Genomic DNA, 144,179 nt, shown 5'->3' with positions numbered 1-144,179 from the left:
CTTGGTGGGGACTGGATATAGATGTAGAGGAGGGGTATCTTGGTGGTTACTGGTTGTAGATGTAGAGGAGGGGTATCTTGGTGGGGACTGGATATAGATGTAGAGGAGGGGTATCTTGGTGGTTACTGGTTGTACATGTAGAGGAGGGGTATCTTTGTGGGGACTGGTTGTACATGTAGAGGAGGGTTATCTTTGTGGGGACTGACTGTAGATGTAGAAGAGGGGTATCTTGGAGGGGACTGGTTGTAGATGTAGAGGAGGGGTATCTTGAAGGTGACTGGTTGTACATGTAGAGGAGGGGTATCTTTGTGGGGACTGGTTGTACATGTAGAGGAGGGCTATCTTTGTGGGGACTGACTGTAGATGTAGAGGAGGGCTATCTTTGTGGGGACTGACTGTAGATGTAGAGGAGGGGTATCTTGGAGGGGACTGGTTGTAGATGTAGAGGAGGGGTATCTTAGTGGGGACTGGTTGTAGATGTAGATGAGGTGTATCTTGGTGGTGACTGGTTGTAGATGTAGATGAGGTGTATCTTGGTGGAGACTGGTTGTAGATGTAGAGGAGGGGTATCTTGGTGGTGACTGGTTGTAGATGTAGAGGAGGTGTATCTTGGTGGAGACTGGTTGTAGATGTAGAGGAGGGGTATCTTGGAGGGGACTGGTTGTAGATGTAGAGGAGTGGTATCTTGGAGGGGACTGGTTGTAGATGTAGATGAGGTGTATCTTGGTGGAGACTGGTTGTAGATGTAGAGGAGGGGTATCTTGGTGGAGACTGGTTGTAGATGTAGAGGAGGGGTATCTTGGAGGGGACTGATTATAGATGTAGAGGAGGTGTATCTTGGAGGGGACTGGTTGAAGATGTAGAGGGGTATCTTTGTGGGGACTGGTTGTAGATGTAGAGGAGGGGTATCTTGGTGGAGACTGGTTGTAGATGTAGAGGAGGGGTATCTTAGTGGAGACTGGTTGTAGATGTAGAGGAGTGGTATCTTGGAGGGGACTGGTTGTAGATGTAGATGAGGTGTATCCTGGTGGAGACTGGTTGTAGATGTAGAGGAGGTTTATCTTGGTGGAGACTGGTTGTAGATGTAGAGGAGGGATATCTTGGTGGAGACTGGTTGTAGATGTAGAGGAGGGGTATCTTGGTGGAGACTGGTTGTAGATGTAGAGGAGGGGTATCTTAGTGGAGACTGGTTGTAGATGTAGATGAGGTGTATCTTGGTGGAGACTGGTTGTAGATGTAGAGGAGGGGTATCTTGGATGGGACTGATTGTAGATGTAGATGAGGTGTATCCTGGTGGAGACTGGTTGTAGATGTAGAGGAGTGGTGTCTTTGTGGTGACTGGTTTTAGATGTAGAGGAGGGGTATCTTTGTGGGGACTGGTTGTACATGTAGAGGAGTGGTATCCTGGAGGGGACTAGTTGTAGAGGAGGGGTATCTTGGTGGTGACTGGTTGTAGAGGTAAAGGAGTGGTATCTTGGAGGGGACTGGTTGTAGATGTAGAGGAGTGGTATCTTGGAGGGGACTGGTTGTAGATGTAGAGGAGGGGTATCTTGGAGGGGACTGGTTGTAGATGTAGAGGAGTGGTATCTTGGAGGGGACTGGTTGTAGATGTAGAGGAGGGGTACCTTGGAGGGGACTGGTTGTAGATGTAGAGGAGTGGTATCCTGGAGGGGACTGGTTGTAGATGTAGAGGAGGGGTATCTTGGTGGGGACTGGTTGTACATGTAGAGAAGGGGTATCTTGGAGGTGACTGGTTGTAGAGGTAGACTGGTTGTAGATGTAGAGGAGGGGTATCTTTGTGGAGACTGGTTGTAGATGTAGAGGGGTATCTTGGAGGTGACTGGTTGTAAATGTAGATGAGGTGTGTCTTGGTGGTGACTGGTTGTAGATGTAGAGGAGGGGTATCTTGGAGGGGACTGGCTGTTGATGTAGAGGAGGGGTATCTTGGTGGTGACTGGTTGTAGATGTAGAGGAGGGGTATTTTTGTGGGGACTGGTTTTAGATGTAGAGGAGGGGTATCTTTGTGGGGACTGGTTGTACATGTAAAGGAGTGGTATCTTGGAGGGGACTGGTTGCAGAGGAGGGGTATCTTGGTGGGGACTGGTTGTACATGTAGAGGAGGGGTATCTTGGTGGTGACTGACTGTAGATGTAGAGGAGGGGTATATTGGTGGGGACTGGTTGTACATGTAGAGGAGGGGTATCTTGGAGGTGACTGGTTGTAGAGGTAGAGGAGAGGTATCTTGGAGGGGACTGGATGTAGATGTAGAGGAGGGGTACATTGGAGGAGACTGGTTGTAGATGTAAAGGAGGGGTATCCTGGAGGGGACTGGTTGTAGATGTAGAGGAGTGGTATCTTGGAGGGGACTGGTTGCTGATGTAGAGGAGGTGTACCTTGGAGGGGACTGGTTGTAGATGTAAAGGAGGGGTATCCTGGAGGGGACTGGTTGTAGATGTAGAGGAGTGGTATCTTGGAGGGGACTGGTTGCTGATGTAGAGGAGGTGTACCTTGGAGGGGACTGGTTGTAGATGTAGAGGAGGGGTATCTTGGTGGGGACTGGTTGTAGATGTAGAGGAGGGGTATCTTGGTGGGGACTGGTTGTACATGTAGAGAAGGGGTATCCTGGAGGGGACTGGTTGTAGATGTAGAGGAGGGGTATCTTGGAGAAGACTGGTTGTAGATGTAGAGGAGGGGTATCTTGGAGGGGACTGGCTGTTGATGTAGAGGAGGGGTATCTTTGTGGGGACTGGTTGTAGATGTAGAGGAGGGGTATCTTGGAGGGGACTGGTTGTAGATGTAGAGGAGGGGTATCTTTGTGGGGACTGGTTGTAGATGTAGATGAGGTGTATCTTGGTGGAGACTGGTTGTAGATGTAGAGGAGGGGTATCTTGGAGGTGACTGGTTGTAGATGTAGAGGAGGGGTATCTTAGTGGAGACTGGTTGTAGATGTAGAGGAGGGGTATCTTTGTGGGGACTGGTTGCAGATGTAGAGGAGGGGTATCTTGGTGGGGACTGGATGTAGATGTAGAGGAGGGGTATCTTGGTGGAGACTGGTTGTAGATGTAGAGGAGGGGTATCTTTGGAGGGGACTGGTTGTAGATGTAGAGGAGGGGTATCTTAAAGTTTGGATGTAGATAGAGGGAAGTATTTGCGGAGACTGGTTGACGTATGACTACTCTTGAGTAACTCGCCCTCGGCTCCTAAAGTTCTCGTTGTTATAGAGTGGCGCGTGTTGATGAAGTATTCGCGTGCTGGTATCGAGTTGTTGTTTTATCTAGGTATCTAGTGATAAATTCATCACGGCTTAAGTCGTACACATGAATTGCCTTTCTGATATCACGCATTGTTTTGTGAAATAGTCAAAATGCGTTTCTGAATGTTTTAGAAAATATAGTGAAAAATCCTTTTTTTGTTTTTTTTTTTACCTCCATGGAAATCATTCTTCAATCCACCTTAGATGTTGTGAGGACGTTAAACCACTAACAAAGCTATAAAACCCATAAAACCGTTTCTAATGGAACGGCACTGAAATGTGTGCTAGTTTCCATGGTTAATTGTCGAGATCTGTAAGATTCGTTTCGTTTGTATTCGTTCCTGTCTTTAAAAAAATTCGATAGATGTATCAGTCCCCGCGGCTGTAAAACTTGCAGACTCTGATGACTGAACGAGAAGCGGGTTCTATCGATTTTTATTTGAGAATTTGGTTTATAGCACAATAAAAACATATTCGACAAATAAGTCGATCTCAATGAAAACGAAAAACTTTTCCCTTAAAAAAAACCCAGTTAAATTGAATTCTGAATCTTAGAATCCGAGCTTGTGTCATGAAAAAGATAACCGGATCTTGGAGAGATTTAGTGCTGCTGTGTTTAATGATTACACGGTTATTTAAGTGTTTCGATATTTCTGGTTACATAGCGTTTAGTGTTGTCGGTAGTTGTTGATTTTCAGTTTAGTGTTGTCAGTAGTTGTTGATTTTCAGTTTAGTGTTGTCGGTAGTTGTTGATTTTCAGTTTAGTGTTGTCAGTAGTTGTTGATTTTCAGTTTAGTGTTGTCAGTAGTTGTTGATTTTCAGTTTAGTGTTGTCAGTTTAGTGTTGTCGGTAGTTGTTGATTTTCAGTTTAGTGTTGTCAGTAGTTGTTGATTTTCAGTTTAGTGTTGTCAGTAGTTGTTGATTTTCAGTTTAGTGTTGTCAGTAGTTGTTGATTTTCAGTTTAGTGTTGTCAGTAGTTGTTGATTTTCAGTTTAGTGTTGTCAGTAGTTGTTGATTTTCAGTTTAGTGTTGTCGGTAGTTGTTGATTTTCAGTTTAGTGTTGTCGGTAGTTGTTGATTTTCAATTTAGTGTTGTCGGTAGTTGTTGATTTTCAGTTTAGTGTTGTCGGTAGTTGTTGATTTTCAGTTTAGTGTTGTCAGTAGTTGTTGATTTTCAGTTTAGTGTTGTCGGTAGTTGTTGATTTTCAGTTTAGTGTTGTCGGTAGTTGTTGATTTTCAGTTTAGTGTTGTCGGTAGTTGTTGATTTTCAATTTAGTGTTGTCGGTAGTTGTTGATTTTCAGTTTAGTGTTGTCGGTAGTTGTTGATTTTCAGTTTAGTGTTGTCGGTAGTTGTTGATTTTCAGTTTAGTGTTGTCAGTAGTTGTTGATTTTCAGTTTAGTGTTGTCAGTAGTTGTTGATTTTCAGTTTAGTGTTGTCAGTAGTTGTTGATATATATTTTAGTGTTGTCGGTAGTTGTAGGTATCAGTCAGATTCTGTACATCGTCAGAGTGTCTGTGGGGTGGATATCGTGAGAGTGTCTGTTAGGTGGATATCGGTCAGCATGTCTGTGGGGTGGATATCGGTCAGAGTGTTTGTGGCGTGGATATCAGTTAGAGTGTCTGTAAGGTGGATATCGGTCAGCGTGTCTGTGGGGTGGATATCGTCAGAGTGTCTGTGGGGTGGATATCGTCAGAGTGTCTGTGGGGTGGATATTGGTCAGGGTGTCTGTGGGATGGATATCGGTCAGAGTGTCTGTGGGGTGGATATCGTCAGAGTGTCTGTTGGGTGGATATCGTCAGAGTGTCTGTTGGGTGGATATCGTCAGAGTGTCTGTTGGGTGGATATCGGTCAGAGTGTCTGTGGGGTGGATATTGGTCAGGGTGTCTGTGGGATGGATATCGGTCAGAGTGTCTGTGGGGTGGATATCGTCAGAGTGTCTGTGGGGTGGATATCAGTCAGAGTGTTTGTGGGGTGGATATCGTCAGAGTGTCTGTGGGGTGGATATCGTCAGAGTGTCTGTGGGGTGGATATCGTCAGAGTGTCTGTTGGGTGGATATCGTCAGAGTGTCTGTTGGGTGGATATCGTCAGAGTGTCTGTGGGGTGGATATCTATCAGAGTGTCTGTCGGGTGGATATTGGTCAGGGTGTCTGTGGGGTGGATATCAGTCAGAGTGTTTGTGGAATGGATATCGTCAGAGTGTTTGTGGGGTGGATATCGTCAGAGTGTCTGTGGGGTGGATATCGTCAGAGTGTCTGTGGGGTGGATATCGTCAGAGTGTCTGTGGGGTGGATATCGGTCAGAGTGTCTGTGTGGTGGATATTGGTCTGTGGGGAGGATATCGTCAGAGTGTCTGTGGGGTGGATATCTGTCAGAGTGTCTGTGGGGTGAATATCGTCGGAGTGTTTGTGGGGTGGATATCGATCAGAGTGTCTGTTGGGTGGATATCGTCAGAGTGTCTGTTGGGTGGATATCGTCAGAGTGTCTGTGGGTTGGATATCGTCAGAGTGTCTGTGGGGTGGATATCTATCAGAGTGTCTGTGGGGTGGATATCCTCAGAGTGTCTGTTGGATGGATATCGTCAGAGTGTCTGTTGGGTGGATATCGGTCAGAGTGTCTGTTGGGTGGATATCGTCAGAGTGTCTGTTGGGTGGATATCGTCAGAGTGTCTGTGGGTTGGATATCGTCAGAGTGTCTGTGGGGTGGATATCTATCAGAGTGTCTGTGGGTGGATATCCTCAGAGTGTCTGTTGGGTGGATATCCTCAGAGTGTCTGTTGGGTGGATATCGTCAGAGTGTTTGTTGGGTGGATATCAATCAGAGTATTTGTACATGTATACCAACCCCAAGGTGACTTGTTTATACCTCATGAATCGATGAAAGAACATTGAGCGGAACCTAAGGGAGAAACGATAAATACATTTTACGCTTGTACAATAAAATCAAGTGAAATGAAAGTCGTTGAAGTTTTGTTGAAGGCAGGAAATAAACTCCAGAGATATTGATTTGTTCACGCAATGTGAAATATTGTACAGCGATTTGACGACGCACCATTGTGGTGTAGACACACATGCACGGAGATAATTGGTCGCCTTGTCTTTACACACGTGCACACTAGTGAGGTACACACACTCATGCTCGGAGATACAGACTTCACACACATACACACTAGTGAGGTACACACACTCTTGCCTGGAGATACAGTCTTAACACACATACACACATAGTGTCTGTACACATCTGTACCCGGAGATACAGACTTCTCACACATACACACATAGTGTCGTATACACATCTGTACCCGGAGATACAGACTTCTCACACATACACACATAATGTCGTATACACATCTGTACCTGGAGATACAGACTTCTCACATATACACACTTAGTGTCTGTACACATCCGTACCTAGAGATACAGTCTTCTTACAGACACACTTAGTGTCGTATATACATCTGTACCTGGAGATACAGACTTCACACACATACACACATAGTGTCGTACACACACTCTTGTTTGAAGATACAGACTTCACACACACACACATGTAGTGTCTGTACAAATCTGTACCTGGAGTTACAGACTTCACACATACACACTTAGTGTCTGTACACATCTGTACCTGCAGATACAGACTTCACACACATACACACGAAGTGTCTGTACACATCTGTACTTGGAGATACACTCTTCTCACACATACACACATAGTGTCTGTACACATCGGTACCTGGAGATACAGACTTCACACACATACACACATAGTGTCGTACACACACTCTTGTTTGAAGATACAGACTTCACACACATACACATGTAGTGTCTGTACAAATCTGTACCTGGAGTTACAGTCTTAATACATACACACTTAGTGTCTGTACACATCTGTACCCGGAGATACAGACTTCTCACACATACACACATAGTGTCTGTACACATCCGTACCTAGAGATACAGTCTTCTTACAGACACACTTAGTGTCGTATACACATATGTACCTGGAGATGCAGACTTCTTACACATACACACAAAGTGTCTGTACACATCTGTACCTGGAGATACACTCTTCTCACACATACACACATAGTGTCTGTACACATCGGTACCTGGAGATACAGACTTCACACACATACACACTTAGTGTCGTATACACATATGTACCTGGAGATGCAGACTTCTCACACATACACATTTAGTGTCTGTACACATCTGTACCTGGAGATACACTCTTCTCACATTTACACACTTAGTGTCTGTACACATCCGTACCTAGAGATACAGTCTTCTTACAGACACACTTAGTGTCGTATACACATATGTACCTGGAGATACAGACATTACACACATACACACAAAGTGTCTGTACACATCTGTACCTGGAGATACACTCTTCTCACACATACACACATAGTGTCTGTACACATCGGTACCTGGAGATACAGACTTCACACACATACACACTTAGTGTCGTATACACATATGTACCTGGAGATGCAGACTTCTCACACATACACACTTAGTGTCTGTACACATCTGTACCTGGAGATACACTCTTCTCACACATACACACATAGTGTCGTATACACATATGTACCTGGAGATGCAGACTTCTCACACATACACACACAGTGTCTGTACACATCTGTACCTGGAGTTATAGTCTTCGCACACATACACGTTAGTGTAGTATACACAACACACTTCACACACCTATATACCAGCGCCTGGTCTCGTCAGCACCTAAGCTTTATTACTATAACATGTGCGACAACTTAGGACAAAATATGCAGGTACTTATCAAAGCCCAACTGTAGGTATGTGTAACACATTGTTAGTAGCTATCCGACAACGCCTAACAGATGGCTGGTGGTAAAGTGACAGTACCACGGAACACGGCCGGCACCATATGGAATTTAAACAAATCCTTGATAGTATTTGACATCTTTTTTTCCCTTTCGGACGTTGTTCTAATATATCGTGTTTTGCGCCTATCAGTGTAATACATCAAAACGTTGTATGCTAGGTCCTTCAGTGTGTAATGGAATGAAGCTGGCCTGGAATACAAAATGGCCGAAAATGAGCCATATTGAATTAAGGCAGTCCAAATTGTGTATCGCTGTTTTTCAGAAAGCACCAGATAGATTTCTATAGAATTAGTTACATAGGCCCATTTTATCTTTATTTGTGCTTGTTTAATTTTGAGACTGATCTGATTTGAAGTTTAGAAATATTTCAGGTTGGATTTTCTCAGGGACTATATGTATAGGTCTACCATGTTCTCTTGGTGTGCATGTTTAATTTTGAGACTGATTGGAAAAGAAAATAACAGGCGGATGGCCGTCCTGAATTTTGAAAAGGAAGTTTGTATGGATATTTTGCAAGATAAACTTGGAATTAATCGTGAAACTGAAATGGGCGATGGACGGCCGTGTTTTTCTCTTCAAACGTTGTTTTTTTCCGTCTTTGTTAGAAAATATTTCATAGTGAATATTACATTCAAAGATTCCATGTGTCCCTATAAGTGTATCTCTATTTTTAGACTAACTGGAAGTGGGGGAGGAGGGGCGCGGGAGGGGGAGAGGGCACTGCAACAATTACAATTAATATTTCTTTTTATTTTGAAGTGTGAATTAAGTTTTATGTTAGTTGACACACGATTAGTCGAAAAAGTGATAAATAAGATAAAATTCAAAATGGTATAGAACCACTTAAAATCATCAGACAACGAACGACGAGATCATATGTCTTTTTAGTACCGTCATTCGGGTGTGATGTTACATCTGGAAAAAATCCGTTTTGTCAAGTAAAACACCTGATGTACACTGCCGTTTGTCTCGGTGATCAGACCAGCCTGCCATGCATTAACAATAGTAACGATTGATAGCATTATGGGTAACGACTTCGTGGTGACGCGTTCCTCGGTTACGATTAGCGAAGCAGTTATATACATCTACGGGATTCGACGGCACCATGATATAAATGGCCTCATACAGAATGACATGATGTCGATTAAGAAAAATGTCGAAATATTATGAAAAGGCCAAAAGGGAACCAGTGCTAAATGATAGAGCAGATACGGATGTTAAAAGGGAGACTGGTCGATTCTGTATAATAGCCGTTGTTATTAATGATCTGGTTATATTATCGTCAATCAAGTGTTCTACATGCCTGATTCTGATTATATTATTGCCGATAAATGAAACATAGACGAACTGTAACTAGTGTACGTGGTCCAATGGTGGAACTCATTAAAGGTTTTTGTCCCCAGTCCCCATGGGAGGATGAATCTCCTGTGTCAAAGGGAGCCAGTTAATCTTCACCGCGTGAGCAGGTTATGTAAGATTCTTGTCAACTTCAGAAAATAAGTGACGCTAACTGGTATAGACCAATTCGGCGGATAAATGATATCAGTGACGGTAACCGAGAGAGACCTACTTCTGAAAACTCAATGCGAAATCAAAATGGCTGACAGGCAACCATCTTGAATTCTGGCGTTTAAAAATGAGAACACTATTTCTTCCGAAATACTGAATTGCTCTTTCTCAGATTCAAGATACGGATTCCCCTTGGTCCCCTTTAATACTTGTTTAATTTGAGACTGATCAGAAAAATGAAATGTATTTTGACAAATTATGCTTGGTTCTTAATTATGAATGGCAAAAAGGCTGCCATTTTGAATTTTGATAATTAAAGTTTCATTTTTATAAATATTTTTGCAAAGTCCTTGATATTGTTTTTGACATTTAATCGTTAGCCTTCATTTCTCCTTCGTTGTGCACTTGAGGAATATATTTCAAAATTTCACATAAGGGTTTCTCTTGTTTAGTGATGTTACGATATGGTTAATTTCAGCCGTCGATACAACATTAAAGAAAAACGAGAAGATCAAACATATGAAGAACCAATAAAGATCGTACAATGCTGAGCGTCAAGATCCCATTAAAGATCGTACAATATAGGGGCCAAGATCCCATTAAAGATCATACAATACTGGGCGTCAAGATCTCATTAAATATCGTACAATATAGGGGACAAGATCCCAATAAAGATCATACAATATAGGGGCCAAGATCCCATTAAAGATCATACAATACTGGGCGTCAAGATCCCAATAGAGATCGTACAATATAGGGGCCAAGATCCCATTAAAGATCGTACAATATAGGGGTCAAGATCCCATTAAGGATCGTACAATATAGGGGCCAAGATCCCATAAAAGATCGCACGATATAGGGGCAAAGATCCCATTAAAGATTGTACAATATAGGGGCCAAGATCCCATTAAAGATCGCACAATACGGGCCGTCAAGATCTAATTAAAGATCGTACAATATAGGGGCCAAGATCCCATTAAAGATCTTACAATACAGGGGCCAAGATCCCATTAAAGATCGTACAATATAGGGGCCAAGATCCCAATAAAAATCTTACAATACAGGGGCCAAGATCCCAATAAAGATCATACAATATAGGGGCCAAGATACCAATAAAGATCATACAATATAGGGGCCAAGATCCCAATAAAAATCTTACAATACAGGGGCCAAGATCTCATTAAAGATCTTACAATATAGGGGCCAAGATCCCAATAAAGATCGTACAATATAGGGGCCAAGATCCCATTAAAGATCTTACAATACAGGGGCCAAGATCCCAATAAAGATCGTACAATATAGGGGCCAAGATCCCATTAAAGATCTTACAATACAGGGGCCAAGATCCCAATAAAGATCGTACAATATAGGGGCCAAGATCCCAATAAAGATCTTACAATACAGGGGCCAAGATCCCAATAAAGATCGTACAATATAGGGGGTTTGGATCACACTAAAATCATTCAATATAGGGCATGAAGACCCCAGTTTTTATCATACAGTACAGGGCGTCAAGATCCCTCTGCAACAGAGTCAACCAACTTCTATTGAACTGATTCAGAGGTTGTTTGGTATGTATAATTATACTTAGGTGTAGTACATGGTAAGTCGTAAACTTATTAGCCTGGTACACAAGCACTAATAATCTTCTGTGGTTTTACACTGAAATGAGTGTACCTACTTAGGTCTGCCATTAGTAACGGTTGTGATAGTTATGATGTTACAAACGGATGATAGGGTTGTCGAAACCTTCACCGAGTCGTGAATGTCGCTAAGTTATTAGGACGACACTGTGAAGGATGAATTAGAAGCCAAGATACATGTGTTGAGGTGAACAAATTAGTATAGTTTTTTAGAAAGTAAACCGCATCGCCCCAAACATAATAATGAAATAAAGAAGATTCGTATCAAGATATCACCTGAGATTAATTGACACCATTTAAAGAAGACTGTTGAATTGGTTTTCGGGGTGAGAAATACTGCTGTTTTGCATTGGTCACTTAAGGATGAAACTTGTTATAAAATTATTTGAGAATTTGGTGTGTTCCAAAGAGGGGATTGAACACATTGGTCGTCTCGTGCGATTGTTCTCTGGGAAGATGTAAGTTTATGATAAACACTACCGTATGTCCTTGTACCCATGTTGTAGATCACGACATAACATTGAATCAGGTTGGATGGTAAACAATGCACTGCTGCAGCCTTGTAACACAGACCGAGAGCTGGATTATATCACCTTAGCTTTACCATTAACATCCCACTAATGATCTTACCATCGTCGTGTACAATATCTACTATGTACCTACCATGTAGTGTTATATCTGTATATATATGGCTTCCACTTCGCCTGTTCAGACTCTCCCGTAGTAATAAACAACCAAGGGTGTTTACCTGTTGTTAATAACCAATCAATTATAGGTGAGAACGCACTCACGAGATATGATTCATAACCAATCATCACAAGTTTTATATTCTGTTCCTCAATAACACACAAATACATGAAGTATTATACGTGTATATTGTAGTGGAAAGCAATCAGAAGCGACTTTACTAGGATTGTCTGATAGTTCGTTTATTTATCTGTGAACAAATCTTTAATTAAACTTTCTACAGTTAGAAAATATTTCATTTAGTACTTTCTCTTTCTTCCATTTCGACTCTTTCCGTAAGATTTGTATTTTGTTTCGACCATATATTGAGAGTTACTTCCCCTGATTTGGAACACTTGTACGATTAGTATGTCTGAAAGATGTTACATTTTTCATTAAATATGACAGACCATACTGCTAATTCATAATTATTTATTTGTTGTTAATAGGGCTATTGTCAGTTTTAAATACTTTCACAGGAGGGATACACATCAAAATGATTATCGTATTTCTATTTATTAAGCCTCGGTTTGACATTAACTTTTAGAAATATCTTTGAAACTTAAGATAAATTTGATATATATTTAAGTATGTTACCTATATATTGTTTAGGAATTTGTTGTTATATGGATGAATCTCAACGGATACAATTATCTCTGTTCGTATTCGTTATGTATAGAACTGATTGATTTACGATTCAGATGGACTTCTTCCGTTTCTCTCATTTCTGTTAAATAAGTTTGTATATTGGCGGGATTTAAGCCCGCCATTTTGGCCTTCAGCAGACGATGAAAGGTACAGCGGGCGAAGAGGGATTGGATTGGATAGAGATGGAATCGACTGTTCCGGTGTTGTAGGGAGTGGAAGGAAGGGGATGGAATAGAGATGGAGTCGACGAGAGAGTGGGAGAAAGGGGACGGGATCGACTGTTCCGGTGTTGTAGATAGTGGTGCGAGAAAAGGAACGGGATAGAGATGGAGTCGACGAGAGAGTGGGAGAAAGGGGACGGGATCGGCTGTTCCGGTGTTGTAGATAGTGGTGCTAGAAAAGGAACGGGATAGAGATGGAGTCGACGAGAGAGTGGGAGAAAGGGGACGGGATCGACTGTTCCGGTGTTGTAGATAGTGGTGCGAGAAAGGGGACGGAAAGAGATGGTGTCGATTGTTCCAGTGTTTCTATTACCTAAACACCATAGCAACCAATGACAACAGGACATATCGTGTCCATCTATCCCATCAAAAATTCGTGAAAATCTACCCAAGACTTCCAGAGTTCAAGAGACGTTAAAATTGTTGACGCTAATAATGAAATCAAGCCTCCAAAAACGTAGTCCACAAGTGAAATGTGTTTAAAACGTCATGAAAATCCTCCTTTTGAAATCTTAAGTACAACTATAGATAACAAAGTATAAAAACACAAAAATCCTAGATATTGTGTTGGAATTCGTTTTACAGTGAAGTTTATCTTACTTCCGGTCAAAAGTCAAAGGAACACGTCCTTTATATGCTATGTAATCATCATTCATTGATAAAATTTGCGATCTATTCATGACATCCACCAGCCCACTTATATGTCCATAACTGTAAAAACGACACGCACTCGTCATAACCAAATTCCCGATAGTCGTAAACGTTTTCTAAAGTTTCCTGCTCTGGCAGACTTGTGTATTGAACATTCCTCCAGCCTGCGTACATCGTAACATGGTACTTTGTTGGGGCGAGGGACAACCACAAACAAAGCTACACTTAGGAGAATTACAGGATCACCCACAACAGTTCGCACAAATTGCATGTTTTGTATTATAAAAATGTCAAGATAAATTTAACGGTTTGGTTTCTGGTATTTCAGTGTAACATAAGGAATTCGTTTGCTAGCTTCTTTTGTGGCTATGTTCATGAATTATTTTTCAACTGTGACCTAGCTTTCGTAATTATTAGGGGAAGGATAATTTCCCATCGGTAAGGAAACATAGCGTGTATGAATACAGCCAGATCAAGTTGTCGGAAAGTATAAAATGCGCATAGCGTGCCGCCATAACGAATTTAGGAATGCACCAGTTGTTATCCCGATATCAAATTTGTTGTGCGTTGGAAATAGAATTGCTCGTGCTTTCATAACAATAGCCACTGTCACAATGGTATATCTCCTCTCTACAAAATGCATTTGCTTAAAAATTCATGGCAGCTATCCGCCACTCCCACCCCCACCAACCACCAAATATATATATATAATGAAACTCATACATATAAGAAAAATGTATAGATGTGTTTGCTTACAACCTGCATTAACTTGAATAAATGCTTTCTTTTCCGTTCTGTCGTATATTTGATGATAATAATAACAACTGCTGCCATATCGTGATCAGGAAAATTGTGAAATTCTGGTGGAAAACGGGGGAGATATTGTATTTTACGGATGACTACCGTTCGATGAGAGGTTGTGTTTTACGAGATTCTATCAGACGGGGAATAATTGTGTTTTACGAAAGGCTATCATACAGAGAGACGCTGTTTTAGAAGTTGTCATTAGAGAGACGTGTTTTACGAAAGTCTATCATACAGAGAGAAGCTGTTATAGAGGTTGTCATATGGAGAGACGTGTTTTACGAAAGTCTATCATACAGAGAGACGCTGTTTTAGAGATTGTAATATGGAGAGACGTGTTTTACGAAAGTCTTTCATACAGAGAGAAGCTGTTTTAGAGATTGTCATATGGAGAGACGTGTTTTACGAAAGTCTATCATACAGAGAGACGCTGTTTTAGAGGTTGTCATATAGAGAGACGTGTTTTACGAAAGTCTATCATACAGAGAGACGCTGTTTTAGAGGTTGTCATATGGAGAGACGTGTTTTACGAAAGGCTATCATACAGAGAGAATCTGTTTTAGAGGTTGTAATATGGAGAGACGTGTTTTACGAGAGACTATCATACGGGGGAGGAATTGTGTTTAAGGGTGACTTATCTAAAAATGGAGATTATAAAAATAAGAATGTGTTTCACGGGAGACTGTCATACAGCGTGATGGGTTTTACGGGAAAGTTATGCGGGAGGAACTCCAAATGTTTAGTTCAACAAGCAACATGGCATTCATCCAAATGAGATCTACTTTCTCTGCGAAATAACATTCTGATTACACAAAGCAATCAACAGCGACCCTTGTTTGTTGGTATATAGACTTTCTTCTATAAATTAATTCGTGCGAGTCGCACTTACTGATCACCAGGGACAGAAAAAAAGTCACGTGGGATTTAACGGGAGGAATGAGTTATTCTTTTGAACACCAAGGCATTAAAAATACACACACAATAGCCTGTGTGCATGCCATTATGAGAACATCTTGTCAGTTTTGGCTGTCTTCAGTCCAAATATTAATTATTGATATGATCGTGTTACGGTACACGTTCAGGTAAACTAAACATTTCGGCTATATATATATATAGTTAATTAGTGGTATCGTTACAAGCTGTTATGTCGCAACCTTATCAAAACGGTTTAATTCCAACACTGGAGAAAGGAGTGTCAGACAATGACGATGTATGTCCTGTTAACCTGAGTCCTAGTTATACATCATCTTACGTCCCCCAGTGTACCGCGAGCCTTTCGTTGTTTCCTTGTTATTTCAGAACATTTACAATATTTTCACCTTTTTTTTTATTGAATCCGTGAACAATTTCTTTAAGTGTATTTATTACATTTTTCTAGCGAAATATTTGGAATTCATCAATTTGATAAAGACTGATATCATTACTGCAGTGATAATATAGGAAATCTTGTATCTGCTAGTGATGATAAAACTTTCGTAGTTTTGACCAATCAGAACGCTGCTTTCTAGCCACTGCGTTGAAATTCATCCAAATACTGCATTTTAATGCAGTTAGAAGACTGGACCGGTTTCACGCCTTTCGGCTGTTTCCGTGTCAGAGGCAATGTATTGCTCGTTCACGGAAAGTGACGAAAGTTCCCGAGCCGTAAACCGAAAATCAGGTACAATTGAGAACGAATGTGGTCTTATCTTGAATGGTTAAAATTCTATTTATTTTTCAACGAATTTTTGGCAACATGCATTTCAAACTATTAACAAATACGTATGGATTATTGGAGACATTCAGTAGGATTTTATTTCAACATGAAAGCTTATTTATATCAATATCTTTTAATCCTTTCCGACCCGGCAGTTGTCATTGTGTCCTGCGGTAAGTGTATTGCTGGTAGTGAAGTTCCAAACAGACTTCTGTTTAAAGTTGATGGACAGCTTGTTGGTTTTGAAATAACACACACAATACCATAAAGCGCTGAGTGTGCTCGTTATCAATATTGGAAATATTGTTGAGAAGGAAAGAAGGCGAGAGAAGAAGGGAAAGGTAGAAATTTTGGTTGTTTAGGGGGTCTACTAACTAGTTTTGAACCTTTTTGTTTATTAGATAAAGGAAATTATGATAAGTATAATATGAATTATGGTTAAACCATTAAGTGTGAGCATAATCACTGATGTATTTCATTCCAATAAACAAATGTGAATAAATATATATTTAGCCTTAAGTTTTAGGAACTCTTCATTCATCTAATACTGGATTCATTGTGTTCCTAACTAGATTAACTCTCATCGTGTTTTCTCTGTAGGTTTGCTGGGTAAGATACTTATCGCTTACGGTTTCGTTCAGTCAGACTTCTGTTGTCTGCACTCATGATGAAGCGTTTTGGTGACCGAGACTATTTGTTGATATGTCCACCATGTTGCTTTCCGCCATTGGCGTAAAACATTACTGGAAATTCCACTTCCGTGTTACAACTTCATGACTGATAGTATTTGTGAAAATTTGTACTTTATTTTTCGTGTTATCTTAAGGGCTTGCTTCGCGAGACTCGTTATTATGTTTTGGGTTTGCTTCGCAAGCAGGCTCGAGGTATACACGCTAGTTCGAGATCTTCCCAAAGAAGTATATTGGCATGGAAAACTGACTGGATATCAGTGTCCGATGGAGAATTTATAGGTCATTGGGTCATCATGACCTATAGCCATTGTTCGTTGTCGTCCGCCGTGCGCTGTGCGTAAACTGTTGACATTTCAAACTTTTTCCTACCAGTGGGATTAAGCTCAAACTTGCATGAAATTATCCTGAGATGGTCCTGGCTAAGTGTTGTTATTTTTTGGGTATGTTTGAAGTCCAAGATGGACGCTATGACCGCTATGGTCGCCATCTTCATAAACATATTTTAAGTTTCTTCTTAAGTTTCACAGGTGCCATTTAGCTAAAATTAGTGGAAATGTTAAGGAAAGGTAACCAACAAAGTGTATTTCGACCGTGTCAAAACTCCGAAACGGCAGCCAGTGAGGCCATTTTGTAACATTGTGCAATCATTATTTTCCTGTGCCTATTTCAAACTTCTTCTCAAGTTCCGTGCATTTTCCCACTTTCTCCTGTCAGTCATTCGGGTCCTTCTTTTAATTCTCGCCACTACTGTGCCGGAGTAAGGAGAGACATCCAACTTTACTTAACATTTTATTTTAAGGAGGGAAAGAGAGAGAAGGAAAGCGATAACAAAATCAGTTAGAGTTAAGTATATATTGCAGAGTGATTTGACATATGTATACATTATCTTCATTCGAGTAGTTATCACTACCGTGTAGTAGCAACTCGGGTCTAGTGGGATAAACTCATTTCGTCCCGGTATACTCTCTGATCTGCATTATTACAAGCGAAGAAGTAGTGGTAAGTGTCTACGAGAGGATGTCTGCTTTGGCAGTGACAGTAATCTATTAAATTGGATCTGAAAAGAGCATTGTTTAAAGTACTATAATTATTTCTTAGTCGAGCATGGAATATATTAGCTTTCCGATTACTAAATGAAGTTGGAACTAGTAGGAGGATTCGAATAGAATTTAAAAAAAAAACTGAAAAGAAACACTTTGTCTTATTTCAAGGTTATAGATTTGTATTTACAGGTTACTTACCTGTTTGGATGCATTATAACATATGTTTTCTACGTGTCTACCCGATTTAAAATTTTTATCTAAAATCACTCCTAGATGCTTATGATGACCAACAAAATCAACACTCACATTATTAAATTGGATATCAATGACATGATCATGTTCAATGTTTTAAAAAGGAATATTAATGCTGATCAGGAAGTTATATGTTTTACAGATTTATCGAGTTTGATCAATAAGCTAACTGTGAAAGAATAGTAGAGAGTTAAATTTCTGCGTCTAGAGGTACAGAGCCTCACTAGAGGCTACAGACGAGAGACCTGTTACAAGTCTAGTGGCTTCTAATTGGAACCTTTCAGGGCGTTTGACAGTTCATCAGAACAACCATCCCAGATACAGGAGGCATATTCTAGAGTTGAGTTGGGTTTTCCTTTGAAGTGTAATTAAAAAAAAGCGTAATTGTGTCTCGTTAAATTTCATATATATTTCACTCGCACGACAGAATATATCGATATTTATCATGAGTACGGTATATATTCTGTTATACTTGTGATCTAAATATATGTGATATTAAATGGAAATTAAAAAGATAAATTTCCTCTATTTCTCGTATCAAATCATGTTATTTATTCTAAACTCCATCAATGACTTTTCATTTCGCCACTGTATATGACACCCCTTATTTTATCCAAGCTGATAAAATCGTTAAATTTAATTTTTTCTAAATGTTTTAGAAACTTTAAAACAAAGCAAAACAATGCTCTATAGATGTAGCATGTCATTTGTTTGTTCAATGAAAATATTTTTCCACGTTCCACAAATCTCTAATTTGCCCGGATGACGGTTAATGACGTCAAGGACTCTCCCAGAGTGCTTTGCGGTACCCCAATAACACCGTCGTAAACGGTTCACTTCTATGCATTGGTAATCCGTGAGCAGTTTACATATGTTTAGTGTTAGGGACAACTGTGATAGAGACTGATGTATTTTGACGTTTAAGGAACGACAACTGTGGTAGAGACTGGTTTAGATTAATTGTTAAGGAACGACAACTGTGGTAGAGACTGGTTTAGATTAATTGTTAAGGAACGACAGCTGTGGTAGAGACTGATGTAGTTTGACCGTTAAGGAACGACAACCGTAGTAGAAATTGATGTAGTTTGACTGTTAAGGAACGACAACTGTGGTAGAGAATGATGTAGTTTGACTGTTAAGGAACGACAATTGTGGTAGAGATTGGTGTAGTTTGACTGTTAAGGAACGACAACTAAAGTAGAGACTGATGTAGTTTGACTGTTAAGGAACGGCAACTGTGGCAGAGATTGGTGTATTTTAACTGGTAAGGAACGACAACTGTGGCAGAGATTGGTATATTTTGACTGTTAAGGAACAACAGCTGTAGTAGTGATTAGCCGGACACGCCTTGAAAATGACGCCAGGACCAATATTTCGTCCCAATAAGGTCGCCTTAATTTAAATGTTACTGGTGTTGCGTTTCAAAATATCTGAAATTAAGCAAATAACGGACCTCAGTTATCAACGTGTGTTTGCTTGTTTAAGTCTGTAGGAATATGCGATGGTATAACCACGATATAGCGCAACAAAATTCGGAGACTGTAGAATTATCCCTTAAGTGATATATATTGCTGAAATAATCCGATAATACTTGGTTTCCGAAGTTCCCTGTAGTACATCGACGTCAGCATCAGAAGCTACAAACTCTCTGCTAGCGAGTGCTATCTCATGTGGTTCTGGGGTAACCTTGACATGTGATGAAGTGGAATATGAATTAAATTGAACATAGAATGAATCATTTTTTACGATTGGTTTGAAAAACGACACTTGCTCATCGACCAGATATGGCGCTCCACGAGGAGCAGCCATTTGCATATATTTCATTCTTCATGGGATATCTTTATATGATATTTAAAACATAGAGGACAGTGCTTGAATAAACAACTAATCAATACTGATATTGCATCAGTTTTTTCGTAGGGATGAAAATAGATTATATGCTCAAAGTCTTCAAATATAAGCTGTATTTTGGCGAAGGTGAACAAAGACGAAGGTGATTAGCTACAATTGTCTTTCTACCGAGAGCCAAAACGCAGCTTACATTTTGAGATAAATCTGTGTTGTAGGTGATATTAACTTGTATGCTTTTGACGATCAATGCAGTGTCTGTGTCTCTCTTGACTATCTTTTTATCAACCTACAGACTAAGCAGAGAATTACCATTACGTTGTATTTTTATTTGATGTTAATCTAAGTGTTTGTTATTTTCCAGGTGTTCAGCTATTTTTACCTTGGGATTGTGGTGTTGTCTGGGATACTGTTTTGTTGTGGGACGCACCCGGACTTCTTGCAAACGACTTGCGTTCCAACCAACGAGACTGATTTTGGCTTCCTAAACCCAGAAAACCCTAAAGAAGTGCTGCTTCTTACAACACGCCCTACGTTTGCTCTGGAAGTCGGGGGATGGTTTGTTCTTATTTTCTTTTCAATAGAATTTTTGATCCATTTTTTTCTTTGTCCTGTTAAAAGCGAATTTTTCAAGAGCGGCTTGAATGTTTTGGATGGTATTCTTTTCGTTTGTATGTGGATGGTGTTTTCTTTCGAGTTCCACAGTGATATTGTTTACTCAAATCGCCATCTTGGAATGTTTTACCTCGTTCTGAAGTCGATGATGATTCTGCGGTTGTTCAGGCTGCTGCGTCTGGTGAAGCAATACAGCGCTCTGCGCATCCTCACAGTGTCCCTCGTGGCTAGCCTCAAGGAACTTGGACTCCTACTCATTACCTTCCTCATGGCTTCCGTGTTTTTCGCAAGTTTCATATATTTCGCTGAATTTGAAGAACCCTCCACCTTTCCTCACATTTTCATTGGAATTTGGTGGTCTGTGGTTACTATGACAACTGTTGGATATGGAGACACTTTTCCAAAATCAACACCTGGCCACCTTGTTGGTTCCGCATGTGCGATATGTGGTGTACTAATTCTATCTATGCCTATTGCAATCGTTGCAACGAAGTTTAGCAATTTCAACGACAGAAATGCAGAGCGTGAGCGGAGTAAAAACTTGAAATCTGCCGACCCATACACGCCTCGGGAATCTCCGAACACCAGCAAACTATTCCTGACTAAAGTGTCTTCTGTCCTCGAAGTGAAACAGTCTCCGACGTAGGGGCCGCTGCACACTACAAGAACACGTGATAATTGGCCTCAAAAATGCTTCCGAAAACGTGAAATCGTTTGCAATCAAATATTTGTAATATTGGACGTTGCTCACATGTTACGTGACCGTAACTAATGTTTAATGTTAAAACTGAATACAGAAATTTAGGTTCTAATAGTTGGATATATCAAAACAGTTGTGATAATTGAAGCATGCACATCAGGTTAATACTTGTACTTCCGTAGTGTAACCATGCAAATGTTGTCAAAATAACATTAGTATAGACCTTATTTACTCAAAATAAGGTAAGGGGTACCACAAAAATGTTATTTGCATAAAAAAATCAACGTTTGGGTTTGCTTGGAGTTATCTCCTCTGTACCTTCCGTTAGATAGTTGTGTAACATTTTATTGATTTTCTCATCTGTATATTCTATTTTATTTCAAAATTCTAAAATATCTTTAATCTATTAAAAAATCAATAAATCAAATGCATTTAGACATTTCACGATAGCAATAGTGGTATTAACACGTTTGCTACATGGTGCCCTTTACCTTAAGAAGTTTAAGTATTAAGTAAGATTACAAAGTCCAATAATCTATATTCTTTAGGTAAAACAACGAAAAATGATCCAGTAAATGTACGACAAAATGGCGTTATTGCAAGTGACTTTAAGAATTCAAATGATAATCTTTTCATGAATGTACTATTTGATCCGGGACGTACTGCCTACTCCGGAAAGTACAATCTGCTCCGAATAGTATAATGATATATGAGAAGCAGTTTACTCCGGACATATTCTGAAACGTACTGTCTTCTCTGTTAAGTACTGTCATCGTCGGAAAATATTCCGGAAAGTGTCTTCTTCTCCGAAATTATACAGTCTACTCCAGAATGTACTACATTGTATATGTTCCGGAAAGTACTGTCTCCTTCGGAAAGTATTGTCTGCTCCAGAAAATATCATCTACTCTGGCAAATACTATCCACTTCGGAAAATATTATTCCTTCGAAAAGTACTTTTGCTCCTGAAAGAACTACCCTCTCCAGAAAGTACAATCTCCTTCGGAAAGTATTTCTACTTCGGAAGATACTACCCATTCCGATATATACATTCTTCTCCGGAAAGTGTTTCTATTCTGGAAATTAAGTATTGTCTACTCAGGATAGTACTTCTACTTCGGAACGTATAGTCTGATACGGACAGTGCTGTTTACTGACATGTGACAATCAGACTGGAGGATTTTTTTTCAGATTTTTGCATGTGATTTTTTTTTATATCGAACACATTTTCGCTTTAGAATGTTATGAGTGAGAGAGAACTAAATTACTTGTTTAGTAAAGGATAGACAGTAGTTTCGTCGTCAGCACATAGTTACGTTTTAACTATATTTAAACATAGTTACGTTTTAACTATATTTATACATAGTTACATTTTAACTATATTCAAACATAGTTACATTTTAACTCTATCTAAACATAGTTACATTTTAACTGTATTTAAACAGAGTTACATTTTAACTGTATTCAAACATAGTTACACTTTAACTATATTTATACATAGTTTCATTTTAATAATATTTAAACAGAGTTACATTTTAACTATATTTAAACATAGTTACATTTTAACTATATTAAAACATAAAATGCATTTTTACAAGTATTTATAGACGACATGAGATTTGTTAATACTTCTACTTTCGTTTAGTTTTCTAAACAATAAAATGATATTCTATTGATTGAATGTGACAAACATCACAATTAGAACAAAACTTCCCTGTGCTATAAACTTTACTGATTTTTTAAGTCGTTCCTACAGGCCCCGTGTTTCATTTAAAACAAAAATCTCACAGGCGCCTTCCCTGAGAATCCAAGAAATAAACCATTGATCTGAATGTTAGATAGTGGTTCCGTACTTGGATTGAACCACTGATCTTAATACCGCCCTTTAAATTGATCGCATGTCTGAGTACCAGATGATGCAATGTCTGGGCGAACTATACTGTAGTTGCGTTGTAGGACTTGGTTAATGCTCGTGGCTATAGACCATTGAATCAGTAGTGGTACCGTCAATACTGGACCAAAATTGAATCCAATGGCCGTGGTACTGTTATTAGACTGCACCAATGATTATGCTTATGGCACCGTTATAGAACTGGGCTCGTGATTAAAGTGCCATCATCGCAAATGATCGTGGTACCGACATGAAAGATGACAGATAATCGTGGTACCGTTATAGGACTGGGCTCGTGATTATAGTGTCATCATCGCCAATGGTCGTGGTACCGACATGAAAGAGGACAGACAATCTTGGTACCGTTATAGGACTGGGTTCGTGATTATAGTGTCATCATCGCCAATGATCGTGGTACCGACATGAAAGAGCACAGATAATCGTGGTACCGTTATAGGACTAAATTAATTATCGTAGTTGTAACACCGTCATAAGGCTAATAAGACATGTGAGCTCAGTGTAATACGTCGGTAGCGTTATGCTGGCTTGCATGCAATACGTCAGTAATTTTATGTCGGCTTGGTGTAATACGTCACTAACGTTATGTCGGCTTGGGGTTACGTTATTTCGGCTTAGAGTAATGCGTCGGTATAGTTATGTCGGTTTGGTGTCATGCGTAGGTTACGTTATGGTGTCGTCTGTCGGTAACGTTATGCTGGCTTGGTGTAATACGTCAGTATCGGTATATCGGCTTGGTGTAATACGTCTCTCACGTTTGTCAGCTTGGGGTAACGCATCAGTAACGTTATGTGTGCTTGGTGTCATGCGTAGGTTACCTTATTTCGGCTTAGAGTAACGCGTCGGTATTGTTATATCGGCTTGGTGTAATGTTTCTGTAACGTCATGTCGGCTTGGTGTAATGTTTCTGTAACGTCATGTCGGCTTGGTGTAATGTTTCTGTAACGTCATATCGGCTTGGTGTCACGCTTCTCTCACGCAATGTCGGCTTGGTGTCATGCGTCGGTGACGTAATATCGGCTTGGTGTAATGCTTCTGTAACGTCATGTCGGCTTGGTGTAATGCGTTGGTAACGTAATGTCGGTTTGGTGTATTGCGTCGATGACGTTATGTCGGCTTAGCATAGTGCGTCAGTTTTGATATGTCGGTTTGGCGCAGTGCGTCAGTTCATAACGTTGTGCTCCTAAGTGCACCTACAAATTCATTGTGTCGTTCGACCCCCATGTGGTGGTAACATTAATGAGTTAGTCGTGTATGTATATATCGGATTGGTCCAACTAAGCAGTGATAAACAATGTGCCAGAATTACTACGAAAACATAACTAGAATGCCTGACAATGCTCGGTTGTGCGTTTTTATGTCGGAATGTACCGATTGGTTCGCCGCCTTTGACGTGAAGCCAAGTCATCATTACAGGAGCAATATATATGGCCCAGCAATTTTTTGAGAAATAATAGGTTCTTGGAAATGTCAACAGACCTGTGCAGCACAAGCACTTCCCAAACCTAAGTCTGTTCTCCGTTATAGGCGGGAGACCGAATTTATTACAGCACATACGATCGGGGTCTCGCGAGACCATGACGTCAACACGGTCGCGACAGGAGCGCATTGAAGTTAATCTTTCACTGTATCATTATAACTGTGTGGAGACTCCGATAATATTGTAGCTGTAAGTTTTGGTGATTTAGACCGCCGTACGTGATCCGCTTCCTCGGTAAACTCTTGGGTCAATTTTTGAAAGTCTTTTTTTTCTGGAAATATAAGGACGAGCGGCAGACAGCTACAGGAAGGAATCAATATATTGACTATCAGAGCGGAGCTTGAACACGGTTACCAAACCCGTGTAAAGCCAGCACTCAGCGTTCGTACTCAATGGGGCTTTGTTTCATTTTCATCCAAAAGATATATACCTGTAGGAAATGAATATTTGAAAGGGTCAGAAACGAGTTCAAATAAGGAAAAAAAAGCACACACACATACACAGTTGTGACGAGCTAGAGTTACACGTTTAACGATTGGTTCACGTGCTGCGACAGTACATAACATGTAACACTGTTAACAACATGAGTTGAGAGCGATGGTGTAACTTTATCTTGTGTGCACATCACATTCTAACCTCGGCATTCCATCAGACACATTTGCCCAAAACGTCCCGCAAGAGGGCGCAATGCGTTCTATCTAGTTTCTTTTTTAACGATCGGCTGGTGAATTTTGCGTGTTTGACGTATTGCGAGACGGTTGACCACTGTCCATGCCAAAATTATTGTCCATTGGGTATATCTTCGTATTGGTTCTCACAGAAACATGATATTGGCTATCCAGGGCTCTTCACGAACCCCGGACGAGGCACGAACCTCGGTCTGCTATCAGCCATGGTACCACGAATCCGATAGACAAAGTGAAAGTACGACAACCTGGGTTTACCAGGAATGTCCTTAAAACAAGAGAATTGTTAATTTAATTAATAACGGAATAAATTTGCGACACGTGAAACCTAACTAATACGATCGTAGTCGAAATATCCTCACGTGCCTCAGAATATAGCTAAACATGGCGCAGTCATATTGAGAGGACGTGTATTTTGTCGGGTATTACTGCAGACGGTCCAAAATTCCGTCTAAGGCGATCGGGAAAAAAAATACCAAAAACGCTAGATCATGTTCAGGGCTTGTAACGTTCTTCATTTGTGATGTTTTGTCAACTTTGCAACGTGCTCAATTAGACTCACGAAATGCAGAGTTTAATCTAATGACTAGTAACACATTTTGAATATGCAAGTTATCATAAGTGTGGAAGTGATAGATGTTTTACTCAGGAATTGTGAGATGTTCATGTGAATGTTTTAAATGATGGAAAGGGATTGTCCAACATTGAGATCAAAACTGAAAAGTTATGTCTAGATATCCCAATTCTGGTCGTATCTGTTGATAACTAAAGTTTTACTACATATGATATGAAATGTACTGCAGTTTTGATTTCATTAGAGGAGAGTCGCAACGTCATGACGTCATTTCCTGTCTGTATATAATTTCATACCAATATACTATATGCACCACTGAATGCACTTGTAAATATATCTAAAGTATATGATAAGAAATTACCTAAACTGAATGCAAAACGTCTTAAGCGTTTAAAGCTCAAAATTATGCAAATGAATATCATGATTTTGTCCTTGGAGTTTAATTTAGAAGCATGCCAATCCGCCACGTACCGTGTGTTAGAAATCCACATTCCATAACCCACGCAAGCTTATGGGTCACCTAGTGTTTGATTACTATTATGATATTATACTATAATACATTTACCTTGCCTGTGATATATAACCACGTTGGGTGTTTAGGGGTAGGTTTGGGGCCCGGGGGCGGGGGGCGGGGAATATGAGAACACGTCATTGATGCCCGTGACCATTACAGTGAAAACCAAAACCAGCATTAAAATATCCTTTCCTTTTTAAATACGAAGTCTGAAACAAGATTATGTTACCTGAAGGTTAAGAAATTTGGATATGCCACAGACTGAGTCGGAAGTTCAAAGTTCGAAACAGGCTGCTAATAGTTTTTTCTCGAAAACAACGACTGCCTTAAACCTTACAATATCACAACGAAACATAGATCAACACAACACACGTAAACGCCGATAGATATCAGGATATACGATGTGTAACACTAGTGGCCGCTATACTCAGGTATATAGATTACCGGTTTACGCAGGCATAGAAACGACCCTTGTAGACAGGTATATAAATATATATGTGTCGGGTTCGCGCAGGTTTTATTAACGGCGGTATATATTCAGGCACAGAAATATCTTATTAAGAACACAAATATATGGCTTTGAACTACAGTGGCCGGTAAAAATACTGGTGTTTTTAATGACTGGTTCGCACAGATATATGGCCTACAATATCATAACAATGACCGATTTACACAAATAGTCATAATAATTATCGGAACAGTCTACTGTTCACGGGTACAGTGATGATAAGTCTACACGGGATATTTAAATGGTGTTGTATACTGAAGTTTTACTAAGCACGTTCTTCTTATTTTTTGTATGTAAGTTATACTTCACTTTACCCATGATCTGGACCAGGGTGTGTTTCTAATGCACTGAACTTGGTCCAGGTGTCTATGCTACCTTCTGAAAGAATGAAGGACACGGGAGGTAACTACTGTGTTAACTACCCGGTTTGATAGCAAAGGGATATAATAGATATGCTTTGTGATCGGTAAGAAGGAGAGGTAACAGGTCATACTGAAAGGAAAAGAGGGAAGATTAGCTAACGAATAGAGATAGCTTTGTGAGCGCAGATGACTAAGACTGAAAAAGTGAGAGCAAGGGGAGATAACTGATATGGCGGTGATCTGAAAAAGTAACGGCAAGGGGAGATAATCTCTGTACTGAGAGGGAATGCGAGAACTGTTTGACTACTGAAATAATGAGAAACAGGAAAGATAATGCCATGCCTATCTGAAAGAGTGAAAGCAAACGGAAGTAATTATTTATTGAAAGGGAATGTAATAAACATGACAACGGAATGATAGCTTGGAGAGCGCTGTTATACTGAAATGGTAAAATACACGAGAAACAATCGCGGTCGTCGGGATCGTTGATAGGGGAATATGATTTAGGTTGAGTATGTGCATAAAACTGACTGTGAACGATTGGTTTTGGGTGTTGTAATATAAACTATTTTTTAATCCTTTCTTATATTCTTCCTCGCATACTTCATAGTTGATAGATTCTTTTAACAAACATCGAATTCATGTTAATTATACGATTTGTACAGACACATACCATTGGGTATACTTATATCACTAATCTCTCAATTTGTAATAGAAAATTAATAATGATCTTGAATCCATTAAATAAGCACTTGTAAAGTTCTAGTTTTAATTAAGTGCACGCCACCTAATAGGTCTTCCTAAATAAGAAATTATAATCCTTCTCTATACATTGCCCTATCTTGTACGTGAATACAGAAAAGGGATACTAACCTAAAGTCACTCATTCACTAACATTTCAAAATGTTATATTGCACTGTGAGGCCTCCATAATCAAATTTTATTGGGGAAACCAATCTATAACCAGAGTTGTGATTCCTTACAACTTGATGTTAGTGAGCTTGCGGAACGACAACTCTGAGGGAGATTCTTGAGTTGAGGGTAGAGTACGAGTCTCAGTAGTATTTGGTGTTTATAATTAACCTGACAGCTTTAGATTGACCTTCGATCTTCACGTGCACAAAATCTCCTTAAAATCTACTCCTCAAGTAGTGATGTACCCATATATATTAAGTAGATACACATGTAAATTAGTAGACAACAAACATTATAATTGTTTGATTGATTTATCGATTGGTTTGGCTTAACGTCCTTGTTCCAGTTATAATCGAACATTGGACAATGGTTTAAGATAAGCAATATGTAGATATTTGTGATCATATATGGATGAATACCCAAAATGCATTGCGACATAATGATACCTCTTCTCTTCTCTATCAGAGTTGTCGTTCCTTAGTCACATTGTACACTTTGTAGGATATTACAATGTACTCTGGGAGAAACTAGTTCTCAGTGTGGCATGGTTTTAGTTTCTGTCCTTTCCGCAGCTAAATACCGCGCTCAAATGATCTCCTTTATGAATTTTAAAACTTTGACGCTTGGTACTAGTCCGTAGATATTTTGCACTTCTTTCGCCATCTAATTTGCAACCCGCCATTTTGCAGTGGCTTTTTTCTTCTCGTTACTCAAACTCATTTTCCTTCCATCTTTAAATCTAAAGTAATCTGTGTTTCGATGTTACGAACTGTCTCCCACAGATACTGTGATCCCTTAGTATAAATAATCAACGATATCTAAAGACCACGCAATGTAGGTAAACACATAAACAGGTAGGTAACAAGTATATATATACATTGTTCTCAAAGTATTGTGGTTTTATATACTGACATTTTTACATAGGTAACTTTATACATTTGTATATTTAATTGTGATATTGATATAACCCGTTACGTTGTTTTGTTTACAATGCTAACTTGTGTATAACAGGTGTGTTAATATCTAGACAGGATCACGTAATGTATTTAATGCCCAGTACTGCCAATGTAATCGATTTACCTGTTTTTATTTATCAGGTGATGTCGCTAAACAAGACATATATTTTCAAGACAAGAAATTTACCTTAACCACAATATTTGTAGCGATCTTTGCCAATATTTGTGGTGATCATGACTGATATAGTGTATTAATCTTAAACGGTTATTCCCGATATTTGTGGTAATTATTGCCGATATTTGAGATGATAATTGTCGATTTGAATGGTGATCATTGCCAAGTTTAGTCATTACCATTGCTTATAAATGTGATAGAGATATTTGTGGTGAACATTACAGATATTTGTGGTGATCATAACATATATCTGTGGTGATCATAACATATATTTGTGGTGATCATAACATATTTGTGGTGATCGTTATATATATCTGTGATGATCATTAGAGATATCTGTGGTGATCATAACATATATCTGTGGTGATCATAACATATATCTGTGGTGATCATAACATATATCTGTGGTGATCGTTATATATATTTGTTGTGATCATTGCTGATATTTGGGTGATCATTGCCGATATTCATAGAAATAATTATTGAAGTTTTTTTGTGACCATTACAAATATTTGTGGTGATTATTTTGGTCATTAGGGTGATTATCAAATACTTAAATTCTAGTACATCAATGCGAAATTTAAATTTACCAAAACACTTTAAACGGATTGATTTAATCGATCTTACTGAGTCTAGCTAGAGTTTTTGAACGAAACATTGTTGGATATGTGTGACTATTATTTACAACTTGCAGCGTCTTTTGGACAAAATACTGTATTTTATAGACTGTTCTTCGCCGTTTGTTGCCAAAAGCACATGTCCGTTTGGCAGTGTTATCTGTGATAGAAATCCTACCTTCCATCTCGTAATTTCCAGACTGTCTCAGCTGTCTATATTGGACGATCCACGGACGACTGTGTTTGATGAAGGTTCATTAACTGTTATAAACTGTTACTGTGTTGTTGGATTGACACATTTCCTACACTTGCCATATGATGATGTAGTAGTTTAACCTTCAACCTTTAACCCCATTTCGCTTCCTATTAACTTTATATAACTTTTACTAATATTAACGAGACTAGCATTTAAGTGAACGTTATAAGATAACACTGAGTTCAAAAATTACAAAACACTAGCAATTTCTGTAAAAGCCGAGCTGATAAATTATCTTCATGGTAATGAATTCATGACTAGTTTTAATTATAAACGATATTGTTATATCTTTTTCTGAGATACTTAATGATAACTCTAAATCTTATATGATGTATAATGTATGAGGAAACATGTCTCGAAGGGAGATAACTCCAACAGTCGTCACATCCTTAACCTCTATGAAGAAATCTTAAACTGACATAAATAACATGTATTATATACTATGCAACATGGCCTAATTTAATCCTAGGTCACCCTTAAATCCGCAATTTAGCTACATTCTGAACATGTGTTATCTGACTGGAACTTACCTTGCAGCAATAGGCTTACGTTAAGTTTTCATACCCTTGTCAAAAGTAACGTTTACAAACTAACACTATGACGATTTTTAAAATCTACTTAAAGTATGCTTATCTTTAGAGCTAAGTCATACAAAAATCCATAGCAAATTCTAAATACATGTAGCTAAGTTGTTAGGAAATGTGAAGGATGAGGGATCTCCCAAAATAATGAGCATTTAACCTTGTATATAAACAACAGAAATTCAAATACAAAATAAATCATCTAATTTTGAAATGATTTTGAATTCCACGTATGCCAATAATAATAATAAAAAAATAAATAAATAAAGGAACTGGGAGTGATATAGGAGAGAAATACCATACTAATTCATAATTGGATGTGCATTATTGGACCTAATGTTAAATATGTAAATCATGTGATATACAGAATGATAAACCGTATAATACAATGATCAGATCATGTGATCTACAGAATTATATACCGTACACTGAAATGATCAGATCATGTGATCAACATAATTATATACCGTACACTAAAATGATCAGATCATGTGATCTACAGAATTACATACCGTACACTGAAATGATCAGATCATGTGATCTACAGAATTATATACCGTACACTGAAATGATCAGATCATGTGATCTACAGAATTATATACCGTACACTGAAATGATCAGTTCATGTGACCAACATAATTATATACCGTACACTAAAATGATCAGATCATGTGATCTACATAATTATATACTATGCATTACAAAGATCAGATCATGAGATATAGATTTTTGTATCGTACACTTCAATGCTCAGATCATGTGATCTAGTTTGTATCTCGTTCCTACAATGATCAGATCATGTGACCTAGATAGTATATCGTACCCTACAATGATTAGATCATGTGATCTAGATTTATATTGATTTGTATATTGTACACTACAACGACCAGATCATATGACCTAGTTTGTATCTCGTGCACTACAATTATCAGATCATGTGATCAGGTTTGTATCTCATACACTACAATGATCAGATCATGTGATCTAGTTTGTATCTCGTACACTACAATGATCAGATCATGTGATCTAGTTTGCATCTCGTACACTACAATGATCAGATCATGTGATCTATTTTGTTTATCGTACATTAACATGATCAGATCATGTGATCTAGTTTGTATATCGTATATTAACACGATCAGATCATGTGATCTAGTTTGTATATCGTACATTAACATGATCAGATCATGTGATCTAGTTTGTATCTCGTACACTACATGATCAGATATATAACGTTACTATTATAGTACAATCTAACAAGTATACAATACTTTTAAATACGAAACCTTCACTATATCGTAGTCTATGTATCGTGCATTGTATATCACTTTTTATCATCGAACTTTATCTCTTTACTATTAGACAGGAACCAAAAGTACCTGCCGATTCGAGTCGTATCAACTACAGCTTGATATTACTATCTTTATAGCTGTTCACATGTCTCCAGCCTTTCTGGAAATCTTTCTTGGTAATTTTGACAGAAAAATATTATATTGCTCAACCAGGCCAGTGTTGGTTTAACTTGTTTCCATTAATGCATGATAGCTATTGGTGTGTTCTCGCTTCCCTCCAACACACAATCAGTACACTTACGGTCCGAATCAGTACGAGATGTCCGAATTGTCACGATGGAGACAAACTCGGACTACTTCGTAAGTACTCGAGAATCCTGATTGGCCGAGTAGTTACGAATGACTCGGACTTGGTCATTTTGCCAAAATGGTGGAAAGGATCGAGTTAATGTGATTTTAACTATTGACTGCTACTTGGAAAAGCAATGTCGTTGGTTTCTTGTCCATGGACAACATGTCCGTTTTGCTCTCGATTCTATTTATAATCACCCAACCCTGTACATACAGACAAGACACACAACTAATAAATGAGCACTTTTTTATTATTAAACTACCGTTTTACTTCATTATAGGCCTACATAAAAATGTAGAATTCAATGAAAATACTGTTGAGTATTTTTCACGTTTTTTCATTGTTTACTATTTGTTACACATTAAAGATACCGCTGTTTGATTTGTGTTTGTTGTTTGTCACCAGGAGAATTGTTTTGTGTTAATTGCCAATTATTCATAAACTGTTCAGAGATAGTTTAGAAATTCAAGGTTTTCTCAAATATAATCCATAACCAATATTTGATCAGGACTGACAAAAGATAATCAGAGAAACCTGAATGGGATTATTGAACAGAGCGACCTGAATGAGATGATTGGACAGAGCGACCTGAATGAGATGATTGAACAGAGCGACCTGAATGAGATGATTGAACAGAGCGACCTGAATGAGATGATTGAACAGAGCGACCTGAATGGGATTATTGAACAGAGCGACCTGAATGAGATGATTGAACAGAGCGACCTGAATGAGATGATTGAACAGAGCGACCTGAATGGGATTATTGAACAGAGCGACCTGAATGAGATGATTGAACAGAGCGACCTGAATGAGATGATTGGACAGAGCGACCTGAATGAGATGATTGGACAGAGCGACCTGAATGGGATTATTGAACAGAGCGACCTGAATGAGATGATTGAACAGAGCGACCTGAATGAGATGATTGGACAGAGCGACCTGAATGAGATGATTGGACAGAGCGACCTGAATGGGATTATTGAACAGAGCTACCTGAATGAGATTATTGAACAGAGCTACCTGAATGAGATGATTGAACAGAGCGACCTGAATGGGATTATTGAACAGAGCGACCTGAATGAGATGATTGAACAGAGCGACCTGAATGGGATAATTGAACAGAGCGACCTGAATGAGATGATTGAACAGAGCGACCTGAATGAGATGATTGAACAGAGCGACCTGAATGAGATGATTGAACAGAGCGACCTGAATGGGATGATTGAACAGAGCGACCTGAATGGGATTATTGAACAGAGCGACCTGAATGAGATGATTGAACAGAGCGACCTGAATGAGATGATTGAACAGAGCGACCTGAATGAGATGATTGAACAGAGCGACCTGAATGAGATGATTGAACAGAGCGACCTGAATGGGATTATTGAACAGAGCGACCTGAATGAGATGATTGAACAGAGAAACCTGAATGAGATGATTGAACAGAGCGACCTGAATGAGATGATTGAACAGAGCGACCTGAATGAGATGATTGAACAGAGCGACCTGAATGAGATTATTGAACAGAATAAACTGTATGAGATAACAATATATATATATATCATGGCGGCGACCGGTAAAACTTACTAATGATCTTCATCATCCTACATCTCCCAGAATCACGTGATGTAGGCTACCTTTTATCAGTCTGTTGTCGACATCGTGAAATTGGGATGCTGGGATCAAAGCCTTTGAATATCAAGTAAACACCATGGCTTGAGTTATAGTAAAGACCATCTAACAAAACAGCTACGTACAATCCCGGGAATCCCACGACATCAGGTATCAGATACGTACCATCTCACGACATCAGGTATCAGATATGTACCATCCCACGACATCAGGTATCAGATACGTACAATCCCACGACATCAGGTATCAGATACGTACCATCCCACGACATCAGGTATCAGATATGTACCATCCCACGACATCAGGTATCAGATACGTACAATCCCACGACATCAGGTATCAGATATGTACCATCCCACGACATCAGGTATCAGATATGTACCATCCCACGACATCAGGTATCAGATATGTAACATCCCACGACATCAGGTATCAGATATGTGCCATCCCACGACATCAGGTATCAGATACGTATCATCCCACGACATCAGGTATCAGATACGTAACATCCCACGACATCAGGTATCAGATACGTAACATCCCACGACATCAGGTATCAGATACGTATCATCCCACGACATCAGGTATCAGATACGTAACATCCCACGACATCAGGTATCAGATACGTAACATCCCACGACATCAGGTATCAGATACGTAACATCCCACGACATCAGGTATCAGATACGTAACATCCCACGACATCAGGTATCAGATACGTATCATCCCACGACATCAGGTATCAGATACGTACCATCCCACGACATCAGGTATCAGATACGTAACATCCCACGACATCAGGTATCAGATACGTATCATCCCACGACATCAGGTATCAGATATATACAATCCCACGACATCAGGTATCAGATACGTACCATCCCACGACATCAGGTATCAGATACGTATCATCCCACGACATCAGGTATCAGATACGTAACATCCCACGACATCAGGTATCAGATACGTAACATCCCACGACATCAGGTATCAGATACGTAACATCCCACGACATCAGGTATCAGATACGTAACATCCCACGACATCAGGTATCAGATACGTATCATCCCACGACATCAGGTATCAGATACGTACCATCCCACGACATCAGGTATCAGATACGTAACATCCCACGACATCAGGTATCAGATACGTATCATCCCACGACATCAGGTATCAGATATATACAATCCCACGACATCAGGTATCAGATACGTACCATCCCACGACATCAGGTATCAGATACGTACCATCCCACGACATCATGTATCAGATATGTAACATCCCACGACATCAGGTATCAGATATGTGCCATCCCACGACATCAGGTATCAGATACGTATCATCCCACGACATCAGGTATCAGATATGTACCATCTTACGACATCAGGTATCAGATATGTACCATCCCACGACATCATGTATCAGATACGTACCATCCCACGACATCAGGTATCAGATACATACCATCCCACGACATCAGGTATCAGATACGTACCATCCCACGACATCATGTATCAGATACGTAACATCCCACGACATCAGGTATCAGATACGTACCATCCCACGACATCAGGTATCAGATATGTACCATCCCACGACATCAGGTATCAGATACGTACCATCCCACGACATCAGGTATCAGATACGTACCATCCCACGACATCAGGTATCAGATACGTAACATCCCACGACATCAGGTATCAGATACGTACCATCCCACGACATCATGTATCAGATACGTACCATCCCACGACATCAGGTATCAGATACATACCATCCCACGACATCAGGTATCAGATACGTACCATCCCACGACATCATGTATCAGATACGTACCATCCCACGACATCAGGTATCAGATACGTACCATCCCACGACATCACGTATCAGATATGTACCATCCCACGTCATCAGGTATCAGATACGTACCATCCCACGACATCAGGTATCAGATACGTACCATCCCACGACATCACGTATCAGATATGTACCATCCCACGTCATCAGGTATCAGATACATACCATCCCACGACATCAGGTATCAGATACGTACCATCCCACGACATCATGTATCAGATACGTAACATCCCACGACATCAGGTATCAGATACGTACCATCCCACGACATCACGTATCAGATATGTACCATCCCACGTCATCAGGTATCAGATACGTACCATCCCACGACAGCAGGCCCCGTTTTCATTAAGCCATTATTATGTTGAAGCACAGATTTTGCGCTCAAGCAAACTTTTTTTTTTTATAATTCTCCTAAATTATATATATAATACAAATGTTAATGAAAAACATTGATTATAACCGACGTGAGGTCCTTAAAATTTGTTTAAAAATACTTGGCAAAATCAGCATTTTTAAAAAAGATTAACTTCAACAAGTCATAAACCTTGAGCACCAAATTCATGCTTGAGCATGAGAACGGTTTCATGAATACGGGGCCAAGTATCTATTAGACACATTCCATCCTAACACACTGCGTATCTATTAGATACATACCATCCCACCACACCAGACATGGTATCTATTAGATACCTACCATCCCACCACACCAGTCCTGGTATCTCTAGATACATACCATCCCACCACACCAGACCTGGTATCTATTATATACCCCCCTCCCACCACACCAGACCTGGTATCTATTAGATACATACCAGTCCACCACACCAGACCTGGTATCTATTAGATACATACCTCCCACCACACCAGACCTGGTATCTATTAGATACATACCTCCCACCACACCAGACCTGGTATCTATTAGATACATACCTCCCACCACACCAGACCTGGTATCTATTAGGTATAGTACCACCCCATCAAGACAGGAATCCTCACATACATACTATCTGTTGTCATGCTGGAACTAACGGCGTCACAGTGATAGATTCAATGCCAAGTTGGCTGACATCCCACATACGTTTTGATAGTAATTTCGTTCAGACTCCGATTCGTTTTTGCTCTTTGCTTTTTTTCATTTGTACAGTGATGCACACTTCAAAGTCAATTTCCTTATTTCGCGAGTTATTAAATTTGTACTCTCAAATAACACAATGAATGAAACTAGACTTATCGGCAGTTTTCATCGATCATTTCATTGCTTTCATATGTATCTTAGTTACCACTTTGCTATTTCCATTTTTATAATATTTCCCACAATTTAGAATTTTTTGAAAACATTGTATCAAAACCAAATTAAAACGAATATAATTCACCTAATTTATTCTTCCATTCCTAGATGTGAAAGCTTTACTCGAGAGAGAGAATTTCTATCGATTTCAAACAATGACTGGATTTTTAATCTACAATATCAGCTGGAAACTGACATGAAGATGACGTATGATTTGTAAATAATTAATAAATACCAGGTGGGTACAGGTGTTTACCGAGTCTGCTAAAATTACATGTCTCACACAATTAGCGTGTTCGTGTTCATTTCAATAATAGCCTCCAACTGATGTGTGGACTGGCATAACTTGTTTGCGTGGAGTAGTATTACTGGTACCTGACTGTGTCGTGTTGTATGACAGGTACTATCTGACTGTGTCGTGTTGTATGACAGATACAACCTGACTGTGTCGTGTGCTATGATAGATACTATATGACTGTGTCGTGTTGTATGACAGGTACTATCTGACTGTGTCGTGTTGTATGACAGATACAACCTGACTGTGTCGTGTGCTATGATAGATACTATATGACTGTGTCGTGTTGTATGACAGGTACTATCTGACTGTGTCGTTTTGTATGACAGGTACTATCTGACTGCGTCCTGTTGTGTGACAGGTACTATCTGACTGTGTCGTGTGCTATGACAGATACTATCCGACTGTCATGTTGTTTATTACAGGTATTATCTGACTGTCATGTTGTTTATTACAGGTACTATCTGACTGTCGTGTTGTATGACAGGTACTATCTGACTGTGTCGTGTTGTATAACAGGTACTATCTGACTGTGTCGTGTTGTATGACAGGTACTATCTGACTGTGTCGTGTTGTATGACAGGTACTATCTGACTGCCATGTTGTATGACAGGTACTATCTGACTGTGTCGTGTTGTATGACAGGTACTATCTGACTGTGTCGTGTTGTATGACAGGTACTATCTGACTGTGTAGTGTTGTATGACAGGTACTAACTGACTGTGTCGTGTTGTATGACAATTACTATCTGACTGTGTCGTGTTGTATGACAGGTACTAACTGACTGTGTCGTGTTGTATGACAGGTACTATCTGACTGCGTCCTGTTGTATGACAGGTACTATCCAACTGTCATGTTGTATGACAGGTACTATCTGACTGTCGTGTGCTATGACAGGTACCATCTGACTGTGTCGTGTTGTATGACAGGTACTATCTGACTTTGTCGTGTTGTATGACAGGTACTATCTGACTGTGTAGTGTTGTATGACAGGTACTATCTGACTGCCATGTTGTATGACAGGTACTATCTGACTGTGTCGTGTGCTATGACAGGTACCATCTGACTGTCTCCTGTACTATGACAGATACTATATGACTGTGTCGTGTTGTATGACAGGTACTATCTGACTGTGTCGTGTTGTATGACAGGTACTATCTGACTGTGTCGTGTTGTATGACAGGTACTATCTGACTGTGTCGTGTTGTATGACAGGTACTATCTGACTGTGTAGTGTTGTATGACAGGTACTAACTGACTGTGTCGTGTTGTATGACAATTACTATGACAGGTGACTGTGTCGTGTTGTATGACAGGTACTAACTGACTGTGTCGTGTTGTATGACAGGTACTATCTGACTGTGTCGTGTTGTATGACAGGTACTAACTGACTGTGTCGTGTTGTATCTCGTTTGATGACAGACACTATATGTGTGTCGTGTTGTATGACATGTACAATGTGACTGTGTCGTGTTGTATGACAGATACTATCCGACTGTCATGTTGTTTATTACAGGTACTATCTGACTGTGTCGTGTTGTATGACAGGTACAACCTGACTGTGTCGTGTTGTATGACAGGTACTAAGTGACTGTGTCGTGTTGTATGACTGTGTCGTGTTGTATGACAGGTACTATCTGACTGTGTCGTGTTGTATGACATGTACAATGTGACTGTGTCGTGTTGTATGACAGGTACTATCTGACTGCGTCCTGTTGTGTGACAGGTACTATCTGACTGTGTTGTGTTGTATGACAGGTACAACCTGACTGTGTCGTGTTGTATGACAGGTACTATCTGACTGTGTCGTGTTGTATGACAGGTACTATCTGACTGTGTCGTGTTGTATGACAGGTACTATCTGACTGTGTCGTGTTGTATGACAGGTACTATCTGACTGTGTCGTGTTGTATGACAGGTACTATCTGACTGTGTCGTGTTGTATGACAGGTACTATCTGACTGTGTCGTGTTGTATGACTGGTACTATCTGACTGTGTCGTGTTGTATGACAGGTACTATCTGACTGTGTCGTGTTGTATGACAGGTACTATCTGACTGTGTCGTGTTGTATGACAGGTACTAAGTGACTGTGTCGTGTTGTATGACAGGTACTATCTGACTATCTCGTTTGCTATGACAGACACTATATGACTGTGTCGTGTTGTATGACAGGTACTATCTGGTATGACAGGTACTATCTGACTGTGTCGTGTTGTATGACAGGTACTATCTGTGTTGTGTTGTCAGTGTTGTATGACAGGTACTATCTGACTGACTGACTGTGTCGTGTTGTATGACAGGTACTATCTGACTGTGTCGTGTTGTATGACAGGTACTATCTGACTGTGTCGTGTTGTATGACAGGTACTATCTGACTGTGTCGTGTTGTATGACAGGTACTATCTGACTGTGTCGTGTTGTATGACAGGTACTATCTGACTGTGTCGTGTTGTATGACAGGTACTATCTGACTGTGTCGTGTTGTATGACAGGTACTATCTGACTGTGTCGTGTTGTATGACAGGTACTATCTGACTGTGTCGTGTTGTATGACAGGAACTATCTGACTGTCGTGTTGTATGACAGGTACTATCTGACTGTTTCGTTTGCTATGCCAGACACTATATGACTGTGTCGTGTTGTATGACAGGTACAATCTGACTGTGTCGTGTTGTATGACAGGTACTATCTGACTGTGTCGTGTTGTATGACAGGTACTATCTGACTGTCGTGTTGTATGACAGGTACTATCTGACTGTGTCGTGTTGTATGACATGTACTATCTGACTGTCGTGTTGTATGACAGGTACTATCTGACTGTGTCGTGTTGTATGACAGGTACTATCTGACTGTGTCGTGTTGTATGGCAGGTACTATCTGACTGTGTCGTGTTGTATGACAGGAAATATCTGACTGTGTCGTGTTGTGTGACATGTATTATCTGACTGTGTCGTGTTTTATGACAGGTACTATCTGACTGTCGTGTTGTATGACAGGTACAACCTGACTATGTCGTGTTGTATGACTAGCATTATAACATTGTGCTGTATATGTATGACAGAAAAAGACAAACAAAAACAAAAAAATCAAGAAAATAGATCGCCTATGATTAAGAAAAGGATTAACTGTGCTACAGGTTGTTCGATATACTACAAGATTTATTCAACAATAGCTTTCGAAGTTGAAGCTGACGATACTAAGTTGATCGTGTAGACACGTTTAGACTACCCTATGGGAACCCGTGAGGATTGTAAATTACTTCCGTTCTATGTGTGGTTATCTGGACCAAGGTTTGCATGACTAGGAATTTGTTATGCTCCTGAGGATAATCAGAAAATGTGTACTAAAAGTTGCATCTGTTTAACCTCCGGCGAGAAGGAAATCGCCAAATTACAGACACACTAACAAGCTGGTCATAGAGGATGTCTGACCTCGTCAGTTACTCTAGATGATCCAGCGATGAATTTTACCTTTAGCATTATATAGCGGGGGATTGTCACCATAGCAACTCTCCTCATTAAAAAACATAAACAGTTACGAAATTAAAAGGTTAAGGAAAGTGATAAGAGGAGGAAAACATGAATACTTTTTTTGTATTTTTCTTTCTTTTTTTATTCATTTTCGGTTCAGGTCATTGTGACGTTGTATCTTTACTTCGATATCAGCAAAACAATGTACCTCGTCCTTACATGTACATGAACTTGAAAGTAGCAGTTTAATGTTTTTGATAATGAAAGAAGTTTGTTAAAAAACTGATCATAAATTTCAACTGAAAACAAATTAATTTTGTACATATATCAACCCCCTGAAAAACAACTGGAATTGACTTTCTGAAGTCGAAATCCTTCATGAAAAAGCGATAAGTATGTATTAGAATGCATGGTAAAATATCTCTGTGTTCGGCAATGTTTAAATGTTAATGTGTAAATTGTCGAAAAAAGAAAAACAAAAATGAAACTGAAATGACAAGAAGATACGACATGTACTACATTTTGAACACGAATCTAAACTTCGACATTGAAACGCGTTTTTTAAATATTCAGCATCAAACATATATTCCTGTACACGAATCTGTAAACTGCAGATTGGATCTGCTACCATCATCATCCAACGATGTGTGTGTACGCCAAAGTACAAAACGTTTTCTCCTAAAGATAGGAAATCTGAAAACCTCTATAATTCTAGATTTATATAAAGTTGGACCTTTTCACCCAAGGATACTAGTATATAAAACAAAATTGGGTCAAAATACTTTCATTGCAACAGCAGAAGATTGATACTAACGGGACACGCCCCTCGGCACTCAACACTTAAAATTAAAATCAATTAATCAAAGATTACTTCAGACTAAGTTTGAAAACAAATCTGTCATTTCTACTGACGGAGGAGGATTTCGAAGAATTGGTTCACTTTCCTCTGGTGGACCCCGCCCCTAAGGCCCCGGGTGCGAATGCCTCTTCATCAAATGGAGCTTCTGACAAGATCTGGTCAAAATATCTTTATCCCAACAGAAGAATGATTTCAAAGTGATTCCGGTATTTCCATATTTGGCCAAACCCCCTTTTTCTCGACAGGTCAAACTCACCAACTATCCAAATTTGATTTCCCATGGATGATTCAGACCATTTAGACAATCAAATAAATAAAGAAAAGAATTTTAAACAATTTACTGAACTCAAGCATCCACTTTTGGACCCCTCTCCTCAGACCCCTTTATACAAAATTGATTCCCCCTCAACAAATGATCTTTCTGACAAAAAAAAACCCAACATACCGTCGCAAAGGTAACATGAACACAAAAAAGAACACCTAAATGATTTAAATATAACAAAAGTACAAACAATACAAAGACAAAAATAGAACAAAGACACAAGACAACAAAAACACTAGATAACTTAAACACAAATATAAGAAAGAAACAAGTATAACATACATACAAATATAACATTCCGTTTATCTTCCGACACCAACGGACCGACACCTATCTTACCTTATAAACAAATTACATTGTATCTTTGATAAAGTGACTTTTGATGGATATGAATTTGCGTGCCTTATTCTGATGGAGTACTCCAAAAACAGACGATCAATGGTATCTCTAGCATTTATCACTATCTAATTACCCAAATGAGCGCGTGTGCCAACATTAACACTGTTAGCTGCGAGGTGATGTAGTAATCACTACAAACTATCCTAACTAGTTTGCATTCGTGTTGATATCTAGTCTAAAGGTTTCTGACTATGTATCCATGATTTTTCTTGGTACCACGACAAGGACAAAAATAGAATTGGGGTTAAAAACTCAGAACTCTTCAGACAAGTTGATACCCATTTCCTAGACCAGATACACAGTCAAATCCAACATCTATGTCCGGATACACATTAGAAACTCAGAACTCTTCAGACAAGTTGATACCCATTTCCTAGACCAGATACACAGTCAAATCCAACATCTATGTCCGGATACACATTAGAAACTCAGAACTCTTCAGACAAGTTGATACCCATTTCCTAGACCAGATACACAGTCAAATCCAACATCTATGTCTGGATACACATTAGAAACTCAGAACCCTTCAGACAAGTTGATACCCATTTCCTAGACCAGATACACAGTCAAATCCAACATCTATGTCCGGATACACATTAGAAACTCAGAACCCTTCAGACAAGTTGATACCCATTTCCTAGACCAGATACACAGTCAAATCCAACATCTATGTCCGGATACACATTAGAAACTCAGAACTCTTCAGACAAGTTGATACCCATTTCCTAGACCAGATACACAGTCAAATCCAACATCTATGTCCGGATACACATTAGAACCTCAGAATTCTTCAGACAAGTTGATACCCATTTCCTAGACCAGATACACAGTCAAATCCAACATCTATGTCCGGATACACATTAGAAACTCAGAACCCTTCAGACAAGTTGATACCCATTTCCTAGACCAGATACACAGTCAAATCCAACATCTATGTCCGGATACACATTAGAAACTCAGAACTCTTCAGACAAGTTGATACCCATTTCCTAGACCAGATACACAGTCAAATCCAACATCTATGTCCTGATACACATTAGAAACTCAGAATTCTTCAGACAAGTTGATACCAATTTCCTAGACCAGATACACAGTCAAATCCAACATCTATGTCCGGATACACATTAGAAACTCAGAATTCTTCAGACAAGTTGATACCCATTTCCTAGACCAGATACACAGTCAAATCCAACATCTATGTCCAGGTACACATTAGAAACTCAGAATTCTTCAGACAAGTTGATACCCATTTCCTAGACCAGATACACAGTCAAATCCAACATCTATGTCCGGATACACATTAGAAACTCAGAATTCTTCAGACTAGTCGATAAACTTTCTCTAGTCCAGATATACAGTCAAATCCAAAACCCATGTCCGGATACACAATTCAACTTAATTTTCTTGACCGGACAATCAGTTTTATCCAAACCTCTTGTCCAGGTACACATCTTAATTGATCTGTCTTGTTTGGACAAATAGTTAAATCCAACTCCTTTGTCTATATACAAAGCTCTGTCCTAAAACTTTTGTCTGCATAAAAGGGAATATTCCACTCTCTGTAGTCTTAAATCTTATTTTTATTCTTTTATCCAGATGTGCTTTATATCCTGTAAAAGTTTGTGGTAAACCTTTGTTACTACACTCATGTTTGACAACGACTGATGGTAATCTGGTCAAAGGGAGGTAATCACATCATGACTGTATTAGTACTCTGTGTTACTAACACTTTGGAGAGTTGGACTTCCTAATCATTCACACCTTATTCCCAGTTTTAAACATTAAATTCATTTAGAGGTGAGCTTTTCACTTGTGTCTTGTAAAAATCATTCCAGAACTTACAACCCTTTACAATACCCACTAAGACACTAAGAATCAGTGCTTGTCACCGTTTTGATCAGTGTTATTTTAATGCATATTGAACACATTCCCCACCCCCATCCCCACCATCCCAAAGAATGCCTACAAATATTACACATATAACATAGGTCCCTATGTTTTCAGCCACATTGCAAGTCTTAGTTTCCCATTAGTATCATCTGTTCATGTTTTCTAACTTGATAACTCATGTCTTCTTTAGTTTCATTATGTCGCTATGTTGTCACCATAATTCAGTGTCAGGACTTCCTCCACAGATCTTGTTTGTCCCGATTTTTGCACAGGATTTCAAAAGCGCGGAAACACATTATAGACTGCATTACTTTATATCCTGAAGTTTTGACAGTTCTTCCTCTCACTTGTCCAGTCTCTTTGTGCTCCTCCGCTAAGTTTGGGAGTGTGCAGTCATTTTTGTACACTTTCTTTTGTAGTCTTTACAGACTTGTATATAATCAGGGTTATTTCCAGTGATATAAGTTATTATACAGTGGTGGTCTTTAAATTTCTACTACTACTTACAAGCAGAAAACTTGTACACAAATGTTTTGTTCACAGATCAAGCACCACTTCTAGTGAAATCCTCAGCAAATTTTGTTCATATTCACAACATAGTATCTTGATTAATATCAAGTTCTACAACTGTTTAGTTTTTTTTGAGCAAAGATCAAATTTAAAGGGACAAAGTTCACACTTGTTATATTTGGAATTAAAAAGCTTATACACCAGTTACACCTAAATATGCTGATTTGTTATAATAATAACAACCCAGCTGGATTTTGGTGGTCAACGGTCACGATTAAAGGGTCAAGGGTCACAACTGACCATTTTAGAAGTGCAAAGCTTGTGTAAAAGATGTCACATGAACACCTGTTCAGGGACAGATTGTAACATCAAGTTCTACACCTTATCAGCTTGGTTGTCATTAGTCATGGTAAATGGGCCATAAAATGCTTTCCATTCGTGATATTACATGTAACCCTTAACAGTTTTAATTCATATTCAAAACATATTATCATTACATCAAGATTTACATCTCATTACAGATTTAAATTGTCATGGGTCAAAGGTTAAAAGATCACTTCGTTTAACTAAGTTTCACTTTACTGCTTTATTACAAAGTTAAAACACACTTGACAGTGTTGATATAATAAATAAATGAGGTTGATTCCCTCAGCACTTCTCGGCTGATAACACACACCATTCACTTTCACTCTCACATAGAATTACTACAAAAGTCTACAGAACTGGACACTTTCTCAATAAGTAAATTATTAATCTAAGTTTTCTTAATTGCTACTCAGTTGTGGAATAAAGTATATCATGTCATATATATAGATTTGTTTACCTAGTATTGAAGGATGTAAGATATTATCTAGGTTATAACATCACTGAGCCAAACTGACACATCAAGAATATTGGTAACAATATCAAAACATAAAATACATATTTATGTAAATCAGAACTGTTACCACATTGTTAACATCAAACAAATTTCAGGAATTTGAGATATGTATGTCAGTGAAGGTAATTCCACTTGTATCATGCACACCTCATAGTCCGTCACATTTACACACATGTACACTGTAGGTTGAAGTTGTGTTGTCTAGATTTATGGTGAGATCCTAAAGCATTGTAAACATATCAATAATACAAAATATAACCACACCAGTTTCATCCATTTACCGCATTCATAGTTTTGTGCAAACATAGCTTACTTTCTCTACAGCACTGCATAATGTTAATGTCTAAAACCTTTAGCTCCAAACAACAGAATCAATTGGCACAATCATTTTCCCGGCTTTTCTATTATCATAAGGCTTCCTACTACTAGTATATGAACGATGCATATCTGAATCAAACTCTTCTTTAGCAAACTTCAATCCATTTGGAACCCAAGTCTTGATTTTGTCTAAATGCCTGTGTTTTCTATTGGGAATGAGTTCCTGTGTGTCTAAGGAGTTAATAATCACATGTCACGGTTAATATAGCCCCTCGTCCATATATCACTTTCGTCCCTTTTTGCGCAAAGCTTGTCCTGATCCAGAAAATGCCTCAAATCCTTTCCCATCTTTGTCCTAGAAACAAACAAAACATTGAGTGTAATTTCACTTTATCACATAAACAAAGAAAACATAATGCACAACATTACTTTGTTCTTGAAACAAAGAAAGAAAGAAATTCTATTTTACAAGAAAGAGATCGGCTAAATGCTGCCACACAGATGAAGTCTAATCTGGGGTGGGGTTGGGGTGTTATTGGGGGTCACATATGATGTGGGGGTGGGGGTTGGGGTGGGGTATGGGGGTGGTGATGTATATTTCCTATTACTTACTTTTTCAGCTAATGTGATTATCAGTGATGTACCACCACTAATACATATATTGAAAGGAATACTGTTTGTCATGTTCATGAGAGAAAATTTTGAAATCCGCAGCATCAATATGAAGCCATTACAAGAGTAGAGACTTTTACAACCAAATGTAACCACATAATCGCATCTAAATCATTTAACAATTTCTGATGTAGTTTAGGAATAGTAATGAAAAAAAATTAAAAAAAAAACTTTTAGAAGATCTTATTCACTTTAAAGGGACTAGATGGTTAGATTTTCATTTCATAACTGGTAAAAGACATTTTAACATTTAAATATCAATTTAAAATTGTGCACTTGCTGTTCATTACCATTTGGGGAGTGTAAATAATGTCTTTGCACATGTGTGATGTAAGAAAATTTGGAAATCATAAAAAAAAGGGGGATTAAAATGAGGTTCTGAAAGGTCACATGATGAACTCATCTATGTCCCATCAGAACAGTGAATGGCAGTAGACACAACGAGTGTCGGTTTGAAGCTGATTATCTTTATAAATTTTTCTTATAAAAGGCTATAATTTTATGAAAAGTCTAATTTCAAGAATTGCAATACTTGTCTAAACTCAAACGCATGGAAGAGAAATAACAACATCTAACCATTTAGTTCCAAGTATTAGACGTTTTAGTTAACAACACTTACATCATCACCCTCTGTTGGTATCTGTCGCTGTGTTCGTATAAAGCTGAGAGATCCTTTCTTGTAGTTGTAGTTGGGTATTCCCCTTCACATGAAACAAAAAGTTCCCAATGTGCAGCAGGACAAACATGAACAAATAACGGTTTACATTAAATTGATATATTTTGTGTTTTATATTGCTCACAACGAAAGACCAGCTCTGAGATGTAGATTGGTTTTCAGAAAAATTTTAAATAGTTTTTTTTATGTCTTTAATTCATAATTGAACACCTACACTTCAAACTAAATTTTATAAACATTTTTCATATTTTCTCTGTACTGTAATGGCATGTTATACCAGTACATATTCCAGACATCTGTAAATTATCAATACATTCAATATAAAATGAATTCCTGCATAACACTTTGGACTTTTGTCTTTTCATATGCTTTGCAGTTATACTTCTAAGTTGAAAATGGACGATTTTTATGATGTTTTGGAAGAAATTTCCTTGTGGACTACATTTTGTAATGGCGTAGTTGACAGTGAAATTCGGTTACTAGCGTCAACAATTTTGATGTTTTCTGGTTGCTAACTGTACTTCTCTGGAGTATAACTCTGGCAGTCTTAGGTAGATTTCAACTAAATTTTGCATGAATTATCACCACAAATCACAGATTTTAAATTAAAAATTCCGACTTGGTAACCACTTTCCCGGATTTTAAGCAACCAAAAAAGAATATTTCAAATGGTTTCTTGACCGTTATCCACGCAATTCACCTGAATCACAAGGATAGTCTGTACCACAGAGTAGTTTATATCAAATTTTGGTCTCCTTTCTGCTTGTTCGTTAGCCTATTGTTAGGGAAGAAATTAATTTTTGAAAAAAAAACTTACAAAGTACTTTAACTTTAATAAAACAAGTCCGACAGGACCAGTAAATAGACAACTACTGTTTTACGTGAAAATCTATACTGAAAGGATAAAGAAACGCAGGGTAATATTTATTCCGATATTTTGAAAACGCGTTCTCCAAATAAAGTGAAACTTTGTGGATTGAGTAATTAGGTCATATTACACCTTGTCATGTATCGAAAATTTAGTCACGGTACAGTGTGCAGCTCTGGTAAATGGAGGAAGGAAAAACAAGAATCTCGTGCACCGTGTTGTTCTGGTCTCATGCAGCGTTGGTCAAGTCACTCTTTGTTAGATTGGCCGCCATATAGCCCTGATTTGTCCCCGATCGAGCATCTTTGGGACCAGTTGGATAGACAGGTTCGAAAGCGCCAGCCACCCCCTGCTACTCGAGAGCAGTTGACCAGAGCTCTGATTGAAGAGCGGGACAACATCCCCATAAGACGGATTAACGCTCTCATGAACTCTATGACCAGAAGTATAAGGGCTGTGACCACAGCAAACGGCGGACACACAAGATATTGATGACTCAGTTCAATTTCAATTTCAAAATCCTATGGGTCCATTCAATTTAATCGTTAGTACCTCTAAACCAATTGTCAGATGCAAACTACAGACTTTGGAAATTTTTAAGCTTTAATTTATCTGGAAGTATACAAAATTTCGTTTTAAATGAAGCCCGATATCATTCTTAATTTCTGGTTTAAAGTTCACCCTGCGTTTCTTTATCCTTTTAGTATAAATCATGACATATTTGTTCATGGGGTGTTTTTCAATACATATACCAGAACATATACCAATATAGCACCTGTACATATAAAAGTAGATTTCTTTGTGGTAACTGCTAATGACAACCTGTAAGAAACACACCAGCTGTGTCTATTTTTTGTATTAATTTTTTCTCACCTTTTTGGAGGTCCTGTAGAGTTGATATGGTTGTCAGTTTCCATTCCCTTCTTCTTACCATCCAGTCTGTTACCAGAACCACTAAATGCCTGCAAGAATAGTCCACAATTATTTGTTACTGGTATTGCAATTCTAACTCTATGTGACAACCTTTAACCCTTGAACACTGACTGATGACCTCCTTAATAAGATAAGGAACAGTACATGTATTTGATGTTATGATACTATGCTGTAAGTATGAATTTACTATTGAGAGTTTCTCAAAATAGCACATTGATTTGGAATGCAAAGTGAAAGGCCACAATACAAAAATACAGGCTGACAGACAGACAAATGGACAGACAGACACAGCTAACATTATCTGTCACTGCCCTCCCCCATCCCCTCTCACCATCCCTTTAAAACACTTGGGACATAAACATGGGGTAAAACAAGATCGTAAATTTGTGTTCCAATACGAGGTTGAAGTTAGCATTTGTGATCAACACCAGGATAGAGTTAATTCATGGGTTTAATATGAGGATGGAGTTGGTTATTGTATCAAACACAAGGTATTGGTGGATCGGATTAATTTATTTGATATGATTCCAAACTTACCCTAAATGCATTATCCATACAGTCAGCAACATCCATAGCATTCTGGAACAGAGCAATAGATCAGACAACATAAAATCTCCCAAAGTCCGACAGCATAAAATCTCCCAAAGTCCGAGATCAGAGCAATAAATTAGACAGCATAAAATCTCCCAAAGTTAGAGATCAGAGTAATAGATCAGACAACATAAAATCTCCCAAAGTTAGAGATCAGAGTAATAGATCAGACAACATAAAATCTCCCAAAGTTAGAGATCAGAGTAATAGATCAGACAACATAAAATCTCCCAAAATCAGAGATCAGAGTAATAGATCAGACAACATAAAATCTCCCAAAATCAGAGATCAGAGTAATAGATCAGACAGCATAAAATCTCCCAAAGTTACAGATCAGAGTAATAGATCAGACAACATAAAATCTCCCAAAGTCACAGATCAGAGTAATAGATCAGACAACATAAAATCTCCCAAAATTAGAGATCAGAGTAATAGATCAGACAGCATAAAATCTCCCAAAGTTAGAGATCAGAGTAATAGATCAGACAACATAAAATCTCCCAAAATCAGAGATCAGAGTAATAGATCAGACAACATAAAATCTCCCAAAGTTAGAGATCAGAGCAATAGATCAGACAACATAAAATCTCCCAAAGTTAGAGATCAGAGTAATAGATCAGACAACATAAAATCTCCCAAAGTTAGAGATCAGAGTAATAGATCTGACAACATAAAATCTCCCAAAGTTAGAGATCAGGGTAATAGATCAGACAGCATAAAATCTCCCAAAGTCACAGATCAGAGTAATAGATCAGACAACATAAAATCTCCCAAAGTTAGAGATCAGAGTAATAGATCAGACAACATAAAATCTCCCAAAGTCACAGATCAGAGTAATAGATCAGACAACATAAAATCTCCCAAAGTTAGAGATCAGAGTAATAGATCAGACAACATAAAATCTCCCAAAGTCACAGATCAGAGTAATAGATCAGACAACATAAAATCTCCCAGAGATCAGAGTAATAGATCAGACAACATAAAATCTCCCAAAGTTAGAGATCAGAGTAATAGATCAGACAACATAAAATCTCCCAAAGTTAGAGATCAGAGTAATAGATCAGACAACATAAAATCTCCCAAAGTTAGAGATCAGAGTAATAGATCTGACAACATAAAATCTCCCAAAGTCACAGATCAGAGTAATAGATCAGACAACATAAAATCTCCCAAAGTCAGAGATCAGAGTAATAGATCAGACAACATAAAATCTCCCAAAGTTAGAGATCAGAGTAATAGATCAGACAACATAAAATCTCCCAAAGTTATCAGAGATCAGACAACATAAAATCTCCCAAAATCAGAGATCAGAGTAATAGATCAGACAACATAAAATCTCCCAAAGTCACAGATCAGAGTAATAGATCAGACAACATAAAATCTCCCAAAGTTAGAGATCAGAGTAATAGATCAGACAACATAAAATCTCCCAAAGTTAGAGATCAGAGTAATAGATCAGACAACATAAAATCTCCCAAAGTTAGAGATCAGAGTAATAGATCAGACAGCATAAAATCTCCCAAAGTTAGAGATCAGAGTAATAGATCAGACAACATAAAATCTCCCAAAGTCACAGATCAGAGTAATACATCAGACAACATAAAATCTCCCAAAGTTAGAGATCAGAGCAATAGATCAGACAACATAAAATCTCCCAAAGTCAGAGATCAGAGTAATACAGTGACTATATATTCTACCAATTAGCAGTTAGCATAACAACATATGGTATTTGAAATGTTTTTGAACAAATTTGACGTTTTCACAATATTCATTGTTTAGGTAGACTTATCAGGAAAAAAGTTTGTCAACTGTTAAAGTATGGATACTGTTACACAGCACAAAATTGAAATGTAACATAAGAAATCTAAATGTCTTTGCAGAATAAATGCTGGTAATCCTACAGTCCATTCAACAATTATATAACAAGTTTTCAGCACTTTTTATAGATATACCATATAAAAACTGTGTACATGTCCAGTGACCTGTATGTATGAACTGTTTACATGTCCAGTGACCTGTATGTATGAACTGTTTACATGACCTGTGACCTATATGTATGAACTGTTTACATGACCTGTGCCCTGTCTACATGAACTGTTTACATGACCTGTGACCTGTCTATATGAACTGTTTACATGTCCTGTGACCTGTATGTATGAACTGTTTACATGTCCTGTGACCTGTATGTATGAACTGTTTACATGTCCTGTGACCTGTATGTATGAACTGTTTACATGTCCTGTGACCTGTATGTATGAACTGTTTACATGTCCTGTGACCTGTATGTATGAACTGTTTACATGTCCTGTGACCTGTATGTATGAACTGTTTACATGTCCTGTGACCTGTATGTATGAACTGTTTACATGTCCTGTGACCTGTATGTATGAACTGTTTACATGTCCTGTGACCTGTATGTATGAACTGTTTACATGTCCTGTGACCTGTATGTATGAACTGTTTACATGTCCTGTGACCTGTATGTATGAACTGTTTACATGTCCTGTGACCTGTATGTATGAACTGTTTACATGTCCTGTGACCTGTATGTATGAACTGTTAACATGTCCTGTGACCTGTATGTATGAACTGTTTACATGTCCTGTGACCTGTATGTATGAACTGTTTACATGTCCTGTGACCTGTATGTATGAACTGTTTACATGTCCTGTGACCTGTATGTATGAACTGTTTACATGTCCTGTGACCTGTATGTATGAACTGTTTACATGTCCTGTGACCTGTATGTATGAACTGTTTACATGTCCTGTGACCAGTATGTATGAACTGTTTACATGTCCTGTGACCTGTATGTATGAACTGTTTACATGTCCTGTGACCTGTATGTATGAACTGTTAACATGTCCTGTGACCTGTATGTATGAACTGTTTACATGTCCTGTGACCTGTCTTTATGAACTGTTTACATGTCCTGTGACCTGTATGTATGAACTGTTTACATGTCCTGTGACCAGTATGTATGAACTGTTTACATGTACTGTGACATGTATGTATGAACTGTTTACATGTCCTGTGACCTGTATGTATGAACTGTTTACATGTCCTGTGACCTGTATGTATGAACTGTTTACATGTCCTGTGACCTGTATGTATGAACTGTTTACATGTCCTGTGACCTGTCTTTATGAACTGTTTACATGTCCTGTGACCTGTATGTATGAACTGTTTACATGTCCTGTGACCAGTATGTATGAACTGTTTACATGTCCTGTGACCTGTATGTATGAACTGTTTACATGTCCTGTGACCTGTATGTATGAACTGTTTACATGTCCTGTGACCTGTATGTATGAACTGTTTATATGTCCTGTGACCTGTAGGTATGAACTGTTTACATGTCCTGTGACCTGTATGTATGAACTGTTTACATGTCCTGTGACCTGTATGTACCTGTATGTATGAACTGTTTACATGTCCTGTGACCTGTAGGTATGAACTGTTTACATGTCCTGTGACCTGTCTTTATGAACTGTGTACATGTCCTGTGACCTGTATGTATGAACTGTTTACATGTCCTGTGACCTGTATGTATGAACTGTTTACATGTCCTGTGACCTGTATGTATGAACTGTTTACATGACCTGTGACCTGTAGGTATGAACTGTTTACATGTCCTGTGACCTGTCTTTATGAACTGTTTACATGTCCTGTGACATGTATGTATGAACTGTTTACATGTCCTGTGACCTGTCTTTATGAACTGTTTACATGTCCTGTGACCTGTATGTATGAACTGTTTACATGTCCTGTGACCTGTATGTATGAACTGTTTACATGTCCTGTGACCTGTATGTATGAACTGTTTACATGTCCTGTGACCTGTCTTTATGAACTGTTTACATGTCCTGTGACCTGTATGTATGAACTGTTTACATGTCCTGTGACCAGTATGTATGAACTGTTAACATGTCCTGTGACCTGTATGTATGAACTGTTTACATGTCCTGTGACCTGTATGTATGAACTGTTTACATGTCCTGTGACCTGTATGTATGAACTATTTACATGTCCTGTGACATGTATGTATGAACTGTTTACATGACCTGTGACATGTATGTATGAACTGTGTACATGACCTGTGACCTGTATGTATGAACTGTTTACATGTTCTGAGACCTGTTTGTCCTGTGACCTGTATGACCTGTGACCTGACTTACATCTGTTTCTATATCCTCTTCCTCCTGCTTTCTCATTGGTGTTGGCTCCTTGTAGCCTACAGGTGGTGCAAAGTCTACCTATAATCAAATTATTCAAAGGAACATCAGAGCAAAACACAAAATAACAAATTCAGAACTAAAAGCATCTATTTAAGTTAAATCCAAATAACATGTACCATAGCACTTCAAAATCTTCACTAGAATTGATTTAAATTGTCTGAGATAAATGACACCAGTGAAAAGTAAATTAAATCATCACTTCATCCCATCAGCAATGTTAAAAGTCACACATAATCCCTAATGGCCTTTAAGGCATTTTTTTATCATTTTACTTATTCAGAATAAATTTGTCTTCAATGTGTTCATATTCTTCAGCTGTCTGTTTTCTTTTTCTTTTCTTTGCAAATCTCAATACCCTTATCTCTATTCTTATGCATTAAATAACATTTTTATTTACCGTAAATGTACATATTTTAGCAGTAAACATATTGAAGCAGTGAAAATATTGCACTGAAATATGACTGCAGTAATGACAGTTTCTGTATGTTACTTATCTAGTAAGCCATCCAAATGTGCAAATTTATCATTTTGTTAATTTGTAATAAAGTATTAACATTTGATTGAGCTAAATTAAGTAATATAACTTGACAAAGTTACTTGTGCCCCAATTTGTTATGATGATGATAAAGCATCTTATAGACATCAAAAGGATCTAGATATCCATGTTATAGACATCAAAAGTATCTAGACATTCATGTTATAAACATCAAAAGGATCTAGATATCTGTGTTATAGACATCAAAAGGATGTAGACAACCATATTATAGACATCAAAAAGATGTAGACATCCCTATATAGACATCAAAAGGAAATAGACATCCATGCTAGATCAGTTAAAAACATTGATGTAGAGTAATAACACAGGAACACTAACAAAGGGGCTATTAATATGTAATATTTATACAAAGTTTGAAGTCACATTTGTTTATAAAACTGTGTTAATTTGAAATTGCGTATAACCTATTTTCTATCATTTAGAATGTTTATATAGAATCTGTTATCTGGCAACAGCAGATTTTACAAAACAACAGAGGGTGAAAACCCTCTGAATACATCAAATGTTTTTTCTATAAACTGTCTCAACAGTGATAACTCTAATTATAAAATTTTACAACTATTTTGATGAGGCATCCAACATACAATGTACAGAAATGTATGCATCCTTCAACAAGTGCAGATGTTGGGCTTATTAAAAAGGCATACAGACAGATGAAAACATATATTAAATTACTTACGTTCATATCACACTCAATGATAGATACTGCTTTATCAGGCTTTGTCTCCAATACCAGCATCTCATATTCCTGTGTGAACCAACATTTATAAAGAGTTACTTAGTAGTCTTGACTGCTACATCTTCAGGACAATCTATTGGGACTTGATGAAGATACTAAGAGAAAGCCAACGGATATAAACTAAGGACCTGTGTGTATAAACTAAGGACCTATGTGTATAAACTAAGGACCTATGTGAACAAAATGGTTGGTTGGTATTTTTTAAAAATAAAATTTCAGGCATAACTTTATGGGAATCGCCATGCAGATATTAATACAGGCCTCATAGGGTTTCAAGTTGATGCTTGTTAAAAAGTAAAAAGATCAAATCAGAAGGTCCATCCTTATTTCATGAATACACTACCCTGCTCAAATCAATACAGACCTCCTTGTTTGTGTAATTTCTCTCACCTTTACATTAGACACACATGTTTATACTATTCACAGCAGTTCAAGGCCTGTGTCGACAGAAACACATGTCAATAATTTCAGATAGTTTTCCTTATATAAAGAGCTAGCCTTGTTTGTGTGGTTGTAGCAGTCTGGCTCCAGGTATAGAATCATTTGTTCTGGTTATATCCCCCAACGGTATCTATGATGTTACATAAAAAATGTGAAGCATTGGGAAAACAAAAACACATACCTAAGAAGGCCAGCTGGGTAAGAGAAAAATTAACCCCCTTGTTGGTGAGATGGTGGACCTCCATCCCAAGAATAAGATGATTAAGTTGCAAACACTCGACTAGTTATGTGTTTAATTAAACTTAGTCAATTATCCCCTCTTGTTGAAATCCCCAAAAGATTGTGTATGTATACGGAATTTCTGCAGAACTAATGTAACTTATGACATTACCTCCAGGAATTACACCAGCACACATTTCACTTACCCTTTCATTGTATTTAATGGAGATTATGTCATCTGTTGACAAACAAGCAAAACTTCTCAACATGTTCTCCAAGCTAAAGGTAAAACTTAAGGATTATATTTGTATTCAGAGAACCTTCAGAGTACTGTTTGATATCAATGGTCTTGTAACTACCACTCAAAATGTACTTGTGATCAATTATATTCTAATGATATTGTATTGTTTGCCTATGTATCAAAATAACAATATCAACCTGTTTCCTGTCATACTGCCTTATTCCTGATAAACCTACCTACACCTGTGATTGATGGGTTTGATAAGAAAGCATTCTTCAAATAACCTTGAAAATTTATCTTATTATTAATAACAGTCCCAAGCTTGATTTTGATAAAAATGTGAATCACTAAATGATAAATATCCCATAGAAAGGATTTTTGTTATATAAATCAATATTTTGTAGACTTCAACAAGATACAGATTACAAAGCATGTGATGCAGTAGTAATGCAAGCACCTTTCATCTAGGCATCCAGGTTTCCGTGGATGTAATTGATGTAAGAAGGTATGGGGTCACCCTGCCTGACCAGTGGGTTAATTCTGGGTACCCTGATTTCCTCCCACAGCAAGACCCCTTGCATGCTTCCACCTAAGCTAACTTGCTTCCACCCAGGACAAAAAGAATGATTAATTTAAGTTGGAGTAACTTTTTCCCCAATGATTGTAAAAGAAAGTTTAATAAAATAATAACTGATACTGGTAATACTTGACGATCTTGTGCTTAGTTATATTTTGTCTTCGTCTTTAATGGTTATGATATAACAATTACTACAAAGCACCTGATTGGATGTAACACATTATTATGTTGATGTCAAATTCTGTCAATATACTGAGTACATTAATATAAAGGATACACAGCTTTTGGATTGGTGATATCCAGGAAGTCCACACTCTGAGGTTGGAAACGTGCAAACGTGGCGACTTTGAGGGACATATTTTCAACTGTCACCAGGTCTCCTTCTGTCAGTATCAAGTTCTTCATCATCTGTCAAAATCACAAATATCACATTAAATGGATGTCAACAAGGTTAGATAAAATGGAGACCAAATCTAACAAGATGACAAGCTGACACCAATACATTGACAGAATCTATCTTATATAGAGGCTATCAGTGACAAAACCTAGACTTAAGTTTTAAGTGTCAGACCAATTGTACCTAACATTGTGATCAGACTTACCCAGTACGGTATGAAAATCCTGCCTTCATCTGCAACAAACTCTAGTACACCACAATGTGTCTCCCTAGCCATGTCCTTGTTGCTGAGCTTAAACAACATGGGGTATTGTATGTGGAGGCGAGCTACAACAGAGAGGTAATCAAACAGCTCAGTACTAATACTATAGATATAACGATAATATATTTATTGTTGAACTAGGTTCTTTGACCATAACTTAAGAAAGATCTGTGTTGTTTGGTTAGTTAAACATTCTTTATGCTTCATTCAGTGTTTTTTCATTCTTCACAACAAATAATCAATAATAATATAAACATGAATAATTATTATCAATATGTTCTAAGCAAAAAGAAAGCTGCTTACTCAATTTGTCCAAAGCAGATGGTGGCATTATAACTGAAAAGATATAAATACAATATGTAAAAAGAATACACAAGTATCCATACATGTTCTTCATAACCCTGTGTACACTGTCCTACCATCCTATGGAAGGTTTCTTTCAAGGTAATATTCTTTTAGATTTTGAAACCAGAAGAATTTATCTACATATAATCTTCTACTTTTTGGTCAGAGCAAAGCCATTCTAATGTACAGAATCATCCATTTTAACAATGTCAATTGACAGTATCATTCAATCATATTGTAAAAAGAATAGTTATATATATCCTTTGGTCTTTTTTGACATCAAATGTCTTTCTGTAGGAAAAAAGCCTTGTGGAAATCAAACCAATCTAACCAGCTGCATTCTGTCACTTCTACAAATTACACTTAAGATGAATTGACAGAACAATGTTGTGTATATATATTACTCACTTTTGCCTCCTCTCTCCACATCATCTCGATCACCCATCATTGACACAGAATAACATCTGTATGTCTCCTTAAATTTGCTCCCCATATCAAACTGTCCTCTGCCGAAACGGAACTGTCAAAAAATAAGGCAAATGGTTAGATCTTTTGTTAATATACCCTTACTTTAACACATCTACAGCAACTATGAACCTGACTCAAACAGAATAAATCATCACTATTTTTAGTTATTAGTGAAAATTTTTTTCTTCTTCATTACACTTTACACAATCAGGAAATTCCATATTTTTCATTGAAAATTTCTGCAACATTAGTGACACAATTTAGTATTGTCCATTCAGTTCAACTTTGCTCTTACTTACATATTTCAATACTATAAGTTTTCAATAAATCATTTAATTGCCCTTTCTAGGACTGATCTGATTTGCCTTCTCATTATTGTTCCCAAGTTTCATTCTTGCTTTCATTTTTCTCTCTACCAATGGAAATCATGTGCGTTTATTTTTATTATTTTGTTCAAATCAATTTTTAAAGATAAAGAGTAAAACTTGTGTTATGTGTAGTTCATACAATGATACCAACCATGTTGGATGATATTTGCTCGTGATGATCTCTTCTACAAGTGTTTATTTCTAGACGTGACTCAATATACAGACGGTCAGACGTGTACGACCAACAATGTGTGTGGTGATGACAGGCAAGAACACACACCGGATGTATATAAAGTGAAAATACAAATACGCATGCGCATTGACAATTAAGCATCCGGTAAAAACCGCGCCATAAACAAATGTACAAATGAAAAAATGTTTGTGAAAGATTTCAGAAAGGGTTTTTATGATGTTGTGCAAAATCATGTAAGTATCTGTACGATCACTAGTATCTTATTTGCTTGTATGAAATTTGACCATTCATAAGCTCATTCACGTAATTTGTTTTTAACGCGCATGCATATTTTAAAACAAAACATTTATCTGTTTCTCGTGATGCAATATATGTCACCTAGCACGATTGTCTATGTGAAGGAGTCGTGATCAGGTATATAGAAAATACTTACATTAGCTATTATTTCGACACACATAAACAGCTGATCGATACAGAAATTGAGATTAAGGCATAACATTTTGGGCTTTATTCAGAATTGTTAGGTATATGTAACAATTACATGCATGCTAACATTAGAACAGTAGTTTTAACCCAAAAAGTTACTACCACGATACAAGTAATGAGAAGCAAATAAAATCACAGATAGCCACTATGAAAAATATCACTTTGAGCTTAGCTAAAGAACTGAAAGCTGTAAAATGAAAATAATAAAATGAATTAATAATCCTAAAAGATGAGTTGAGCCCATATCTTGTAGTGATTACATTAGATATTAATCGCGGTTAAAGCTATTCTCTTGTCTGCATATTATTAGATATTTTTTATTTGATCAATTCTTGGTTGAAACATGGAGAAATTTTCTTTCTTGACAGTTTTAAAAACTCCATATAACATGTCTTTAAGGTGTCTCATTTACAGTTAATCAGTAAAGAAGTATTTTGGTTAACTTTAGCATCAGGGATTATGCTATATCTAAACATGAGTTCCTGTGAAATTTGCATACAATAAATACAAACTAAACTGCTAAATGTATGTACAGTCTAGACAGAATTCTTTCTCAGTGAATAACTTTTCATTTGAAATTTAAACAAAAGAAAAGAAAAAAATGTGAATGAAAAAAGACAAAATACACTAACAAAAGAAAAACACCATTAGAAAATACAAAATGAAAAGTAATGGAAAATTATCAACATGATTTTTGAACCCATGTCACATTGATCTATAAGTGTCACTTAGAGTATTTGTGATTTTTTCACATTATGCACAAGAAAGTATTTACATTAAAAACACACATTAACTAATTAGCTATCAATTATAACAATTATTTTTTTTTAGATTTATACTTGATTCATAATATTATTGATCTAGTTACATTCTATTTTCTCTTGATCAACTAAGTGTTTTTGTTTGTTTGTTTTTTTTGCAGAGAATTCTGGTTTTGGTTGCCTTTGATGTTGATGCTCTGTGTGCATGCAAAATACTCCAGGTAATTATGATCATGTAGAAAGATAAAATTATTGTCACTCCATATATTTGATGGATCACATTGGTTGACTATATATTGATATATTACACTATATTTATTATATTTCAGTCATGACACCATAGCACTTCATATGTATCACATGATAAGTGACAGTGTAATGTATGTTTTACAGTAATAATTAGTGATTGGAACCAGTTCAGTTTTATAATTGATAATTGAATACACATACTCAAATGATTATCAATTACAACTGGTTTCATTTCATGTCATAACTGCAAAACAGCTAAAGTTTACTTATTTCTTGAATTAAAAATATAAAATTTGAAATCAATGTTTTTTTAAAGAAGTTTTGAATCTCTTACTATATTTGTATTTTACATCACTGATTAAAGTCTTTCAAGGCTGCCAGTTGCAAATAAGCAAATATGCATCAGGAATTACTTTCACGTACCCTGTAATCTGTGAATTTCTGAGTCATTTGTGAACTCTGTCATTTAATTGTCTTTGCAATTTTGGCATCCGTCAATTGGTTTCATTTCTTTTCCTATTTTCTATTATATTTTATTAATATTGTTTTAATGTTATATATACAGGAAAGTTGTTATAGGAATGACGTGAATTTTCAGTATCATAAATAGCAACTTCATTTATGAATTTAGCAAACGATATACAATATAAGTGTCAATTCTGATGTTATTTATGTAATGATAAATTACATTGTGAATATACCCTTTGATCCCTTTCTTTTAATGTTGCAGCTTATTTGTGATGGTGTATTTAGTGTCCAGTTAACACCAGTGTTTTTTGTTTCAGTGCTTGTTTCAGAGTGACCAGATACTGTACACTATAGTGCCTGTATCTGGACGTGAGGAGTTGGAGCGTGCATACATAGAGAATTCCGAAGGGGTAACTTGTTTCCTTCAGAATTAATTGTTAACATAGTCTTGTGATGGGACCATGATGGGATATGTAATTGATTATCTAATCATTTAGCCTTATCTGATGATTGATTGTAATATTTCATAATCTATCATTTGTACCTTGATATTTGCTTGTGTTTTAGCAAAAACAAGATTCATAGTTTGCATAATAAAGATGCCAAGTGCCAATAATGTTCAATCTTTTTATACAAATTTCAGGTAATGTATTTAAGGTCAAAGTTTAAAAAAAAAAAACAGAAAATATTACTGCAATAGAATGCATTCACTTTCCATAGAAATCAAATAGTCTATCTGATTTTAACGGATAGTCGATTATGGATTTTATCCCATTTCCTATCATTGTTATACTCACTGTTAATGGTGTTGAGATTGACTAATTTAGTCAAGGATTAGTAGTTTGAAATTGTTGTCGTCAATCAAATGATTGATCATACAAACTCTCAGGATTGATTATGTCAAGGATTAGTAGTTTGTAATTGTTGCGGTCAATTAAATGATTAATCATACAAACTCTCAGGTTTCTTCATTGTTAATACATGACATTCATATTGCTTCAGGGCTCTTCATAAGTAAATACTCTTGGCTTACCACAATTTAAACATGTATTTAATCCATATGTTCTGGGAAATTTTTCCCTTATTAAATAAATTTGGAATTTTATACGGCAATGCAATATTCATTACTCATTCCTTCCTCTTCCTGCTGTTCTTTAACGTACAGTCCAGATTAATCACTCTCTAATCACCTCTGTTATTATTGCTTTACAGATCAAGCATGTTTTGATGATAAACTGTGGAGGTACAATAGATGTAGTGGAGACATTACAGCCTGAAGAATGTGTCCGCTTCTATATCTGTGACAGGTACAGTATACAACTGATACAGACACACTGAACTGATTTTATGTTAAAAATGAGTACCTGAATTCACTGTTGTTGCTTCTTATCCACCATGGTCATCAGCCAGGTCCATCCATCATCAAGTGCTTCAACCCCTATCCTGGCACTCCCTCTAGTTGGTGGGTTAGCAGGGGTGATCAGTCCCTACTCTCGAACGGTTACCTTCCAGCTCTTTCTTTTTCCTGCATCAACAGCCATCATGATGCCGGCTCTATCACTGCCTTCTTTCTTGTTAGTCTTTCTTGCTAGATGCCAAAGGTGCCTAGCATCTCCCAGTATGATTTGGTCAGGAATCCTTTGCAGTTGCTTCCACAGAGACGTTCCATGCTTGCCAGGATTTTCTGCCACATTCCTCTGTCAATTCTGCATACCTGATCTTCCATTCATGTAATGTTTCACACCACATCTGCAAAGGCATTCAGTTCCACCATCAGTCTCCTTCTTTCTGGGTGACAGTGTCTGTCTGATCACAGTGTTGTCTCCAGGAGACTAATGACAGCCATATATAAACATATCAAAAACTTGTTAACTTATGAGAACTTTGGAGTATATAATTGATTCCTCTGAAATGTTTCATTTTGTAAGTCACTATATGTGATAGAACTCTTGGATGAAAATTGGCCTTTAGTCAGATTTGGCTTATGCTAGAGGTTTTTAATTTGAATGTCTAACAATTAAAGTTGGTCAGAAGTGTACTGATAAATTATAAGCATGGACTACCTTGGAAAGTTGGGTACGGAAAATATCATTGTGGTAGAATCTAGTGCTACTTTTTTCCAGCAAGCTACTACACTTCTTTAGACTTGCAGTTTCATGAAAATTGTGATAGTCATTGTTATGATATATAATGTTAAATATTTAGATACTTGGCAAAATGATTAAATTCACATCTTTAGAACTGTATTAGTTATGCTCTCTGCACCTATTGAACATTTTCAAGGCAAAATTGAAGGTTCCATGTACGACACCTTGTGGGTAAGATAAGATGACAAATTTGATCTTTTGATGTACCTCAGATGCATCTCTGGGTCACATAATGGTATCTTGTACTGGCTTTGAGGTTAGGTGTCACTCATTTTGCTTTTGCCTTCAATTTTGTCAGGATAAACATTAGCTATTACTGTAGTAGATGTTCAACATTGTTTATTCTACCAGTCAACATCCTTTATACAGTATAAACTATTATAAAGATAAACTATGTTCATCTTTATGTATTTGCAGTCATCGTCCTATAGACATACACAATGTATACAATGCTGTACAGGTGAAACTGCTAATGAAGGAGGATGAGTTTGAGGACCTGCCAGAATATGACCAAGTCTTCAGAGATGAGGTATTGATAACTGATATCAATAAATGTTATAATAGATAAACATGATGGTGCTTCCCACACTGGTTGTAAAAAAACTGAAATTTTTCAATATTAACATCTTTAATTACTTGAAATACCCAGCAATACCATCAGTATTACCTTGCAGTGAGCTTAGGAAGTCAGCATCCTAACATTTAGCTGACTTAAGGTCAGTAGGCGGGCATTTGCTTGTTACAAGACAGTGTAATGGTATTTGCTGGTAAATCTGTATAAAAAACAATATATAGATGGGCTTATTACCAGGTAATGGCTTATTGTTTGATAAATACGGTCATGATAACCATTATACAATAAATATCTCAGTTAAAATTAATTTGTCAAGCATTTTTATTGGAGAACAGGCCTAGATGTCTAAAATCCCTCCCAGTTAATTGAACCAAAGAAATGGAATTCCTTATAATGATTTATGTTCTCCAATATAGTAAACAGTATAAGGAGATTTTTTTATATCGTTTAGTATACCTGATATGGAGAAGACTTTCTTTACAATCATGTCCTATACAAGACAAGTCTTTAAGTATTGTTCTATTGGTGAAATGATTTTATAAATTACAATCTTTTCCACTCGACATCACAGCTATAGCTACTACGCAGTCGGTGTACAAAGCTAATGGGAAAATACTTGAATGATAGTTTGATTATAACAGCAGTATTATAATGATCAGGGAATTTAACGAAGGATATCTTTTCATTGCATTCAAGACTGACGATGAATCGGGTAATGAGAGTGATGATTCCGAGGCGTCTGGGAAGAGGAAAAGATTTGATGATGATTACTTAGAAAAGAAACGACAAAAACGAATATGGAATGAAGAAAGGTGAAACAATTTTTTATAAAAGATTTGTATCAGCTTTAATTTTAAGGAAAGGTTGTCAACCAGTTCTTATCTTTTTAGTATTAATGTTCTAACATACATGGAACTGTAATTATGTTACCTGGTAATCAGGTGTAATTTGATGTAGTAAACATAGTAACTATATGAAAATGTATGATCAGGCCAGCCTCCATACAAGGGGAGATTTGGATATCAAATTGCTGTGATTCATATTTTTAGGTCATGTGACCTAGAAGGCCATCAGCCTTTTTTCATTAGGACTGATTCCATTATGTCAAACTGAAAACAAGATCCTTGGCAAAATATGGTAACATTTTAGGGCAATTTCCCAAAATTGAGAGATTTCAAGGAAAGCATACATTGTCATATTTATTTCTTTATAGCGAAATTTCTGTATTTCTGAGTAGATGACAAAACCAATGCCTTTTATATAGCCATGGGTACATGTATTTCAAATTTCTTATGTGTTTTATTGTTTGGTTTCAGGTCCAAATTATTATTTGAATATTCTCAGTTTTCTACATATGGAACTGCTGTAAGTATGAGAATAGCTTTGATTTCCTTTAGCTTGTGATAAGAAATCTGTCAAGTAAGGAAGTTACAGTTACTGTTACTACATGGGCTATTCTTGAATTTGAGGATTATTATCCATTGTGGAGAAAGGGGAAGTTTTGAGAAAATTCAGACAGCCTTTTTGGTCAGAATTTTAAAGACGGATAGTGTTTAAATGTATAACCTACACGAATATTACATGAATAAAATATGACAGTGTTTAGGTTAAATTGATATTTCTTTCTCATGACAGCATGATTTGGAAATATATTAAATATAAATACACTAATTAACGCTGTTTTTGGGGATCATTTCTCCATGTTTCAGTATATTTTTTCATTGGATAATTTGTTTAAATTCAAAGGAGGAAACAAACAGCTTGGGGAATACTATCCATTTCTGGTAGTAAATTTTGTCTGGACTAATCCTTGTACTAGTATAAAAGTTGGAATAAGTAGTCCTGCACTTCCCTAACAACAATGATTCACATTGTGGTTGAGTCATTCATACATATACTTGCTCTATGTTTTGTGTACATGTGTTGATAAAAGAATAAGAAAATAGTGAAAGTTGTTATCTTTTGTAGGCAGCATTGCTTATTTTTGAACTGGCCTGGAAAATGTCCAAAGATACAAATGATCTTTTATGGTAAGTAAAGGATGTATAATATATTTAATGTAGGATTGTTAATGTCGTGACAAACAGATACAAAATACTGTCAGTCTAATAGTAAAACATTGAGGGCACGGTGACAGTTTTTCATGACAGAACTTGCAAATGAAATGTTCTTGGGGTGTAGAGGGTGATATTGAAAATTTTAAAAGTTGGGAGTATCAAGGATGTACAAAATGTAGTGACTGTAACCCCTGGAGTATTGAGGATTGAAATATGTCATTTAATAAGGTAACAATATTTGTGGTACACCTAGTGTGAATGTCACATTTTGGTCACTATAAAAATTTCTTTTTGACCGTTGATACATTATGTTGTGAGGTGCTTACTGTAGGAGTGAATTGTGCTATTGTTGTGATTATAGGAGATATGCCTTAGTGATTTGGCTCCTGTCACACCACTTATTATAGTGCGCATTCGGTCAAGCTGTTAAATTAACATCACTATTGTCTGATCATACACTACACATGTCATTCACAGCAAATTGTAGGCTTGCTCTGTTTGCTCTGTGTATTTATGCATTTCCATTATGACAACACTATGCAGTGACATCTCATAGTAAAAAGGTACGTAATAGAAAATGAATGCTTGTTTGTAGGTTGTCTATCCTGGGAGTAACTGACCAGTACGTCCATTATAAGACACCGAGGGACAAGTACATTGATGATGTCATGGCTTTACAGTCCCACGTGTCTCGACACAACCACAGGTGACTAGTTCTTCACCAACTGTTTATTGAATTTCATTTACAGAATATTTTTATTAGCTCTGTTCACCTGAATCTAAGTAAATATTTCAATAATGTGACACTTTTCCTTAAAAACTATCAGTTCTGTTTGTCTTACAGCAATGTTCAACAAGTTTCATCAACCTAAATAAATCACTCTTGTTTGCCAGAATGAAATGTGTTAGATATGACCTTTTCACACCAGGTCAGAGAATTCCTTTATACTTCATTTTTAAGAGTTTTAATGATTTCCACTTTCTTGGCTTTATGGATGTCAAATTATCCGGAGTACCTTGCGCCAGAGTGCACATTAATGACCAAATTTTACTTGCCAGAGATGACGACGACAACATTCTCTCTGTAAACTGTCTGAAGATCTCATTTGATGAAGAGCTCCAGCTGCCTTTGTATCGACACTGGTCACTTTTTGAGAGCATCAGTCACTCTACCAACATGGCCTGCAAGTTCAAAGTCTGGACCCTGAAAGGACAGAAACGACTGCATGAATTCTTAGCAGAAATGGGGTAATTTTGTGGATAATGGCTAGTTGCTCTGTGTGCATAATCTGTTGTAATCTCTCATCAGCACTACCACTTAATATTCACTCTGTCAGGTCTCGCCCATTTGCCAATTTTTAATCCAACGTCAGTATATATATATATCTATTATCTTTGAAATCATGAATTATGTTCCTATATATGAGGTTATATCTGTTATGTTTTGTAGCAATCATATCTCGAATAGAGGAACTGTGATGTTAGCCTTGTTCACATAAATATTTTTGTCCCAAAAGTTATGTACTTCTGTATCTAAATAATGAAATACTTAGATGATGATATTTAAGGTAAACAGTGACCTATTAACCCTTCTTATTCTTTACCAATTTGACAATTACAACATGGGATATTGCATTAGGATATTAGGATCTAGATATCGCTGCTAAATTTTCCAGAAATTTTCTTTCTTGATTGCCAAATAAAGGAAAATTTCAAGGGTTTGCATGAATAGCATTTCTGTCTGATATTCTAGATATCAATTTTGTTTCCTAGTAATAACGTACATAATATGCAGTAATTAACACATTTCAGGATGCCTCTTACGCAGTGTAAACAGAAGTTTGCTGCAATGGACTCCAGTATGAGAAACAATGTGAAAACTCTAATCCAGGACCATATGGCTAAATACGGGTAACTATAACTGATTTACTGGTAACCAAAAGTCTTCAAATATTGCAAATCTGTTTTTAATATGCACATTGATACAAAAAGGGCAATAAAGCCAAAAAAAATGGCCTGAGAAACTAAGAATTAATTTTATTTGGCCTAAGTTATGAAATTGGCTTAGAGATTAAGATTTTGAAACTTTACTGTAAACATTTTGTTGTTTGCTGCCAAACTGATTAGACAGCCATAGATATTGGGACTATTTACCAGATATGTTAAAGTAGGTGTTTTTGTTTGATTCTTCTGATTATAAATAGAACTGCTACAGTTTTAAGCTTCCTTTGTATCTGTCAGGTTGGTTCCTCAGGATGTTGTGTTTCCCTCGTTCTTTGCTCAATATGGATACAAGAACAAGCTCTGTGCTACAGACGTGGTCTTTGGATGTGTAGCAACACTAGAGTCCATAGTAAGTACAGTCTGGGATGTGTTCCAAACTTATTAATCAGAATCGAGGGCACAAAATTGCCCCTCTTTGCTCCATGTACACCTTCCTTTTAGGGACCAGGATTCAATATCTATTTGAGTAAACTATTTGCAACTTAAACTAATTCGTGCTTTTCTGCTGGTAGGATAACTCACAAAATACTTTTTTTTTTGTCTATTCAACTACATATTTAATGGATACAATTCAGATCAAATCCCCACCCCCCACCCCACTCCCCACCCGAAATCTCTGACAAATCACTTGTACATTTGAGTGATGTTTACTATTCATTAAAGTAATAGCCTTTGATAAGCAACTTCTAAACTTCAAAAACAGGGAGTATTGTATACAAGTCTAGCACTAAACCTAGATTTCAGGAAAGTCATCACCGCATGAGTGGTATTTTGAGATTCTGAATTTTGTGAAACATATTTATGTCAGAATTTAATGGTCAAAGGTCAGCAATATTTTAAAGGACATACTGATTCACTATTATTTATGAACTGATTGTGAGTTGGAGAAAAATGTATCTTTTATTTTAATGCTAATATGTCTTTACAATTACTATTTTATTCAGGAAAAAGGAAAGAGTCCCACAGACCACTTTCTCAATGCTCTGGATGTTTTACAGAGGTAAGAAACATGCAGTTGTGTAATGTAATTCTACAGGTTACATATATCTATCTGAAATATTTTGTTTTACCTGGAAATGTGTGAGAGTATAGAGATATTTGTGAGATGTAATTAATCTTGATGTATTAGATACTTAACTTAGAACTGTAAATACTGAAATATAGATTCTTGATCACCATACCCTGTAGTGTAAATGTAATTAATATTGGTCAAAGAGAGTATTAAATGGAATGGATATTAAGGAGTGTAATCATAGACTTTACCTATTGCCACATTCCTTCTGTATACTGTAAACATTCTTATTTTAGTAATTTTTGTGTTGAAAACACTGAAATATGATTGTGCTAATTGGATGTTCTGTATGTTGTTATCATGCTAATATGACAAAAAGTGATGGTGTGCTAAAATTTGATTACACCAAATTTAGTATATTCAAAATATTTAACATCTATACAATAGATTGTTCTGAGTTTGAAGACAGATGGGTATTGCTACCTTTTTTAATATTGGTGATACAATACAGAAATAATTTATCAAATACTGATTTTTTTTGGCCACCTCTGGGTCATGAGTTTGGGGTCTGTGTGGGGCATTCGCCATGTACTGGCTGTTAATAGGATGTAAAGCAACAATAAACCAAACATTGTTATGGCATTGAAACATGTTTAGGTTGTTCTTTGGTTTTAGCTGATTTCAGTTTGAATGCTTGCTTATGTAATATGATTATATTTAAGGGGGAATGTGACTGCCTTGGAGAAGTCTCTTGTCTGTGCCAAAACACAATTACAGGCCCTTGTCACACAGGTCCGCACCTTCCTTGACATGCACCAGGTGATCTCCGCTGGACCTTTTCTCTATGCCTTCATACAGGAGGTATGTTTCTTACTTCTCTCTAGATCAACACATGGCATCAAATAATGAAATGTTCTTGACTGATTAAGGTCTATTCCAGATATGCATGTGTATAGGACTAACGTTAGACAGGATTTTCAACATTTCAAAAGCTTCAATCCATTTCACCAGTTCTATTAAGAATTTGACATAAATACATTATTTAAAAAAAAACTAAAATAGTGCTGCTCTGTATTTTTTAGTTATGACTGCTTACATGATGATTATAATACCGATATTCGTGTTAATACATCTGCTGAGCGACCATCATGTTTTTCTACCATTATTTGATATACCGATCTTGTTAAATTTACTTTCTTTAAAAATTCCCTGCCCTCATCCCTAGTTTTCTACATATAATTAGCAAACACTCTCCAAAACGCCCAGGTGAAATGTAAACTCCAAAAGCAGGTATAGATACGGTACATGATTTTATAGTATATTAACATTGTAGATCCCGTCTCCCACAATTGTTATTACTTTATCAGCAACTTCATGCCTTATAAAACTTTCTGTCCTAAATTTCATTTCTAAAAATCAATACAAACTGCAGTATTTTCACAAATTAAAAAATCGTCATACCAGTGAAATGATTTTGTATTTATTGTCATGTACTGTCATATTCACTAAGAATATTCATAACTCTAATCAAGTCCTGACATAATAATTTTCTGATTATGTCCCTAGTTGTCATTATTCACAATGTACTGATATTCTTTGTGTACACATCCATACTTTTATATAATCATTAGTTTATATTTGCTTGTAATTGAACTGTAGGGTACAGCAGATGTGAAGTATTTCTCCACCCCCCAATGTTTAATGAGACTGGCCAGATTTACACAGGAGGCACACTGTTCTGTTGTAAGTATCACTAATCAGTCTCTCTGCAGCTCTAACATCAGTTTCATTCATTCTTAGATTCACTTGAAAATTTGTTGTTACCAATTTCTGCTAAAGTCATTTATTTGCTTAAGAAGAAAGTTAGGTTTTAGAAGTAACTTGAACTGAAAGTAAAAGTGTTTTATTGCATAGATTGAACATAGATATCAGATACATCTGACCAATAAGAATTTGTGCTACTTGGAAATTGCGTGTTTGCATAATGTAAAATTGATATTAAATGGATTATGGGATGAAAGAATGCACACAATTAGATATATACTGCAGCAGTATCAGCTTTACAACTCTTTGTATCACTAGAGAGATAAGATATCTTGATCAAGAGTTTTAAGTACATACAACTCATCATGTATAAACATGTTTGTCAGAGTCGTAACAAGCGAGCCCGGTCGATGCCGCTGGTATTGGGAGCACCGTTAGACAGTGAGCAGGGCACGACTCTGGTGATAGGGATCCCACCCTTACAGCTTGACGACGAGAGGAAGAAGTAAGTATCACACTCATACAGCTTGACGACGAGAGGAAGAAGTAAGTATCGCACTGATACAGCTTGACGACGAGAGGAAGAAGTAAGTATCGCACTGATACAGCTTGACGACGAGAGGAAGAAGTAAGTATCGCACTGATACAGCTTGACGACGAGAGGAAGGAGTAAGTATCGCACTGATACAGCTTGACGACGAGAGGAAGGAGTAAGTATCGCACTGATACAGCTTGACAACGAGAGGAAGAAGTAAGTATCGCACTGATACAGCTTGACAACGAGAGGAAGAAGTAAGTATTGCACTCATACAGCTTGACAACGAGAGGAAGAAGTAAGTATTGCACTCATACAGCTTGACGACGAGAGGAAGAAGTAAGTATCGCACTGATATAGCTTGACGACGAGAGGAAGAAGTAAGTATCGCACTGATACAGCTTGACGACGAGAGGAAGAAGTAAGTATCGCACTGATACAGCTTGACGACGAGAGGAAGGAGTAAGTATCGCACTGATACAGCTTGACGACGAGAGGAAGAAGTAAGTATCGCACTGATACAGCTTGACGACGAGAGGAAGAAGTAAGTATCGCACTGATACAGCTTGACGACGAGAGGAAGAAGTGTTTATACCTTACACTGATTAAAATCTGAGTGAATAAGTAAGCATACCATGTTTGTGATGAGAAACTGAAATTTCTTGGGAATTTCATTGGTCTTAAGCATCGAGTGTAACTCCATGGAATATCATAAATTCATTGTTATAAAGCATTCCTTTGGTTGTCATATTATAGATGTTAATAATAAAATGTTTCGTTTGTAGTTTTTTTGGAAAAGCATTTGAACAAGCAGCTGTAGGATCCAATGCTCGCACTTTACTGGACAGCTTTGACACTTTTGGTGAGTATCTGATTAAATATGGAAATATTATAATTCTATATTGAATATAAGCTTCAAACTGAAACCAAGTATCAAAATGTTTGTTGTCTTATCATGTAGAAAGAGTGGAAATAAGACCAAGGAAATACATTATTACTGGTGCCCTCATCAGCATTATCAAAGTGCTTTTATATTTCTCATAAAATTATGTCTATGAGATTGACCTGGTACCACATTCAACTTTAAATTAGACCTAGTTTTTGCCATATGAACCATGGCAAACATTGATAATTGTAATATTATTGCACATGAAATTTTGATAGATTTTGAAAATTTGCTCTTACTCTTTTCAAATTGCTTTCTTGGTTTGAAAACCGTTTAAATGACACATTAGACATGCAAAGCAGGTTTTGACTGACATACAAACAGTATTTTGATGACTTTTAATGACTTTTGGATAGTTATTTTTAGGGCATCTACTTTGAGATTTTTTTTAATGAATAATGATATGTATTTACCATGTAAATAAATGTTAATCTGTTGCAGTGGTGGAAATGAAGACAGAAGATAAAAGCAAGTTCTTTGATGCCCTGATAAGTTTGCTGCAGTGATTTTTCTTACTAAGGAATAGCAGTGGGTTGTCAGCATTGAACATGGAACTAGTCTGAACTTATATTAACTGTGATGACTGATTGAAAGTGCATGTACAGTGAATGAAGACCAGTGAAACTCTGGTCATGACATTTCTAAAATTGATTGTGCTCAGATTTCCTCTTTCTTATTGATGTTTCTTTGTTAAAAACTGTAAATACACCTGTATTTAATAGGAAACTTAATATCAGTGAATTTATCTGGAAAGTGGCCTCAGGATTGAGCATGATGGCTGTCTCTGTGTTATCTAATGAGTGTATTATTTCAATCCTTGAGAATTATTGTACAACTTTGTGGCACTGAACAATTATACTTTAAAAAGAATGATACTTTCTTTCTTAAAGATTGTGCGCTGATGTAAAAGTAGGATGACTTCTGGTCCCAGGATCATAAAATGATAAACAGAAGTCGAGAATTGTCTCCTTTGACTTCGAGAGTTGCAGCCAATCACATGTGATGTTGTCCATGATTGGCTTAGCCTATCTCATGATCCATGAGTCTGGAAATATAAGTGTAATTGTCAGAACAGCCAGGGTTTGTACAATTTAGGAGAGTTTTATCATGCTTTACTTACCTTTCCCATTGATAAAGGATCTGTCTCATACCAGCTTAACATCTTGGGAAAGACTTCCATCATTATTGTTTCAATCTGATGATGCCCTGATCATCATTTTGATTCCTGTTCCTTCTTTCTAAGGTAAATGAGAAGATGCAAGTCTGACACGAAGCTATTATTTGGTTAGACCCAACATTTTTTTCCAGAGTTGAAGCCCCTGAATGTATAAAATTTAAAGATGTTGTTTTTTGATTGATTTTTCGATCTGACAGATGGATACATTAAACTTATTTTTGATGTGTAGATGTATTATGAAAAGATGCAGGTCAGTTCCTTTTTCATTCTACTTATTTGTTTTTTCAAATTTCTGGCTGTTTTTTAAAAAAAAAATTCATGAAACTCAGTTTACAGTCATTTTCTTTGTGCTGGATTGGGACATTGAACTTAAATCTGAAACTCAGTTTACGATCATGTTTTGGTGCTGGAATGGGACATTGAATTTAACTTTGATCTATAGGTGTATTGTCTACAATAAGTTTGTTCTGATTGATAAAAATAGGACAAATCTTTTGTTAATTGGCTTTAATGTCTGAAGAGCAAGTTTCCATTTTGTCATTGTGTATAGATTTGTAAATTAGAGTTATGTGATTTGATGTGATTTTGTAAAATGTTTATAAATTATGTTATTTTTATAGATTAGCAGCTGTCTTTCCTCTCTTCCTGTTTACCTTTCCTTTGTTTTACTTCTCTAATTTTTCTGTAACAAAGATAAAAATGCCTATGGTATTGATACACTAACAGTGAAGAAGAAATCTATTTACCTAGATACAAAAAAAGCTAAATGTTTATACTTAAATCTTCCTATATTTATACATGTACATTATGTAAATAGTTTTAATTGTAAGAATGAAATTCAAAGAAATTGTCAACTTATTTTATGAAAGGAGCAGATAAAGTTAACTAAGATTATACATAGAAAGTTTTGTGTTATATCATGTAACCTGTACATTGTCATCCCATTTAAGTGCTATATTGAAAACATCTTTTGCTGTTCAAAATGGCTTGAGTGTACAGTGGATATTTAAAGTTTTCAATTTGTCGTTTAAGTCGGTAAAGTATTGTAAATCATGTAAAGTTTTATTTATTTCTGAGTCTGAAAATGTTATTGACTTCATCATCACATTATTTGAGAAGGAACAATTTTATGTACTGGTATAAACTATTTAGAATTTACTTACAATTAAATGACAGGTAAAATTATTAAACTTTGCTATGTCAAATGAAAATAAAGAAAACTTGTACAAATCCTTGTCTTTTTGGTGTGTACAGAATGAAATAACTAAAGCATTTATCAGCTGGGATTAAAAATTGTCAAAGTGATCACTCATGAAGTTGTTCGTCCATCAACAATTTGTGTGCTTTTTATGATTGCTTTTTGTCTGTGGTCCATCTGTCCATCCTCTAATCACCCCCTTTTTACCACTATATATTCATTTCTCTAATACTACCATGGGAATGTTTTGTTACTTGGAGACGTGTGCAATGCTGGTCTGTTGTTTATGCTACATTTTAAGGTTGTATATGCCATATTTCAAGATTGATGAATTATTCAAGATGGCTACCAGTGACTTTACAATAAAAGTTCTTCACGCAACCAGTAGTTTTTTCTAGTTTAGTCAACACTATTTTCTACCTCGGTGTACATAGAATTATAGTACATTTGAAAATGTCCTTTGATTCCTTACCATCATACACACTTGACATTGTCTGATGAAGGCGACTGTGTAATCATCAGAACGTCACACTTCTTCTACTTATTGTTTTATAGAAACTAATTTTATTTACATTGCCAACCTAATGAAAACATTGGATAATACCAGTGACCTTTGTGAAATTTTGACCTCTGCCACTGTTTCCCAGGATTGGCAGATAGGATTTTCTTGAATTTTATAGACATTTTCAGTATGTATGCCATATTTTGATGTTGATCAGTTACATTCACAAGATGTCAAAAAGTGAGCATATAAGAGTTTGACCCCTGCAGTTTGTAGCTGATATTTTTATATGACCAGACAAATATTTTACATTTACTTTAAGTAACTGTGGTATATGATCATGAGGGCAGCTTTAGTTCATATTTCCACCATAGTATCATTACATAAAATTCTACACAATTAGATTTTGATGGTTTATGGTCATAAGGGTCAAAGATAACTCTTGACCACTTTTGAAATAAAAAATATCAAAGGATGAGGGTATAATGTATATCTATGTGAGCCTTGCTCACTTTGTTTTAAAGTTTTGAATAAGTAGTACCGGGTATATAATTTTTCATATTAATATAGATACTTATAGACTACACTATATTGTGTGAAATACCAGATCAGAACCAGTTGATGGATTGTATAATTTTATTTCTTATATTACAGTAACATTGTATTTACAATAAACAATTATTTTTTTTGTAAATAAAATTTAAAGAAATACCTTATAATACAGGTATTTCAAAAATGTATGTACAGAAATATACCCAAATTTAAGGCCAATTATTTCAATGACATATCCATCACATCTAAAACAAAGGTTACCTTTAGATAGGTTAATACGTTTTCTCATGATATCCATTACGACATAAGTTGGGCTTAAATCTGTACATGTTTCAACTCGCATTGATTCATAATTCCTGGCATTCCTAAGAATGAACAAAACTTTAGGTGTTTACATCTGAAATGTTAAATTTGTTTGATGAGCAAAATGATTTGGAATTAAATGATCAAGAACATTAAACCAAACTTTTGATATTTAAATCTAAAATAGAATCCTGGAGCAGCTAGTGCTGAATGAAAGCTGGGGGGTGTAAAATTTATCCATTGGTGTACATTTCCACTATTGCATAAAACTTTTTCTTTAAGGTTTTACAAATGTCACCATATCACATTTTAAATATTTTTCCACCTGCTACACAATTTGGTTTGAACTTTCTGTACATCTGTCAGTCATTTTATCCCATTATTTATTAAGACTTTTGAGTTCTTCTTCTTTTTAGAAGTTTTGGATGTTGATGCTCTTCCTCATGCCCATACACTCCACCTCGTCAATAAACAGTGTGTTGGACTTGACACTAATATCCTCTTCCAATGACAGCTGATTGCGAATAAGTCCTTTGAGAGAGTCTTCAGTTTGGCGAAGGCGTTCCTGTAGTTGAGCGACAGAGCTCTCAATTTCTCCGACTTCCTCAATGAGCCTATACTGTACTGGGTCCCGACACAGTTCCACATTAGGACGGTTTGTCCTTGTGTCCAGTCGGGTTTGGGCCAGCTGCATGGGCTGGGACTTATCCTGGATAGATTTTTGCAGTCGTGAGATGTTCTCCTCAATCTCATTAATTTGAGCGAGCACCTGTGACATAAAATATGCTGCATGTAGTGGTTATAAGTAATTTCCTGATAGTAGAAAAAGCTGACATCATTGCTTTCATATTGTAAAATCATACAATTTAGGTTTTACTTTGATACTTTAAATTCACAATTTATATACATTTCCATGAACAGATAAACAGTTACAAAATTTTTGGTTGTCTCAAAAAAAACTTTACCAGTAAAAAGAGGGGGCCTTTGATAAAGGGATTCAAATAAAGTAGATTTTGTGGGGTACTGTTTATATGTCTACAAAATAAAGAATCCATGGAGTGTGTTTTCTGGGAGGAAAGTGAAACTTAATTGTAACAGAATATTTCAATGTAATACCTGGTAATAAATGACAATTTTGTAAACACATTTTATTGTTAGTGGACAATATGAATCATTGAAAACATCACATAAACACATACTACATAGTTAAAAATGTCCGTGGACAGTTTTATTGTGTTTAATTCATGGTCATTCTGTGAAATCTAAATTCCTGGGAACCAATGTGCAAACTTTAATCTACATGAACCATGCCAAACCAGTACAACCATGAAATTCAGTATACTGGATACTGTAAGCATACATATTTTAGAGTTATCTTATCTTAGCATTTTTTGTACTTAAAATATTGTGCTAAAATATGACTGCATTAATTTCAGTTTCTATACATAGTTAATCTAACAATCATTGTTGATTTACAAATTTATCATTGCACTTAAATGTTAAGAATTGATATTGTGGTAAAATTTGATTGTGTCAAAATAAATAAACTTACAGTATACATTTAACGGTTTATTTTGAAAAAAAAAGGTTCATGAAATTGCGATCAGTATATACAATTAACTCTGGGATACTTACATGGTTGAGATGGTCCTCAAGTTTGTTCTTGGCATCTTTGGTCTCGCAGATACGCTTGTCGAAGGCCAGATTGACATCAGCACACTGTTTGCGCATGTCATTGGATGTTTGTTGGAGAATTCCATCGATGAGTGATCGAAGATCTACCGAGCTTTGACGTTCACGTTCTGCTTTCAGAATGTTATCATTGGAGAAGTCTCGCCAATCCTCAGGGCACACAGAACTGCAAATACATGTGACATGTGACTCAACCAGATTGCAAATCAAGCCAGTTTGAAAATTGCCCTCAAGCACATGTCCCTTTAGGAGGGATGCTTAATCTTTAGAATGATATTAAAGAATCTTAGCAGGTTTTTACTTTGATTAGAAAGTTTTACTAAAGAATCACTTTAAGGAGATATAAATATGTAAGGATCATTGCACCATCCTGGAGGGCATATATATCAAGAATATTTTTGAGGATTGCAGTTTAATGGTATATTTATTTATATTCTGTATGAATATAGTGTATTGGTGACAAACTACTGGAACATGCAAATTCAATGTTTATGTCTGTTTACTACAGCATGAGCACCCTAAACGAATACTTCCAGGTACACAGGCTTACGGTTAATATAGCACACTGACGAATCAAGACATTTGACTGTCATACTATATAAATCTTGTCTTCTAATATATTTTATTATCGCTAAAGTGAAGGTTTGACTCACTTGGCTTCAATCTTGGCAGCTCCGGCCTTGAATCCAAGTCCAGCGGAGTTGTTCCTGAGGTTGCCACAATACTCATCTATAGAGACAGCTGAGAACTTGTCCTTCAAATCCTTCTCCAGTTGGTACTTAGCTTTACGGTTCAGTCTAAAAACAAAACCATCACACCCTCCATTTATATATGGATATCCTACCGATTTGTTAAATGTGAGGCAAAATTTATTTCCAGGATTTAACACTGCCACACATCATGCATGAAATATAACTGCAGATTATGATTCAGTAGTGTGGAATACCCTGAATATATCACACCTGGCTTACTAAAATACTTCAGGCATGACATTTTTAAACTCGAGTTTAAAAGAAATATGGGAAAATCATACTGATAATTGGAAAATTTGTGTCATATTTCGATACTCAGTTACTACTGCCACTCCACAAATTTACCTGCAGCAAGTGTTAAAAAATTGCCGTACAGTTGCTATGAGCAGAATTTAATACCTGCTGACTGTGAATGTTTACCTGATCTGTTCGGTGGCCTGTTCGAGGGTTCTTTGCAGTAGGGCCTGCACTCCTTCAATTGATTCCACCTCCTTCATCAACTGCTTTTGTACGTCATCATGGACTAGATCAATAGACACCCTTTTCTCTCTACAAATCAAATGCATAAAAAATTTGATAAATAAATGACAATCATTGGTGTTCTATTTTCAGTATGATATACCATATAATCTTAAAAGTAAAACAGAAAAGAAATATAGATATATATATGTTATTATTTTTTGAAAGTTGAGAAATTCCTAATTTTCTAATAAATAGGCATGTTATGATGATAATACATAAGGAATATTCTCAATGATTAAACATTACACACACTACCATTTGCTTAAAATCTCACAGACATTAGAAGATTTAAATATCAAGTTAAGAAATGTACTACATTTAACAGTTATCATGTACAGACATGGCTTCGTTTTTGGCAACTGTTGGTGTACTCAATAAACTTACCTATTTCCCAGACACTGACGAGCAATATGTAATGGTTCAGCTGTGGCCTCTAAAGCTTTCTCTACTCTTGTCTTGAATGCCAATAAGTTATCTATCTCTGTTGTTATCGCATTTAATTTATCATCTAGTTCCTGCTTCCAGTATTTGATATCCTCCAATCTTTGTTCTGAAAATAACATAAAAAAAGGTTGAATTTGTGATTCTATTGATGATTATCTCAAAAAACACCTTAGAAATATTCTGTTAAAAAAATGTGTGTGTGGGCAACAACCACTTAAAAGAGCATAAGTACATATCACGATTTGAAGCCAACTAAACAACTCTTTTGAAAATCTTACAATCAGACTGGAATTTCTAGATAGCACAACACATGTCATGATAATTTTCAGTTTTAAAGAAATCTGTCAAAAACGAAGGATTCCTGAGGGGAAAAGTTCATTTGCAGATAAAGTTGAATCCTTACCAAAATATCATTTACCCCTCAATATAAGCCCTTCTTTTTTTAAAAGCTTTTGCAACATTATGAAAATTTTATTACCAAATTTTTTGTTGACATCTCTCTGTGTTTTCTCTGTCCTCTTCTCAGTTTCATCTGACAGGCGTTTGGATTCTTCCACTAGTCTCTCTGCAGCTGCTCTCTCACCCTCAGCATTGGCATACTTTGTGAGGTTAGAAGTTGTCCATTCAGGGTGGGTAAAACGAGGAGGGGGCTGTACAAGCTTCGCCATCACTCTATATAAAAACAAATATCATGGTTCAAATATTTGATTTTTCAAAATGGTGTCGATTAGGTTGAAACATAGGTACAGAACACATATTGATGGTTATAATGCTTAAATATTGCAGAGGTATAGTACATAGAATGCTTGTTAGCCAAAGATTGATAATGACATATGATAAATTATTCTGACGGATTTTGTGTTTTTAATGTTATCTGAGAACAGATAGTCAGAACCCTTAAGAGGTAAGAAACCTGAATGGTGTTTCAAGTGTTGCCAAAATTTCATGCGGCATTTCCCCATGGAAACTAGAGTTGAAACATCGATTTTTTTCAATCACTCCAAAAATATTTCTAAAACTGAGACTAAGTTTCTCAATACATGTACGTTAACAACCAGTTTTATTGGACATGTGTGCTAAACACCAATGTATTTTAGGATTTTATGTCATTAAGGGATAATAATGCTTGTGGGTAAAAGACATTTATACAGTACATGCATTACTGAACCATTACAATAAATGATTAGATAAAACGCAACTTGATCAGTTCAAGCTTTTCACATCTCGTATGTTTCGCATTTGTTGAAAAAAATATATGGCAGAGTCGATCAAATTAATTGTATAACAGGAAAAATGACAACATCAAATTGCATTTTTTGTGCCACACTTCAATTAGGGTCATCAGTTTTATCCGTAGTAAGGCTACTGTTGAGTGTTCGATTACAATTTACAACACATCAAATTATTTGATTTTGTTATCATTGTTGACAACAGCTACATAAATATTTGGCCTAACCTTTTTTCACAAATTCAAAGATTTTCTCAGCTTTATGTCAATGAATTATTTATTATGAATGATTCCTGTTTCTGATAACTAATAAATTCTCTCGAAATTATGATATTTTCTCTATGAGTGTTTATATTTTACCTGGTTGCTCTGTTTCCACAGGTGAAGTTGTGAAGGCTGGATGATGGACGCTTACCTAGCAACACATGTTGCTACAGCAAATGGTCTCGCGGGATTTTGCGATATTCTCAAACCGGAAGTAAGGCGTTTTTACATGTGAATTTTCATTGGTTGAAAAACAGTTCAACCTTTGACCTTTACTATGAGTTGACGTTGCATGCTGTTTTGTGAACATTCGATTCATAGACGTGTTTACGGGAGGAATGAAGTGAAGTGAAACCACATGTCAAAACATGGATAAGGACAAGAGTAGCGCTGTCCCCAGTGCATTGATACCACCACAGCCGAAAAGTGGTTGGCAGAAAATTTGCAAAGGAATAGTCGCAGGTGAGTGCAGCATGATGATGTGAAAGTTGCATCCGATAGGAAACTTGATGATGAAATGTTTGACAATCATGACCTACTTCTGAGCGTTATCTCGTTAGGTTACTGGTCCTAAATAGATAGTAGATACGTAGGACTTTGCCACCCATGTCCTCTTATAAAGTAGACTTTACATCTCGGCATGAGTAAAATATAGAATTGTAAATTCATTTTCTATATTTAGATTGCATTACTCTTATTTACAGACATGCTGATTCACTGCATCCTGTGTATGCGCTAAATATAATACATCATTCATCAGGCGATATATGGTGTGATTTGTATGAGGCAAACATAAACAACTATTCTTTGATGATAGTTTCATGAGGGGAAAAACTGCAACTGCAATTATAGCATTATGTTATGTATACAAGGACGTGCGTATATATACCAGACACCCAGTCTCTTGTCTATTTATCCATATAGAAGCTAACCAGCATAGCAAAATGAAATGTGACTTGCATGTCTGAGAAAGGCATGAAATGAAATAAATCTGAAACTTACTGCCTTTTACATAGAAAATGAAAGAATAATATTTTATGGTTTGAAAGCCCAATATTTAATTAGCAAATTAAATTTTTTAATTAGCAAATTAAATTTTTAAATTTTTCAATGCAAAGATTAGACTCATATTTTTAAATTCATAGAAATCAATATTGTAGAAGAAGTTGTACATATTCATTAACTTTTCTTTTTATCCATGACATCAGAGTCATCTTTTAACATCTCAAACACAAGGTAAAATATGAACCGTTGACCTGAATTTGTTCTGCTATTTTATTGTAGTTCGAGATTTGGACTGTTATATAGGTTTAGTACATATTCAAGTCCCACTTCCTATCATTCAACATTGGAGACAAGGTCACACAATTGCTTTTAACTAAAACTAGAGAAATAAAGACCCAGAGCTGACCCACAAAGCTTATCATCACATTGTCAGATTAGCATGTGTTCATGGTGTAGTAGGGATAGTGTTAAGGTCACATTCATTTGTTTAAATCCAAGGCTATCTGGACTCAAACACAATAAAGATGAACGCATGTTAATAGATTTTCGCATAGTTTCTCTGATATTTATGATCAAGTAGGCCTTCCCAGCAGTCAAGGACCCTGACACAGCAATTAGAAATATTTGTATTGATACACATGATATTTGTATAAATACACCATCCTAGATCTGTCTATATCATAAATAAGGATGGGGTGTTTACTTGTTTGTACTGTCTGAGTGCAGTATAATTATAAGAATCTTCAGTATTAGAAACAAGGGATGAGACAATTTCATATCCCTTCCAGCACAGTATAAGTTTTCAGTAGGAAACTGTACTGTCATAGCTTATGTATCCTCCTACCATTAATTAGCATTATCAGTTGGAAATGGACATTCACTTTAAAAGGATCTAGATCAAAACACCCTTCAGTTAATGGTAGTGAATGCAGCTAACTGCATTAAGCAGCATTACATGTAGGAAGGTGAAAATAACAACACAATCATTGTTGAGGCTGAGATCAGTTTAGATCAACTAATTTACAGTTCGCTCAACCCTGTGTCAAGTTTTCACCTTCACTACAAGTGAATCTCCCTGTCAACTGTGAATGAAAGTTTTTTTCACTTGTACTCCAAACGGAGTTGTTTTAGGGATAAAAATAATTAATTGAATGAGTATAGGCATGAGAGGTCTGTTTCATCATGTATATAGACAGAATTAAAAACTCAGTCTGAAAGGCTTGTCCTCTTCTGTTTATAACAACACCTACCAGGAAGAGAATTTCCTAACAAATATCAAAGCCAACACAACATTTTGTACAGTCATTGCACACATTGTAATTACTACTATAAATATACACCTCACATTGTCAACAGGGCTCAGGTTACAGGATATTCCTTATAAAAGTTTATTTACTTGGAATATATGTATTAGTGGAACTGGAACTTCTTAGTCAACAAAATTTAAACATAAGGATAGGATGGCAAACAGAAAATTGAAGCCTTTCCTAGTTTGATATGAATGTATATTGGGTCTTGACTACAGTAAGAGTGGTCTTATATATCTTCATGTCCACCTTTGTTGAAACGTGTTAACATTTATAACATGAACAACATTTCTGAATGATTAAAGAAAAAAGAAAAAAAACTGAGACACATTTGTTTGAACCTGAAGAGAGATATTGTAAATTATGTGTCCTGACAATACAAACATGTCAGATTTCACTTAAAAATTTCTGTAGCATTACTCAGTGTTTTGGTAATTCAACAAATATATTACCTGTATGCTGAATATTGTCAATTCATATTTTGACGAGAAAAGGTTTTTGTAGTATATATAAAAATAACTGTACCAAAATAGCAACAATAGTATATCATAATTTGTCTCAACATGCTGAAAGTCGAATTAAGTTACATGCTTATCAAAACAACAGATTGGAAAATGATGATCTCGTAACGCCTTGTTAAGCCTAGTTTTGATGACCTTAGGTTATTGTATTAACAGAGCTTTGTGTTCTGTTAGGAAGAATGATGACAATGTCATGCAAACCTCACATTAAGCACCTTGTTGAGATGCAGTCATAATGCATTTCCTTTCATATACATGTTTATCTACATTGTATATAATGAAACACACATACATGACAGGTTAATGTCTTGTCTGTATGGATCAGATGTAGGAAAATATCCAATCAGCAGATTTTTTTTTGTTTTCTAATGAACATAATTAATTCACTTTTAAAGTTTAACATTTTCATATGTAAATTGTTGGCGTTGATGTGTGTAAGTTCATCTCAATAACAATATAGCTTCATGAAAGATGGTAATTTATTGAGGTTTGGTGTATTCTTTGAGATGTCAGAATCCCTTGGTAGATTTATTGTCTCATGACTTCGTGTTTCTATTTATGTATCCATCCTAGTTTTATTTGTATTAAAAAATCAGTATGTACGCTTCAAATTAAATTAAAAATTTTATTTTATGAATATTAAGGTATACTCGTGAAATTATATCTGTACTATATATGTCTTGCCATGCACAGCTTTGAGAAGCATTCTCAATATTCAATCATCAGACATTTTCGGATGCAGATTGATAGGTCTGTGGTGGTAGCTATTGATTTGAGAGGTGCCTTTGGTGGTAGTCTGTATCTAGACTTGGCGACATAAATGATAGGTTTGTCTCCCACGTTTAGGTAGACTCCCACAAATACATATATAGTACATTCTATATGTATAGTTCTCTCTCAAGCCTGTCTAAATGGCTTTGTTATCGATAAAAATTGGTTTCAAAAAGAAGAGATGTCTTCCTTAACAACATAGCCTGTTAGTATTGATTTAATTCCATTATGACAGCAACATTTGGCATTACATGTTGTTTTCTTTTAATGGAGATTTTTTTGTTACTCCTTGAAACGGTTATTCAGATTTGATAAATGGACATTAGGTTGACCCATTAGTTACACATTCTCTTACCATTATGAGATGCCATATTTGGTATAGAGTTTATCATATGATTTGGGTACCTATCTAGTGTGATACTGAGAGTACCTACATTATCAAAGCAGATATTTTTGCTGACCTTAATTATTAATTCCATTAGGAAGATCTTACAGTGATCAGAAGAAATGAAATTTAACAAATGTTTATTACTCTGAGGCCAAACTCAAAGTATTATCAATCTGACATCAGGTCTGAAGACATAAGGACCTTGTTTACCACTTGAAGGTCAGCGCTATGTATTGGACAGTGTAAATATGCTAAATCAGAATTTGTAAGTCAGTTTTCACTTTGCGAGTTTATTGTCTAAATAATCATTGTTAGATGTAAATACAGATTTTCTGGTATTAGGAACAGGAAATATTTAATGTGACAATTTCATGTGAAAAAGACAGCTGATGATTTGTGCCCTTAGACAATGAAGTATTGATAATAACTTGCATGAATGGTATATCCATGTGGTTTATTACAACTGTATTTACAAAGCAAAAGAATAAAGGATCAAGCTAATTCTATAGAAAATACATTGTGCAGTTTTTACACAATATAGTACAAGCTTTAGACCAGGGATTTGGTGCTGTTTAAGGCAGAGATGGATATGTAAAAGGTTCCAATGGATTTAAGTACCAGGTCATTTTATCTTATGTTACAATTAACATAGATGCTTTAAGAAAGGCAAGGACTCCCTTACTGCCTTCACTTCTTAGTACAGTCTGATATGGAAAATTTACAGAAAATTTGCTTTGATTTTTTGTATTACACACTACACCAATAGTGGATTAAAAGGTTTTATCTCTGATGCCAGTAGGAACTCCACTTAGGTCCTAACTTAAACTGGTCTGAAAGCATTAATCCATATCTTTGGTTAACTAGGAGAATTGCAGGAATCAGTGAAACCCAGTATTTTGTAGGGTGATTGATTGGCCCGCGTATGGAGGGACATTGATCACGAAGGACAGAGTTGGTCTGTCTTTACATGTATTGATTGTGCCATCCCTAGCGAGCTAAACTTGTTTCCCTCGCGAGCTGTTCTACATCTCTATAGTCTGCTGTAACAGCTTGTCTCTTCTGACAGAAAAATCTACATTGGGAAAAACAAACAGCTTTTAAATGATTTAATGGATTTGGAAACAAGGATATTTAGTATCGATTTTAAACACTCCACAATGCGATATCTTATTTCATTGCATTATAGTGTCTTTGGGTTTATTAGAACTAGAGATTTATGAGTTTGAAGAACTGCACTCCCCTAAAATCTGACATCATTGCCAAAAATTCTACTTAGACATGTTACAAATCTCAAAACCTATGACATCAGTTTCTGAAAGTATGACACAAGATCTTGTAAAACGGTGGCACATCATTTTCCAAATCCAATACAACAATCTTGAAAACTGCACATATTTTCCCTAATACTTTGACAGATTGGAAAAAAAACTGTTACACATAATCATTTTTCCAAACTTGACAGATTGATTAAAAACAATAAAATTGTGAAGTTAGTTTCCAATGACTTTTACGACATAATTATGGAAGAATGAGAAAACTGTGCCACATGATTGTATATATTACCTGAAACACAATCTTAACCTGAAACACTGTGACACATAATTATATTTCCAACTGTAACACATTAACCTGCGAAAACTAAGACACAGTCACAAAAACTATAACACCTTCATGACATTGACGAGGACAAGTCAAAGTCCGACAGACTATCAAACATTCTTCAAATATGACACCTTTTTCATATAGAAATCTGTGACACACTGAGACATATTAATTTTCCAAACTTATCACACCATCTACATGACTTGGTGTCCAAATGTTTGTAATTAATCAGGGAGAGTTTTACTTAACTATCAAATCCTTTATTTTGCTTTAAAATTTCAAAAAGCTAGTTCAAACAATCAAACTCTATTCAAAACCTGGTTTTTAGGGGGACTCCAACTGTCAACTAACTATTTTATCTTTGAAAGTCAAGAATATACTTTTTATGTATGAAGACTGGACATATAAACCAATTTTAGCACTTTTATATTGTAGTGTTGCTTAAATAAACAACATGTTTGAAGAATTTTGCTTAATGAAAAATAAAACCATTTCAAATAACATGCTTTGTCAGACAACAATTTTGTTCAAGTATCTGCAGATAACACTGGTTATTTAAATACTGGTATGATTGTTATTGGAGAAGATACAAACATCATTCCAATTACATCATGAATTATAAAAAAGTACATAACAGATAACTATAGATAGAAACATTGATTTGTGAAAGTTTCACACAATTTTTAAACAAATAATTAAATTTCATTTACCGTTAAGTTGCTTGATGCCATATTTACATTAAGTATCTATATATTGATTATGTGCTTCTAAAGAAATTTCTCAGGACAACCTCAGGGTATAGATAATTGTATCAGATTTAATTGATTTCTGTCCTAATAATTCATTTCTAATGTGTTCATTTAGCAGCATTTGTCCTTTACAATTATTCAACTTGTTAGAGGGTCAGTTAATGAACCTAAATTTAGCCATCTGTGTTAAGGTGAGAGAAACTATACAATTAAGCCATATAGTGAGGTCAGAAGGTGATGTTCTTTACCATAGTATAATTATTGTAGTGTGAACAGAATGACCTGTCACAAAGAACTTCACCTTGAACTCGGAAATAGACACTTACGTTAATACTGTTTTGAGGCATTGTTCCTAGGGTAGTAGAGGGAACATCCTTAATAAGGTGATGTACAACTGTTTGCCTATGCTTCCAATTTTAGACCCACCAGTATTCATCATTCTGGTGAACTTTACGGATCATGATTTGGAGCATTATGTATAGTATGATATTTGCCTGCACATGTATTTATGTCATTTATATTGACTATAAATGCCATAGCAAGACAGTTCAATACATGTATTATATTTATTGACCACAGTGTGTTCCTATAGAAGTAAATAGCAGCCGTTTTGATGGTGTACTAGTTTTTACTGTCACTATGACATCATAATGGTTATGGAGCAATGTCATTTACTGTCCTTAGAATCAAACTTACTCTTTCTTCATATTGTAAATTGGAAACTTGCAACAAAATTTGTTTTCTGGTTGATGATATGATTATTTTTCCTTATAAAACTTACGATACCAAGCAGAATAGTTTCCTGTGAGAATGACTGAAATATTTTGGTATTCATATTTGTTTCATAATCAGTAAGCATAGAAATGTTTAGGAATCGCATGTCATAAGTGGTTTGCTTGATATAACATGTAACTCTGTCTAAAATTTACAGACTGACACTGAGAATCTTTAAGTTTACAGAACTTTATATCTGAAGCTTGGATGGTAAAGTTTTAGATTATTATGTTGGAAATCCATGTCTGGGCACTTGACAGAAAAGTGTTTTCCCCATTTTTTCACATTGGTTCCCAAAGTTACCCCATGGTTTGTGGTATTTAGAATTTCTGACTGAGATTTTAGAAATCTCAAGAAAACTAGGGAAGTAAGGTACATAGTATTAAATACACTGTGTCACTCTGATGACTGTGCATATAACCTCTTCAGTCAGTGTAGTCATTGATTAGTTTATGTGGAGGAACACCCGAGTTTGGTTCCTATCTGGTTGTTCACCAGGAATGTGTTTTCCTCAGTTCTTTAACACAAGTTATACAGGTATAATTCTGATCTTTTAAAATAGAATTATTTCTGAGGTTTATAAATTATGTACTCATGTCGGTAGTGGTAGACAACACTCACAGAACAGCTAGCACTGTTTGATGTTTTTTATATACAATGAAAAATACAAGAAGCCGGCTGTATTTTACATTCCACTTAGCAGTTACCTAAATTACACCTCCTGACAGCCTTCATGTCTAATGAGCCTATACAGACCTATAGTAGAAAAACTCTTATAATTAGTCACAGTTCAGGACATGTAGTGGGTGGTTTGTAGCATTGTATTATACATACTGTACTCTAGACAGACTACATATCCGAGTGACTTCTACTGAGCTGTGGTTTATAGAAAATCACACTGAATTGTATTTACATGCACATAAAAAAGGAACTATATGTATTAGACACTATGATCCTGATATTTAACACAACATACCTGTCCCTCGACTTGTTATACGTAATGTTTAATAGATACAGCATACAAAAACGTAATTTTGTCATCAATAACTGTTATGTTACACATTAAATCTTACAAATGATATAAGATCAATTTAGAACGTCTGTATCAGAATATTTTTTTAAATTGATGTGTACAATTTATTCCGGTGTAAAAATTTAAGCTGATCTGTAGTATGTATTTTGAATTTTAGATATGGTTCTGATTTTAACCTTTTATGGAAACTCATATTCCTTAAAGCATCATTCAAGACTGTTGTAGTTTCTAGGAGAGACCTTAAATGAAACTTGGTATATACATTGGCCATATTAAGGGGATGTGCAGTGAACCAAATTTAGGGCCTTCAACCCCTCAATTACAGTTACTGCCCTTTGTTAAAATAATTTGTGTCCGGAGTGTAACTTTGCTTGCATTTATACTAGGATAACAAAACTTGGTGTATACATTGATCATACTAAGACGTGGTGCAGTGTACAAAATCCTGGGTCTGCAACTCTATAATTACAGAGCTACTGTCCTTTGTTAAAATTTTGTGTCTAGAGCACAACTTTAATTTGCTTGCATTTAAACTAGGATAATTAAACCTTGTTGGTATATTGATCATACTAAGATCACATGCAGTGAACCAAATTTAGGGGGGGGGGGCGGTGGGGGGGGGTTGCAAGCCTGATTAACTGTCAAATTCTTATTGGATTTTAGTTCAAAGGGTAACTTTGGAATCTAGGAATATTTGCTTCAAAAATGTTCTGGATCAGATGGTAGCTGAAATGTGTATCAAAAGAGAAGATGCTCTATGTTAGCTTTAACAATAAAGAAGATAGACTCATAAAACGGTGAAGTTTGGCTATCATGGCAGAACATTACTGTATACATAGTTATAGAAATTACACGACATCAGAGGTTTGTTTACTGTGAGAATGAATTTCTATAGTAGGTCTATTTACAGGAAATATGTCAGTGCTAACTAGGTATTAGGATGTTCACTGGCTTTCTGAATGATCAATACCACTGGGTATCACTTGAGTGAGTTGAAATGTATCGGCACTGTAAGTGTACAATGTCAAATGTCACAGATTCCAGGTTACTATTAGTTCAGCTGTAATCACCCAAGGGTATGTAACAATGTTACTGTGGAAGGAGGGCTTGTGTAGTATACCGTAACTTCTTAGGGAGACCAGGGAGAAAAGTAGAGAGAAAATCCAGCTTTGGTGCTTCTAACTATACAGAGATACTGTTACATAATAAATATGATTTCATATGCTGAGAAGTATCTGCTTTAAAACAATGAAAGAAAAAAATGTTCTAAGATGATTGAATATATGTTGGACCTTTATAGTGGGAAAACCTAGTCTCTTCGATGTGTTCTGTATCAGCCATGTCTGTATATATATAGGGGTGGTAGAGTGGGAAAACCTAGTCCCTTCGATGTGTTCTGTATCAGCCATGTCTGTATATATACAGGGGTGGTAGAGTGGGAAAACCTAGTCCCTTTGATGTGTTCTGTATCAGCCATGTCTGTATATATACAGGGGTGGTAGAGTGGGAAAACCTAGACCCTTAGATGTGTTCTGTATCAGCCATGTCTGTATATATAAAAGGATGGTAGAGTGGGAAAACCTAGTCCCTTGATGTGTTCTGTATCAGCCATGTCTGTATATATACAAGGGTGGTAAAGTGTATATATAAAAGGATGGTAGAGTGGGAAAACCTAGTCCCTTGATGTGTTCTGTATCAGCCATGTCTGTATATATACAGGGGTGATAGAGTGGGAAAACCTAGTCCCTTTGATGTGTTCTGTATCAGCCATGTCTGTATATATACAGGGGTGGTAGAGTGGGAAAACCTAGACCCTTCGATGTGTTCTGTATCAGCCATGTCTGTATATATACAGGGGTGGTAGAGTGGGAAAACCTAGTCCCTTGATGTGTTCTGTATCAGCCATGTCTGTATATATACAGGGGTGATAGAGTGGGAAAACCTAGACCCTTTGATGTGTTCTGTATCAGCCATGTCTGTATATATACAGGGGTGGTAGAGTGGGAAAACCTAGACCCTTTGATGTGTTCTGTGTCTTTCGTTGGACTCTTAAGGTTTGTTGCTCAGCTCATTATTGGATTTAGAGAGATTTATACAGAATCAAAGGACATCAAATTGGTTTCGTTATTACAGACAGTGATGGATACAACCCAATCAATACCTCATTATGTTGTAAATTACGACAAGCATGCACTGAAAATGGCTGCAGTGATAGTAAAAAGGGGCACACTTTTACCTCTTGTTGGGAAACTGTCCCCTGCAAAGTAAATAATGGCGTCTAACAGATTGTATTGATGCTGTTGTGCTAGACTGAATGCTAAGAGTGGGGAAACTATATATTCTGCAGAAGAATGATTTAGAAATGTTTGGGGAATAATCTATATTTAGTATTGATTTTATAATGTTAGAAATTTACAAGTTACATATTATAACTTGACAAGTTTCATTACAGTAGTATGTCGAAAGACTATTTCAGCACATATATTGTATTACAAGAAATATGTATGTGATAATAGAAGAAACATTAGTGTAGCCCTGTAGTAACTTCACTCAATTTCAAAGGCATTTATAGTATATATAAATGTATGCACCTTAAAAATATTTTGTCTTTAATATTCACCTTTTGACTGATGAAAGAGACACAGTTGAAAAATGATTGTGTCATGAGATTCCCTGCATACAGTACAAAGATCACTGAAGGGAGCTTATACTTGTTAATATGTTGCTTTGAGAAGGAGCAATTTTGCCTGAAGACTGGAGGGTTAAAATACTGTCCCTCCTGCTGCTATTGAAGTTCGACTGTCAATAAATATTCTTTAAAGAAGTATATGGGATGTGTCAGACATGTGTTTTATATGACAAGGGTCAAGCATGGACCAGGGGTCAGCTACCCAGATTGGTGGTATATTTTAGTCTTTGAAGGTCAGTGTCACACAACTATAGATTGGCATGGTGCAATTTTAACCTGAAGTGCTGTAGGGCAAAGTGAAGGAGAATGTGATTTAAAGGAGGAGAACATGATTCAAGCACCAATTCTAGCAACTTTAGAAATTCACCTAAATAAATTTTGGGAAAGAGACGACAGGAGATTCTGAAGAACTCTGGAATAATGTCATGACATGAACACTGTTAATATTATGTCTTAGATACATAGATATGGACTATGATCTGAATATAGAATCAGCTATGCCTGCCTTCAGAAAAAAACTAAGTTAAACAGAGTTATGAAAAAATATCTCTTTTTGGGTTTAAGACTACATTAATTTTCCTGGTAATTAGTCCCCGACTATCAACCAAGGAAGGGACTTTTGGTTTCTGTTTTGGTACTTCCATCCTTTTTTTTGTCTGGGCTCAATCTCTCTCCCTTACATCCTTCTACACTTTACCTTGTCTGGCAACTTTATACATGGGACATCAGTTCATCTAAGTGAGGCAGTGTCATGAACCAAAGTATGACAAAGTAGGTCACTGTGACCTTTGACCTACTTTGTTCACTGTGAGTTACATTCTCACTTTTGATGTAACTGGGAATGGTTGATACCATTCAATGTTTCAAATAATGGATAGAACCTCTTCAAATAAGTTATATCATTTTATATTGTATAAGCAGACTGATATCACCAACTGAAGTTGATGATTTTCTGTCAATTTGTTTACATTTTTCTATAGCAATGGTTAAATAATGAAGCATCATCATGCAATACAGGATGTCACTAGATGTGATTTACTAGTAAGACAGCAGAACTTATCAGAGACATCCAGCCAATTTATTTGTGAAAGTAACAAGATTCCTTATTAAAATTGTGGATCTGTCAAACACTGCGTAGAATTAGACCAGCATGAATACATCTTTTGTGCATGCTTCACATATAATTTCACATTCAGTATGGGACTATAATTTGCCATATTGTATTGTTTAGATATAATATGTACCTGCAAACTTCAGACTAAAATGATTGTGTTTGTTTTGTAGGAGGGATCACTGGAGGATTAGAGATCTGTATTACATTCCCTACAGAGTATGTCAAGACACAACTGCAACTTGATGAACGGTCAGGGGCACTGAAGCGTTACAGTGGACCAGTCAACTGTGTAACAGTCACAGTTAATGAACATGGTGTGCGAGGTTTATACCGTGGCCTCAGTGTGCTACTGGCAGGCTCTATACCAAAGTCTGCTGTAAGGTAGGAACTTTTAGGCCTTTTGTCACACAACTCTGTTGACCGTTAAGACCCTTGGGCCTCTTGGTGTAGAACTCTGGCGATAGCTAAGACCCTTGGGCCTCTTGTCATAGAACTCTGGTGACCATTAAGACCATTGGGCCTCTTAGTGTAGAACTCTGGTGAGTGTTAAGACCCTTGGGCCTCTTGTCATAGAACTCTGGTGACCGTTAAGACCCTTGGGCCTCTTGTCATAGAACTCTGGTGACCGTTAAGACCCTTGGGCCTCTTGTCATAGAAGTCTGCTGACATTTAAGACCCTGGTGCCTTTTGTTTTATAATTCTGGTGACCATTAAGATCTTTGGGCCTCTTGTCATAGAACTATGGTCACCATTAAGACCCTTGGGCCTCTTTGTTTAGAACTCTGGTGATAGTTAAGACCCTCGGGCCTCTTGTCATTGAACTCTGCTGACCACTAAGACCCTTGGGCCTCTTGTCACAGAAATGTGGTGACCGTTAAGACCTTTTGGCCTCTTGTTTTATAATTTTGGTGACTATTAAGACCCTTTGGCCTCTTGTCAAAGAACTTGGTGACTATTTAGACATGGGGCATACTGTTATTGAATTAGGGTGATTGATGAGGGCCTGGGGCCTCTTGTTGTAGATCTCTGGTGATCGTTAAGACCATTTGGCCTCTTGGTAAAGGACTTTGGTGACTGTTAAGACACTTTACTGAACTCAGTGGTAATGAAAATTGTTTGTGTTTAACAGCTCAATGGTTTGGAGAAAGTGTTATTTCTGGTAATCTTGATTTACTACCATATGAGATAAATCAATAACTACTGTTAGACAAAGCTCACAGACTCTTTTTGGTCTGATTCTTAAAACCCACACAGTTATTGACATTTTACAAAGAGAGAAATTGATTATCAGGATATGAAAGATTAATGCATGAATACTTTCTAATTAGCGGGCATTAACATCCAACAGTCTGGATCATTGATTGTGTTAGACATGTCCTAAGGTGGGTGTATTATCGATCAATGTTTAGTGTATTGGGTATGGTTGTGTAAGGTGTTGGCTCTATCAGACCACATCGATAACACCGTTACAATTATTCTTATCAGTATGGTTGTACCTTCCATATTCTAACAATACTAAAATTTATTATATACTATTGCAAATTTAAATGTGGACAAAATATTCCGGCTCCTTGTTAATTAGATGCAGCATCCAGCAGATGTAAAATATTCAGACAAATTATCAAAAAGTACAAAATCCGACACAATACATATTTGAAATTAAATTGATATGAACTCATCATTTGGTTTCATTTTTTTTAGTAATTTTAATTTTTTGAAGTGTATTGTATGTTGTGATGTGAATTGTGAAAAAAACATGTAAATGAAAAATAAAGATCAAATAATTTTCTCTGATAATTTCATCATTTGTTTTCTTCTGATAAGTAATATGTAAGCTGTTTCTTTTCCAGGTTTGGTGCTTTTGAACAATTTAAAAGTCTAAATGTAGATGAAAAAGGAAATTTGGCTCCGTCAAAGAGAGCTTTATGTGGAATGGGTAAGTCAGCTGTTCTAGTGGACAAATATAAAGTTATGTTAATGAGAGTTGTTTTTAATCCTTGCAGTTTTATTTGATAATTCTGTAAAGTGTTACCCATTTCTTTACCTCTGGCATTCTGTCTCGATGTGACTTTTGATCAAAGTTATAATGAACAGAGAATATCCTGCATGAACTTGTGTTTCTCAGGTGAAGATCTGAGGTGTATGGTTCAATCCTTGCTCAGGCAGGCTGTGTATCTTACCCTCTAAGTAGATGCATTTTATACAATCTAAATAAAGGATGGTTAAAGTTTGGTTTTACAGCAGTTTAATTTACCACTCATTGATCTAGCTAATGTTGAGTAAGTTCTTGTCAAAATGATCCATTTATTGCTGATTTATTAAAGGTGCTGGTGTGTGTGAGGCAATCCTGGCAGTGACCCCTATGGAAACACTCAAGGTCAAATTTATTAATGATCAGACATCAGCCAACCCTCGCTTCAAAGGATTCTTCAATGGCTGTAGTCAAATCATCAGGACATATGGTAGGTTTCTACTGTCTGCAGCAGTGTCACAGTCAACAGACACTGGTGTCTTAACAATGAAAATAGTGTCTAGTAAATACTGTCTACAGCAGTGTCACAGTCTCTAGACACAGGTGTCTAAATAATAAAATTAGTGTCTAGTAAATACTGTCTACTGTCTACAGCAGTGTCACAGTCTTCAGGCAGGTGTCTAAATAATGAAATTGGTGTCTTAATAGTGTCTAGTAAATACTGTCTACTGTCTACAGCAGTGTCACAGTCTCTAGACACAGGTGTCTTAATAGTTAAATATAGTGTTTACTGTTTACAACAATGTCACAGTCTTTTAGACACAGGTGTCTAAATAATGAAATAGTGTCTGCTGTCTACAGCAGTGTCACAGTCTCTAGACACAGGTGTCTAAATAATGAAATAGTGTCTGCTGTCTAAATAGTTAAAAATAGTGTCTAAATAATGAAATAGTGTCTGCTGTCTACAGCAGTGTCACAGTCTCTAGACACAGGTGTCTAAATAATGAAATAGTGTCTGCTGTCTACAGCAGTGTCACAGTCTTTAGACACAGGTGTATTTACAGCTGTATGAAAATTTATAAACAGAGGTGTTATAAAAAATTGTGTTTAGTGTCTACAGCAGCAACACAGTAAACAGACATTGATGTCTTAATAACAAAAATAGTGTCTACTATTTACAGCTGTGGCACAGTCAAAAGATAGGAATCTTTTTATGAAGAATTTAGTTTTAATATTCCAAATATTATTCTTTTCAAGTTGTAAAACATATTTTTTTAAAGATGGAGGCTTTGTATAAATATGCTTCTTGTAATTTACCAGAAATATGAAAAAACTTTAATCCTCAGCTACCTTGCTCTACAGACTTGTGTGGTCATGGTTAGGTAAGATTTATTAAAAAGTCAGTAAACATGCTGTCTAAACTAATGGTGTTTTAATTTCCATATCTATCTGGTAGTAAGTCCGTACCAAGTAATCGAAGCTTCAGGCTGTGTCCTGGGCCCTGGGGCCTATAACAGTAGGATAAATGATGTAACACTTGTAGAATTTATATAGAAATTAATTATAATTTCAACTTATTTAATTTATTGATATTCAATTCAATAATCACTATATTCTTTTTCTGTTCAATTTGAATTTAGGTTTTCTTTCACTGTGGCAAGGCCTTACTCCCACCATTCTTAAACAAGGAAGTAACCAGGCTATACGCTTTTTTGTTATGGAGACGCTAAAGAACTGGTACCGAGAAGGTGATCCAAATGTTAAAGTACCCACTTTAGTGGTCGGGACATTTGGTGCTGTAGCTGGAGCTGCCTCTGTGTTTGGAAATACACCTATTGATGTGATCAAAACTAGATTACAGGTAGGATATTGGAATATACTATTGATTTTATCAAAACTAGATTACAGGTAGGATACTGGAATATACCTATTGATGTTATCAAAACTAGATTACAGGTAGGAAACTGGAATATACCATTACATTTTATCTGAGAAAAGATTAATGCTGTAATACTGGAATATACCTATTATTTTATCAGAGATTGTTAAAGTCTCCTTGAATGGGGTATAAATGAATGACAAATCTAGATTACAGGAGAATACAAATACTATGATTTGGAAACAATACAGGTAGGATCGAATATAATATGTTATCAAAACTAGAATTGGTTTCCTAATTGATTTTCAATGTTTTTTTTACAAAAATTTCTTTAAATGCTAAGTTTCACTTTGAAAGTCAATGTCTAAAGTTTTAATCTGCTAATATTTTTAGTGAAAAATTTGATAAAAAGATGCAATAACTCAACTTGTCAGCTCTGTATTGATTGACAGTCCATATGTCCTTATACTGACTGTATATAATGTAACATGAATAATTCAAACTAATTTTGTCACTTAAGCCATCTTTTGTAATTCAAATTATCATTAATATAAGTTTTGGCATTGATGTTTTCCAATAGAATAACTTTATATATAGCATGTGTGACTGAGTGACATACTGAAGTGTTTATACAAAAACATTGTATGTTTATCAGATATGAAGTTTTAACTCCTATGACAGGTTTCCCGTGGTCTACATAAAAATTTGTAATAAAGCTACTAGGTAAAGAAATGGAGTAAGAATGCATCATTAAACAGCTATTCAACATTTGTTCTGCTAAAAATAACAAGTATGTTTCAGGGCCTTGATGCTCATAAGTACAAGAACACTTGGGATTGTGCAGTTCAGATTTACAAACACGAAGGACCTAGAGCGTAAGTGTCTATGTTGTTTCATGTGACAGATAATTATTTCGGATATTATTTTGATAAAATATGTAATGTAGATCTAGAAATTTATTGTAAATGTTGATCATGTGATAAAAAAATAGGTACGGGTGTATTTGTTAGCAATTAATTACCTATATTAAGTGAACAAAAAGCAACTTTATACTTCATATAACGCACTGCCATTATCATCCTTATGTATGATAATTGCTAATATTTGGCTATCAGGTATGTGTAACAAATTAGCTGTTTATGATGAACACTTTTTTGAAAATTTAATAAAAAGCTGCATTCTCTGTTTTATTGTAATTATTCTACCTTATGGTACTATGTGAGACCTATTGTTGCAAAGGGGAAAAATTGCCTTGCCATTATGATGGACTTTGTACGGAAAATGTCAGGAAATTATGAAAAACAAAAGCTTATTAATTTGACCACAAATTATTTGTTTTTTCATTTTACACTGTCCTTACTGTATTTGAAATATGTTTCAGATTTTATAAAGGAACTATTCCAAGGTTGAGTAGAGTATGCCTAGATGTGGCCATCACATTTATGATCTACGACTCCTTCATGGAGTTCTTCAACAAAATCTGGAAGACAGACTGATTCAGATTTCAGCTAGCAAGGACTTGGTAGAGTAGAATAAGTACTTAATGGAGGTGCTGCACACAACCTTGTAACCCCTCTAGTGTCAGAACTGTTGTTTATATTGTATGTAAGCTTTGTCACAATATGTCTACTATCTGATGCTAATGAGGTAAGACTTTGTGATGAGTGTAGATAAATGTTTATATTTGGGGTCATGAATTTTGAACCAGAGGGAACATTTGATATACAGAATATTTGAAAATCAAAAAATTGAAAAAGAAGGGTAACCAGTTGCTGTAGAAGAGAGTAGAATATACTATTGGTCTACCTGGCTTCAGGAGTTGTTGCCCTTCTTTTTTATTTTTGAGTTTTTACTACTTTTTAAGAAACAGCCGTATACCACTAGGTATCCTCCTGAAACCCAGAAAATGAACCTCGATACATATATGAACTCAGCAGGATGTTGGTTCTTCGGAAATTTCTTCAACTGAGGATTTTTTGTGTTTGATATATAAAACCGTTCATACAGGTCGTTTCAAGGTCGAGTCAATTGCAGGTCACCAGTAATTGGTTATATCATATGTAATAGGTCACATGTAATAGGTTATCACCTGTAATGGTAATGTCCCCAATAGGTCCCATATAATGGGTTATGTCACCTGTAGGCCACCTGTTATAGGTTATAACACCTGTGATAGGTCACCTGTTACAGGTTATAACACCTGTGATTGGTCACCTATATATTACCTCATTAGGAAACTGAGTCACCTATGATCTATGGTCAGGTCTGAATGTTTTGTTTTACAACTCTCTACAATTAGCTTGTTTAGGGCCAAGACCATTTCTAGATGAAAGGTCATGTTTTTGTTCCTGTTATTCAACTGAGTGTTTGGGTAATTCCTGACATGTATAAGTGTTTGGGTAATTCCTGACATGTATAAGTGTTTGGGTAATTCCTGACATGTATAAGTGTTTGGGTAATTCCTGACATGTATAAGTGTTTGGGTAATTCCTGACATGTATATGTGTTTGGGTAATTCCTGACATGTATAAGTGTGTGGGTAATTCCTGACATGTATAAGTGTTCTGTGTATATAAGTATTTCCTTTTGTATGTTTGGTGTGTAGATGTTTGGTTAATTCTTATGTATAAGAGTTTGGGTAATGAGTTTTGGTAATCCTTTTTATAAAGTGCTGGGTTCAAGTTCAAGTACTTTTTTGTCTTCAAGTGTATGGGTAAATCTGGATGGACAGCTGTTTTGCTATTTATGGAACAGAAGTGAAGGGGTAACTATTTGTGATTGAATATGGTATAAAAATGTTGCAATAATCTTAGTGCTCAACTGTTTTAAAGTGATAACTGAAGAAAATGAGTGCTTCACATGAATGTTTGTACAAGTGCTGTACGTATGAATGAAAAATGTGCAACATTTTCTTAAAGCATTTACCTGTAATCATGCTGTGAGAAGCAATGTTTGGATGGGCTTATTAACAAACATTGGCTTATTACTGGATATATATATTACATGAATATTTTTATTTAACATTCTCAGACCTTAAACCTTGTAATGTGGTCTATGATAACACTGCTATATGAAGCTGTGGTGTAAAGTGTTGGATTTGTTTAACTGTGTTCTGCTATATTTTCTAAATCACTAAGTGATATTATGGTTATGTTGAAGATACTGGGGTATTTCCAGTCCCATTTTCTGTTTTGCTGACTCAGCTGTAATTCTTATAACTCTAGTGAACTATCATGTTGTCAGTTATAAATAACAGTCTTAAATCAACTAGAAATCTTTTCTGAGACAAAACAAACTTAAACAAAGGACTGGTTTAATTCAAGTTGTAATCTCTGAGGGAGGAAAGAGTAATGTGTGTTTGGCCAAAACTCCTTTTAATGGAAGTCTTAAAGTATAATTGTCATTAGTTACAACTGAAGGTGTATCTCTTGTCTTAAAACTGTTACAATTTATAAAGTAAAATAGTATTGGTGCGTCTATAAGGAAGCATGATGTATGATAACATTAATATGTTGGTTACTTGACTTTAATCAAAATCGCTGTATAATTCCATATGGATAAATGGTACTGACTAAATCCTCTTAGTCTAATACTAAAGGTTTTTGTCATATCTATAACAACATGTTTGTTGATTTGTAGACATGTAACCTCATGGATTAAGAATAAGCATAAAATCATAAAAATGAAAAACCACAAAAATTTAGAATTTTTAGTAAAATTTTTAATTTCTTTATCCATTTGAATGTACAGCATAAAATTATTTTCAAGTAAATCCCAAACTAATTGTTTGATTTTTTTCTCTAGGAGATCTACAGGTGAATTAACTGTTACAACATTCCATATTTAAACATTGAAGAAGTTGTCAAACTGTTTTAATGTCTATATAACTGAAAACGCCCTAGCAAATAATTCAAGGTACCTCTCAGGCAAGAGAGTATTATCTCTTTATACATCAACTACCTGATAACATCAGAAATTAGAAACATTATTTAGTCTTATTGAACTTTTATTGATATTATTTCAGTGACATGTTAGGAATGTCTACATTGATAACTTGTATACATCTGATGTTTTCTGAGATATAGAACCACAACATGTCAATCAACAATTGTAAACCATAACAGTCTTTGTTTGCTGTGTATGCACATATCGCTGGCTATCAAGTCAGGAATTTTTCATCTTCTATATATTTTGTTAAACTGTTATTAATATATTTTTGTTAGATAATTATATTTTAATTCTTTTCATATATTTACTGTGTATTATATTAATTTTGAAATCCATGTATTTCTTTGACTCAACTTTCCAGTGAGTTGTGGGATGTATATTGTTTAATTTCCTGTTGTGATTACACATCTATTTTGTTTAACAGTCATGTCAATGTGGCCACAAGGGGCAGATAACTGGAATATGTGCTGCTTTCAGTTTCTTTAAAACAATGCCTTAGAGGCAGATGGTTGAGGAGACCTACAGTGTTACCTTAAACACTGATTTCCAGAGTTTTATGTGAAATTCAGTACAAATGTATGTATTTATTACAATAACTGTTTCATATAAATTGAGAAAAAATGATTGTAAATTTCAGTGGTCAATGAGAATAACCATTATACCCTTTCCTAAATCTCCTGAAAACTTAAGTGAGGTAAGTAGAAAAAAAAAGAAAACAATTATCTTAAACTCAGTGATATTACACTCCTGTCACAGAAGGTGGCAAAGAGAGTTCCCAAAATATGAAGATTTTCGGGATTAAGATCAATATAATTGAGCCACAGGGAAGGGAGGCTGAAAAAAGAAACTCACATTTAATTGTGAAATTTAATTGGGAAAATTGGCAACTCTGTCCATGTCAAATTGTGTTTGGGGAAGATGTGTGCAAACAGGACTTGAAAAAAATCAGATAAATCTCTGTTTATGTCAAGTCTTTTTTTCCAAAAATGTGATGGCTGTTTAACAGAGTGATAAAGTCAGAGGATGTAAGATGTTTGTGTTGCTGTATGTATATATGATTTTGAATTAACATTAGAATTCAAGGGATCCACTGGGGGGAAAGGAGAGGGGGTGGGGGTGGGGGTGGTGAGAGAAGGGAGTCGGTGTAGTGTCTAAACTTTAAGCTGTGGCTGCTGGATCTGTTACTGCTGAGATGTATTCAATACTTAGAGAATCAGGAGTAGCCATTCTAAAGAGCCCAAGGGGAGCCACTGTAGTATGTATCTCATCTGTTATTGTAGCATTTAAATGTAGTTCTGATGAACATCCAGGGGGAGCCACTAGTATCTAACCATTATGGCTGTATTTAATCATTAGTGACAACCAGGGGGAGCTATATTTTGTGATTTCAAGAGTTTTGATATATTGATGTTATATATTTTAGGGACTTTCTAGCAATCAATTATAGAGACTTACAGCACCAAATACCTTGCTATAGAGACGGAGGTTCAATCAGGATAAATTATTATTCTTTATATGTACAAGCTGCTGAAGGAGAAGTTTAATGTTCGCAGAAATAGCCATGGTTACAAGAGCGTGTTCATTTCTTGTGCTTTTGATTCGGTTCCTGGTATTTTACATCTTTATGTTAGGTTTTTATCTTGTGCAATTTACCTATTTGCAATAAATGAATTCAAATGTGCTTATATTTGTGATCTGATTGTGATGTTGAGGAATGATGTTGATTACTTCCTAGCAATCATACACACAAAATACATTTCCTGATCTGATTCTGTCAGTCTTATTTGATAGAGATGTGTAATCATGTTAACCTACACACAGGTATATCAATGCAACTTTTTCTGTTTATTTCAGTGGGAAACATGTAATGAGGAATTATTTTATATCCATTATATGATAATGATATTCAATATTTCTGGAATGGAGATAAATCTAAAGTCATGTTCAACAGGAAATGGTGCTGTGTAGGTGTCGACTGACTGTAGTTTTACAGTTAAATGTTCCTTTTTTTCTTGTCACAATCAAATTGTGCCATCAAACAATACATTTACATGTAAGTTGAGAGCAAATTTTACTTCTTCCAATCCACAATGTAATTCAGTTTTCCTTAAACTGAGGAAAGTGTCATACCATATGTCCTTGTTAAGGCTGTACCAATCTTCCTCTGAAGTAACATGAAGATGTTCATCGGTTAGAAACTTGTATCAAAGTGCATGCATTAAAAGTAAACCAGAAAGATATAAAGTCATTATCAGTTTGAAAGTTTTTCTATTAATTTACTTTATCATGTGACTAATTCGGATAAATTATATATTTTTTTGCAACTCTTCATAAAGTGATTATTGAAATAAGAAAATGACAGATGTGATAGTTTTGTCTTATTTCTATATAACTTAGAAAAAAAATATGATGTAATGTAACTCTTAGATAAGTTAATATGTTACAATATTAGTCAGGAAATTTAAGATGTTATAACATAAATCATGCCTGTACCTACCATTTTGTACAGTTAAGTGCTTCATTTTGAGTTAATGCTGTGAATAAGGTCAATTCTAATCTGAACTTATTGTCTGTTATACCAAGCAGTGTTTTGATTTTGAAGTCTATATATATATATATGAGAGGGACCATTAGAGAAATAAAGAGTCTGTAGACTAAATATATATTCAGTATGTGTTGTATTCTGAAATGTAGTGTCATTGTTTGGTGGATTTATCTCCCTTTGATCAGTCAGGGTCAGTTGCGAGCAAGTCAACTCAATGAACATCATGCATGACATCAAATGCTGCCAATCCAGTCAAACTGGGGCGAAGAATTTTAAGGACATAATCAAGTCAGCACAGAATGGTCCATGGTCTCGGCTTAAACGTAACAAAGTCAGCACAGAATGGTCCATGGTCTCGGCTTAGACGTAACAAAGTCAGCACAGAATGGTCCATGGTCTCAGCTTGGATGTAATCAAGTCCGCACAGAATGGTCCATGGTCTCGGCTTGGATGTAATCAAGTCAGCACAGAATGGTCCATGGTCTCGGCTTGGATGTAATCAAGTCAGCACAGAATGGTCCATGGTCTCGGCTTGGATGTAATCAAGTCAGCACAGAATGGTCCATGGTCTCGGCTTCCTAAGAAACACAAACTTCCCATCTTTTCTCGAAGTCTGCTCTATTGACAGATATCTTGAAGCCCTAAAGTGTCGTTATGGTACCATCAACCAGTTATCATCAACAATAAGTGTTCATTGGATGCAATTTATAATCTCTCTGGACAGTGATTGGTACCGATTGTAACCCATACAATTAAACATTTGACACCAACATATCAAAATTTATTAAGTTGTCCTGAACACAATATACTTAAAATCATGGCACCTTCCTTATGGATAGTTGAGGCATATACACAGAATTTCTCTGTCCTGTAGAGAATATATGGTTTCAGATTCTTGAAATCAAAACTGAGATAGTGGCTTATCATGAAATTGATACTTGTAACCATCTATTTAGTGGATTAACCCACAAAATTATTATTACCATTGTGACTTCACCAAAGCTCAATTTTTCAAGATAATCCATCACATATTAATAGCAAAGAGCCATAATGACCTTTATTGCTGACCTGGCTTTGTTTGGCCGATGTTTCTTTAAGCAAACTAAAGGAAAGAGAGTTCTTCAGGTTTATATACTGTATCAGTGACCTCGTTGACCTCCACCATTTGGCCACCAGGGGTCATTAAAGTCATCTATATATGTCTCTTTCACCCAAGATTGCATAAGACCCAAGTGGGCCTGAATCCAGACATTCCTACACGACTTCAAAGAATTTACTTCAGTTCCCCTATTGAACCCCACCCCTTCTCCCTCAGGGGTAACAAACTACCACAATACCTTTTATCCCAGGATGCTGAGGTAAAACTGGAACAGAATTCTGACATTCCTTCAGAGGAAAAAGATATTCAATAATTTGCTCCTTATCCTATAGTGGGTCATGCCCCTCTGGCCTCAGGGGTCTGGGACCCACCATTTAAACATGATCTGACCATTGGTATGGAAGGATGTTTTTGCATCTATTGGGCCTGGTCTCTCCAAAGGGACAAGACCCATTGTTTATACAAAATTGATATCCCTTCACTCTATTATTCTTCAGTCTAAATTGAGACAGAATTTAAATATTCCTTCAGAAAAAGAACAATTGTAAATAATTTATATCCATGTTTGACCATATCGTGCAGAGATCCACCATTTATGCAAAATTGAGTCCCCTTCATATTTAAAAAAATATATCAAAGCCTGGTTTTATTACAAAAGTGATTTTATTCCACTACTTTGTACAGGTGAGATTCTACCTGTTCCATATATATATATATATATATATAAACACAAATGGAATTCTTTATACATCACCTCTATGTAATGTACCTAACTGATGGCACTCAGATGTTGTGGTTATAGTGACTATCTTTGTAAACCTATCATCTATAGCTTTAAGTCCTCGACTTTGTCAAAATAGATGTTAGTGACAGAAATGACACAAATGACATTATCAACACACTCAATAGTAATGTACATGTTAGACAATAAACTTCACAGCAACATTATAACAGTAAATGGTAAATTTGTGAAATGTAAATGGTAAATTATACATGTACTAATAAGTTAATACAGTTCAGAGTGTTCTCTAACAACATCTTGTTTATAATTCAACTGTTTTATAAAAAGAAGATCAGGCGGTAAATACAATTACATTTATTTACAAAATGGATTTGTACTTAATGGAAGCAAAAATGAAACCCCACAGGGCCTGTATCACTCACCTGGTTTAGTTTAATGAAGTTACTTTTTTAAACTATAAATGAAAGCATCTTGAAGATTTTCGATCTATTTCCTATATTGGGCCCCACTACTCCCTCCTCAGAGAGGATAGGACTCACTGTTTATACAAAATTTATTCATTTCACCCAAGGATGCTTCAGACCAAATTTGGGCAAAATCCAATCATAGTTACAATACTTTTGACAACTTGCTCCTTTTCTAATATTGGGCCCTGAACCCTTCTACTGCAGGGGGCCAAGACCAGTTCCTCTGACTAGGAGAGCTAAACAAATCCAAATGAATGTTCAGGAAAACTAACTTCAAACTAACTTCTAAATAATTCCTATCTTTCCTGATGCAAGGTGAAAACATAACAGTCACTCAGTAACACTTGTGTAAAATGGTATATGATGTCTTTACAATGAGCCAAGTAAGTGTTTGTATAACACCAACGTTCTATAGCAGTAAATCTAAACAAGTTATCAGGAGTTTAATTACTACAGTAATACATATGTATAAAATCACTTCTTCTCAAAAACTGTCAGATAACCTTAACGTATGGTGAAAATTATACTTGGTTGAAAAATGAACACAGTAAGTAGTTATTTTAATACAATAAGTTTCCTTGATTTGAGTTTAAACATTTCCTGGGTTTGTACCAGGTGACACTATCACTCCTCAAAATACTGCTTCCTCAGATTTGTGTTGTTATAACTTGTATTACAACTTGTAATGTTGTGTTACATAAACTTTTGACATTATAAACAGTACTTAAATGATATTCTCAAATTAAATCAGGTTCTTCTTTGTACCCCCATTCTCCATCAAATTTTCATGTCCATTCATTAGAACGGAAAAGTCAAAGAGACCTAGCTGCAACTCCAGACATGAATTAGTAATCTTAGCACACCTCAAACAACACAATCCTACCATACTTTTATCACAACACAGAAACTATTAATGTAATAAAAATCACATCGTTTGGTCCTTAAATAAAATATATCAATGAGAAACAAAGACGAGAAATTTTCTTTTATCGTTTGATATTCCTTATCTAAAACAATGCCTGGTAATAAACCATTCCATATCATTATTGTGCTATATTGAAGTCCATCTCCTGACTGTAAGAATTTGAGTCCCATCATGCTGGGTTAACTACAGGTAGATACAATATTTTCTGAAGAAACATTTGTGACTTTAATGATATAATGAAACATTAAATATCAAACAGTTTGGTTTGTCAGTCTTCATACCAGCAAAACTGTTTAACAGAGTCTGAATACCTCAACTGAAAATCTCTGCTCTAAAAAAGAAATGTTTTAACCAATGATGTTTCACAGCAATAAATATAAACATATCTGAAACTAAATTTAGTGATCTACAAATATTTTTGACATCTGACGAACATTTCAGATTTATATTATAGTCAGTAAACTAAAGACACTGCTACAACAACATTCACAAAAAAAAGTAAACAAAATAACAAACCAAAAGAGTTACTTTGTTCTCTTTCCCATTTATCTATGCACAAGGGCTTTATCTAAACAGGATGTCTAATGTGTTCTCTCCTCACAGAGGCAGTCCTCCACTGACAGGAAGCTTAACTCTGACCCTGATCTGAGACAAAGGAGTCAGGATCTTGTCATGAGCATGTGCGTATCATGATGTCAGGGGAGGCAATCCATGCGTAAATGTAGACAATTATACAAACCAATCATATTGGAAAATAAGTCTTTGTGTATCTACCACAAGCACATTGTATTTCTACCACAAAATTTACAACAAAAGCACATTGTTAAATAAACAATACAGATTACCTTATCATTACAAGATGTAAAAAATGTGTAATGAAGGTATAGGTAGTTTGGTTTTTCACAGCAACATTGAAGGTCCATCTAGCTGATAGTTCATGTAAAAGATCCATGGAGTTTTGTTACATCTTTAAGTCATTATATAAAAACTGGTTTGGCAATATTCCAACAATATCCACTCCCGGACTTTACTGAGACCTGTAAGGTGTCACCTCATGGCTGAGGTTGATCCTGATTGGGGGGTCTGCCATATTGATTTTGATCCTGATCAGGTTATACTACACTGAGACTGATCCATATTGGGCATGTGACATATTGAGGCTAATCCTTAATGAGCATGAGGTTGTCTTGTTAAAGAGGAGGTTCACCTTCTCCCATTAGGTACTCATCCTGTTGATAAATAGTAAAACTTGGCATTATTAACACTTAGCCATAATGTACTGTACACACTAATGTAGATACTGCAGTTATATCCTTTGTTCCTGTAATAATCAACACTCTGGACCCAATGTTAGGAGTCTGAGGTTGTTTAAATTAAATATGAGTAATATATGTACAGGTAAGAATTTTTTTTATATCAATGCATTCCATGAATTTGTTATTAAGTTTCACTTGCTAAGAAGAAATCATAGTAAAACATTATTTTCTGTTCTCAGCTGAATATGGTGTACAGAGGAAAGCATGATTAAAAAAAGATAACTGAAATTAAATGATTTTTTACAATAGATTCCCTGATACGGGATTTTTTAAAGACAACTTAATGCACTGTCAACATTTTACGATTGATTAAGTCATAATATCTATATTTCACACTCATGAATTTATAAACCATAAAAAACACACTTCAAAAGGAACATGTCAGACAACATTGAACCATACAAAATAATTAGAAAAAATAGTCACAAAAACCCAGTGAACTTTAACTAGGTCACAGTAAACCATAGTATCGTGGGTCCAATATCAGTAACACAACCATGTTAACAAAACAGATCTGTAGAGTTAGATGTGGAGAGGGTAACTTCAATATGTGTTTATCACTCTCTGTAGGAATTATCTGGGAACTGTTTATACAGATCTGTGGGGTTAGATGTGGAGAGGGTAACTTCAATATGTGTGTATCACTTTGTGTGGGAATTATCTGGGAACTGTGGATACAAATCTGTAGAGTTAGATGTGGAGAGGGTAACTTCAATATTTGTGTATCACTTTGTGTAAGAATTATCTGGGAACTGTGGTTACATATCTGTCAGGTTAGATGTGAAGAGGATAACTTCAATGTGTGTTAAAGTATTATCATTACTGCCAGTGTTTGAGAACTGTCAGGATACAGATCTGTGGAGTTAGATTCAGGTTAAGCAACATGTGTTTTAGTGTTGTCACCACTGGTAGGCGTTATCCCATCATTGTCCTCATTTGTTTCTACATCAGATGGAGTAGGCTGTGGAGTTACTAGGTACCATTGCTGTATGGCACAAACACAGTAAGACAACACTTCATATTAACACAGTCACCAAAAGATGTTCAAAAAGTCATCTTGTATATGTTTAACAATACAAACCTGGTCTGTAATTAAGGCTGCACCACTAACAAGTTCATTTTTTCGAATGACACGAGGTGGTGAAGTAAAGAAATGCCATGATGAAGGACAACAGTTAGTTAATTCTACTCTAATTTTGGATGAGATCTCAAAAAGCTGGCACACACCATGCTTTAAAACCATGCCTTGATGTTTCTTTATAAATTAATGACAAAATTTCAATAATATTAAGGTTATTAAATGAACAAATTTGGCTTTCAAGGTACCATTGTACCAGTACACAACACCTGTTATAACAATCTACAAAGCAAAATGTCATGTTATAAGCACATATTACAGACACATCATACATGAAAAGCACATGGATGTTACAATTATTACACAATGAATGACATTACCAACAACCTGACCAATATGACACAGCCCACTGTCTTTAATGATTATATTGATCAGTACATTTACACAACAACAACAATCATGCAGTATTGAGTCAGTCCATACCTTCTGGGTCTAAAAATACTTTTTGGTATCTGATGTAGTGTATTGTTCCTGGAAATGGGATCAAAATTGGGAAATTGTGCACAAAGAATTTTGAAAACAAAATCTTTTCTGTTTCAAATAGTATACTGTATGGAAAACACATACACTCGCCCTTTATATCACATTGAAAAAGAAACCCAATACATGTACTAGTAAAAGAAATAAAAGATAATTGTCCAGCCCAAATGTCTGAGAAATATTACTCCTCATTGTGATAATTCCTATCAAGCTTAACAGAAAGAAGCAGAAAAATAAGGAAGTTGAGAAGAACAAGAGTATCAGTGAATCTGATGAATGATCTCTGTAAATAACTTTTTTGGACACAAAATTTTAACAAAGGACTATAACTCTGTAATTATTTGTTTCAGACACTTAATTTAATACACTGTACATCCTCTTAGTATGACCAGTGTATACACCAATTTTCATTATCCAAGTTTCAATAAAAGTAAAGTTATCCTAATGTGAGTTTCCTCAATCCCACCATTCCTCTTTTCCACTAACTACCTTAAACCCCCAACCCACAAGTATCTATTATTCAAAAGACTTCTCCCTCCCTTTAAAAAAAAATCTATTTCCCATTCCACACTTAATTCTATTACTTTTGTTTAACATATATATGAAAGTTAGACTTACAATCAAGTAGCTCATAGTGTTGTTCATGAGGTCTTGGAAGAAGACCTTTTCTTTCTGGTACATTTCTCCCTCTATACCCTGGCGCCGATAGCGACCCTCCAGACCTTCAAGGACCAGACTTGAAACATTCTTTGAGCCTTTTGGATTTTCTCTGGACTTTTTGTAGGCCTCCAAATTTCCAGCAATCTTCAGCAAATCTTCATATGTCTGTATCAAAAAATGCAGCAACTTCAAGGCTAATGTTTCAGCACTCCGAATAAGGATAAATGTTATATCAATATTGTTAATGGTGAAATTTGTCATTCAAGTGTAGAACATAATTTGTGTTAAATCTTAAAGTGACTGACTGGCTTATCAGACAGAGAGTTTAATTGCGGTCACCTTAGTGTCAGAATTGATACTCAGACCATACATGTTATCATTGTTGTAACTTGTGCTAATACTCAACATTTGTACTTGAGAATGGTTGTTGCTGGTCTTTTGTATAGCATAAGGTTAGTACAACATAGAGTGGTAACAAATATCATTTCTGTTCTTTAACTAGTTATAATTTCTCACTGGTACAGAGAAAAAGAATTTAAGGTATGGTTCTTTACCTTTGTGATCTTTTATCAGCCAAATTACAATTCATGAACAATAGTCTTTTTAAATTTCACAGTAAGAATCTCTTTGGAAAAGGAGACGTGAATGAAGCATATTTAACATTGGAGGAGATAAACAGTACTTACCGGTAGGAAGGGGAGATCATTAAAGTCATAATGACCATCCCATAATGTGACAGTCATGCTCGTCCAAGGCTACAATAAAAAAAAAACCTATATTATGACATTTAGAGAAGGAAAAGGTTTATCCTAATAACAATTGGTCCCCCTTCCTCCCCCACCATAAAATTTAGTTATCTACAGTGTTTCAGAAAATAGTATTACGTAAACAATTTGAATAAAAGATACACAATGTGAAATTAGAGACAACTTACATACAGCAAAATAAAGATATATTCTTACAATCCTTAAGCTCTTCTTGTCCCACTTCCACTTCTCAATGACTTCGTTGATAGGATGAATACTGAAGGATTCAATAATTCCCTCTGGAGGTTTGCCTCGGAATACTGGCAACTCATGTACGCCTGTCAGTACTGCATTCCTGTGATAAACAGGTGACAGGTTATACAATAAACAAAATATCATCTTCAAACTGTCAAAACTTTAATATATACACTACTCACAACAAAAAAAACAACAAAGTACTGCACATGTCATTTTTCTTTAATATGAAAATTTTTCATGATGTTCATATTTCAATAAAACACAAAATCTGCCCCCCCCACTCCCCCTAAAACTCCCACCTCTCCTTCTCCCCTAAAAATAAAACATTGCTAAATTTTCTGTTAGATAGCACATTAAGTATACATTGTAAACAAGGAAGACTTTACCTAAGGTGGGTTATTTTTGACATTGCATATTAATGTTCTTGTCTGCTCAGTGTAAATACACACCAAAACACAAGAATGTTACCTAAATTAAAATGTAAAATTTTAGCCCAACTTATATTTTTGCTCTATTGGCAAAAAAGCAAATCAAGTGAATTAAACTATTATATGTTAATTTCTTAAAAAATAATTATTATATACAAAAAATGTACATGTAGTTTGAAATGTACATGTATATTATTTAAAGGTGATATTACAGCAAGCAAATCAGATTTTAACTTCCACATGGTCAGCAATCTTTGTTGATGTAGAGCTAGCGTCACATGTTGTTAATCAATTAATAGTGCAAAGGTCAGCAGAAGTAATACCATTAGAGTAGAAATACTCAACTTTGTGCCAGTACCTTATGTTACTTATATAACACTTGTTTGTTCCATCAGATCTTATATCCAGCTAAATATGGTCTACCTCATCTGACTTTTATCTGTTATTACTCAACTTAAAGCATAAGAGAAAATAAAGGAAAATCATGCCATGGGTATCTGCCACCCCTCGTACATTTAAACTGCTACACAAAACTGAATTTGGTTTTATTTCTTACGAAGCTGTAACACTTTCTAACATTTCCCCATATACAGTAATGGTTAAACACATAACTTCTTGATAACATTCCTATTTCCCCCTCCCCCCATCTTTCTGTAAATAAACCTCATGATCTAAACTAATAACATCTAATACATATCTATATATGTGAATCAGACTTACGCTTCAAACAATGGCATGGCAGTCCAGCCTAAGATCTGGTCATCAGTCACCACTAAGTCCTCCCCCTGAAGAGTTCTAACAATGCCAGCAGAATTATGGTCAGCTAAAGCCTTGTACTTGATGGTTACACCAAATATCTGGATCATTAACACTGAGTTGGTGTCGTAGTGCGGCTTCAGATTCTGTAAGGATTGAAAATATTATCAACCAAATACTCACTTTTGTTCACTTGCACAATCTACTGATCATTAACACTGTTTTGGTGATGAAGTACCACTACAGGTTCTGTAGTCAATGGTTACCTAAACTTAACAAATCCAGAATGACCAAAACTGTGTTGAAGCTTAACATTCCATTGAAGAGATAATCTTCATCAAAAAGTGACCACACTTCTAAGCTCCTCAACATTAAATGTTGGACAAGACAAACAGACATTATAATGTATAATATAATATAATATAATTTTGATATAATGTAATACAATGTATATCATTTCTTTCTCTCTCCAATCAACTCACATCAAGTTTATTTTTCTAGTGAAACTTCAGAGTCTATATTATCATTATACAACTAAATACTGTTTTCTGCTATAAACTTCAATCTTTCCTGGTGGAACTGTTGCTCTAATGGTGTCAAACTTTTTGTATTGTTATATGGTTGTCAAGACATTCATATTAAATCTGACATGGGGCAACATTTCAGTTAGAACATCTGTGAACAATACTCAGCTCATTAATGTAAGTTTGATATCAAAACAACAATCATTTCAGGAGAAATTAGAACAAGCTTTTCAAGATGGCAGCCATCCTAATCCAAATTTCAATTACATGAAGGAACATTCACATTTCAGTTGTGGAAATTCTATCACCACAGAACTCTATTTTAGAGAAGTAACCGTAATAAGACTTCATGCTGAATTCGAAAATCAGTAAAAGCAAAATTTCAGTAGGGATCATTGTTGGACCATACTTGTGAGATCTGAATTTCAGTAGGGATCATTGTTGGACCATACTTGTGAGCAGATCTGAATTTCAGTAGGGATCATTGTTGGACCATACTTGTGAGCAGATCTGAATTTCAGTAGGGATCATTGTTGGACCATACTTGTGAGCAGATCTGAATTTTAAGGGATCATTGTTGGACCATACTTGTGAGATCTGAATTTCAGTAGGGATCATTGTTGGACCATACTTGTGAGATCTGAATTTCAGTAGGGATCATTGTTGGATACTTGTGAGCAGATCTGAATTTCAGTAGGGATCATTGTTGGACCATACTTGTGAGCAGATCTGAATTTCAGTAGGGATCATTGTTGGACCATACTTGTGAGCAGATCTGAATTTCAGTAGGGATCATTGTTGGACCATACTTGTGAGCAGATCTGAATTTCAGTAGGGATCATTGTTGGACCATACTTGTGAGCAGATCTGAATTTCAGTAGGGATCATTGTTGGACCATACTTGTGAGCAGATCTGAATTTCAGTAGGGATCATTGTTGGACCATACTTGTGAGCAGATCTGAATTTCAGTAGAGATCATTGTTGGACCATACTTGTGAGCAGATCTGAATTTCAGTAGAGATCATTGTTGGACCATACTTGTGAGCAGATCTGAATTTCAGTAGAGATCATTGTTGGACCATACTTGTGAGCATCTGAATTTTCAAGGCTCTGATCTATTACCATTGTCACTAATTTTAAGCATACCTCTGTGAGATCTGAATCTTTTTGGAGTGAGAAATAACAGGAACAAGACATTGTTTACAGACAGATGGACAATTGAATTTTAAGGGATCAGTTGGATACTTGTGAGCAGATCTGAATTTTAAGGGATCAGTTGGAAAAAGAATTTTCATATCACTATGAATTTCATAATCCATACTTGTAAATCATCAACCTACTGAATTTCAGTAGGGATCCATTTTGGATCTGTCATAGGCTGTTGAAATCAATCTGAATTTCAGTAGGGATCATTGTTGGACCATACTTGTGAGCAGATCTGAATTTTAAGGGATCTCCACCATGCTTCTGCTGTCAGTGGCATTCCTCTCACCTTTTCTGAGCTCTGAATTTTAAGGGATCATAGCACTTGTGTAGGGATCAGATTATACTGAAGATCTGAATTTCAGTAGGGATCATTGTTGGACCATACTTGTGAGCAGATCTGAATTTTAAGGGATCAAATACTTGTGAAATTTCAGTAATCATTGTTGGTGAGCAGATCTGAATTTCAGTACATTGTGTACTGAATTTTTCAGTAGGGATCATTGTTGGACCATACTTGTGAGATCTGAATTTCAGTAGGGATCATTGTTGGACCATACTTGTGAACATCTGAATTTCAGTAGGGATCATTGTTGGACCATACTTGTGAGCAGATCTGAATTTTAAGGGATCATTGTTGGACCATACTTGTGAGCAGATCTGAATTTTAAGGGATCATTGTTGGACCATACTTGTGAGCAGATCTGAATTTTAAGGGATCATTGTTGGACCATACTTGTGTCTGAGTAGGGATCAGACCATCTGAATTTTTCAGTAGGGATCATTGTTGGACCATACTTGTGAGCAGATCTGAATTTCAGTAGGGATCATTGTTGGACCATACTTGTGAGCAGATCTGAATTTCAGTAGGGATCATTGTTGGACCATACTTGTGAGCAGATCTGAATTTCAGTAGGGATCATTGTTGGACCATACTTGTGAGATCTGAATTTCAGTAGGGATCATTGTTGGACCATACTTGTGAGATCTGAATTTTAAGGGATCATTGTTGGACCATACTTGTGAGATCTGAATTTCAGTAGGGATCATTGTTGGACCATACTTGTGAGCAGATCTGAATTTCAGTAGGGATCATTGTTGGACCATACTTGTGAGATCTGAATTTCAGTAGGGATCATTGTTGGACCATACTTGTGAGCAGATCTGAATTTCAGTAGGGATCATTGTTGGACCATACTTGTGAGATCTGAATTTCAGTAGGAATCATTGTTGGACCATACTTGTGAGCAGATCTGAATTTCAGTAGGGATCATTGTTGGACCATACTTGTGAGATCTGAATTTTAAGGGATCATTGTTGGACCATACTTGTGAGCAGATCTGAATTTCAGTAGGGATCATTGTTGGCTCACACTCATTAATGGAAATTTACCACAAAATGATTCCCTTTTCAAGGCTCTGATCTAGACCATACCATTGTCACTAACACAGCTACTGTCTATGATTTATAATCTATTTAGGAGAAATAACAGGAACAAGACATTGTTTACAGACAGATGGACAAAAGATGCCTCATCATTCAGAAAGAAAAAAAATTTTCACTATCACTATGATCATAATCCACACTATAATTCATTGACCTACTCGAACATCATCATTCCATTTTGGATCTGTCATGAGGCTGTTGAAATCAATCTTGTTGGTGAGGAAGCGTTCCTCTCCACCATGTCCTTCTGCTGTCAGTGGCATTCCTCTCACCTTTTCTCCCGGCTCTATCTTACAATAGCACTGGGTGTACAGATTATCTGTGCAGGTAAAAAAAAATGTATAAATTATAAGTGTAGTTAAGACAGGTGTACAGATTATCTGTAGGGGTAAGACAGGTGAACAGATTATCTGTAGGGGTAAGACAGGTGTACAGTTTATCTGTAGGGGTAAGACAGGTGAACAGATTATCTGTAGGGGTAAGACAGGTGTACAGTTTATCTGTAGGGATAAGACTGGTGTACAGATTATCTGTAGGGGTAAGACAGGTGTACAGTTTATCTGTAGGGGTAAGACAGGTGTACATATTATCTCAAAAATAAGACAATGGTACAGATTATCTGCAGGGGTAAGACAGGTGTACAGATTATCTCAAAAATAAGACAATGGTACAGATTATCTGTAGGGGTAAGACAGGTGTACAGATTATCTGCATGGGTAAGACAGGTGTACAAATTATCTCAAAAATAAGACAATGGTACAGATTATCTGTAGGGGTAAGACAGGTGTACAGATTATCTGCATGGGTAAGACAGGTGTACAAATTATCTCAAAAATAAGACAATGGTACAGATTATCTGTAGGTGTAAGACAGGTATACAGATTATCTGTAGTGGTAAGAAAGGTGTACAGATTATCTGTAGGGATAAGACAGGTGTACAGATTATCTAAAAAAAAAAGACAATGGTACAGATTATCTGTGGAGAAAGAGGCATACATAATACTGGTTTACAAGTCTGCTGTGCTCAAACAGATATGTTTGCCATAGTGGCAAATCACCAGTTTTGGTCTTGAACCGTAGGGTACAATGATCTTCCTTAATGTCAAAATTTGATATTTTTGTCCAATGGCCTATTCAGTTAAAGGAAAACAACAAAAAATCTTAAAAATCTCTAACCAGGAATCTATCCTTACCTATAGGTGGCAGTCCCCACAATCTGTTTACCCGAACTCTCAGTCCTTGTTTAATACGATATCTGACCATAGCATCCAGAGGAAGATTACCAGCAGTGAATTTCGGACCCACTTTCTTGATATCTAGTTTGGCTTGGAGCCAACCAAGAAGTTCTTCATCAGTTTCACCTGTGAAATAGGTCAAAGGTCAAAGAGTAAAAAGCAGTTGGACCCAAGAAATTATTTCTTGCAACTCCATAGAGACTATTGTAATAATGTTACTATGTTACATGCCATAAAGCAATATTCCATCTTATATAGGTAAATATCTTTACAGCTCGAATTAAGTTAACTCCTCACCAAGTGGGAATCCTTGAGAGCTCTGTAGCCGTTGTATCATGTGCGTTTCTGTCTTGGGGTAGTTCATGTGGTCAGCATAACTGGCAAATATTCTCTCATCTGTGATGGTTGGTCGAGCTGGTTCAGAATGATAATAGCCTATACCATACCTTGGAGCATCAATATATTCCTACAAAGTAAGCCAATTAAATGTTTTAAAGTCATGACCACATCACAGTCAAAACTGGATTAGTTATATCTTAATATACCAGGTTGTTTTCATCTCAGTCAGTTCCTCAGATTTTATGCTTTAATATGCTCAGGTTGTTTTAATAAATGACAGTGTCATGATCTACTGATGCTTTTGTGAAAAAAATTAATTGCTTATTGAGTAGAAGCGCCTCGATTCCGCAGAAATGGCGATTACCTGATTAGGTCTGAGGGGACAGGTGAAAATCGAAAACTTTGAGATTTAATAACTCGACACTGGGGTGACAGATTTCGACAGGGTTTTCGTTATTATTATTTTTACGGCCTTCTTAACATTATATCTAAATATAAAATTACACTCAGTGTACACTTTAAACACAATGCCATTTGATGTAAAAAAAAAACAATTAAAAAAAAAAAAGAACCCTAAAAAACTGATCATGTGACAAACATATAGTTAGACCTATACTACAATTAGAAAAGGACTTTGCCTTCATTTACTAAGAATGGCAGAAAGGCTCAATGGTAATCATTTATGTAGATCATTTCCACAGCAAACTGCTTGAAAATCAGGACAATCCCATTTTAGTTAAGTAGTTCTTATGATTTACTACATTAAATTAATAGGCTTAAGGATTTGGAATAAAAAACAGGTTGACAGTACTGTGAAGCAGAAACTTCCAACAGGCACAGCACATACATTTACATTTAATAAACACACACTGCTGTAAAACGTATATATGCTTATCAATACACTTAACTAACACTCATTTATCAAATGAGCAAAACCCGAAGAAACCAATTATAAATTAGACAGTGTTAACAGTAGTATTCATATAATAACCTGCCGTAAAACGTAAAATAAGTTTACATTAAAGCTGCATACCTGTTCATGTGGCAGGATTCGAACCAGAATGGAGGAAGCAGGCACGACCTTGAACTGGTCCAAATCTGTCACCTTGTACCTTGCTCTGTTCTTTGGTAGACCATTTCGTAGTCGTAACTGATGTCCGCCCACATTCAGCTTTCCTTTCTGTTAAAAAGTTGTTAACAGATCATATACTACATCATCAAATTAATATCCATCCTGCAAAGTCTTGAAAGGTCTATTTTTATAGTTATTTTCTGTTCATTTTTATATTAACTTAAATGACTTTGATGCTGTGGTATGGCATGAGCTTACCAATTCTTTGAATCACATGAACTAAAGAACAAAATCCATAGGAAATGGTTATACAAATAGACAGACAGCCACTTTCTTTGTCTTAATACCGTGGAATTTCTCAATGGCCATGACTTGGACAGTGATGTTGGAAAGAGTTTGAAGAAGTTAGACCTTTATAAATAGATAAGTTATGACAGGTATACAAAAGTACATATTAAAATCTTACATTGAAGATTGGTACAAACACACTGCCTATGACTGATATTTCTTCAGCGAAGATGTCGTAGGTATAGACACGAAGGAAGGCCACCATCTGTGGATTCAACTCCTTCTCCTCTTCATTAAATTCCAGTCTGAACACAAATCTTGGACTACGAGCTGAACTTTTAAGGTCTGGCAGTGCCAGTAACACTTTGGTCATGTCTGGTGCCCCTATGATTCCAGTGACCTGTGGGTAAATCATAGCAATATTACAATGATGAACTTTATATTTCCAGTACATCATTCAGAATAAGTGGACCTAACAAACAATCTTTTGTTTTATGTACATTCAAATTCCACTGGCCACAGGATGTTCCAGAGCAACTTAAGATTAAGCATATGAAGAGAGAGAGAGAAATTTAATATTCCACCGAAGTTTTCCCCTGTAGTCACAGGGTCACATTAGGTATATTTACAACATCAAGATTGAAACCAGAGACTAAAACATTTGATACAACAGACTTAAACTAAGAGTTGCATATGAAGAATCAAGGAAAATAGTACAAAATATTCCAAAACAAAATTAGTGTCTACCATCACATGATTTTTCTTGGTTCAACTCAAGTTCACTTGAATTTCTTCTTTCCTTCCTATTTCGGGGACAGCATGGTTGTTTTAATGGATTTCATACATTTACTTGATGATCAGTTAATGAATTAACATGCAAAAAATTTGAGTGTAAAAATTCATCCTGCCAGTACTTTTCCAGAAAGAGCAATAAAAAACTTCAATTTCCATAATTCAAGATGGCCACCAGTCCAAAATTTCATTTCCCTTGAAAATACTGTTTCAGTGCTTTTCCGGAAATCAAAACAAGGTATACTGTTTACGGATGGATGACGGATGGACAGAAGACAATAGATGTAGATATAGGGTGATTTCAAAAGCCCAACATCTGATGACAGTTGGCTTAATATCATTTGATACACTTACCTTAATAATGGAAGCATTGTCAGGTATAAAGTGGACAGCATCAATATACAGATCAAATCTGGAGTTGAGACCTGTTGGTTCTGGATCCTTCCTAGATGCAAATGGATTGTATTCCACCCAAGGATCAAGCAGTTCATCTGGAGTCTTGATAACCTCCTCCCTGTACAACAGAGGAATTGCATAACTTTAATGTTACTGCATTTTTTCTCTCATTCCAGCATGATATCTACATCATTTGTTGTCCAAGGGAAGTAACCCAATTTTTCTGTTCTACAATTATCAGATTTTACCCAAGACCAAAAAGATTAACCTTGCACATATATATACAAATGAAATAAGGAGTTCAATTAAAGAACGGAATCAGGAGACCTAGTGGCCTTGATGGTCACCTGAGATCAGCAATATTTAATATAAAGGTTAAAGGGAAAGTAGCTTTCAAGTGTTGTGAAAAGGAAATTGTGACATTGATGATAGTAAGCCAATGTCAATACATGAATACCATCAAAACTGTCATCCTATGCTAACAAATCTTACAAAGTTATTTCCAGTGGGAAATACAAAATGTTAGCTCAAAAATGTGATTTTTCAATAAAATGTTTTAGTAAAGTTAATCTCCTCTCTAGGAAGAAATGTGAGAGTCATTTTGGTAATTGGTAATAAAAGCACCTGAAGATGTTCCATCCTAGAAGAGTATACCTGGGTGTTGAGAAGTCAATTTGACCCCTTTTGTCTCTGCCTAACAGCCCTTTGGGGTCAACTAGGATCAATTTGGATATGGGCATACCAACAAGCTGTCATCCTTCACTCATAATTCTAATCAAATGTGCAAAAACATGATAGCAACTAGCAAAATGGGAAATTACCATTCTTAATCTTAGAGACAGTGGTCTGTGCGAGACATTAAAAAATGTCAATTACATATGGTTATCTTTTGAAACAGAGGTTAGCAATAACATATTAGTATGTAGAGTCTGTGTTGGGTCTTATGACTAGATTTGTCATTTATTAAAATCAGCTTCCTTGGTATTCACAAAGCATAGCTGTAAATCTAACAATCATATAATTAATCATTCATTATTATCAGGATAGTCTTTGCACAATTATCTTATCAAAGTGTTTAGTGAAAGACTGTTACTCTTTGGCAAAATACACTTGCCTACATTTCATGCTTTGTGTACTGATCACTTGCAATACATAGTTGGAGCCTCAGTCTGTCAGCAGGTGCTCGCACAATAAGACAGTGGGACATGATAGATAACATTACTCACAGATATCACAATGATCTGGTTTGTGCATTACATTGTGTGATGTGGAATATAAAAACAAAAAAATGCTTACCAAGTGTTTAATATATCTCGTTAAAAGTCATAAAATGATTGTATTTGATAAAATTCTTAATTAAATCAAACTAAAACAACTACAAAAAGTAAGATGGCACCGCTCGCAAGTGTGATACATGTACACATTGTACTGTCATCTGTCTAGGAAAAAAACTTGGTATAAAGATGTCTTATGATTTTTATTAACAATACACCTTTTGATGTTGTTTACTTCTTTGAGTATTTTAAGCAACAATGTCTGACGCATCACAAGTACACATGGTATTTGCGTAAAATATACACACATGTGCCAAGCGGTCATTCTTGCTGGAGTAAAATGATCATAACTCTGTAATTTTCTCATAAATTAAACTGAAACTTTGTATATTAATGTTTTACAATCATATCTTTTGATGTCACCAACTTACTGCGTATTTTTAGATATATAATTGAAGACATTGCCCTTGAGTTTGATACACACTGCTCGTGATCGAGGAAAATTTAACTCTCCATTATTCAATCAATTTTACAAATAACAACATCTCTATCTTATCTATGACCCCACTAACTGTACTGATTATTTCATGACATCTTTTCTGAAGAGTCTTTATGACTCTTACTATCACAGATTATCACTTATAGCCAACAGATAGACTGCTAAGAACAGATGTCAGTGACTCCACAATTCTGTGCATTCCACCATATTGTCCTGCCTCGGAGAATCCTCTGCAAACCAATGCTAGTTTGTAATGGATGCAAATCTCAATTTGACTATTTCCATGCACACCGAGTGTTTTAAGATGCTTTGAAAGATGGGAACAGTGGTCATAGCATATGACTGCTGCTATGTAGTATGGTGAACTCATTGGAATATTTCCACCAATCAGAAAGCTAGGATTGGTAATAACAGCTAGATCTAAAGACTGTTTCAATAGGCTGTGTTATGTTTAGCCTCAAAAGAGATGGTCTTCAATGATGATAAGAATGATAAACTGTTCTCTGATTATGATGGATGAATATGTCATAGATTAGTGTTCTAGTGATTGATAGAAGGACAAACATCTCAAAAACAACCTTCTAAACCAGCTTACTTAAATTATGTAATTATATAATTGATTACAACTTAAAATCTGTGTTCATATGATTGTAAATGATAATAAATAAAACGATGAGGTTTCAGTTTCTGATTGAATATCCAGACAATTTCAGAGATAAGGGACTTACTCTTTCTTCTCTTCCTCTACCTCTTCAACCTCGACTGGGGTCTCTGGTGGAGGAGTGATGATTTTAACCTCTTCCACTTTCTTCTTGGACTTGGGCTCATGTTTAGGTTCATAAACCACCGCACCAAGCTCCGAGCTGTATCCAAGCAGACCCTCTGTAGTATAACGTTACATGTTAACAATACATTCCTTCAATTTCTAACCAATATAAAGAATTATTAAATTAGACAATGAGTGATATCAGTACTAAGTAGCCTTGACCTCTGAGTTGAACCAATCTTCAGTAGAGAGACAGCACTGTAGTACTTACTGATTCCAATATAAGAAAGTTCTGTACCAGGAATTAACAATACCAGTAACAATTCCAAACAATTTTACAAATAGTCTGTGGATTTCAACATAACGGTCACCAATGATATGCTAGAGTTTTATAGTCTGTGGATTTCAACATAACGGTCACCAATGATATGCTAGAGTTTTATAGTCTGTGGATTTCAACATAACGGTCACCAATGATATGCTAGAGTTTTATAGTCTGTGGATTTCAACATAACGGTCACCAATGATATGCTAGAGTTTCTCATATTAAAATGCTAATTTGATTATAGATTTAAGGGAAAGAAATCAAAATACTATGTTCTACACCAGAACAATATAAGCTGTACCTACCCGGTTTCTCCTTTGGTGTCTGAGGGACAGTCGAGATGAGGCTGTCAGGCACTTCACCAGAGTGAATGGAATGTTTGTTTTCTCCTGCCTGTAATGTCCATTGTACATCTACAGAGTCTGTTGATGTCCGCCCATCTAGGGAGTCCCGGTAAAACAAGGGCACACGTGCCCAGCCCAGCTGGACAGTAGCGGCATCTAAAGAGGAGGTAATTTATTTACAATTATTAATATGTAAGATACCTCATCATGTCCAGTCCAGCTGGAAAGTCATGGTCTGTACAGATGAGGCACTTAATTTAATTTATTATCTTTGAAAGTACAATTATCATGTCCAAATGAGTTGGACAGTGGATTGGTGGCCTTTACTGAGGAGAAAAGGAATTTAATTATTGTTAAATTTTCAAACCTGGCTGGACAGTAGTGACCTCTTTAGAGGAGGCAAGTTATGTTGTTTTACTACTAACAGCATAAAATGTTGCAGCTGGTCTCTATCTCTATCTTGAGTAAGTATGACTCACCTGTACGGCTAGTGCAGCTGGTCTCTATCTCTATCTTGAGTAAGTATGCCTGTACTATCTGGTCTCTATCTCTATCTTGAGTAAGTATGAATGTATGACTTCCTGTAAGTATGACTATTATAGCTGGTCTCTATCTCTATCTTGAGTAAGTATGACTCTCCTGTACGGCTAGTGCAGCTGGTCTCTATCTCTATCTTGAGAAAGTATGACTCTCCTGTACGGCTATTGCAGCTGGTCTCTATCTCTATCTTGAGTAAGTATGACTCTCCTGTACGGCTATTATAGCTGGTCTCTATCTCTACCTTGAGTAAGTATGACTCTCCTGTGCGGCTAGTGCAGCTGGTCTCTATCTCTATCTTGAGTAAGTATGACTCACCTGTACGGCTAGTGCAGCTGGTCTCTATCTCTATCTTGAGTAAGTATGACTCTCCTGTATGGCTATTGCAGCTGGTCTCTATCTCTATCTTGAGTAAGTATGACTCTCCTGTACGGCTATTGCAGCTGGTCTCTATCTCTATCTTGAGTAAGTATGACTCTCCTGTATGGCTAGTGCAGCTGGTCTCTATCTCTATCTTGAGTAAGTATGACTCACCTGTATGGCTAGTGCAGCTGGTCTCTATCTCTATCTTGAGTAAGTATGACTCACCTGTATGGCTAGTGCAGCTGGTCTCTATCTCTATCTTGAGTAAGTATGACTCTCCTGTACGACTATTATAGCTGGTCTCTATCTCTATCCTGAGTAAGTATGACTCACCTGTATGGCTAGTGCAGCTGGTCTCTATCTTGAGTAAGTATGACTCTCCTGTATGGCTATTATAGCTGGTCTCTATCTCTATCTTGAGTAAGTATGACTCTCCTGTACGGCTATTATAGCTGGTCTCTATCTCTATCTTGAGTAAGTATGTCTCACCTGTACGGCTATTATAGCTGGTCTCTATCTCTATCTTGAGTAAGTATGACTCTCCTGTACGGCTATTGCAGCTGGTCTCTATCTCTATCTTGAGTAAGTATGACTTTCCTGTACAGCTATTGCAACTGGTCTCTATCTCTATCTTGAGTAAGTATGACTCTCCTGTATGGCTATTGCAGCTGGTCTCTATCTCTATCTTGAGTAAGTATGACTCTCCTGTATGGCTATTGCAGCTGGTCTCTATCTCTATCTTGAGTAAGTATGACTCACCTGTATGGCTAGTGCAGCTGGTCTCTATCTTGAGTAAGTATGACTCTCCTGTACGGCTATTATAGCTAGTCTCTATCTCTATCTTGAGTAAGTATGACTCTCCTGTACGGCTATTATAGCTGGTCTCTATCTCTATCTTGAGTAAGTATGACTCTCCTGTACGGCTATTATAGCTGGTCTCTATCTCTATCTTGAGTAAGTATGACTCTCCTGTACGGCTATTATAGCTGGTCTCTATCTCTATCTTGAGTAAGTATGACTCTCCTGTACGGCTATTATAGCTGGTCTCTATCTCTATCTTGAGTAAGTATGATTTACCTGATTTTTTAGAGGCTGGTTTCTTGTACTCCACCCTCAGTAGGGCATAAGGGTGGGCTCCAAGCTCACGTTCCACATCGTACTGAGAAATGTCGATACTCTCATAAACAAACTTGTCCTGGGGAAAGTGAATCTCATACAGCAGATTTTTGTACACATCTTTTGTTTGTACTGCAGTGTAGGCAGGGTGCATGGACATACGTGACCGGAGCTTTATACTGCCAAAGTAGATTGATACATGCAGAACTAGGTCTGCAGCATTCAAGTAATTCAACCATGACTCCTGGTGGGAAAAAAATATAAATGTATTATTTATTTATTATATTATTACTTCAGTCATAAATTTCATCATATGTGATTGTAATATACATGGATTTTTCTGAATTTCAATAAACATAGACTGTCCACGACTTCAATTGACAAGGCCTTCCTGCAATTTCAATCTATAAGGATTTCTCCAAATTTTGATATACAAGGGCTTTCCCCTATTTCAATACACAAGGATTTCTCTCACCTTCAAGGAAGAATTTTTAATTGATCTCGACTTCACTGCAAGAAACTTGAAAAAAATCTTCTATGCTAAGATGCTAAGTTTTGTATTGGAAGTGCCCAAGTTTATGGGTAATTGTAAAATAACAAAACAAACACAATTTATTGGAAATTCTTCAAAATTTGGTTCAGTTTTGATTATCACTTCATATGTTTAGGAGTCTATGAGGTGTGTATAATTTGCCATTATGATTACGACATTGTCATGTTGCCCACATGGAAGTAAGTGACATTATCTAATGTTGGATTACACAGAACAGATATGACATTACATGACATAGACATGACATTACATGGTTCCTACTGTATGTGTATTTGCAAAAATTCAATATTCTGAAATAATCATCTTGGTCATTTGTCCTTGAAATTGTTTGGTTGCTGTTTGTATTGTCAAAGATATTCACAAAATGATCCTTAAGAATCATGTCATGTAGTACTGTTTCATGTAATTAGTAGTTGAGAAAGTCTTAAGAGCCTACCTTTGAAACAGCTGTTGATGGTATAACAAGTTTTAAGCTAACATCCTTCATACCAAATGGTGGAAGGAAGCCAGGGACAGTAGGACTGGCAATGGAAACACCTCCACTGAGACGTGAAGCCGGCGTCCTGTAACACAGAGTATCAGTGAAATGGTTATAGGATTGATAATGGGTACACCTCCACTGAGATGTGAAGCCGGTGTCCTGTAACACAGAATATCAGTGAAATGGGCATAGGAATGATAATTGATACACCTCCACTGAGACGTGAAGCCGGCGTCCTGTAACACAGAATATCAGTGAAATGGTTATAGGAATGATAATGGGTACACCTCCACTGAGATGTGAAGCCGGCGTCCTGTAACACAGAATATCAGTGAAATGGGCATAGGAATGATAATTGATACACCTCTATTGAGACGTGAAGCCGGCGTCCTGTTACACAGAATATCAGTGAAATGGGCATAGGAATGATAATGGAAACACCTCCACTGAGATGTGAAGCCGGCGTCCTGTAACACAGAGTATCAGTGAATTGGTTATAGGAATGATAAAAGATACACCTCTATTGAGGCATGAAGCCGGCGTCCTGTTACACAGAATATCAGTGAAATGGGCATAGGAATGATAATTGATACACCTCCACGGAGATGTGAAGTCGGCGTCCTGTGAAACAGAGTAACAGTGAAATAATCATAGGAATGATATTAGATTCACCTCCACGGAGATGTGAAGCTGGTGTCCTGTAACACAGAGAAACAGTGAAATAGGAATGATGTAAGATAAGCTCCCAATGTGAATCTGAAGGTAATGGCATCAAACAGATTGGTATGAAGCTGATGTCATTACTCACCTGCATGGGAAAATGTATCGAAACTTCTTACTTTCATTTGTCAAACGTGGGTTCATGCCACCATTAAATTGAGGAAATGTGTGGGTTTAGCAGTAAATGATTAACTCCAATGTGTTGGTTTATCATGTTAGACAGTATTAAACATACTACACATTATTACATGCCCTGTGTATACACATATACACACACATACACCCTCACATAAGTAATCAAGACAGTCTTTTGTATTGGAATTTTAAAGATAGGAATCAATGCATGCTCTAATGAACACTGTAAAACAATACATTAAAACATGAACTCAAATGGTTTGTGGGATGTTTTCACATGTTAACATTAAATCTTACAATACTAGAATGCTGAAATAGAAACAGATTCCAAGTAATGAAAGTGTTCTGGTAAAAGATGCTGTTAGTAGAAAGCTATTGTGATTTTAATCAATGTGAATAAACAAAGATTTTATCAAATGGTATACTGACAAAAGTTCAGCAGGTGTAATCTATTTTAATTAAACTTTTTATATTCTTTGACCAAAAAAACACAGTCTGAGAGACATGTAACCCTGTATATTCTTTGACCAAAATAAGCAGTCTTAAAGTCATGTAACTTGCTGCAACACGTCTAGTTAGTGTTAAGTTAGAGCTATAATTGGGCCAAGGAGGTTGTCTTGAAAACTATAGTGAAAAACAGGTCAGGTAGAACAGATGGCCTCTGTATCCCACTCTCTCCTATCCCTTCATATCATTTCCCCTTTACTCATTTTCTTATCTTTTCTCCTCTGCTAATAGGGGCGAAAGGCCATAATATTGAAAATAAAACCCCTTAATAGATGAAATAAACAGTAGTTCTAAAACTAAATGCCATTTATCAGTTATCTGTGGAAGACCAACACCTAAAATGACAGTAGTGAATATATTTCTCTTGTAAAAGGATGACAAAGAAAGTAGAAACATCTGTATCAAGAACAGTCCACAAAATATGACTGGGATATAGAAGTGTAGTTATCAGGTAGATAGTGGTCCTACACTATACAAATATTGAATTTGCAGATGATAAAACAGTGGAGGTTATTTGAATATAATAAAATCACAATTATCTTATAAAACAAAATGACATTGATTTGGGAAAGGAAAAGTATGATCATGGGTAGAAGTTTATACATGTCCTGTTAAAATGGCAGAGTAACAAGGCATGCATGACTGACATTAAGGACAAAGGGGCTTGGTTTGACTGACATTAAGGACAAGGGGGTTTTGTTCGTTTGACATTAAGGACAAGGGGGTTTTGTTCGTTTGACATTAAGGACAAGGTGGTAATGTTCGACTGACATTAAGGACAAGGGGGTTTCATTCACAGACATGCAGGAAATGGAATATCCATGAACCTTTATTTCAGCCCTGAGAAATTTAACAGCTAGAACATAGATTCATAAAGAGTAATAAGAAAAATTAACTTACACAGGACGCTGTCGGTTCAGGTAGGGAATCTCCATGAGGTCTTTTCCACTCTCCAGGTGGATCCAGGCCATTTGAATATCAACTGTGTACAACTTACATGGCTCAAAGAAAAACACCTACAACACAAAAATAACCCATAATTAATCATAACAATTTTCCTGCTCCAGATATACAATGTAAGTATTCTCTGTTCTATATTCTATTCAATTTTCCTTTCACAAATGTTTGTTTTTGTTTTTCCTACATACAATGTCACACAGTTTCACATCCCCTATTGCTTTCGATTCTTGTTAAGTTATGTATATGATCTTGCCTTCAGACTGACAAGTACTGTGTTTTCCTGGAGATCTGACAGACCCATCATAATCATTCTTCTTATAACCAAAGTCCAAATGTATATTCAACAACAAACATGAGTTGTCAAGTTTTGAAAAACCAACTTTCTTGAAAGTGTATCAATGATTGCAATTAACTGCTCTTAAAATACTGTAAATTAGCACATATAGTGCACACTCAGGTATAGAGCACAGCTACTTTTTTGTGGTCAGATTTAGGAAAAAAAAAAAAAAAAGAAAAATTAAAATATTGATAAGCGGTTACTGCAGTGCAAGTTTTTTGATCCATTGATAATTAGGAAACCATTAGATAGGTCCCAAAACTTTCTAATTACTATATCTAATGCAATGCCTTTCATTGTTATCTTGTTGAGCTATAACTGTTTACAAAGGTATGATACATACCACTTTATAGTGTGTTGATAGATAATTCTTATGTATCTGATTTCCTCCATGTTAGTGTAGTCCCCGACCACTTTATAGTGTGGTAACAGACCGTACTGTATGTATCTTACCTCCTTCATGTTAGTGTAGTCCCTGACCACTTTATAGTGTGGTAACAGACCATACTGTATGTATCTTACCTCCTTCATTTTAGTTAAGTCCCCATCCACTTTATAGTGTGGTAACAGACCATACTGTATGTATCTTACCTCCTTCATGTTAGTGTAGTCCCTGACCACTTGATAGTGTGGTAGAAGACCGTACTGTATGTATCTTACCTCCTTCATGTTAGTGAAGTGCCCGACCACTAAGTGTGGTAACAGACCGTACTGTATGTATCTTACCTCCTTCATGTTAGTGAAGTCCCCGACCACTAAGTGTGGTAACAGACCGTACTGTATGTACCTTACCTCCTTCATGTTAGTGAAGTCCCCGACCACTAAGTGTGGTAACAGACCGTACTGTATGTATCTTACCTCCTTCATGTCATTGTAGTCCCTGACCACTAAGTGTGGTAACAGACCGTACTGTATGTATCTTACCTCCTTCATGTTAGTGAAGTGCCCGACCACTAAGTGTGGTAACAGACCGTACTGTATGTATCTTACCTCCTTCATGTTAGTGAAGTCCCCGACCACTAAGTGTGGTAACAGACCGTACTGTATGTACCTTACCTCCTTCATGTTAGTGAAGTCCCCGACCACTAAGTGTGGTAACAGACCGTACTGTATGTATCTTACCTCCTTCATGTTAGTGAAGTCCCCGACCACTAAGTGTGGTAACAGACCGTACTGTATGTATCTTACCTCCTTCATGCTAGTATAGTCCCTGGCCTTCATAAACTTATGTTTCAGCAACATCAGGATGGCCATGGCAAAGTTCTGGAGGACAGATGGCTGCCAACCCTGTAGGAAACACTGGTCCCACACATACATGATACCAGGTGTGTCCAGAACACTGACAAAGCCCTGAAAAACACCATTGTACTGTTCAATGTGAAGGTGGAAAAAAATACTATTGTAAGCAGATATTTCAGCATTCTAAAAGCTTTCGTATATTATCAATTTCAAGAGATTATAACATTTAATGAATTGATGCATGCATTATATACATGACCGAATATGATAAAAAATTGCTCTGCTTAATTTTTTTAAGAGGAAGAAATTTTGAAGATTGACAAACCTCTCCTATCCAGCGTCGGAGGAAGATTAGGGGGTCAGCGAGGAGTTCAGAGTTCATGCTTTCTTCTCGCTTACTTCCTGGTGTGGCCTTTAGTAGCTCTTCCGCTTTGGCCTTCTCTACACTGATCAACTGGACAAGGAACTCCTGAAAACACGTGTCAAGTTAAATGTCATGTAAATCATGACCTCATAGATACTGTTATGTTTCCAAAGCTCAGCTATATTTTAAAGCAGGGTCAGTTTCATGACAGTAAGTACAGGTGAGGGCTAGATACCTTTTTGTTGATTGTGACAGTAAGTACAGGTGAGGGCTAGATACCTTTTTGTTGATTGTGACAGTAAGTACAGGTGAGGGCTAGATACCTTTTTGTTGATTGTGACAATAAGTACAGGTGAGGGCTAGATACCTTTCTGTTGATTGTGATAGTAAGTACAGGTGAGGGCTACATACCTTTTTGTTGATTGTGACAGTAAGTACAGGTGAGGGCTAGATACCTTTTTGTTGATTGTGACAATAAGTACAGGTGAGGGCTAGATACCTTTCTGTTGATCTTGACAGTAAGTACAGGTGAGGGCTAGATACCTTTTTGTTGATTGTGACAGTAAGTACAGGTGAGGGCTAGATACCTTTCTGTTGATCTTGACAGTAAGTACAGGTGAGGGCTAGATACCTTTTTGTTGATTGTGACAGTAAGTACAGGTGAGGGCTAGATACCTTTTTGTTGATGTGACAGTAAGTACAGGTGAGGGCTAGATACCTTTTTGTTGATTGTGACAGTAAGTACAGGTGAGGGCTACATACCTTTTTGTTGATTGTGACAGTAAGTACAGGTGAGGGCTAGATACCTTTTTGTTGATTGTGACAGTAAGTACAGGTGAGGGGTATGTACCTTTTTGTTGATTGTGACAGTAAGTACAGGTGAGGGCTAGATACCTTTCTGTTGATTGTGATAGTAAGTACAGGTGAGGGCTAGATACCTTTCTGTTGATAATGACAGTAAGTACAGGTGAGGGCTACATACCTTTTTGTTGATTGTGACAGTAAGTACAGGTGAGGGCTAGATACCTTTTTGTTGATTGTGACAGTAAGTACAGGTGAGGGCTAGATACCTTTTTGTTGATTGTGACAGTAAGTACAGGTGAGGGCTACATACCTTTTTGTTGATTGTGACAGTAAGTACAGGTGAGGGCTAGATACCTTTTTGTTGATTGTGACAGTAAGTACAGGTGAGGGCTAGATACCTTTTTGTTGATTGTGACAGTAAGTACAGGTGAGGGCTAGATACCTTTTTGTTGATTGTGACAGTAAGTACAGGTGAGGGCTAGATACCTTTTTGTTGATTGTGACAGTAAGTACAGGTGAGGGCTAGATACCTTTTTGTTGATTGTGACAGTAAGTACAGGTGAGGGGTATGTACCTTTTTGTTGATCTTGACATGAGTGGTGGCAATGGCCTTAAGGTGGGTGTACATATCGGGGTCAGTCTGACTCAGTATATTCATCACTGTCTCTGCAATCGCAAACACCTGGATCCACGTTGGGAAGCAAGAATTGTTGAGAAGATCCAAGTACATAGCTAACTCATAGACATGCTGACCTATAATACAGAAGGGATCCTGATAAATATCACAGGGCAACAAATAGGAAGTTGTCATGTTAAGAACAACATCATCTTTATGGTATGAAATCTCAGATTTCAGTTTTCTTGAGTCATTTGCCAAAAACAACTTTTATTCCACAGTTAAGAGTGTCACAAGATATTTGTACAATATATTTTCTCTGACAATTATCTTGCAAGATTACCTCAAAGATTTTATTTATACACAATAAAATGTAAAGTTTAAGACACCAAATTTGCTGATATCATTTAATGTTCTTTTTTACTATCGTATGGATGCATTCATTGGGTCTGTTAGTTATGCGATGAAGCATGTCACTGATATAGGATATAAAAGGGACATTATCAAGTACATCACTCATTAGAACAATGACAGTTGAGCATTATCTTAGTGTACAACATTATAAACAATAACCTCCACTTATCTAAATCTAACATTAACTTCTTGTCACATAAATTGTCTTTTGGTGAACATCTGTTTGAAACACACTCATGTCTACAGGTAACTATACCTTTTTCTTTCGGTTTTTCGGAGGGTTGTTGAAAGCAGACCTGAAGAGGGAACAGCCAGTGTATAAGGTAAGGCTCGTAGCTTCGGTCAAACGTATAGAGAACATTGAGCGTGCGGCTAGACTCAATCATGTGTTCAGTGGTCCGAAATGCCACCATACCAGTTGTTTTGTTATATGTCTGTAGATAAAAGAAAGTTATCAGTGAATTGATCATTTATCACATCTTGTCACATTCTCTCCCTGCAAAAAAGTCAGGTTGTTAAACACCACCTCAGATGTGCAGGTGTGCTAATTACAGGACAATGATAAAGTATCTGTCATTTCTACTCAAATTTCAATAGATGGGTGGGGTTATTACCTGGCATGGGTTTATTGTCAAATAAATATGGTAATTCCTTAAATAAAAAATAGTTGTATAATTTCATTAAGAATTTCAGGACAAATTTTACATACAATGGTATATGTCTATGATACATATACATTTGTTATAGAAAGGTTACTAATGCCTACCTCAACAACAGCATTTTCTATGAGGCCTGCAATGGGTGTGTTAGTGGCTCGTGTGATCCTCAGGTCCTGTACTCCTCTAGCCACAGCTTTGGCAAAACGCTCACGTAACACCCTCTCAAGGTTACTGTTAACATACAACAAATATCAGCACAGAGCCAGAACAGTAATTTATTCTGTCAGATCATAATCTACTATCTACTACCCGATGTCAATTAATCTTCTAGTTGTGCATTAAATGCTCTAAATGTAAACAAATAACTATGATTATTACAATAATTATTTGATGGGAAAAAAAACCCATATTGAAAACTTTCAGAAAAACCTCTGAATAATGGCCTTACCCTTCAGAGAGACGTTTACGCTCTTCCCTAAACAACACATCTGCCCACATGTGAGCGCGGAGAGTTCCAGGCAATTGTCGTCCATGCATTCTACCAGCAACATGGTCAAACTTGCGTGGGTCTCTTTCTAGGATGGCCATGACAGCTTGACCAATGGCATCACTCTGGACTCCCCACAATGGAGGAGGGTCTCCCTCAACTTTCTGTACCATCGCTGTAATGTTAGAATTTATAATGGAATAATATCATAACTTTGTGATTTCTGCAATTTACTGTTTCTTACTCCTTCATAACTAGTAAACATGACAAATAAACTACAGAAGATAAACTGTCTTAACTTCATGTCTGTTATATATAATATAATACAAACTTTATTTATTTTACAACAATTGCGAAACAAGTTATGTCAACTTATACTATTCACTCTTGTTGGCCTGGTTGTAAGCGCGAGGGGCCTTATTGTGGGAGGAAACTGGAGTACCTGGGGAAAACCAACGTGGTCGGGCAGGTCTGTTTTTTAAAACAGAAGTATAATAAAAGTAATGATGACATAATTCTGTAACTATGACTAAGTACTGTTACTGTAGACAGAATTCAATGGTCATCAGCTCAAGATCATATTTACCACAACAAGTATTATGAAAGACTATGGTTTTAAGCAATGTAAATTCCTGCACATAAATGAATAATCTAAAAAAACAATCGCATAAAAAACACCCTACAATATTTCAGAACTACAAACCAAAACTAAAAATGAAAATGCAATCAGCACTACATATGGTATTTCAAAATATTTACCTGGCAAAGTCAAATAATATTACACACTACATGAATATTTATTACAACGAAATCTACATGATGTATGACTGTAAGCCATCTTCAAAATCCTTTAGCTACAATCTTGATAAACGCATTGATACTTTCATTATACACTTGAAATATGTCATAACAAAATTGAAGGCTTTGTATATATATATATAGAGAATACATGATCAATGTCTTAAAATATAAGCTGTGTTTTAGTGAGGGGAAGAAAGACAAAAGTGGTAAGCCTCTGGTGAGCCACTTTTGTCCTTCTGTACCGAGCCAAAATGCAGCTTATATTTAAAGACATTGACCATGTATCTGATTTATCCTGTAAAATTGATTGAAAATCAGACTATTGACTACAGTAAATTACTAGAGTAATACTGTAGAATTACAGCACTACAATACAGCTGTTTTAGGACACTTTCGAATACAGCAAAAATATATGTGGCAGGTGTATTCTGACAATAGTGGTGCCACTTGAAGGATAAATAAATATAAGAAATCTTGAGTCCTGTATGTCAGATTAGGGAATCATACGATGGAATACAGTTAATTTACTTAAGTGGCTTGGTTTAAGAGCAGCAGCTCTTCCATATTAATGAACAGGTATCAGTCTAGGGATGAGGGAGATATTCAATCCCTGGTACAAACCAGCCTTCATATTTCTATTGTTAAGACATATTCTGAGGGTGATGAAGATATCCATACCAAATTGGAACCCTTGGATTTTAAAAGTGACTGTAAACAGACAGTTAAACATTCTAGCACAAATTTTATAAGCAGACATGTTTGTGTTGTTACTAAGATGCCTCTCTACAACATACAGCTGTTTATATGTCTTTATCATACCACAACCTCAAAAAACACAAATACCAAAACTCAAACTCCTCGTGGAAATTTCTCAAACAACAAGGTGTAGCCTGCTACATGACTGTCTAATAAAACATTTCACAATCTAGTATAGATCTACAATAAAGTTAAAAGTTTTACACTTTGTCTCTCCGTTGGTTGGTAGTATTTTGTCTGATAGGAAGAAATTAAGCTAAGAATTAAACATATGTCTATAATTCACACTTCCTTTCATTTGGAAATACAAGGACTGTTAATTTAAACCAAACTATTGCATGGCAATCTTTGCTTCCACAAAGACAACAGGAAAGACTGGTAACAATGTATCCAGATATCTTCTGCATGAAGATGAACTACTTGCTACCTTCTTGGCCAGTTTGATTAATTAACATACAGATTTAATTCCTTCAAGAAAAATAAAATTAGGTAATGTTGATATACAGTTTCAAATCTGACAATTACATGTTCTTATGTATAAGATCTGAAAATACCAAGTGAAAGACTTGTAAACAATAAATGGGTCAAATATAGATCATAGTGACCTACTTTCAGTATGTGTAATTATATTTCATGTTGTTAGCGTGTTTATGACCAAATTTGATTATTCTTCATAAATAGAGCAGAAAATTACCGAAACATTCAGCTTGAAGAAAGACACCATATTAGGCAAACTTGTAGTTACCGCTTATAATATTTATGAAGGAGCTACCGTGCACAAGTTTACAATGTAATAGTGTCAACAAAGCCAATGATTTGTATGGTAAGTAGAAACAGTTGTATAATAGATAATCATAAGCATTTTGTATTTCTGGTCAAAACTTTGAAGAAAGGAACAGTCATGGAGACAGAAAACAGGTAACCAACCAACCAACCATGTTTGGTAAGTGAGAAATCCATGTGTTTATAAAGTACCTTTGAGCATACTTTTTACAACAAATGTTAGAAGGCAAATAATTATCACTCCAAGTGTTATTTCATTCACTTAAAAATACATGATTAACAAATACAGAAATCTTTTCCAACTAAACAAAATGACAAACAACAAATGTTATAATCACACCACATTCTTCTTGTATTGAAGATCTAACACAGAAGCACCAACAAACTTTCGGCTACCTGTTTTAGATTTATTTTTGCACATTAATTATTATTTTGAAAACTTTAACATACTGCACAGACCATACACACATCTTCAATATACAGAATGAAACCTGCCTGTGACAAAGACTTACCAGCCACTAACTGAGGATCGCCTGGGGTAATGTTATAAGGTTATAAGATAGTAAGTTTTATCATGATATCATTTTACAATACATCCATATGATAAAACACTGGGAAAATTGTGATTGAAGTGGGAATACAGAATTTGAGTTTTGAAAATTCATAATGGCAATATGTAAGAATATTCCATAGATATTGTTCAAAACTTAACACAATTGATTGCATTTACACAATGTTGTTACTTTAATCATTATCTATACATATTGTTTTCACTGTATATCAAGCTAATCACCTATCAAGAAGTGGAACAAGTATTTTCAAAAACATTAAAGGCAGAAATTTTTTTTTTGTCACCATATATTTTCTATAAGAAGGAGATAAATGATTTTACGAGTCTGGCTCTGAATTTTGTATAAAAGTAAAGAAAACATTTATTCAATCGAAAATTTCCTTTAAACACCTGTTTATAGTACATATTGATTCAACATATTTACTTCTAATGGCCGCAGAGTTGGGTTTGTCGCTAGGTGTGGAAGAAAGAGAGGAAGAGGAGGAGGTAGTCGATGGTTTCACTCGGCTTGGTTTCACCATTTTTCTCAACTGAGAATCTGTTTGCAGCTCTTTCACTTTCTTTCTCTACAATTGAAAAAAATTGTTTTAATATCTGAAGTTTGAAGTCTGAAGAAATTCCATGGTAATATAGCAGGCCCTTATATCAACCTGAATGCTAAGGTACAGAAACAGAAACATCTGTGTATAAATGTAGTAGATATGGAAAGACTACAGGCTGCTAACACGACTTAATTTTAATTTGATATAAAGTTGTTTACTAACTGAGAGATCCAACTCCTGAATGTAAAGTTCTCGGTCCAGCCCTTTATGAAACACATTGAAGCATTGCTGTAAGAACTCTGCATATTCCCCTTTTGGAGCTTTTCTGGAAAATATGAAAATAAACATTCATGAAATTGTGAACTTTTTGACATTTTTTTCTAGATATAGACAATTCTTCAATGCCATCACGAAATATGATAACACTTAATCAACAACCAACATGCCAAGTCATCAGCCCTGTCTCACTGACAGATCAGGAACATCTTGACACATGTTAACATCTGTGCTAGCCAGCATGACACCCCTCCCACACTGACCAATCTGGACTCATGTAGCCTTACATCCTGACACACTTACCCATCTGTGCTGGCCAGCATGACACCCCTCCCACACTGACCAATCTAGACTCGTGTAGCCTTACAATCTGACACACTTACCCATCTGTGCTGGCCAGCATGTCATCTCTCCCACACTGACCAATCTGGACAAGTGTAGCCTTACAATCTGACACACTTACCCATCTGTGCTGGCCAGCATGTCCCCGTAACCCTCTTCCCTAACACACTTATACAGCTGACTTGTCAGGTAGGCCTCAGCTTCCTTCATTAAGATTGCCTTCTCCTTAGGATCCATATCTGGAGGCTTCTGTGTATAGAAAAAAAAACTAGCATTAGTAGCCCTAAAGCTGTGTATCAGAATAAGAAGTTTAAGATCAAGGGTTTGGTATCAGTGCAGAAATGGACAGTTAATTTTAATTATAACCTAATTTAGATTCAAGGCAGAGTTTGAAACAGGATACATGTCACAATCTTCTTAAAATATATAACTCCAATATCTGACAAACGAGAAACTCAGTATTTGATCACTTTGCAAACCAATATTCATTTGTTCATGACATTATAAAATCAATGATCGACGTGGAATACATTTCCAAGCTGAAATGTCAGTATCCCATAAACAATACTGACTATTGGCAGGTGGTTGGGTGGCACAGTGGTAAGGCACATGTGTGATAGCACGTGTATATACATCGGATGATGATTTTACCAGAATCTGGGGATTGGGTTCCACATCTGGTAGGTAGCTGGAGACAAACATTTTGCCTAGACTTTCCAACAAAGCTTCTTTCCTCTCTGGGTTTTTGAACTGTTTAGATACTTTCTTTGCCAATCCTAAAGCTATTTTATGTTCCATCTAAAAAGGAAGATAGAAAAGATGTGCGAATATTTACAAACATCACCACAATTTTCTTTAGAATATTTATTCATATCCTAGGTAACCACAGGTATAAACTATAAGACAAGTTTCCTTTCATATAGGGACTTATTTAAGATTCCTTTTTACATTACATACTTTTATCAGTTCAAAAACAACTGTTACCGAATGGAATAATTCTTTATGTCACACAAATGGCAGCTTATTTTCCAGATTATTTGAAGCACATACATTATATATTGGAAGTTAGCATTCAAGAATGACTTTAAACTTTTCTGTAAAGCAGATATTATCACAGGCAACCTAATTCGGCAGTTTTGGATTTCAGCTATAAATATCTGGAAACTAACCTTGTGCCAGGGAGCATCAGGAAGCAGGGTCTGTTGATAGCAGGAGTTTAACCAGTCCTGGGAGAAAGGGCGCTGATTTTCAAAGTCCGGGTTGTTTGGGTATTCAACCCTTGTCCCAGATTTGGGAGCTCCCATCTTGTTCGCCATGATTTTAGTTTTTGTTACACTTTTTCAGTGTGCTGAAGATCTTTGTTCTATATCTATGTCTATACCTTGACAAATGTTCTTGATAATCTCAGATTTTATAACCTGTTTTGTAGACTGCCTAAGTGTATACCAGTTGTAGAAACAACAAATAATATATTTAACTGATAATGGCTTAAAAATCAATAAACCTTGCAACAAAAATTCTATTTTCTGCAAATAAAATTACCACTTCTGTAAAATTATTAATGGACAAAAATAATCATGGTTACAATATTTCACATTAAAAGTGACCACTATTTTATAGTTTTATATACAATATTTGTTTACAATGATATTTACAGTCTGGTCATGACCTTGTTATTTACATATTGTGATACACCATAGTATAAAAATAAATACTGTACAGATATGTTCCTATCACAACTATCTCTCACACTGGTACTGAAGCTTGAAGGTCAGGAGGATTTTCCCCATAACAATGCTTAGTGTCAGAGTTTCTGTAGGAGTTCTCATGCTGCACACTCTATAATGAAAAAAAGCACATATCAAATTTATTTCAGCCAGGAGTGGACAAAAAACAATTGTGATCACATATAATTATTTATTTAAAAGCCTTGTTAATAAATCTGATCCTCACAGCTATCAACAACAAATTCAAGTGTATTACATTACCGCTCTATTTACTACAGATGCAACAATTATATGAAAACAAAACACCATACAAATCAATGTAACATAGTTAGCTAACTGATTTAATTAGTTAAGTGAAAAGTACTTATTAAGTTATTATACCACAATAAAAGTGAAAAAAATAGAATTACCAGTGATGAAGTTCTACACTTAGAGAGACAAAGTTCAAACAGATTATCTACGGATGCAAATAACTTGTCCAGGGCTTCCCTTCCTTCTTTCAGAATTTTTTGCATTAAAGGTTTCTGAAAGTTAAAAAAATACAGGTGAAATACAAACATGAAAATAAAAATAATTCCCATAAGGGCTGTCATGGTAAATATTTATTTGACCACAGGACTCCCAAATATTTATTGCTTCTATCAAAGAGTCATATTTCTGCCTATTACTTCGAAGTAAGTACAAGTCAAAACTCATTATCTCAAAGTCTGGGGGACTGGGAAAACTTTAAGTTATCCAAGTATTCAATTTAAGTGAGTTATGCTTAGTTAGGCTGGGACCAATGAAACGAGGTTTAACTGTATATAATTAGCCATGAATAACATTTGCCCCCAATTCTGAGTTTTAGGCAAGCTTTAACCTGCTGTTGTAGAAAGATGAAATTTTCCTGTAAGGAACTTTTAGCAGCGAATACTTATTCATCAATACATAACACAAACTCTACTTTAATCCAGTGTTAGTAAAGAACACAAAACATCTTTAATTTCATCATTAATTATGTTTTTTATTCCTAAAAAATGAAACACTTGTCAGCAACCTGTGCACAAAATTGAACATTTATTTTTTTATTTAAATTATTTTTTTTTAAGTATTACTTCCCATAAGTTTTCTGAACTATAATCAAAAGACAGGAGTCATCTAGTTAGTTGTCTCCCTGTTTGATCTGATATACTACTAGGGCTGTACAGAGATTCTACCTTTTATATATTGTATTGTAGTTGATTTAATGAAGGCTCTACAGTACCATAAATTTCAGAAATAGAAAGGAAAACATTTAAACCAAATTGGAAAGCATATATGTATTATGCCTTTGATTCTAAAATTTCACCTATTTTCGATGTTATCTACCAGATTCACTACTGAAGAATCAACAGCCATGACTGAAAGACAGTTACCTTTTCTGGACGTAGGCAGCAAGACACACAGTATTCATATCTTTCACAACATCCATTCTTCTCACAGGTATCACAGCTGTGCTTTGATGTGCGGGCATGTTTGCTGTCACAGCATCCCCCACCTACTACATGTTCTCGCTCACATACATAGCCTGTAAAGAAATTGCTGACAAATAAATATCACATGCATCAAACTGGAAATTGAAAATAGACTTGATTCCAGTGTTAAGGGCACCAAAAGATAAAACAGAGCATGTGACTGGTTGATTCAAAAATCAAGCTCAGTGCACACTTGATAAAAAAAATAACCTTCTATTTTTCAATAAAATACAGTATCATACCTATCAAGAATTTCCATTTGAGTTTTGAAGTTAAATCATACTAGTTTAACAAGACAAAAATTGGGGCATTGACATATTGACTCAAAACTGAAGTGCCTTCTTATCACACAAAAATTGAATCTTGCAATAAGTACAGTAAAAGAATATGTGAAGGTTAACTGTAAAAATTAGGTTAAAGTTGCCTGGCCAGTCAACTATAACACTTTAAGATAATATTATATAAACAAGTCTCATGCAAAAACCATATATCGTACAAACAGGTAAACCATGCCTATAGACTGTATATCTTTATATACTTTTTTTCTTTCTTTTCATAGTGACATAATTTGTGTAGTGAATGATTGTATTGTTTTATTGACACAGTTAATGAATGACATAGCCTCATCTAAACACAGAGTTTATGTAGTAATGATGGACATTGGAAGAATATACATGAACCAGGAGAAAGGTCCATCTGATAATGGTAGCCTAAATGCCATCACCAAAGTATGAGAACATATATATGAAAAAGTGTATTCTACAAAAATACACAAATATGTTTTAACATATGTGCTACAAACCCCGTTCATCCACTATAAGTTGTTTCCCCTGAACAGAATTCCTACATATCCACTGTCTACTTGAGTTGGCCTCTGGCAGATCTGGGATCTTTGGTTGCCACTCAAAAGGTTGTCGTAGAAATGTCCGCTTTATTTCGTACTGCTCATTAACTAGGTCTTGCTTCTATAGTAAATAAGAATGTGAAAAAATTAGGTTAAATGGAATAAAAGGCAAATTTTTTTCAAACATTGAACTCCTATACAAGAATGATCCATGAGATTAATTCTAAGATGCTTTACAATATATTGTGCAATCAAACAACATAATGCAAGTTTAAGAAGCCAACTTATCAAGCATTATCACTGGTTTTTACAGAGAAACTTTACAAAGTCTACGGTCAACTGTCATGTTGGTTTCATATTATCAACATGTCATGTATATATCACATTTTGCACCATTTCCTCAGCAAGACCTTAAACAGCATGCAGGAAGCAGGCACACTGGCAGTTCCAAATAGAAAAAACAATTATCATATTAATTTATTGTCACCTTACTGATTTGATTTTCTAATGTAGGAAATAGACTTTCACACACCAGGGAGTTGTTGACGACTCCTTGACAAGGCTGTTTAGGACTAAACATACACTGTAACCATCATATTGATCAAATTTTACTAGTATTTATGTCATTAACTGCCATAATTTTTTCAAAACTACTCTTGAAAGACAGTCATGGGCTGAAGTCCTCGGATGAGATCAACTTTCTATCAAATGCTACTCAAAGACTTGAATCCCTGATCACTTCTCCCTCACTGGACAACTATGCGATCTTGTCCAGCTGTTTACAATGCTTGACTGCAGTGGCATGCATTTATAAATCCAATGCAAAAGAGAATGAAGATATTTTGAATTTTTCATACTTTTTAAGTATTAACTAGGGTAATCATCCATAATAGCATAATACCTCTCAATGTTTTTTTTTAAAAGTATTCTGTTTAGTTTTGTGATACTAGGCCCACATAAATAATTCCAGCAGGTGAATGACATCATTGTCTTTGATCCAGCAATTGTCTAGACTGGAATTTTTTGTCTCGTAAAATGCATCCATGGTGGATGCGTTTCTACCACTTTTATGAACAGGTCTGTTCTATTTCTAAAATGAGCATCGTCAATAGAAATGTAAATATCAACTAAGAAAATAACAGCACAATATATAAGAATAGTGATATCAAATTATTGTAACAGAGGTCATTTTTTTTCTCAATGCCTCCGCTAGGAATCGAACCCGGGACCCCTGGCTTACTAGTCTGACGCTCAACCAATCTAGCTAAAGAGAAGTTCTCTCTAGCTAAGTGGTATATTGCGGCTAGTATTTTACCAGGGTTACATTATCATTTTAGAGACAGAATTTTTGCGGTTTAGCAGTTGTCCTGAATTTATGATTTACCTGTAAAATTCAGAATTTATTTTTCTTTATTAATTTGGAATTACGATGTAATGCTTACACGATGGCACATTTGCAACGGGTTGTTTGTACTTAGTGAAAGCATACAGTAAGTGTAAAGACGTTTTCTTTTCGTTTGTTGATAATATGACAATATCCAAGGACCCGAAGATAGTGTTTAGTGTGTATGCCCGATGAAACGACTGTACTCAACGCTATTTAAAGAAATTATCAATAGTTAAATGTTAAAGTGTAACAGGCATTTCGACATATCAGTGAATAAAACTCGCGAGAATGATGTCCTCACTGAAGTCATAACAAAATGTAAACACTGCCTTTGTGACAGAAGGAATTCACAAATGTTGACCGGTGTTGTGTTTCTAACTACACATTATCAATCAACAAATGTAAGTCTAAATGGATGACAACTAAATTAACTTACATTTGAAAGAGTTTTCGATAGTAAAAATATCAAGGAACCAATCAGAAACACCGTCAGCACCCAACGTCTTCGGAATTTCCGAATTTTCAACATTGGCATCGCTGGACTCCATGGACCGCTATTTATTTTAGTTTCGTAAATAATTTAGCAGATGTGATATGTGGAATAAATCTTAGCACTAAGTATTCCACGAAATATTATACAACAAGAAATTAACTGCAACGAAGTGAATAAAAGCAGAATACGGCGAATAAAAAGAATTAATACGAAACTAATATACCTCATCTTCTAGCCAATCAAATTTCAGTTCGCAATACAAAAAATATCGCGGGAATCTCCCAGAGTTACTTACAAGCCGATTTTGCCATGGAGGTCTATAAATAAAACCAATTACATACGTTATATTATATAAAACTAATTCTACTCGAACGGTTTCATCATTCACTGTTTCTAAGTTTTGCCTTCGTTTTAAAATCAAGTATTTTTCCATAAATTGTGATACCACTACCAAAAACATTTCTGTCTTTTCTGTTCTAGTACAGAAAATATCCGGCAAAACTTCCGAGTTTGAACTTTTTCATCTTTATATCTGCATCTTAAGTAAAATGTTTTAAAAACTGTTTTTTTTATTTCTTACACTCACTCCCTATGCTTAAATGCACTGTGTTAAGACAGACTAGTGGTTGGTAATGCCTAACCAATAGCTGATATATAATAATTAGTACATAAGAAGGTATAAACCAATTTCTTACTTTTGAAAGCCCAGTGAAAAGATTGAAATGAAACATTTACATCTCAGACAAGGATTGAATAGATTGAATAAGAAACAATAGGAAAACACAAACATATCAAGATAATCGTTAGCCAAACTCAAATTCAATATACTAAACCGAAATATGAATAAAAAAAGATATAGACACCAAAATTTTCTGCAGAGAATAAGACCATGTGTTCCGGAACAAAAAGCGTCTTCTGCTTCATCGACGACTACACCCGACAAGCTAGTGTTTAGTCAATCCAAGCAAGTAATGTCACGTTCACACAAATGAGAACGAGGTATAATTACAACGGAACAAACAGGCAAACTAACGTGCATTAAACACGTCCAGCTTCATATAGCTCAAGAAATGGAATATTTCTTAATGACATTACTATGACGACTGTAAAACCTCACTAAAATCTTCACCAGTCTGCATTCCTTGAAACGAAGTGTTGTCAGTTGCCGACATCTTGCACTAAAATCGAGTAATCGGGAACAAACCCTTTGATATCGAATCAAGTGCGACATGTAAACACCAAAAGTAGAGAAGACTATCGAGTCCCTGTATTTCGAATCAGGTGGGAATATACAGAGGACATAGTCAGTAAATCTCCTGTTATTCAAAGACAAGATGTTATCAATACATCTGAAAGTACAATATAAGATATCTGACATTATCTATATGATGTATTTGTTTTGTGAGAGTATCTTATAAAAGATGTATGGCTGTAAGGGATGACTGCTAACTAGTAACTTTGACCAGAGATTCGCGGTTAAGATCATTATTAATGAGAAAGCTCATAAACATAAAGACAATGTCTACGATATCTTACTTCTTATGTGTAAATATAGGATTGCCAT

The 144,179-nt window shown here is 36.1% G+C and overlaps 8 protein-coding genes across 9 annotated transcripts in view; 4 read left to right on the top strand and 4 right to left on the bottom strand.

Moving 5' to 3' along the window:
- Positions 1–21,112, top strand: part of LOC132549463 (potassium voltage-gated channel protein egl-36-like) — a 25,028-nt gene extending 3,916 nt beyond the window's left edge. Inside the window, exon 2 of the mRNA XM_060213436.1 lies at positions 20,216–21,112. Coding sequence (XP_060069419.1) covers positions 20,216–21,112 — 897 coding nt within the window. The remainder of the gene's footprint in view (positions 1–20,215) is intronic.
- An 11,215-nt stretch (positions 21,113–32,327) lies between these two features.
- LOC132544998 (homeobox-like protein HDP1) lies at positions 32,328–33,933 on the top strand. The gene is made up of 2 exons (XM_060208700.1): positions 32,328–32,351; positions 32,899–33,933. The coding sequence occupies exons 1-2, from the start codon at positions 32,328–32,330 to the stop codon at positions 33,931–33,933; spliced, it is 1,059 nt and encodes a 352-aa protein (XP_060064683.1).
- An 11,507-nt stretch (positions 33,934–45,440) lies between these two features.
- On the bottom strand, positions 45,441–58,927 carry LOC132546216 (ubiquitin recognition factor in ER-associated degradation protein 1-like). The gene is made up of 12 exons (XM_060209961.1): positions 58,814–58,927; positions 58,235–58,346; positions 57,785–57,817; positions 57,425–57,546; positions 57,100–57,230; positions 56,211–56,283; positions 55,285–55,353; positions 53,990–54,067; positions 49,758–49,799; positions 49,161–49,249; positions 47,363–47,444; positions 45,441–46,426 (listed from the first exon to the last, which is right to left on the bottom strand). The coding sequence occupies exons 1-12, from the start codon at positions 58,814–58,816 to the stop codon at positions 46,355–46,357; spliced, it is 906 nt and encodes a 301-aa protein (XP_060065944.1). The 5' UTR covers positions 58,817–58,927; the 3' UTR covers positions 45,441–46,354.
- A 110-nt stretch (positions 58,928–59,037) lies between these two features.
- On the top strand, positions 59,038–72,833 carry LOC132548898 (cell division control protein 45 homolog). Its single transcript, XM_060212833.1, has 18 exons — positions 59,038–59,088; positions 60,264–60,323; positions 61,137–61,229; positions 62,032–62,126; positions 63,384–63,495; positions 64,237–64,352; positions 64,857–64,905; positions 65,509–65,570; positions 66,193–66,303; positions 66,657–66,845; positions 67,410–67,508; positions 67,839–67,950; positions 68,546–68,601; positions 69,336–69,474; positions 70,273–70,356; positions 70,764–70,882; positions 71,698–71,774; positions 72,300–72,833. Exons 1-18 carry the CDS (start codon positions 59,038–59,040, stop codon positions 72,362–72,364), a joined length of 1,689 nt encoding a protein of 562 aa, XP_060068816.1. The 3' UTR covers positions 72,365–72,833.
- A 2,989-nt stretch (positions 72,834–75,822) lies between these two features.
- On the bottom strand, positions 75,823–79,668 carry LOC132549564 (tektin-1-like). Its single transcript, XM_060213540.1, has 6 exons — positions 79,479–79,668; positions 78,941–79,106; positions 78,455–78,583; positions 77,936–78,079; positions 77,226–77,448; positions 75,823–76,359 (listed from the first exon to the last, which is right to left on the bottom strand). Exons 1-6 carry the CDS (start codon positions 79,666–79,668, stop codon positions 76,003–76,005), a joined length of 1,209 nt encoding a protein of 402 aa, XP_060069523.1. The 3' UTR covers positions 75,823–76,002.
- Positions 79,669–80,860: 1,192 nt separating this feature from the next.
- Positions 80,861–97,868, top strand: LOC132549368 (tricarboxylate transport protein, mitochondrial-like). The gene is made up of 7 exons (XM_060213330.1): positions 80,861–80,954; positions 92,616–92,826; positions 94,296–94,381; positions 94,770–94,907; positions 96,058–96,278; positions 97,098–97,171; positions 97,678–97,868. The coding sequence occupies exons 1-7, from the start codon at positions 80,861–80,863 to the stop codon at positions 97,790–97,792; spliced, it is 939 nt and encodes a 312-aa protein (XP_060069313.1). The 3' UTR covers positions 97,793–97,868.
- Positions 97,869–104,565: 6,697 nt separating this feature from the next.
- On the bottom strand, positions 104,566–138,197 carry LOC132545744 (uncharacterized). Of its 2 annotated transcripts, XM_060209467.1 has the most exons (28): positions 137,841–138,197; positions 137,323–137,469; positions 136,793–136,920; positions 136,276–136,378; positions 135,936–136,077; positions 132,562–132,775; positions 132,221–132,344; positions 131,711–131,888; positions 130,999–131,177; positions 129,582–129,725; positions 129,206–129,367; positions 127,621–127,736; positions 125,314–125,440; positions 124,286–124,568; positions 122,270–122,464; positions 121,602–121,755; positions 119,059–119,218; positions 118,091–118,312; positions 117,586–117,732; positions 116,511–116,679; positions 116,172–116,339; positions 115,137–115,297; positions 111,769–111,950; positions 110,579–110,717; positions 110,303–110,371; positions 109,575–109,781; positions 108,900–108,947; positions 104,566–107,251 (listed from the first exon to the last, which is right to left on the bottom strand). In XM_060209467.1, exons 1-27 carry the CDS (start codon positions 137,985–137,987, stop codon positions 108,909–108,911), a joined length of 4,206 nt encoding a protein of 1,401 aa, XP_060065450.1. In that variant the 5' UTR covers positions 137,988–138,197; the 3' UTR covers positions 104,566–107,251; positions 108,900–108,908. The 2 variants fall into 2 exon arrangements, with proteins under 2 accessions (XP_060065450.1, XP_060065505.1); XM_060209522.1 differs by lacking the exon at positions 108,900–108,947.
- On the bottom strand, positions 138,189–142,657 carry LOC132545917 (SREBP regulating gene protein-like). Its single transcript, XM_060209630.1, has 5 exons — positions 142,559–142,657; positions 140,694–140,856; positions 139,793–139,944; positions 138,809–138,922; positions 138,189–138,510 (listed from the first exon to the last, which is right to left on the bottom strand). Exons 1-5 carry the CDS (start codon positions 142,655–142,657, stop codon positions 138,418–138,420), a joined length of 621 nt encoding a protein of 206 aa, XP_060065613.1. The 3' UTR covers positions 138,189–138,417.
- Positions 142,658–144,179: the final 1,522 nt, after the last annotated feature.

The sequence above is a fragment of the Ylistrum balloti genome, unplaced genomic scaffold (genome assembly GCF_031769215.1).
Source record: "Ylistrum balloti isolate Yb309-2 unplaced genomic scaffold, AGI_CSIRO_Ybal_v1 Utg369562, whole genome shotgun sequence".
Taxonomy (NCBI): domain Eukaryota; kingdom Metazoa; phylum Mollusca; class Bivalvia; order Pectinida; family Pectinidae; genus Ylistrum; species Ylistrum balloti.
The sequence above is the reverse complement of the archived record's forward strand: the minus strand, read 5'-3'. Positions and strand labels throughout refer to the sequence as shown.

Excerpts from the sequence above, each read along its gene's own strand:
- LOC132544998 (XM_060208700.1), top strand. The coding sequence starts at position 32,328 with ATGGAGACAAACTCGGACTACTTC. Across the intron at positions 32,352-32,898 it reads AGACAAACTCGGACTACTTC|AGCGACCTGAATGAGATGAT; the intron begins GTAAGTACTCGA and ends ATTATTGAACAG.
- LOC132546216 (XM_060209961.1), bottom strand. Across the intron at positions 56,284-57,099 it reads ATCACCAATCCAAAAGCTGT|CTTGGAGAACATGTTGAGAA; the intron begins GTATCCTTTATA and ends TTTTACCTTTAG. Across the intron at positions 47,445-49,160 it reads TCTACAGGACCTCCAAAAAG|GGGAATACCCAACTACAACT; the intron begins GTGAGAAAAAAT and ends TTTCATGTGAAG.
- LOC132548898 (XM_060212833.1), top strand. The coding sequence starts at position 59,038 with ATGTTTGTGAAAGATTTCAGAAAGGGTTTTTATGATGTTGTGCAAAAT. Across the intron at positions 64,906-65,508 it reads TTTCTACATATGGAACTGCT|GCAGCATTGCTTATTTTTGA; the intron begins GTAAGTATGAGA and ends TATCTTTTGTAG. Across the intron at positions 67,509-67,838 it reads GACCATATGGCTAAATACGG|GTTGGTTCCTCAGGATGTTG; the intron begins GTAACTATAACT and ends TGTATCTGTCAG.
- LOC132549564 (XM_060213540.1), bottom strand. The coding sequence starts at position 79,668 with ATGGCGAAGCTTGTACAGCCCCCTCCTCGTTTTACCCACCCTGAATGG. Across the intron at positions 79,107-79,478 it reads AGATGTCAACAAAAAATTTG|AACAAAGATTGGAGGATATC; the intron begins GTAATAAAATTT and ends TGTTATTTTCAG. Across the intron at positions 78,080-78,454 it reads CAGGCCACCGAACAGATCAG|ACTGAACCGTAAAGCTAAGT; the intron begins GTAAACATTCAC and ends TTTTGTTTTTAG.
- LOC132549368 (XM_060213330.1), top strand. The coding sequence starts at position 80,861 with ATGGATAAGGACAAGAGTAGCGCTGTCCCCAGTGCATTGATACCACCA. Across the intron at positions 94,382-94,769 it reads GAGAGCTTTATGTGGAATGG|GTGCTGGTGTGTGTGAGGCA; the intron begins GTAAGTCAGCTG and ends GATTTATTAAAG. Across the intron at positions 96,279-97,097 it reads TGATCAAAACTAGATTACAG|GGCCTTGATGCTCATAAGTA; the intron begins GTAGGATATTGG and ends AGTATGTTTCAG.
- LOC132545744 (XM_060209467.1), bottom strand. The coding sequence starts at position 137,987 with ATGGCGAACAAGATGGGAGCTCCCAAATCTGGGACAAGGGTTGAATAC. Across the intron at positions 136,078-136,275 it reads TTCAGGAGTTGGATCTCTCA|AGAAAGAAAGTGAAAGAGCT; the intron begins GTTAGTAAACAA and ends TTTCAATTGTAG. Across the intron at positions 132,776-135,935 it reads CAACTCTGCGGCCATTAGAA|CGATGGTACAGAAAGTTGAG; the intron begins GTAAATATGTTG and ends CTAACATTACAG.
- LOC132545917 (XM_060209630.1), bottom strand. The coding sequence starts at position 142,657 with ATGCCAATGTTGAAAATTCGGAAATTCCGAAGACGTTGGGTGCTGACG. Across the intron at positions 139,945-140,693 it reads ACTTATAGTGGATGAACGGG|GCTATGTATGTGAGCGAGAA; the intron begins GTTTGTAGCACA and ends ATTTCTTTACAG. Across the intron at positions 138,511-138,808 it reads AGTGTAGAACTTCATCACTG|AGTGTGCAGCATGAGAACTC; the intron begins GTAATTCTATTT and ends TTTTCATTATAG.